Raw genomic sequence first — 144179 nt, 5'->3', positions numbered from 1 at the left:
CTTTATTTCACAAATGACATTTTTTTCCCGGCTGTACTCTGTGTCAATAGAGTAACATTGTCTTGCTCTGGTTTTTGTTGTTGTTGTTGTTGTTTGTTTGTTTTAGATTTAGAAACTAATGTTGTGAGCATAGGGAAGAATTAAGCTTTCATTTATTTAGTAGATTTTTTGAGTGCTTGCTCTGTTCAAATGCAGAGAGGGCAACAGTGAAAATTAGAGCCAAAGTGCCTATCCCATGTAGTGTACATTCTTTTTTTTTTTTAATCCTTTTTTTTAAAAAGATTGATTTATTTATTTATACAAGCACTGGGTACAGTCAGAAACATGGGAAGGCGAGAGAATTCATCAGAGCCAGAGTGGGGAACAGAGCAGGCAGACGGACGAAGTACACTGCTGAGGGGAGCAGCGGGCGCGACAGGAGAGGTCTGCGCATCATTTGGGACCCTCGCAGGAGGCCGGAGATTGAACCGCGCTGCAGAGGCTGCGGGCAGCTTCACAGCCCAGCGCTCAACCGCTGAGCCACCAGGGGAGGCCCTGTAGTGTACATTTTGGTGAAAAGGCAGACAAGTAAAGCGCATCATGCCAGGTTGTCCTAATACTCTGAAGTAAACTGAAATGCACTAAGGAGATGGAAACTTGACACAAAGGTCATTTTTTATATTTATTTATTTATTTATTTGCTTGTTTGTTTGTTTATTTATACAAGCACTGGGTACAGTCAGAAGCGCAGGAGGGTGAGAGAATTCACCAGAGCCAGAGCGGGGAGCAGAACAGGCAGAAGGACCGAGGTACACTGCTGAGGGGAGCAGCGGGCGGCAGGAGAGGTCTGCGCACCATGTGGGACCCTCCTCTGGTGGCCGGGGAGCAGCCGGGAATCGAACCAGCGCGGCAAAGGCCGCAGGCAGCTTCCCAACCCAGCGCTCAACCGCTGCGCCTCCGGGGAGGCCCACAAAGGTCATTTTTATGTGATATGTTGAGACACAGTCAGAGTAGCTGTTACTCTTCCAGAGCAAATTGCTTCCTCAAAGCACATTATGATGAATGGGCCACTGTTTAAGACATCAGTCCACAAGGAAGATCCCCAGGAATACCAAGTTTTCATTTTGTGGCTTCCTCCATTAGGTGAAAGGATTTCACCCATTTTACCCTGAAAGCACATGACTTCCAGTAATGTCGGTGCATGTTTCTACTCTATAGTTCTGTATACTCAAAATTGTAGAAAATGTTGTAAGTTATCAGAAAAGACCGATACTTTGATCTCTGCAGGGAAATGAAAATTAAGTGGATCCTCAGCTAGAGTGATTTTTTTTGAGGTAATAGATTAGTTTTAAATTAAAATTAAGAAACCTCAAGAGTCCTCTTTTCCAGACTGATGATTAATTTTACTCCAAACAGGTGGTTCTCCCAATGTGTTCTCCAGGAAACAGGGCAGGAACTTGTGAGTGGACTGAGAGCTTGCTTGCAAGGTCAGTACCCTGGGGAGACTGGAGAACCTGACCCTCTATACCAGTAGTTCTCCAAGAGTGGAGATGTTGATCCCCAGGGGACCCTTGGCAATGACTGAAGACACTTCTGTTTGTGGGTGGGGACCAGGGATGCTGCTAAACATCCTGTGCTTACCCTGCACAGGACAGCAACCTCCTCCTCATCACCACAAAATACTCTCTGGCTCAATATTTCAATAGTGTTGAAAATTCTTGGACTCGGCTGAAGACTGAAGCAATAAAACTCTTGAATGCTAAGGTGTTGAAAAATGAACCTAGATTTCATTGAAAATGGCATTGGTCTGTTCATCCCAAATTACCTCTTATTTTAATGTTTCCTTTCAGCTGCCTTGAGACTCTGGTATAAACATAATGCATCTCTGCCACATGGTGTTATTGTGTATCGGGATGGAGTGGGAGATGGTCAGCTTCAAGCATTGATGGACCATGAAATACCACAGTTTGAGTCTGCCTTAGAGGAGATTTTCAAGTCACTACCGTAGGTATATAAAATGTAAAGTGTAAATTGTGTAAGCTCTACATTTCAGTCTCTGAGAAATATCCGCATCAATTTTGACATGGGAATGATAAGAGCCAGATCTTGGTACAGAGGGCCTCTGTGTGTGGGTGGGGGAGAAAATAAGCACTTCCCCCTGGGACTCTGTGCTCCACCTTCCATGTCAGAGAAAAAGGCAGAACTGGAACATGCAGTGGCAGTTTGCTTATCCCCACAGAACCCTTTTGAATCCTTTTTTTCTAATATCCCTTCAAGACGTGATATTGGAGGGCCTGCTCATCTCAGAAATGCATTAAATCCTATAAGCTATGAATGGTTTGCACTTATTCAACATTTTTATCCTGGAGTATTGTAGGTACCCGGACTGGGAAGCCCTCAGGCGTCATCTGTTTGTAGAGAAGCCTAGTGTCCAGCATAGAGAGAAGAGCCCCTGACCTTGTGAGGAAGAGAGGCTTCCCCTAGTACACAGGCAGATGAGTAGAAACCTCCTCCTTGAGCCAGGCACATGATGCTAAAACAGTAAAATTGGGATGTGCAGAGAGCTGCCACCTGCAGCCTTTTTAGTGTATCCCCCATAGGTGATGTTTCAGCTGAATGCTGCTGAGAAGAACTGAGTAGAAACATAGTGACACTGATCATAATTTTTTTAAGTTTCGCACTAACTTTTATTGTGGTGAAGAAACGAATAAATACCAGATTTTTTATTGAGACTCGAGGAAGATTTGGAAATCCACCTCCAGGAACAGTGATTGATGTAGAGTTGACACATAGGGAATGGTAAGCCATCTTTCTGTTTAAAAATTTCCTTTCTTTAAACAGTAACAGGAATTTTTCAGATTTGCATGAGTTGAAGAGCTGATCTAAAGGTTAATAATTATGTGACTGATAAGTTGGGTTATAGATTTTTCTGTTTTCAATCACTTTCTCATAAAATTAGAAAAAATATATCAGTCTAAGATTCTTCAGCTGTTAGGAAGTATGGCTGAACTTCTGGCACACTTTAGACTTGTCAATTATGAAAACTTTGCAAACTACAATTGGATACAAAAGACATTTATATCAGCAGATAGGGAGAAATGAAGTCAAATTACAGGGAGGCAGAGAAAGATTAATGAAAACAAATGACAGGCATGACAAACATCAAGAACATTAAGATACACATAAAAATGAATCCAGTATTTATAATAAGTTATAAACCCTGGATAATTATAATAAGTTATAATAAGTTCTACCAGGTAGGAAGCTTGACTGTATTCTGGTGATTCTTAGGGAGAGGCAGGAATTGTCCACCCCTGGATCTCTGAATCCAGTTACTTATGAACAGATCAGATGTGCCCATTTTATGTTTCTTCCTCTAGGCATTAGTACATAAGGTTTTTTATTATTATTATATTTTACATTTTTATTTTATATATTTTTACATCATTTTTTCACAATGTATGCATTTTCATCTTGGTTATATTCCCCATACAATCTCACCCCCCTTGTTTTGACCCTAATCCCTCCTCTACTCTGGCCCCCATAGTGTGTCTCTGGTTTATAGTTGCTTGTTGATTTTGATTAGTACATGTGCTTTTAAGTCTCCATCCTAGGAGTGTTTACCTGGGTCAATGATTTCACTGTCCTTTGTAGAATTGCTTTATGAAACGACTGCTTAATAGCCAGCCTTCTTAAGTATGAAGAAAATTTTCTAGGAGATGGGTTTCTATAATGTCACTTCAGATACTAGGCTTTGCTGTGTTCTTTTTCTTCTTAAATAAGTGATACTCTCCTATTCTGTAATTCCAGGTATGACTTTTTTATCATAAGTCAGCATGTGAAAGATGGTACTGTCACCCCCACTCATTACAATATCATCTACGACACATTTGAGTTCAGCCCAGATAAAATACAGTGTCTAACTTACAAACTATGCCACATGTATTATAATATGTCAGTAAGTATCTTTTGATACTGGGTTTTTTTCAGATGTATAAAATTGTTCAAGATTGAATCTATACTTTTTGAATCTTTGAATTACTATCTGCGAATTTAAATTTATGGAAAATGGATACAAACTTAAATTTGTGTGTGTGGTGGTGGGGGTGTTTCTTATTTCTCCTGAAGGGTATCATCAGAGTTCCTGCTCCTTGCCACTATGCCCACAAACTGGCTTACCTTGTGGGTCAGAGCATTCACCAAGAGCCACATCTTTCCCTGACAGACCGTCTATTTTACCTTTGACCGACAGAAAAAAAGCCTGATGGGATGTTGAAAACCACAATTTGTAAATTTTTTATTCCTTTTGAAGCTGTACATCTAATTTTCCTAGATGCATAATTTTAAACACTAATTATTCTTGATTGGACTTGGAGAAGATTTACAGTGACAATTGCTATTTTCCATAGTCCCACTAATGGGAGACTTCTGTTCTCCAGACTGGAGAACTGAGTGTGGGGCTTTTGTTTTGCAGTTGACCTTTCAAATGTATTATGACCATTTTATCACTAAAAATGCCTTAACACTTTACACTCAAAGCCATACTACTGTATTTTTTGGGGGGCAAATGTTGAACATTAGTCAGATGAAGAGAGACTACATCTGTGAACAAGTAAATTCCTTGGAAAATTATATTTATTTTTGAAACATTTATTTTGTTTTCAGGGATAGCAAATATTAAAAATAGCAATTTTTATTTTGAATGAAAAAAAACTATGTGTGAAATATGCTTGTTCTCTGCTAAGGTAGGAATTTGAGTGTATTTTTGGTGGAACTGTAATGAGAGTTATGTGATTAAAAAGTTGGTGGCTTAGGAACATTAAAATGTTTTGTCACTCTTTCCACAAAGAAGGGAAATTAAGAACTCTATTAACATTTCTGTTTAATTCATTCTCTTGACAAATCCAAGAGTGTCATAATCAGAAGTGTCTTGAGTAAGGTGTTAAAGACAGCTATTATGTTTTTCCTGAAAATGAGACATATTTTTCTCCTCTCCACTTAAAGCTTTCTTTCAATGTACTTAAGAAATAATATGTAAAGCCTTTCCATCCTCTTATACTCAATAGAATGGTATGGGAGTGGGGAGAATAAGATTAACCTTAAACATACCCTTTCTTATTTTTTAAGACAATATAATTATCTTGATTATAAGTTAATCAATTTACATTTGTAATTTGAACTGTCTTAGAAGATGCAAAAAAGTCATCAAAATAATGATACATAACCAATAATGATAAATGTAGAAGATGGTTCTATAATTAACAACAAGTTAAGGCAGCGTGTTCTTTTGTGGAGCTAGAATTTGATTTATGATAATACATTTGTAAGAGATATATAAAAACTTGGAAGGAACAAATTCAAAGTGGTTATCAAAGACTTTCCTGGATGTGTCCTATAAATACAAACATCATTTATTCATAACACTTCTAGCTCCGTAGATTTAAAATGTGATTCAATAAAGGCATTCATGTTAAACTCATTGAATTGTTTCATTTAAAAATCTATGTTGGCCTTAGTCTTCTTACTCCACTGATTAGGGAAAAAATGTTCTTTTTCCTAAGATAAATGACCATATGTTATGACTAGGGGACTAGGGCACTTGATTTTTCTTAGACTGCTAGGTGACAAACCAACTGCTGATATCATACTAGTGAAAAACTGAAGGCTTTTCCTCTAAGATCAGGTAACAAGAAAAGGATGCCCATTAGTTTTTTGTTTTTGGTTTTTTTTTGACACTTGGAAAGTATTGTGTTTCAGGTATTAGATGAGATCAAGTTTATTGATTGGTAAAAACCAAGATGGTTGAGTAAAAAGCAAACATTATAAAACAATGTTTACAGGATGCTCTTTAATTGTTAAAAATATAATATCACATCTCTGATACTTAAAGACCCCACAAAGGGACTTACTCCCTCATTTGCCACGTACCTGGCTCCTACCACCTGTCAGCCACGTTCAACTCCATTAGAAACAAATAGCAGTTATCACACTTCCTAAGACATACCACCTTGGGAACCAATTAACTAAAACAGGGTTGTTGTTTTTTTAAAAGCTTTGTCCTTTTAAGATTTATTTATCTATTTATACAAGCACTGGGCACAGCCAGAAGCATGGGAGGGTGAGGGAATTCACCAGAGCCAGAGTGGAGAACAGAACATTATCATCACTGTTGTTCAGCATAGTATTGGAAGTCCTACCTAGAGCAGTGAGACAAGAGAAAGATATAAAAGGAATCCAAATTAGAAAAGTAAAAATACCACTACTTACAGATCACATAATAAACATAGGTAATCGTAAAGACTCCACTAAACTCTTTAAACAATAAATCAGTAAAGTCACAAACTACAAAATCAATATATAAAAGTCTCTGCATCCCTCTATGCAAACAAACTAAGAAATAAAACAATCCCATTTATAACCAAAAGAATTAAGTTCCTAAGAATTAACAAAGGTAATTATGCTCTTGGAGTAATAAAATCAACATTGTTAGGAATATAGGGGAACCAAATAAGACATCAGTGTAAAAAAACAGTAACAGTACAAACCACAACAAAGCAAAAACAGACAATTATAAACCAGAAACATCCTGCAGGGAAGGAGGAGGGAAAGAGGTGAGAGGGAGGGAGTGAGGAGCACAGGGGACTGTGGTGATGGTGCATGGGTGCCTTGGGGAAGGAAATTCTAGGGGGACTCAATCTGAGGGGGTGGAGGGAAGCAAATATTGTCTAAAAAAATGTAAAAAAATGATAAATGTTAAAAAAAGAATTAACATTGTTAAAATGACCATGTTACCCAAAGTGATATATAGATTCAATGCAATCCCTAACAAAATTACAATAGTTTTCTTCAAGGAAATAGATCAAACATTACTGGAATTTGTATGGAATCATAAAAAGATATAGAATAGCCTAGGCAATTCTGACCAAAAAAAAAAAAAGAAAGAAAGAAAGAAGGAGGTATGAATCACCCAGACTTCAAACAATATTGCAAAGCAATAGTAATCAAAACAGTATGGTATTGGACTAAAAATAGATACACTGACGAGAACCCAGAAACAAACCCACATATGAACAGTTAATCTACAACAAAGAAGCTAAAAAGATACAATGAAAAAAGGAAAGTCTCTTCAATAAACTGTTGGGGAAACATTGAACAGTATTTGAGTACAAAGGCAAGGGAAACAAAGACAAAAATAACCAAATGAGACTACATCAAATTAAAAATTCAAGAGAAACACCGAACACAAAAATTAATTCAAAATGTCTCAAGTACTTGGATGTAAGACCTGAAACTATAAAATGCATAGAAGAAAACAGAGGCAAAATACTCTACATTGCTTCAGGAATGTCTTTGGGGACTTGAGTACAAAGGCAAGAGAAACAAAAGTAAAAACTAAATGTGACTACATCACATTAAAAAGCACTCGTGGTGAAAGGCACAGATTAAAACACAGACATTCTATGGCCTCCCTGGGGGTGCAAGGGGTTAAGCACAGCACTATGAAGCTATCCTCAGCCTCTTCAACATGAGTTCGATTCCCAGCTGGCCAGGGAGCAACCCACATGGTGCAGCAGACCTCTCCTGTCTTTTTTGCTGCTCCCCTCAGCAGTGTATTTCAGTCAGTCTGCCTGTTCTGCTCCCCACTCTGTCTCTGGTGAATCCACTCACTGCTCCCCCCACACACCTCTGGCCTGTACCCCAGTTCTTATATGCATGAATAAATAAATCTTTTTTTTTAAAAAAAAAAGATTCTACTGAATGGAAGAAAGTATTTGCACATCATACATCCAACAAGGGGCCAATATCCTAGATCTACAATGGAGTTATACAACTCAACAAGAAAACAACAAAAAATAAAAAAAATAGGCAAAAGAGCTAAACAGACCAAAGGAAAGAAAAACAGAAGAGCTAATTGAAAATTAAACTCAGTGATCTAATGATAGGTTATGGGTTTACAGGATTATAGTGTTCTGGTGGTGGGTGCAATGGGGGTACATACATGTGAAAGGTGTGAGCCCATTCTTTTTTTGGGGGAGTGGTCCTGACCACTGGCTTTGATGCCAGTTTACACAGGCAGGAGAGGCCATGCACACTGTTCTAGACCCAGGAATGTCTGGTGCATCTGTGGTCTTCTGGTTTCCAGGCACCGGCTGGAACAGAGCTATTTTTCCTAATGAATCTGCTTGGCATGAATTGCTCAGGGGGCTTGAATTCTTTGATGCCACCTTCCATTTTCTGTTTAAGAGCACTGCGGCACATGATTGAAAGGCAGCTTCTATCTACCCTCCCTTCTCTTGGTCTTTCATTTTATAGCAAAATGAACCGGTATAGCATTAAATAACAGATGAAGCCGCAGTGCCAACGGGAATATACCTAATATCTGGAGCAGTGAGTGTGGGGTCCAAATAATAGGCTTTTAGCTCAATGTTCCAATACATTTACTATCAATATTGGCATTACAACCTTATCACCAATGCTAGTGTTAGACCACATTGCAAAATGGCAAATGTAACCTGAAAATTAAAGTCAAAGGCATATTACTAAAGTTCTGTTTAGTCCTTAGTCTTAGTCCTTCTGTTCAGTCCTTAGTCTACTCCATCATCATCTTGTATGACCAGAATGCCTGCCAGAGAGAGACCTCTAAGTCTTGCAGGTTTCCATTTAATATTTCCAAAAGTAAGAGTAATCGCAGTTACATATGGCTTCACCTTTTTAGTATCTGGCATAATTGAGCAAAGAGCTTTTGGGAAGAATATTGGATCCCCCTAATTGCACAACCCATGCATTCATGCCTTTATCCTCAGGTATTATCTTGCCTTTCCATTTATACAGAAATAATGGACTCTACCAATCATTAGGTGATAGAGGGTACATTCATCATTAACCCCACTTTCACTGGGTGTAATGAAAGCACAGTCCACTCAATCAGGCCCTTAGGAAGTCTGCTTTCCTAATGCCAGCTCTTGTCTCTTGCATTTTATTTGCAAGTGACAGTTAAAGGACCTGAGTTTGGTATCAACTTCACACAAAGTCTGAGTAAACAAACCTTTACCTTAATCCCATCCACTCTTGCACTTCTATGTCTTAGTGATGTAATTGTAGGTTCCATTAGTGTCTCACCTAAAGATTGTGGGTACTACACAGTTCCTGGGTTTCCCTTGTCAAGGTATATAACAAACTTCTCTCTTCTGCTCCCCAACTATTCCACCCACTGCTGGATACAAGGTTTTGAGTCTCCAGTGGGGCGATGAGCCAAGATGCACTGGCCCTCCCAACAATCTTTATCTTGATAAATTTGCTTGACTGTTCCAGGTGATTCCTGGTTGGGTTTCTCATTGTAATCTTTCACTTCTACTTTTTAAAACATCCTCAAAACTGGGTCAAATAAAATAGACAGACTTTTGGAGGGAACTTAACATTGGGCAGCCCCCAGGAAGTCCCATGAGTGCACTTGTCCCTTGATAGTGCTTCATTAAAACTTGGATTTCAACCACAAAATGTCTACTTAATTCATTTCATCCCTTAAGAAAGAGGTGGACATTTCATTCTCCTGGGATGAGCCCCTTTATTTTCCCTTCTGCCTTTACCCATTTTTTTGTTAGTTATTCTACATTGTTAGCATGTATAAAACTCAAGAGGAAAGAGACAGAAAAATCCACTAAATCGTTTGGGGCAATTGCTCAATTTTGCATGGATAAGGTTCCACAGTGTGATACCTGTCTCCCAGGCAAAAGGGGATCTTGAATCGTAGCACTTACCCTACCCTGGATGGACTAACATTTCAATGATCATATAGCCAGTCCAGCATGAATTGCATAAAAAGCATATCAGCTACTTTGTCTGAGATGTATTTGGCAATTATAGGGGGAGTCAGACAGCCCTCTGCCTCAGGGTAAGCAAACTTTATAGTGGCTTTTATCCAATTCTTCAGGCTAACTTTTCTCTCAGGGAGAGCTGGTATGGCTGGGCTTGCCAGATCATCTTTGACCGTTCCATAGTTAGCTGTGGGTCTTGTGAGTGACTCAAACATGCTCTTAATCTCAGATGCAATAAAATCTAAAGACACAGTCATCAAATTACTTTGATATTCCACTGTAGCAAAGGCTCTTCAGGAAGCTGATGGTAGGGGGACACAAAATGTGACAACTCCTCACACTCTACTCCCCTGGTCTCAATGCTTTCTTGATTTTGTCCTCCCCTACTCTAGAATAGCTTCTATGTGACAAGAGATCTCAGAGGTACTCTTGGTTGCCCAAGTATAATTAACCCTTTGGGGGCAGCTTTGAGGCTAGGAGACATAACTCAGAGCCACTGAAATCGGACCACGGTCATCATCCAGGTCTGACCCAGCATTCTCTTTTAAATTCATTTTAGCAATTACAGAAAATAAGCAAGAAATTGCATAGTTCACCTTTTTTATTATTTTACACTTCCTTATGCATCCAGTGAGCCAACTCCCTAGAATTGGACCCATCCCCTCTAAATTCTATTGTTCACTTTTGAGTGAATGATTAAGGCACAGCTACCATTCTATGCCATGGGTGATATTTTGCCACCCAAAAATCAAAGGATCCTCATCCTCCACACTTTCATCCTTTCTCTTCCTAAACCCCAAGGCTCAGTGAGTCAGAATTCCTTTAGTGAATCTCACATTTCTGACAGAAAGTATTTTTCCCCAACTGGATGCCCTGCAGCACGACTCTGACACTGACCTCCCAGAGTTAGCCTCAGGTCCCAGAAGTAAAGAACAAGTCCAGCACAAGGCTGCCCTCATATCAGACTCCAGATCCAATTCAGGAGTACCCAGGCCACCTGCACTCTGACACACTGCTTATATATTCAAGCATACCCACAATTCCTCAGGTTCAATAATTCTCTGGGAATGATTCATAGAACTAAGGAAAACACTTACAGCTACAGCTTTATTATCCAGGATAGACATAGGTGAGGGTTGAGAGGCTTGCAGACATGGAACACCTATGCTTCTCCCCCAGGGGTCCTAGCACATCAACTGCCCATCATGTCAATGTGTTCACAAGAAGTTCCACTGAGCGCCAGTGTCCAGAGATTTTATTGGGCTTCATTATACAAGTCAATTTAATCACTGACCCTCTGAGTGAGGTCACCCTCCAGCCCTCTCCTGACCCTGGAGGTCAGCTTGGCTGAGTTACAACCTTAAGTCATAGGGTTGGTCTTTCACTGCCATACTAAATCTGTCTAGGACCTGACAGTAAGCTACGTCATTGGCAAAACAAGGGCAACCTTGACACTCAGAGAGTTCTGAGGATCTTTGAAGCTCTATACAAGGAATCAGGGACAAGGGCCATATATAAAGAAATGCAAACCTTACATATGTGCAGTACAGTATAGGCTAAGTGCAACTCAGTAAGCCGGGGGCAAGTACGGGTGGTGGTGAGGAGATTCTGTCCCTGCACAGGGACAAACTCACAGAGCTCCAAATGAACAAAAACATGCTTCCCAATCCCTCATATTGGGTTAATGACCAACTTTGAATAGGTCTTCATGTCCCCATCATGGCATTTGCATTGGCCATAAACAAGAAAGATTCAACAAGTGTATGTGATTTATGAAAAAAGGGAGCCTTGAGAATGTGGTTGAATTATGCAGAGCTGTGCACACAGAGAACGTGGGCCCAGGCCCTGAAGATCAACTGTTTGACCCTAAACCCCAAGCACATTATTCATATCTCTGCTACTTAGGGGAGATTCTAAACTTCTGCTGTGTTTTGGCATCAATTATGATATTGATCCTGCTCCTCCTCGCGTGGTTGCTTGCCAAGCCTGAGACTGCCACCATCCCAGTGCTTGATCCCTCAGACACTTTAGCATTAAATGGATATTTCCCCCAGTGCTGCTTCGCTCCTGCCTTTTCCTCAATCCCAAGGCCTTTGACAAAAGGGGTCTCAGAATTAATCCTCCCCATCTTAGCTGGAGTGCTGGATGAGGTTCTTCCTTATACAGGAAGCCAGCTGGTATAGCCACTGCCAACAGCCAATTCTGGAGAAATCAGAAAGGAGGAACTTTCAGATCGAGCTGGGGCAATTTCATCCCAACATCTATCAAATAAGTTCTAATATCTTGCTTCAGATAATGTTTCCAGAGTAGGAAATGTCATTCTCATGTAGAAAGCCAGTCAATCATTACTTATGCCAGTCACGATTTCTGAGTTCTAGGTGAGAATATTATGTAAGTGAGAAGAGAAATAAGAAATTTCCTGCAGGACTGAGTGTCAGGGTGGGCCCATGGCTACCTCTCTAGGAACAGGAGGGTCTAGAAGTTGGAGGATCAACCTGCAAGTTTATTGTCTTGTTGAAAATCTCTGACTCCACATCTCAGAGAAGATCGAACAGTCCAGAACAAACAGCAGGTATGGCTGTGTGCGCCATATGTCCTTAACCGCTGAAGCAGGGGAGGCATGGGTGGGTCCCTCTCTTGAATAATTCACTTGTGTTCATTTAAAGGTTGGATTCCACTGATCCTGGACGGCCTGGAGAGTGACAATGAAGAGACTCCAGAAAAGAACTTCAGGTCCAAGGGGAGAGGAGTGCTAGTTTACACCTGTTGCTTGGGAGACTGAGGGTAGAAGGTAGGATGACTTCAGAGACAAAGGAAAGGCCTGTGGAGATTGTTTTATTTCTCTTATATTTTAGTGACATAATAGAGAGAACAACTGAGCCTCTGGGCTTTGAGTATGCTAAGTTTGCAATCATGTTCTCTTGCTTTGCTAATTAAAGATGATCTTTGCCAGAAGACCAGTTCTTACTACCTTTGCTATAGCTGATCATCAAAGCCTTGGGAACGGAGCAGAGTTTCGCTGTGAGGTTTTTGTGTTGACCTGTGATGGGGGCCATCTAGTGGGCACAGCTTTCTCACACGCACTTGAGCCCCTAGAGCTCTAGATGTGCTATGTGCTGAGGAGAAGCAGACCCGATCCCTGTTCCCTCAGCACCCTCCTGACTGGTCATGTGCTCATGTTTACTCCTGGCTAAGGATGTCCCGGGAGCGTTTCCTCTCAGTGTTTCCACATGTCCCTGGGTCCTTCTGGAGAGTTGAGTTGGAAAACACATCCCGTAGCCTTCTCCATGAGTGTTTTCCTGCTCTCGACGGGACTTGATTATTGGTTTCTGTCTTAAGTCATCAAGATTACACAGTTCAGGAAAGAAAAAAAGATTTTTTCATCTGGAATCTGATTTCAAAAATCCTATATTCATGAGAAGGAATCATGGCCCCTCACTGTTACCATGGTGATGTGACATGGCTACCTGCCTTCCCTTTCAGTCGCTAGTTAGCTGAGCTTCAAATCTGCTAAGATTTGAAGATGAGAGCTCAGAAGATGGCTCCCTGGGAAGAAAACAGCCAGTGAAAAGAACAAGGTCAAAATGCAAGTTAATTCTGTGGGTGATCCTGATGACGGCATCAGCCATCTGAAAGAGCTTCCAAGGATTGTAAATTGCTTTCCTCTAATGATCAGAACAGCAAGCTGTGAACTGTAAAGATTCTTTTAGCTAAGATACAGTCCTATATTGTGAAAGATGGAAAGAACTTGAAAAAAATCTCTATGAACTGCTTACAGGAAAAATTTTTTAAATGAAAACCAAGGTTAATGGACCACAAAGGAGCAATCAGAAAAAAAAAAAAAAAGAAATAAGATCACAGAGCATTGAACAGTGCAATGGAAACAAGAATGCAATCTTGGATTTGTCTTGAAACAAGAAAACATGCTGAGATAGTACCTGAAGAATTAGGAAACAGTTAAAAAATAAAGAACAGCAACAGGAAAGAAACTGAAGTGAAGCAACTGGACCTTACTCTTCAAACACCAGTAATGCATGGAATTGAGGACTGTAAGGAGAAAAAGCATCAGGCTGTGAGAGAGTAAGTTTCTCTCTGTGTTTCTTTCCCCTGCTTTGACCCCACCTTGCCCTCCCCTCTGACTCTTGGGACCAGCTCTCAAATATCTTACTGTTAAAATCTGGAGGAACTAGCAGGAGGGACTAGCTGGTTCCAGCACCCAGTTGAACATCAAACTCTGCAAATCTGGTGTTGTTTAGACCATGACAGGAAACACTAAGAGAAAGGCAGCAACAGTAGCCGGGAAGCCAGGGTAACTGATCAAGCCCCTCCTCTTCCCCCTTGCCTACTCAGCTTTTGCATTTTCTCCCACCCCCACCCCCCAACCCATCCCCTCTCCTCTCTCACCCTTACGCCCCATAATCACCTCCTTGAACCTGAAAAAGCAAGATAGTTGTTTGGGACATTTTAAGTGCATCATCTTAGGTCTCTGGCACCTGTTTAAAAATTGCTTTCCTTATGTCAACCCAATCTTGGCTCCTATGTTTTGGCTTTCATGAGAGGAGTGGCTGGACCTTTAGTTTCCAGCATCAGTTGTAGAAAGAACGAATATTCAGAGGCAACTTTCTCAAAAACAGAATGCCAGAGCATAACAAGATAGAGTTCTGACCAGGTTACCTTTGCAAATGAAAGGAGATAGAAATGGCTCAGAGGATAAGAAAGTCTGCAGTTGCAGAGAGTCATGAAAGGGAAAAAGACTTGTTGCATAAAAAGCACTGCTTGCAGGGGAAATTGTCATGCAAAAACTGGAAATAGATACAAAATCAGAACTAGGAAAAGGAAAAAAATATTTTGAGTCCACTGAAATTATAAACAGAAAGACTGATGATCTTCAAAAAGCAATAAAACAGAATAAGGAAACATTAAAACAATATCCCAATATAAAGAATAGTTTAATGTTCTGACAGCTGAGGAGGCAAATCTCGACTTCCAATTAGGAGGAAAAACATGTGTTGAGTGCTGGCCCCTGTGGGGAATTGGTGGCAGGGATAAGGGAATCTCGGCTCCTGTGCCACCCTTCGGAAGCTGACCTGGAGCCAACTCAGGCTCAATCACAGAGAGTTGGACAGTGGGTGCAGCAGTTGGAAGAGAAATCTCCCCAACCCCTGCAAAAAGGGAAAAAGGGAGTGTTCCTCAGTGCCTGGCAGCCCTGGCCCTAACCCGCGGGTGGAGGCCATGGTCAAGAGATACAGCTTGCACCTAGTGTTAGGGGGAAAGGATGTCCTAAAGCTAATCCCTTATAGGCTTTGTGAACTCCACCCCCACCCCAGGCCAAAGCCATCAGGACATTGGGAAAGACAAATCCCATCACCACCAAAGGGAAGGTTGCTGGAACCTGAGAGTGAAGTTAAGAAGCCATGTTTGGTATAAAACCAGACACGTGGGCTTTGGGAGGTTCCCTCTTTGGCTCTCCGCCAGCTCGCAGCGCTCGGCCAGCTCTGAGAGTGCCTTTGGGTTTCCAGGTCGGTGGATCGGGTAGGACGCATTAAAGACTTTATTTCCCTGTTTTCTTCCTGAGTTGTACATTTCCTCATTTCCCTTTCCCTTGTAATAAACCTTTTATTAAACTTTTGTGTGTGCCTGTAGTGGAGTATTAATAAGTCCCTTTTAAGCGCACGGGTGAGGACCCACAGCCAGGCAACCCGTTTTATATCGGGGCTGCTCCATAACATTAGCACCATCTGCCAGGCAGTGCAGAGGAGCCTGCGTATGGTGGCCTGTGCTCAAATTGCCAGGTGACTCAAGTTGGGTGGAACACACTCCATGCCGTAGAGGGGAACAGCAAGGAGACAGGGCATCATTTCTTAGGCCAAATTCATCTCTTCCATTCAAAAGGAATTGCTGAAGGAGAATGGCAGATCCCACTCCCAAAGATAGGGAAGAAGACATTGACAGTGGGGTGGGGGTTGTAAGGGTGCATTTCTATTGCATATTCTTTCTCCACCCATCCAAGACCCCTCACCCCTCTCTTGTGTTTTTCAGGTTCCAGGGGACTCAGAAACTGAGGACTGCTTCTCACATCTTAATGATAAATGCCTCATTGGAGGAATTAGCAGGAGGGACTAGCTGGTCTGGCACTCATAAGCACACCAAAGTCTCTAAAAACCTGGTGTTATCTAAAGCTCTTGACAAGGCACACTCTGAGAGAAAAGTAGCCACAGATACCAGCGAGACAACCTACGTGAACCCCACCTCCCCATATAATCACCTCGCTGAGACTGAGAAGGCAAGATGGTTTTTTGGAACATTTAAGTCCACCATCTTTTCAGGCAGCCGGCCCCTGGTCAAAGCTGCTTTTCCTCATGCCAAACTTCGGCCCTGTACTGACTCTCTGGAAGCAAGCAGTCAGACACCCACCTCCAGCAACAACAGGAGATAACAGATCCTCGCCAGGAGGTATAAAGCATTGTATTCATGTAAAGGCTGGAAGTAACCTTTTATACTCTCCCCTTCCCTGAAACCACCCAAGTTTCCTCCCTGGAGGGAGTATCTCTACATTTCTTGCTTATGCTCCCAGATATTTAATATAGGAAAATTTATGTAGCACTTAGGAAGTCCACTTTTTCCCTCCAGAATTATCTGTAAGTTCCTAGAATAGAGAATTGAAGACAGATGGGTAAGTAACTTTTCCAAATTCCTGACTTCTAGTGTGATTTGATACAGGTCATTAGACACCAGGCCCCATTCTCTCAGTCACTGGGCTGGGCAGAGTTTCTATATAGTCTCATCTGCGTCAAGTACATTCCCCCACTCAATCAACATGCTGGGTTCTTCCTCAGCCCAACTTTGGACCACTTGGCTCTCCTCAGCGGCTGCTGAGCAAGAAGAACAGAAGCACACCTGGGAATAAATGAACACTTTTCCATTGTCTTCTGCTAGCAACAGGTCAGCAGTTCTATTTAAATGTATTTTCCAGGATCATGACTCATTACAAAAAGATATGTTCTTAAGGGGTTCAAACACAGTCTTTACAATGAAGGTATCTGCTGTTCCAAAAAAACCTACTGACAATTCAGCAGCAGCAAATGGGGCATCTGAGCCACAAATTATCATCCCCCCCTACCCAACCACTCCACTGAAGCAAGGTACTGTGGAAAGAACATCAATTAGGAGAGTCAAGAGTAATGCTGAGTCAAGAGCACAGCAGAGACTGGATTTTGCTGAGGAAGGGCTTGAGCAGTACATATTTTGAACCACTGTCTGTGCTCAGTCTCAGCCCTGATGCTCAGACTATCAGTCAGAGCTTTAGTCAGTGAGACAGTGGGGGCCAGTGGGATTGATTCATTAAGTCATCCAAGCTCCAGTCCAGCAGACTGTTATGCCAGTTAGTTTTACCCTTAACTGCTCATCAAGAGTTTGCCAGTTAAGGTGAAGCTAATTCTGTGTGGATCTGTTATACGGATGGTTGGTCTGGAATGTTCTGGGTTCTAAGGCAGTTAGGGAGTTAGGCAGACTACTGGTCATTCAGGTGCTCACCTGACCACTAGGAAGTCACACTGCGAAGCAGCTGATAGAATCAAGGAGGGCTAGTGAGGGGAGATGGACACGTTTGAATCCCCATCTTCAATCGGGGGTGTCTTCATTTGGAGTAAAGGCATTGTATTTTGGGCCAGGGATTAAGGAGTTGGGTCTAGTCTTGAGTCATTCTCTTGGGTCAGGCAGGTCCTCAATGGCCTCAAATGTCTCCATGTAGAAACCTTGGGGCAGGAGGATGTGGGCAAGGCAGTGAGAAAAGGCCTTTGTCTGGGTGTCTAGGGCTTAATCTCATGTTCAGATGTCAGGGACCGCTGTCCTCAGGAACCAGGAACTCCACTCCTCCCTCGGATCATCACTCCTTGGTATCATGACTCTGGGAACATCTCTTCATTCCTATATTTCAGTGCCCTGCGGCATGAAATATGGTCACAGCCCCTGCTCTGCTCAAAACACAATGCTGATATAAGCATCACAAGAAAGAACACATTTTTTTCCCCATGAGCTCTGAGACATCTTAGGCCAATATGGACAAGTTCCCTCCTTCAATCATGTCACTTCCCAGATGTCTTCTCTGGAGCAACTGGTGTGATCTTCCTGCTCATTCATCCTTACATGTAATAAGCAAACATTGAGGTAGTGTTGAAGTAGAGATCATGGTTGCTCTGGCTTCACTATATTATTTTTAGCCTCATTAAAGTATTCAGCAGGTCCTATTAGTATTTCCACAGTGAACTAAGGAACAGGGCACTAAGCGACCGTCGTTAGACGGGGATTTCAACTGGGATATGATTCCCAGTCATCAGGCACCAGTACCCATACGCTTCACCACTGCTTAATTCCAGTACACTATCATCATCCTGAAAAGAAACCCAGACACATTATCACTCAACCCCATTCTCCCTCTACCCCCAGTACTGGCAATCCCTAACCAAAACTGTCTGTATCAACACATTTTCGTGTTCTGGATATTTTATAGAAATAGAATTAAAAAAAATTTGTCCTTTGCACCTGACTTTCAATAAGCAAAATATTTTCAAGTCTTCTCCATGTTGAGAATATATCAGTACTTTAAGGTTTTCATGGTTGATTAGCATCTATTCTATGGCTATAACACATTTTGTCTTTCCATTCATCAGTTAATGGACAGTTGGGTTGTTTCCACTTTTTGGAATGATGAATAGTGTTGCTATGAACATTCAAATACAAGTTATTGTGTGAAAAAAAATGTACTAAAAATTTTTATCCTGGTATATACCTAGGAGTAGAATTCCTGGACTACATGATAAGTCTGTGTAAATTTTCTAGGCATTTCCAAAATCTTTTCTTCTTTATATTTGCAGGAATATATGATGTTCCAGTTTTTCCCCATCACTGTCAACACCTGTTAGGTTTTTCTTTTTCAGTAAAGCTGTCCTGTGAGTATGAAGTGGTATCCATAGCATTTTTGAATTGTATTTCCCTAAAGACTAGATTTTGAAAGTGTCTTTATTTTGAAAGTGTGCTTATTGGCAATTAGTGTGTCTTTTTTTGAGCAATGTCTGTAGAAAACATTTTTTTACTTTATAAATTTGGTGATTTTACAATTCAGTGTTGAGTCACCAGTATTCTTTGCATTTTCAAAATAACAGACTAGCAAATACATGATTTGCAAATATTTCCCTCCATTTGGTGAAGCACAAAAGTTTTTCATTCCAATGGAATTTTGCCTGTTTTCCTTTCTGCTTCTTACACTTCTGGTGTTACATCTGACAGTTCATTGCCAAATCCACTGTCATTAATGGTTTACCCCTTTTTTATGCTAAGATTTTGATGCTTTAGCACTTATATTTAATTAAATCTCTAAGCTGTTTTGAATTAACCTTTGTGCATAGTGGCAGGTAGAGGTTCATTTTCATTTTTGTATGTGCAAGTTCACTTGTCCCAGCACCAGGGGCCTCCCTTGGCCCTGTCTCCTCATCTCTGCCAGAGCCTCAGGTAGTAGGTTCTGGGCATGGATAATGTGGGTCATTGCAGTGTATGGAAAATGGTGGGTCATGGGGAGTGGCATCCCACCTCCCAGCTTGCCATTGAGGACCCCATTTCTTGGCTCAAGGGAGGATGCAAAGCTGGTTAGGTGAGTTGTCCCAGTTCCTGCCCTCTTCACCCTTTTCTCAGGAGGCCTGAAGAGGAAGAGGTTGTCATTACACACTGACTCCCACACCCAGTGATAGGGAAGTTAGCACTAGATCTCATTCAAGAGCACTTCTCGTTGATATTAAGGATATTGGAGAGAGAACTTCAGGTCTGAAGGTCAACATGTTCTACTAATCCAGGGGACTCTTCATAGAGAAAACAACATGAACTCTATCCCCTGAAGTCACACAGATGGTGACCTCAGAACATATATCCCTCTTCTCCAAATTAAGGAGCCATTGGAGGGCTTGATAAAGCAACTTAGGAGTTTTTATGGACTAGAGCTCTCCATTTTCAGGGTAGGTGTTCTTGGGGTATCCTGCACTTGCCTGCACTGCTTTTAACCATCCTCTTGTCTCCACTCACATGATCTCATGCAGCCATGACCTTGGTTTTTGTTGCTCCATTTTGTTGCTTTTTACTGAAGTGCCAAAAGAATTACAGAGAATATTGGGGGTTTTGTAAGCTTTTTTGCTTGCCTCTTTCTTCTTGTGTGTTTTACATACTTATATCGTCTTATTCTTTCTCTTTGCTAACTTCCTTAACTTCTCTTGAAACCAAGACAATTTCTGAGCCAGACTCCTGCTGGGGCAGTCTAGAGAGTTGAGGGGAAGGGGAATGAGCAAGTGTGCATGTGCCGAGCTACATGGTTTTGGATCAGAACCAGACTTCGTTGGGCCCTCCAGCATGGTGGATCCAGCACTTCTGACTTCCAGCTGAGCTCTCTGCCTGGGCCATTCAGGGTTGCTCAGCATAAGTCCTTGTTGCTGTAAAAATAAAAGAAGGCCAACCTGGTGATGATAATTGAAGGTGATTGAGAATTTGCTGGAGTATGGGAGTCACCACCATTAACATATGACTAGAGACTTAAAGGGAGGCAGAGGAGTGGGGAAACCTTGTAGGGGTAAAAGCAAAGACTTTAGTCAGGCATCCTTTGATTGGAGGTTGATGCCAAAAGGAAGCTATAGGCAGGTTTTCAGAAGGAGGAGTATCCCGATTTGATTGAGGGGTGCATATTTGCTTTTTGCTTGTCCTATGTTATATGCAAGACAAATATTAAGGACACTTTCAATTTTCATTCAAGCCCTAGTCATTTTGGGGTGATTATTGCAAAAGATATAGCTTAGCTTCTTGGGGTGGTTGTTCAAGATTTTGGATTGACTTGCTATATATCTCACTTAGAGCTATAGACTAGAATCTGCAGATAATGGTTTGGCTTCCACGGCTGCTTGCTGCAGAGTGAGCATCAGAGTCCCATTTACAAATGTGGTCTGGCCAATGTCCATCTGTATCTTCCATTCTCAGTCCCCCATTATTGTCATTATCTCACTTGTGAAAATTTGACAAATGCAAAAATAAACCAAAAAAAAAAAACCCACAACAAAACCCTGAAGATCTCAGTCAAAGTCCACTGCTGGACTTTGTCCTATCATCTTCACAGTCAACTGCATTGAAAGATCATCTTGACATTTTTGTTGCTGTCATGGCAGTCAGCTGATAAGAGAGGCTGCATAAGTCAGCATTTAAGAATGGCATAAGGGGTTTAGTGTCAGCACTATGAAGCTATCTGCAGCTATTGCAGCATGAGTTCCATGCCCGGCCAGGGAGCTGACCCTCATGGTGCAGCAGACCTCACCTGTCTTGCCTGCTGCTCCCCTTAGAAGTATTTCAGTACACCTGCCTGTTCTGTTCCCCAGTCCATCTCTGATGAATCCTCTCACCCCTCACACCTGAACCCCAGTTCTTGTATGCATAAATAAATCTTTAAAAAAAAAAGAATGCACAGAATAAAATAGACCAGTATTGTGTCCAAAATTAAAAACAAAGAGCAATTAGTAGTCCATGTACAGTGGCTCAAAACCAGGAAGCACAATTGTCCAACCAGGGACAATACAACAAATGCAATAAGCCCTGAAAGTCAGCATTGGGAGAGTCAGATATCTTTTTACTTAAGCAAGTTACAGTCTGTCTCATCTACCCTGCTCTGTTGGTCCAAGGACAATAGTTATTAGCAATGGCACATCTGCCATACTGACTAGCCAACAACAAAAATCATACAACCAAGTGATTGCCTAGCAATACTCATGCCAATGAGCTGAGCCAAATCTGTTTTCCATGTAGGACAGATAGTATATGACAGCAACTTTTGCCAGAATTAACAATATGTTTGATAGCCCTTTTGTTATTTTTACCAAAAGGAATACTGGTTTAATTGTCTGTATTAACAATGAATCTGTGTGCCTGAATAATCAAAAATAGCTTCATTTTAGGCATCATGCATAAATTGAGGGGAAAAGTCTTGTCAATAAAAGTCTTAAAATAATATTCATAAGTGCATGAATGTTATTCTGAACAAACATGAAGTAGCATCCTGGCCACTAAGGAAGTAGTATCCAGCAAGAAAACATGGGGGAAAAGAGTTGTTCATAAAACAAGTCAAGACATTTGCAGGGCCTCCCCTGGTGGTGCAGGCAGTTGAGCGCAGCACTGTGAAGCTGTCCACAGCCTCTGCAATGCCAGTTCGATCCCCACAGGCCGGCGAGGGTCCCACATGGTGCAGCAGACCTCTCCTGTCGCACCTGCTGCTCCCCTCAGCAGTGTATTTCGTCAATCTGCCTGTTCTGTTCCCCACTCTGTCTCTGGTGAATCCTCTCACCCTCCCGCGCATCTGGCCTGTACCCCAGTTCTTGTATAAATAAATAAATAAATCTTAATAAAAAAGACATTTGCAGCAACATGGGTGGAGCTAGAAGGAATTATGCTCAGTGAAATAAGTCAGAAGGAAAAAGAAAAAATATCGGATGTTTTCACTTATAGGAGGAATATAGGGGAACCAAATAAGACATCAGTGTAAAAAAATAATAATACAAAACACAACAAATCAAAACCAGGCAATTATAAATCAGAGACATCCTGCAGGGAAGGAGGAGGGAGAGGGATCAGAGGGAGGGAGGGAAGGAGGGAGGGAGGGAGTACATTGGTGAAGGAAATTCTATAGGAACAACCCGAACTACACCTGGGGGAAAGCAAATATCGTTTAAAAATGAACAATGATGTAAAAAATAAATAACAGAAATAAAACTAGGCAAGAACCAAGGAATTTCACTAACTATAAATATTCAGATCTGTTACTCCTAAGTGACACACATTTGATCCATTTTCTTAAAAATATTATTAATTAAAATTTGTCATTATCTAGAAACTTATTAAAAGAATGCAGTGTGTATGTGTGTGTTTTTCTGGGTGAGAGAGTAGAAATGTCACAGATTGGCTACGGGTACTGAAATGGTGGCATGGTAACATTCATCTGGTGAAGTATGAACCCCTTCCCTTAAATAAATAAAATGTTGCAAAACAATGTTTTGTCAAGTAAAACCACAGAATGATGTGCTTAGAGTTAATTGATCATGGAGGTAGAAGTAATAATGCAGTTAGCTGTGATTGCCTACGGTCTCAATGATAAAACCAGAATTTCTCATTGTTTTTTTTTTTTAAGATTTTTGCATAGAAGAACTGGGATATAGGCCAGAGGTGCAAAGGTGAGAAATTCACCAGAGACAGAGTGGGGAGCAGAACAGGTGTATCTACTGAAATATACTGCTAAGGGCAGCAGCAGGCTAGACAGGAGAGGTCTGCTGCTCCATCCATATGTGCATTAGCTCCATGGCTGGGTTGGACTCAGGCCCCAGTAGTGATTGTGCTGAGACTAACGCCTCTGCCACCAGGGGGCCCACAATTTCTCATTCTTTTATAAAGAGTCTGGTAATGGGTGGCATACCAAGCAGTCAGTAAGACTGAGAGCAGTGACAGCTGCTTGATGATGTTCTCCCCTAATGATAAATATGAAGGTAGAATGAAGTTACTTGGTTCTGATTGGTGGGTGGTAACAAGGAGTCAATAGAAAATGAGAATTATTCTACATAGGAAAAAAAAGCAAAGAAACTGTAGGGCTTTTCTGTATCAGGCTTTTCTGCCCTCCCGCCATTAGGATAGATGAGGGAGCCCTGTGGTCCTGAATGCATGCCTGATGGCAGGCACCTGGAGTGCGTACACCTGGGCTGAGAGACTGAGTTTATAAGGGTGGCGTCACGGGGGCGCCAGCAGAAGCCAAGAACGAACAGATGCAGGAGAGCAGAGAAGCAGAGAGAACACGAGAGAAGGCCTGAGAGCCCAGATAGAGTGAAGACTTGCTGGGGGCTGGGAGGCCTACCAGCCTCCAGGCCCCCCAGCACCCCTGCCTGCCATATGCCTGGTAGATCAAAATAAAAGACCTGCAAAAGCCACTGAGGACTCTGATTCCTCCTTTACCCGGTCTGCTGGATCAGAAAACCTGCTCTATGCCCTGTTCCTGTCCCTACAGAAACCAAATGAAGTTCTTCGTCCAATATGTTGGCTGGTGTTGTCTCATATCCATCATCATTAGCTTGTTCCAAAGGATCACGTACATGTGCTCCCCAAATAACCTCTTCTTTCTTTTTAATGGTTTCCCATCTCTGTTGATTCAATATACTAAACAGCTTGTCTATTACATAATGGGGAGTTTCATGGAACTAAGCTAATATTTACTTGAAATCATCTGGTGCTGCCACGTTACTGTTGTGAGAGAGGCACAGAGTATCCTAGTGATGGTTACAATCAGATTTTTCCTTTTTAAAATCCAGGGTAAATGCTGATATTTTTATATGACCTCTTTGACTCCTTTCAGAGATTTGTCCTTGAAGGGTTTAACTAGGAGAATTAACTGCGTTAAAGTGACCTGTTTGGCAGCAGGACCTCCTAGGGCACTTCTCCAGCTTTCATGTTATATCTTTTTGCCTGGGCTTCTACTGTCATTATTGCCATCACTCTAGAGAGTAGAAATGGTTCTAAGAGTTGCCTAAGTGGCTTTGAGTTACAGGTGCACATGTCCTGTGCTCTTGCTTCTCAGCTTTTTTGCAATAATGCAGTTTCACATGTGGGTAATGAAGCCTGGAAAGAAAACAAAGCTGCAGGTGGCAGCCACAGAAGCTGGCAGCAGGAGGTGAAAAGAGCCTGAATTACCCTGTGTTCCTTACACTGCACCTCTCAGGGCTTTTTTTTTTTGACAATACAATATACTCTTCATTCTTCCGCAAGTTTCCCTTGGCAAGGAGTATGGAACACTGTACCCATAACATGCAAAAGTAAACAGAATGCAACTAGGAGGCAGGTTATTCTTCCTATAAAAGCTAAGGTGGTCTGCCAGCCAGACGTAGGAGGAGACCCCACCATTCTTGATTGATTACCACTACTCTCATGGGTATGAGGCCAGTACACTAAGGTGTTAGCGCATACTGACCTAAGGGCAAAAAGACAAGTTATTGGCACCAGCAATGGGAGCTCTCTCCCATCTGGAGAGATCTATACAGCCAATTTTATATACAGCCAATTTTTTGTCATAAGACAACACCATAGCCAGCAACAGTGGCATCCCAGGTGGTGAGTGCACACACACTTTGCCAGCAAAGAGGCATCAAATGGTTCTACAAGAGAGGCAAGTTCATAATGAAACCAGTGGACAGGGTGATAGGCTGGATGGTAGGATAGATGCTGGAAAGGTCAGAATGCCCATCCACCCCGGCCCTAGACAAGAGAGCAGCCAAAAAGCCCCAAAAGGCCAAAAGGCCGAAAACCAAACCAAGGGCTATAGCAATAGAACACCCATACAATAGAGGCCTATGGGCTATAGCCAAATCAAAGGGCAGTGCCCAATAAAGAACAGATCACTGTTGATGGGTTTTTACCCCCAGGCACAATTGCAAGAGATCACAGACTCAGGGGTTTATTTTACAAACAGGGGAAACAAAAAGCTTACTGGCTATCTCACCCAGATAGTGTTTGCCAGAAGTACAAGCAGAGCACTGGACACTAGTCAACAGAGCTGGACCACACTAGCCAGTAATGATGGTTACTGCTGGTCACCAGGAGTTCTGGACAGCAATGGCCAGACGGTCTCTACTGGTCCCTCAGATGATGTCAGAGACACCAAGTGTTAACAGCTCTTTGTGAGTTGCTGAGTTATACCAACAACAAACAGATCTTTGAGGCACCAGGCCCAGGGCCTTTGATGCTCCTTTCAGAAGATGTCAGAGACAGGACCAGAGGCCCAGCCTCTGACAGAGGTCTTCGGCTTCTCTTCCCTCCTCAGAGGTCAGTTACTGGATGCTGCTTCTTTCTTCTTTCAGCTTCTGGTCCTTCTTCTTTCTTCTTCCTTCAGAGGCCAGGAACAGAGTCATCTTCTTTTTTCTTTCTTCGGAGGCTGGAACACTGTTCTTCAGCTCCCTTCAACCCTGGCTTACAGCCTCTACAAGCCTGATTGGACTGTTTTTCAATCCTGTAACTGACTGGATGATTTAGCGCCAATCATCTCATAGTTTGCACCTGATTGGTCCACTTCATGATTCAAAAAGTACACGTAAAAGGGCAGTTGCTAGCCTCTGAGGCGCCACAGCCAGAACTGGCTTGTGGTGGAGCAACAGGGTGAGAGAACACCACTGGGAGCTGCCAACAGCTGCCATTGAGGCGATTCAGTTCCAGTATCAATAATAGGCCACAGAGTTAACACAAATTATCCCTTTAAGATTGCCCTTGAGGGAAATGCAAATCAAAACTACAATGAGATACCATCTTACACCAGTGAGAATGGCACATATTAAAAACTAGCAACTGGGCCTCCCCCATGGCTCAGCGGTTGAGCGCTGGGTTGCAAAGCTGCCCGCAGCCTCTGCAGTGCCAGTTCGATTCCTGGCTGCTCCCCGGCCACCAGAGGAGGGTCCCACATGGCGCACAGACCTCTCCTGCTGCCCGCTGCTCCCCTCAGCAGTGTACTTTGGTCCTTCTGCCTGCTCTGTTCCCTGATCTGACTCTGGTGAATTCTCTTACCCTCCCACGCTTCTGACTGTACCCAGTGCTTATATAAATAAATCAAAATAAATAAAAAAAATTTCCTTTAAAAAAAAAAAAAAAAAAACTAGCAACAACAATGTTGGCAAGGATGTAGAGAAAAAGGAATTCTTCTGCACTGCTGGTGGGAGTGTAAACTGGTCCAATTGTTACAGGGCAGGGAGAGGGGCAGCCCAAACCCCGCAAACCTGCCTATTCTAAATGGGTTCTGCCATCCGCCGCATCAACACAAAACATATGAGACTTTAATGGGAAGGAACTTTAATAAAACTAGGAAACAATACAGGAAAGGCAAAGAGTCTAGTTTCTAAATGAAGCACCCAAAGTTACCCATCCCCTCGTGGGTAAAAGTCCATCCATATGGGAATGGCCCAGAGCAAGGCCCCAAAGCCTGCCACAAGTCTAAAGCATCTTCCATTGGGGACCCACAGAAAAGGGTCAGAAACAACCAGACAAGTCCGGAAGGAAAAGAGCAAAATCAACATCAAGATAAAAGCTGCCATTGTCATCTCCCCATGGGTCTCACCCACATCTGTGTCACCCCGTCCACGACCAAAAGACAAGCGCAGTTTCTTCACATGTCTCTAGGCTCCATGCGCCTCCTCCAGGTCTCCTGGTTCCATCCTGCTTCCTTCCTCAGTCTCTTCTGCTGCTTCTCCTCTTCCTGCTCAGCTCCACCCTTCCTTGGGTGGGGCAGGGAACCTCCCCCTTTCCTGGGGACCACCCTGTTACACAATCACTATGGAAAGCTGTGTGGAGATTCCATATGATCCAGCAACTCCATTCCTAGGTATTTACCCAAAGGACACAGAAACATTAATTCCAAAGAGCACCTGCACCCCTATGCTTATAGCAGCACTATTTACAATAGCTAAGCTTTGGAAACAACCCAAATGCCCAAAAATAGATGACTGGATCAAGAAGATGTGGTACATATATACCATGGAATATTACTCAGCATTCAAAAAGATAAACACATGCAATTTGCAGCAACATGGATGGAGCTGGAAGGGATCATGCTCAGCGAAATAAGCCAGAAAGAAAAAGAAAAATATCGGATGGTCTCACTCATAGCAGGAATTTAGAAAACCTAAATAAGGGACCAGGAAAAAGACTAATAGCAATAAAGTAAAAATCAAAATCAACAAGCAACTATAGACCAGAGACACACTATAGTGGGGGACGGTGTGGGGGGGAGAAGAGGGATTGGGGTCAGAAGAAGGGGGTGGGAATTACATGGGGAATATAACCAAAATGAAAATGCATACATTATGCAAAAATGAAAAATGATGTAAGAATTACATAAAATAAAATAATTTATTAAAAAAAAAAAGATTGCCCTTGAGGGGAAGAGCACAAGAGTCTATAGTAATGGTTCATGGGTGCCTTGGTAGTGGCAACTTTAGGGGGACAACACCTGAGAGGAGATATCAAACAATGGGGGCCTCCCTGCTAGTGCAAGGGGTTAAGCACCACACTATGAAGCAATCCGCAGCCTCTGCCACACAAGTTCAATCCCCAGATGGCCAGGGAGCAGCCCACATGGCACAGCAAACCTCTCCTATCTCACCCACTGCTCCCCTCAGCAGTGTATTTCAGTCAGTCTGCCTGTTCTGCTCCCCATACTATCTCTGGTGAACCCTTTCACCCTACCACATCTCTGGTCTGCACCCCAGCTCTTGTATGCATAAATAAATAAATCTTTTAAAAAAAGAAAAGAAATCAAACATTGTATAAAAACAATGATGTAAAAATATGTAAATAGGGCCTCCCCGGTGGCGCAGCGGTTGAGCGCTGGGTTGCGAAGCTGCCCGCGGCCTCTGCGGCACCGGTTCGATCTCAATCCCCAGCTGCTCCCCGGCCACAGGAGGAGGGTCCCACATGGCGCGCAGCCCTCTCCTGCTGCCCACTGCTCCCCTCAGCAGTGTACTTCGTTACTCTGCCTGCTCTGCTCCCCTCTCTGGCTCTGGTGAATTCTCTCACCCTCCCGTGCTTCTGACTGTACCCAGTGCTTGTATAAACAAACAAACAAATAAATAAATAAATAAAACATGCCTCTATTAAAAAAAATAATAAAAATAAAAATATATAAATAAAAATGAAAAAAAATATTGCTCTCTGATCTGCCATCCCAGGGTGGATAACATGTACACACTTGGGTAGCCATCACCCAGCTACCCAAGGTGTTATTTGTAGGCCACCAGGCCGCATCCCCAAGGGGTGAGCAGGGCCACCCAAAACAGGTGGGAAGTCTTTACTGTCAGTTCATAGTGTGTCCTTGATCCAACCTGGTCGGGGCTGACAATAAAATGTTGCCCTACTGCCCAATCCCAGACTTAAACAAAATGACTGACGTCTGTATCTGCAGCTGCATGGGAACAGCGGTGCAATGCAGCAGCACCTCCACAGGAGCCAGGCCCCCTGTCCTGCTCCTCTTGTTTAGTGTCCACAGCACATCCCACAGACGTTGGCTCAACCCAGCCAGCATCACAGTTGAGGACTTAGCTCTCAGTCCTTGCTTCTGCAGGTCTGTGTAGGGCCCTTTGATCCCTGCAGACTTGGGATTGTAGGGTGCGTGGAATTTCCATTCAACACACCTGTGCTTGGCCCACTGTAAAATGGGTTCCACCATCAGAGGACATCCGTATGCAGGCGTGCCAGTGCTGCCCAAACTGCCTTTTGGTCTGCATGTGGAGCAGGATAAGCTGCTAATAAACCAGCAGCAGAATCCACAGAGGTGACCGCATACTGCTGTCCACCAGAGCCAGGTAGCAGTCCAGTAATGTCAATCTGCCAGCATGTCAGGGCACCTGCTCCCGTAACACCTGGCCTGTACTAGCCAAAGTTTGCCATGGGTGAATCCTAGAACAGACCACACATTGTTCAGAGTCAGTCTGAACCTAAAAGTAAGTCTGAACCTCTAAAGTCATCGGTAGGCCCAGGCACACACAGTTGCCCCACTGTCTTTTGCCCTGCATGGAGCGTCCGCACAGCCACTGTGCAGCATCCTGGCCCGGAGCTGCTTCAAGGCATTGCACTCGGGTGAGGGTGTCTGCTCCATTGCTGCCTGCTGAGGCCAACAGGGCATGCCCTATGACATGGTAAACAGTCACCTGCTTCTCATGTCCCAGTTTCCAGAGATCTTTCCATAGGGCCTGGCCCCACAGTGACTGATACATAGCTCTCCAGTCATTTAAGCTCCACAGGGAGACTCACAGTGTTGGGCCCCTGCACAATGCCCAACTACCGGTACAGACCGCCAGAGAGGAAGGCTCAGGGGCTACCACCATCCATACCACTCATAGTTCACCCGTTGGCTGCTCTGTCCTGTCCCTGTTTCAAGCCAAATGGTGTCTGTTTCCAGGTGTAGAGCCACAGCTGTCCATGATGCTGGCTGCCCATGTACCAGGCCTCTGCTGGGATCCCTTCTTGTTGGGACTGGCCTCAGTCTCAGCTTCCACTCAGGCATATGAAGTGGGTTCCATGTTACTGAAACAAGGACCTCTTGCAACTCCATCTGTGAGGGGATAGTTGACAGAGTCCTGTACTGTTCCACCCATTTCACCAAAGTGGGTGTCTGAGCAGTACCGCTGTGGGGCTTTGATGCCCAATCCCATACCCATCTGGCTATCGGGTAGGTGGTCCACACTGGGACAGGAGCTGTGGCGGTTATGTTTTCAGTTAGCTAGTAAAGCAGCATACACTGCAGCTAGCTGCTTTTCAACTAAGGAAGACCTAGGGCCTCCCCGGTGGCGCAGCAGTTGAGCACTGGGTTGCAAAGCTGCCGGCGGCCTCTGCGGCACCGGTTCGATCCCCGGCTGCTCCCCTGCCACAGGAGGAGGGTCCCAATTGGCGCACAGACCTCTCCTGCTGCCCGCTGCTCCCCTCAGCAGTGTCCTTCGGTCCTTCTGCCTGCTCTGCTCCCCGCTCTGGCTCTGGTGAATTCTCTCACCCTCCCATGCTTCTGACTGTACCCAGTGCTTGTATAAACAAAAACAAACAAACAAATAAATAAATAAAAACATGCCTCTATAAAAAAAAAAAAAAAACTATTAGAAAAAACAAAAAACAAAATCAACTAAGGACGACCTAAATTCTACCCCTTTCCAGACTTGGGACCAGAACCCAATGGGCTATTGCAGCCACTCTGGCTGCCAGATTGCCCAGCCAAACCCTTCCTAAGTGACATGCTCATCTACCTCACAGGAATGGGTGGGATCAAAACCCTGCAAGGCCTGAGCGGCCTTTATTATTACTGAGGCCAAAAATGGCTGTTTACCTCACCCAAAGCAGTGTCCACACTTAAAGTTCTAAACACAAACGATCCCAAGATATTGTCTTCCCACCACTGTGGCCCTGGAGCTCATGGCAGCCAGACTATAGGCCAGGATCCAACTCATGGAGGCAGCAGGAGATGAGTCCCAGGGCAAGTTAGGGTTAATTAGGCAGCTTCAGGCACAGTGCAGGCAGGGACCTTGGGAGAGTTAAAAGAAGTTTCTGAGATAAGGGCAGAGAAATTCAGGATGGCTAATGTGGGCAATAAATTTTAAGGCTAACTGGGACAGTAAATTTTAAGGACCTTAGCCTGGGGAAGTAAAAAGAGAAACTCTAAGATAAGAGCTGGGAAAATGGGCACATCTGTCCGGAGGAATATAGCCACTAGGAGAAAGAGCAGTCACAAAGTAGGATGATGAGATTTTAGAATAGAGAAAAAATGGCCCATAACTGTGATTTTTGCCCCTCCTCGGGATCGCTGCCTTGGAGTCTTTGTTCTTGTTCTTTTTCCTCTCAATAAACTTTTTCTGACATTCTTGAATAGTTTGCTTCTGCTTACTTATCTAAAAAGTCTGCAAATCCCTTTATTCGACTTGGTGGGACAAGAATCTGTGGTGGTTCAAGGGCTAAATTAACTGCGCACACGGGCTTCAGCAACAGAACAGGAGATGCTCACTCTAGCTGCCGAGATGCCCCAGCACAGCACCAGACAAACAACACTTGAAAACAGCCGCTACAGTGGCCAACATTCACGCACATTAGGGATTGGCCTGGCTCCAGGTCTTCACCTTCCCTTCCAGGCTGCAACAGCAGCAAAGCTGGGAACAGTTTCAGGCTCAGCTATCTGCAAAACCTCTGAACATTTCTTCTCTGAGGTTGGCTGCTGGAAGCCTCCCCACATCCTTCAGAGGCCTGCAACAGCTTTCTGGAAGATCGGCATGGTGGAGGCAGAAATGGCTGACCCCAGAATAGATGAAGATCCTAAAACGCTGAAATCCCCTCTGCTGAATCCTGGCGGCTGCTTCTGCAGTCTCTTATATTTCTTATCAAGTTGCCACACCCACTGATACTTTGTTTCTATTTCATTTGGGGCTATCAGTCCTCACCAGCACCCCTTTCCAGGGGATGCCACTTATAATAGTCTTGGGCTTCAGCCCCCTGTTACATTTGGTTATTTATAAGAAGATCTCCTGGGGACTGCATCTACCAAATTATAGTGCTAATGAGGTGATTTGGGATTAAGATTTTAGATAACATCAGGATGGGGGAGGTCACCAGAAAGACCTAACACCCCATTCAAGGTCTGAAATTTCACCCCTACCCACATGCCCTCTGTGATGGGAGAGGGTTGAGTATTAGGTTATAAAGACAGCTTATAACCTAATAAATTCCAGTTTGGACGAATAATTATATTTTATATTTTATTTCTACTATTCTTCTCTACCAAAAATTTTAAGAAACAGATTATTGTCCAGCTTCAGTTTGCCCTAGGACACTTTCCATTTGTTTAACCTTTTTTTTAAATACATCTTTGCAATCATGGTGGGAAAAATTTTGGGAGAAGTGATTTGTATCCACAGGGTGAGATTTTGAAAAACACATCTCCACTCATTTTTTGATCTAAATTTGAGACACACTCCACCTAGTGGGGCACCAGAGAGATGGCCTGGAGCACTTTTATTATTACATCACTCACCAAACTCTCCATATGTCTGCAACAGTCATTCAAAAACTGACTCCCCAGTGGCGCAGCAGGTTGAGCACAGCACTGTGAAGCTGTCAGCAGCCTCTGCAGTGTGGGTTCAATTCCTGGCCAGTCAGGGAGATACCCACATGGCATGGCAGACCTCGCCTGTCACACCGGCTGCTCCCCTCAGCAGTGTATTTCAGTCAGTCTGCCTGTTCTGTTCCTAGCTCTGTCTCTGGTGAATCCTCTCACCCCGCTCCCTCCCCCCCCAGCCCTGCACCTCTGGCCTATACCCCAGCTCTTGTATAAAAATAAATACATCTTTAAAAAAATTTTTTTTAATTAACAAAAACTAAAATCCTAAAACTGGGATTTTTTTTTTATTTGAAGAATAAAGGCTAAGTTAACTAGGACACAACAACAGAAACCCCTCAAATTTCTTTGAGTGTTCAGTGAGAAGTTTAAGAATATAATTTCTACATATTTTAACTGTCATTAGGACCTTCCCCTATTTTGAATCTGCAAAAATTTCTTAACTAAACCTCATGATTTTCATACACCTTTATTTTTATATCTCACTATGCATTCAAAGTAATGACTGCAAGATATTTTTATGCATTGAGTGGCAGTGAAAATCTATCTCATAATGTGATTTAAGCAAGGTCACATTCCATCACCCCTCACCTCACACCACATGATGCCTAGCAAATAGATGTGTGTCCATCTGCCTGGACCCACATATCCTGAAGAGTTGAGCCAAAATGAGCGATAACTTAAATCAGGTATTAGTTAACTGTAAAAACTAATTAAACAGAGGTGTGGGGTCTTAAGAAAGTAGTACAGTCAAATTAAAATGAGAGTTTGACCTAACATTGTATAGTTCACAGATTACGTATGGGTTTTTTTCCCCCCACATATATAAAGTAATATTAAAGAGAGTCCAATCTAATGTAATTTAGTCTTAAGATTTCTACTAAAGGCAACTATGAGAGAGCAAAATCTGGGGAATGGAATATTAACACAGCAAGCATTGTCAAGGCTAATTCAATTGCAAGCACAGTGGCCTTCACAGGTGTCAAAGCTGAATCTACAACATAAACACAGGTGCTGAAATCCCTGGGGAGACACAGAGTGTGAGGGTTCCCTGTGGTGGGTGTGCAGAACCCAAAAGTCTCCTTGGACCCTAGAAGGTTACTGTGAGCCACCATGCCCCAGGGTCAGATGCACAGGGCAGTGCAACCTGATTGTTGTTTTGAGGGTATTCTCTGTTACATGAGAGTGTCTAGAAATGTCCTCTACAGTGATTTCACCTGGGTGTTTGGCCGGGCAGCTTTCAAATGAATGGTCTCCTGGACAGTGAAGTTGGTGCAGAGGAAGGAGACCAAGTCCCTCCTACCTGAGCGGGTGAGGAGCAGGAGATCTGATGACACATAGTGGGGGTGGTGACCCTCCACTCAGTCTGACCCATCATGGCAGGACCTGTCATGTCCATTAAGAAATGATAGTTCATCATGTGGGTTATCTCCCCCAGGGGCTCCATCTACACAACCCCCCAGGGTCTGAAGAATCAAGTCCCCGATTCAGATTGCAGCTTGAGTGAGGCATCCGCCTCTTCCTCTGGTGGGAAGAGAAAACACCTTGTGAGAGCTAGAGGAGTTAGCCCATGAAGTCCTAACATCATCCCCTCATCCTGGACAACATGGAAGTTTCCAGAACTGTCAAGAAAGGAGATGAGAGGGGCTGGGCCAACCACCTACTGGATTTTGTCCTCTTCAGGGAACTTCCCCTCGGACGTTTGCTGGGAAGTGGGTTCCCATCACCAGAATTATAAGACCCTGAAGCAGCTTCATGTGACCATCCTCAGAATGGACAGGACAATTTGTTTGGAAGAGGAAGCACAAAACCCAGCAACCAGCCTGGGGAATCTGGAACAATGTCCTATTCCTTAGAAAGTTCTGGAATCAGGGAGTCTGAGTTGGCCATATCACAAACCTGCCCTCTAAGAGGTTCCTGAACTTCTTTACCCAACGGCCTGTCTCCCAGTTGTTCCTGGTGATCTGAGCAGCCTTGTCTGCTGCAGTCCAGAAATGCAGATCCTCATTCAGCAAAAGCACAAAGCTTGCTGGCTGACCGTGCGTCTGGGGTGTGCAGCAAGGAAGGGGGGTAAAACTGGGGAGGGAAGAGCACATCCATACGTTTCATGGATGATATGGTGGGAGAACTATGGGGATTACACCTGAAGAGAGAAACCAGTTGTTTTCAAAAACGAGTCACTGTTACGGAAACCCAGCTGCTTCAGCTGTGGGAGCCTGCGGGAGCAGTGGTGTTCTTTCAACCTGCCGCTCCACACAAGTCAATAGTGGTACCTGCCCCTCAGAGCCCAGTAACTGCCATTTTGTCAGTTGTGGGTAGTTGCCCCCCAGACCTTTTATGTAACAGTGTACTCCCTGGATCATGGCATAGACCTGTCAGGTGCAAACTATGAGCTGATTGGTGCTAAATGGTCCAAGCAGCCACAGGATTGAAAAACAGTCCAATCAGAATTTGTTATCAGGACTTAGCCGCCCCAGCAGTGGGAGCCCGCAGGAGCGACTGCTCCACCGCAAGTCTGTCGTGGCAGTTGCTCTTCAGAGTCCTTTTGTAACCGGTGACTGAAGCCATAGATTGTTACAGGTGGTGCCTCCTGGAAGGGGTTGTTGGTGAGGATAGATAGCCCCAGGGAAAATGGTAAAAAGTATCCCATTTTGGGGTGGGGCGAGTGATAAGAAATATAAGTGCATTTGGGGTTGTTTCCATAGCTTATGCCCCAAAATAGATGACTGGATCAAGATGCGGTATATGTACACAATGGAATATTACTCAGCAATCAAAAAAGATAAACACATGCCATTTGCAGCAACATGGATGGAGGTGGAAGGGATCATGCTCAGCAAAATAAGCCAGAATGAAAAAAGAAAAATACCAGATGCTGTCACTCGTAGCAGGAATTTAGAAAACCTAAATAAGGGACCAGGAAAAAGACTAATTATAACAAAGAAAAATTAAAATCAACAAGCAACTATGAACTGGAGACACACTACAGGGGGGATAGAAGGGAATAGGATCAAAACAAGGAGGGTGGGAATTGTATGGGGACTATAACCAAGAGGAAAATGCATACACTGTGCAAAAATGAAAAATGATGTAAAAAATATATAAAATTAAATTAAAAAAAGAAATATAAGTGACTGCAGAAGGGGACACAGATTCAGTCTTGAGGATTCCAAGTTTTTGGATCTTCAGCATTTGAGGTCAGCAGATTCCAGGCCCCATTGTACTGATCTTAAAGCAGGCTGTTGCAGGCCTCTGACGGTGGAGGCCTCCAGAAGCCAACCTCAGAAAGAAAAAGTTCTCCTTGCAAGTAGCCAAGCTACTGAAACTGTTCCCAGTTTTGGTAGTTACAGCCTGGCAGAAAGATGGAGGCCCAGGTGTCTCCTGAGCTGTGAGTGTGGCCATTGGTTGGGTCATTCAGCCACTGCAGCTGCTGTCTTGAGTGTTGCCGGTCTGCTGCTGACTGGGGTGTCCCAGCAGCTCTGTGAGTGTCTCCTGTTGCGTCTTCTGTTGTCTTTGTGAGTTGGAACCTGGCCTAGAGTCTGGCTGCTGCATGCTCCAGGTCAGCAGAGGCAGTAAGACACCATCATGGACACGTGGCCTATTGTTCGGGAGAGGAACTCTGCATCCTCAGTGGCGGTAAGACGCCATTTTAGCTGCTTTTGTTTAGGACTGGAAAACACCGAACACTGCTTTGGATGAGGTAAATGACTATTTGTGGTCTCAGAAACTCTTTGTTTTCCCTGGTATGTTAAATAAATCCCATCGTTGTTCCCTGAGCCTGAGTAGTCTTGCAATTTTGTGCACAGGTAAAGAACTCAGTGACTGGTAAACTATTTGGGCAGTGTCCTCAGGCAGTTTTAGTGCCCCTTGCTGCCCCTGTATGACTTTCATGTAACAGTGTATTTCTTGGATTGTGGAATGAACCATCAGGTGCTATAAGGTGATTGAAAAATGCTTCAATCAGACTTGTGAATAGGGCACCTTAAAGAGGATATAAGCCAGGGTCAGAGAGAGCAGAGGGAGACAACACCAGCCCATGAAGAAGATGGTTCCAGCCTCCAAAGGAAGAAGAAAGAAGGGGAAGACTCCATTCTTGACCTCTGAAGAAGAAAGAAGAAAAGAAGCATCCAGAAGTAGGGAAGAAAAGCCAAATACGTCTGTCAGAGACTGGGCCTCTGATCCTGTCTCTGACATTGCCTGAAAGGAGCACCAAAGGCCCTAGGCCTATTGTCTCAAAAAGCTGTTTGTTATTGGTATAACCCAACAACTCACAAAGAGCTGTTAGCACTAGGTGTCTCTGACACTGCCTCTGCTGGACCAGTAGTGACCATCACTACTGGCCAGTGCTGTCCAGCACTCCTGGTGACCAGTGGCGACCATCACTGATGCTATCTGGGTGAGATGGCCAACCACTTGGGGATATAGTAAGCTCTTTGTTTCCCCTGTTTGTAAAATAAACCCCATGGTTGTTGTTCCTAGAGCCTGAGGTCTCTCGCAATTGAGTGCTAAGGTGAGAACCCTCAGACAGTGACCTGTCCTCTCATTGGGCACTGTCCTTTGTTAGGCTAGAGTCCACAGGCCCCTATTGTGTGGGTGCTGTATTGCTTTAGCCCTTGGCTTTGGTTTTGGGCCCTTTGGCCTTTTGGGCCTTTTTTGATTGCTCTCTGGTCTCAGAGCCTGGGCAGGTGGGTAGCTGTTGAATCCCTTCATCTGGCCTCCTGCCTTGTTGCTCTGTTGCCTCTGTCTGCCCCTATTTCACAATAATGTAAGAAAATAAAATTGAAGTGGAGGGGTGTTAGTTCACTTGGAGCTCTTCCCTTTTCTCGTAATGTTCCTTTTATTTCTAAAACCCTATCATGGCCTCCCTGGTGGTGCAAGGGGTTAAGACACAACCTGTGAAGCTGTCTGCAGCCTCTGCAGCACAAGTTCGATCCCCAGCCGGTCGGGGAACAACCCATATGGCGCAGCAGAACTCTCCTGTCTCGCCCGCTGCTCCCCTCAGCAGTGTATTTCAGTCAGTCTGCCTGTTCTGCTTCCCACTCTGTCTCTGGTGAATCCTCTCACCCCCCACACCTCTGGCCTGTACCCAGCTCTTGTATACATAAATAAATAGATCTTTAAAAAAAATCCTATCGAACTTTGCCTATGCCTTTGAATGAAAAGAAAATCATTATGCTTGACTATTAAAATAAGACATTTTATGGCTTTAGTCTATTCCAGCAAGTAAAGGTCACAGAAGACAACATTTTAAAAAATTTAAGTTATATTTGTTTTATTAATAAAATTGAGATAGGAAAGAAATGTAAGTAACTTGCTACCATAATACTTTAACATACCCCAGGAGAGTATTGCTTTGAATTTTCTTCAAGATTTTGTGTTGTGTGTGATTTTTTGGTGTATGTGAAAAGTCTATAGAACCACAGCTTGAGAATGGGTGTGCTTGAGGTGACCCAGGACCCCCACATCTCATCGAAAGTGAAAAATAAGTGTTTATATCTGGTCCCCCCAACAATCAAAAATGAGGCACAATGCCTAGTGGGCCTCTTTGAACTGCAGAGACAACATAATTTTCATTTTGTGTACTACTGTAGTCCATTTATGGAGCCCATTAAAAAAAAATGAAGTAGGATTTTTTTTTTTTTTTTTTGTGGGACCCTCGCTGGTGGCCAGGGAATGAACACTCGGCTGCAGAGGCTGCGGGAAGCCTTTCAGCCCAGTGCTCAACTGCTGCGCCACCAGGGGAGGCCCAGTAGGATGTTTTAAAGTCATTGTGAAGAAATGTCAAACCAAATCCTTCATCTTACCTCATGTGAAAGGTCAACTGTGAGACATTCTAAACTTCAGGGAGGAGATGATATTTAGATTTCCAGTGATTCTCTGGGCACCCGTGACATTTTTTACATTGGGCTGCTGGATTGTAAAACGTCTACCCCTGACCAGTCCCCATTGCGGCTCCTCAGTGAGGAGCAGTTCCACTGGAGATTCCAATAACAGCTCCTCAACCACCTGCAGCCCCATATACATGGTTTACAGATAGTATTGCTGCCCAGGTCACCCAAGAGTGTAAGCCTGCCCTATTCTCACACCTAGAGGATTTGGACAGTGTTGGAGCTCCTGGTCCCCACGGAAGGCAGCATATTAGTACGTTCAGCATAGTCATACATCTGATGTCAGTGCTGGCAAAAGGAATGCCAACTACTTCATACGGTTTATCTTCACACCAAGAATGGCCTCAGCATCAGGAATCAGTACAGACAACGAATGTCAAGTCATGGAATCAGCTCAAGTCCCCTGAAACACATGAGTGGATAAAGAAATTGTGAAATATGTAATCTATGAAGTACAACACAGCTGCAGGAAAAAAGATGAAATAGTGGCACTTGGGACACAACAGATGGACCTTGAGGTGATCAAGTGAAATAAGTCAAAAAGTAAAAGACAGATCTCTGATCATTTCACTCATCTTGGGAATATAAATAACCGAAAAAAGTACACAGGCAAATTACAGTAGGAATAAATCTTGAACTCAGTGAAAAAATAGAATGGTTACAGAAGGGAGCCAAGGGGTGGGGAAGAAGTGAGTGAGGGAGACAAATGGAGTCTGGACAATGGTAGTTTGGTGGAGAGCGAGTGGCACATGTGCACATATGGAAACAAAAATAAATGTAAGAAAAAAATCAGGACAAAGCAGACACATTCATAGGAACAGGAGCCATCATTGCGGGGTAGCCAGTGCAGCATCAACTTCCAGCAGGGGCCTTCTATCAACATATCACTGTGACCTGACAAAACTTCTGATCACTCTTGTATTAAACAAGAAGATACTCATAAGGGAGGGAGCAAAAAACACCAAAAGCTTAATTTCTGCTTCTCCTGGACTAATAGTTCAGGAAATGTATTTAGATAAATGTAGAGAAAAACATATGCTAGAAACTGTCAACCATGATACTGAATTCTGTTGAGTTATAGCAATGGAGTTACTGTTCACACTTTATAGCTCCTGTAACAGAACAGTAGTGTAATAGCTCTTGACCTTTAGCAGTAGTGAAACCAAGCAAACTTTTGGTTGGTAGGTCCTCATCCAAATGCTTATGACTCCAGGACATGACTCAAAAACAGATACATGGAGAGAAGAAATAGCTGGGTTCATGAACAGGGAATAAGAAAAAAGAGAGCTAAAAGAGAGGTGAAAACCACAGATTGCACCTGTGGTTTAGAGTCAAGAGTCCAAACAGCAGCCAGTCATGTCAAGATGGCAGCTGGCCCACGAGAAGAGACTGAAAACAGACACATGTGGAGGAAGAACCCTATGGAATGTGAAGAGGTTTGCCTGATGAGACCTGAGGGCACATGACAGGAGCTGGCAAACCTCAGGAGGTTGGGTGGCTTCTGAAGTGGAAATCAGAGACCTGCAGGGTCTGGCATCAATCATCTACCACTACAGAGGAGAGAGAAGGAGAGAGAGAGAGCGCGAGCGTGAGCAGTGCTCCTTGGGGCTGTATCTAGACATCAGGCGACAGAATTCTTCCCCCTGTCCTGCTGTGTGAGGCACACAGCATTGCCTGGCTCCGTCTTGAGGACACAGGGTGGGGGGCAGCACAGGGCTCAGCTGCACCTGGCCATGCCTCTAAGCCAAGCCACTCCAGCAGTAGTGTTACAACTCTTGCTCACAGCTCTAGTATTACCACAGAAGTGTTACAGCAAACACTTATTGGGGCTTTAGTACTGTAGTCCTTGAAACACAAACTCAAGGAGCACTTGAACTGAATACCAAGGAGCACCACGGAAAGCCTGCTTATATAGACCAAAGAGGCGGGGCATGTTGGCTTTATGCAAACAAGGTTTTCAGTCAGTGTGATGCTGGTGGAAAGTTTGTCAACTGGGGATTGATGGAATTTCAAATCCTGGGCATGACTTACTGGTGTGGTTTCGTTTTCTACACATCCGTGCATGCCCCAACACGGCACATGCCTGGATGTGCCCAGGACCCAACCCTCCACTGCCCGATGGCTCCAGTTATTACTTGATGACTCCATGTTCAGTATCCTGACAGTGGTTTACAAGAAGGGGAAGGGGGAAAAGCACACACATTTTAGGTACAAGACATGTTTAGGTAGCACCATAAATACTCAGGGTTGGAAATGTCTGTATTACAATATACAGATGAGCTATCTTTAGATCAGTCCATCACTGATCAAAATAAAGATGTCACTTTTCTATGTTAACTTGAATTCCGGGCCTTGCTGGAGTCACCGAGAAAGGGACATTTCATGACCAGAGGGGATGCAGTGCCTTAGGTAATCATTTACACTGTGAGGCACTGAACTTTCACCTTCAGATGTTCTGAACAGATTGAGTATGGTAATAGCCCCTAAATTTTCTGAAGAACTTGAAGAGGAAAACAGAAAGTTTAAGTACACTTGGTGTGCCATGCATTTAAGTCTATTTAATCTGAAACAGAAAATAGAAAGCTGATTGCTAGACAATCGTGAAGTGATGTGGGCAAACTAAAACAAGTGGAGAATTAAGAGGAAGGGAATGCGTGGTGGTGCGATGTTGGCAAGGCAAGGGGACACGTGGGTGCATTAATTCATACATTCCCAGATATTTATTAGGTGCCTGCTATGTTCATCTACATGCAGAGGACTGGGGGAGAAGCAAAACACGCAAGGTCTTCTCTTTGGAGCTGAGGTGCTATTTGGAAGTCAGGTCATAAAGCAAACAAACAGGCAGAAAAGACTATTTGTAATGGTGCTAAATGCTAGAGAGAAAATAAGCAGGACAGCTTTGGGGGAGTGGTTAGGGAGACCATTGTAAGGGCAGTTCTGGATTAGGATTCATGACTCTGGTCTCTCATCCTACCCTCCTTGCATTAGATGACTCTGTGGAGATATGCTCAGGCCTAACCAATAACTAACTTTTCATTCACCGAATGTGAGTCACCATTTATAATGTGGTTATAGAAAATAATGCTGGAAAATGACCATTTTGTTCATTTTATTATCTATGCACTTTATTTTTTCTTAAAGATTTATTTACACAAGAACCTGGGTACAGGCCAGAGGTGAGGGTGAGAGGATTCACCAGAGACAGAGCTGGGAGCAGAATAAGTAGACTGATGAAATACAATGCTACGGGGAGCAGTGGGCAAGACAGGAGGAGTCTGCTCGCCATGTGGGTTGCTCCAAGGCCACTGGGATCCAGCCGGCACTGCAGAGGCTGCGGACAGCTTCACAGCGCTGTGCTCAACTGCCTGCTCCACTAGGGAGGCCCTATGAACTTTTCTAATGAGATGCAGAGTGAATAGGTTTTAAGAAGTGTAATATGCGTTATGGACTGCCTAATTCCTACTTTACACTAGTGCTCAGAAATATTTGCAGAAAGAAAGATTTCAAATTTATCATTGTCTTGATAATGTAAAAAAGAATTAAAATTGTAAAGAGAGATGTCTAAGTTAGGAATCTTTAACAAGAGTAAATCCTGCTCAGCTCCACCCTCCCTTGGGTGGGGCAGGGAACCTCCCCCTTTCCTGGGGACCACCCTGTTACACAACTACTACTTATATCCTTCACTGCAAGTGTCTAGATGTGTACCCACAGTCAGAGAAGCTGACTGTAGGGTAAATGGTTATCAGACTTTTCTGCCCTCCCACCATCAGGATTGCCCTGCCTGATGGGGCACCTGCAGTTGTTACATTGTTGTAAACTGTCTACTTTTGTGGGCCATGGGAGGAGTATTTGAGATAGTCACAGAGAGAAGCAGAAGCAGGAGAAAAGCAGGAGAGAAGAAGGAGAGAGAGAAGCCAGAGAAGCCCAGAGTGAAGACTTGCTGGGGGCCTGGAGGCCTACTGGCCTCCTGGTGCCCCAGAACCCCTGCCTGCCATGTACCTGGTTGCTACTCTATATGTAACAGCTCAATAAAATCCACTGAGAAACCCACTGAGGGTTCCAAGACTCTCCTTTACCCATCTGCTGGATCAGAAAACTTGCTCTGTGTCATTCCTGCCACGACAATTGGCGTAAGTCCACAGGATGTTCCGATGTAGACGGGTATGGAACCCTCCGAAGATGTCAGGAGGGACTGATTAGTAGACTGTGTTTGCCTGTGACAATGCTGGACGTGCCATGGCAGCACAGGTGGTGACCAGAGTCCAGGAGCCGTGGGAAGAGCTGGAGACACTGCAGAAGCACAGGAGGTGGACAAGGCCCGGGAGCTATGGGAGGAGACCTCGCCTGGAGGAGTGGTTGGCCTGAGAGAACCAGCCCAGGACCCCTGAGGCGGCAGAACCGTTGGGAAAGAAAGGACCATGATTCAGAGCTCACCAGTGCTGATGCAGGAAAAGACTGATGGACTGACAGTCCCACCAAAAGGTGGAGGAACTTTGGCAGGGTAATATTTTGTTTTGGGGACCCTGGGGGAGAATGGTATTGTTTGTACACCCCAGGAAATGGGAATCTGAGGGTGGCCAGTGGGCCTTGATGGCCAAAAGCAGCCTGTGTATTGCCTAGCAGCTAGGCAGAGAAAAAAAAGCCAATTTTGAGAAGGCAAAAGCTGGTGCTAAGTTGAGAAGCCCTGAGCGGCTGTTAAGCAGCCTTAGTATGCTGAAGACCAGTGAGTCTCTTAAAATCACCTGTGGGTAAAGCCCTGCTGATTCTTGAGTGAGGGTGAAGAACTGAAGAACCCGTCCTTGGGGGACAGGTGGGGAACGTGGCTTGGGGTGGAGCCCAAGCCAAGGAGGGGACCCAGGAGAGGCCACATGTAGAAGTTTGGATCCCTGACCCATGTGCTTGTGCAGTGGGTTGGCCTGAGTGCAGGGGTCTGCATGTCGCATTGGTGGCTGTGAAAGCCGAGTGTTGGAGTCACCGTAGACAGAAAACCCGGAGGGTTGGACGATTGATTACCCCCAAAGTATAGAATCGCCAATCCAAGAGTGAGTGCGTCGTGGGGGTGGATGCTGTGTGTGTCTTGTGGCCGAGACTACATCTGGATGGTTCCCCTCCCTTGTATGAGTAGTGCCTTCCGTGGCAGAAGTGGTGGATCATCTGCTGGTGCCAATAGTTGTCTTTTGCCACTAGGTTGGTGCCCTGCCTGGAATTATTTATGTTCTGTTGTATTGTTTCATTACTCAATTGTATTTTCTTTTGGTGGGCCATGGCTGCAGTATTTATGTTTGTTAAGGGAAAATTGTATATGCGTGTATATAGATTATATAGCAGAAAACCCTGAGGGGATGGATTGTAGGGTAAATGGTTTTTCAGGCTTTTCTTCCCTCCCATCATTAGGATTGCCCTGCCTGATGCAGTACCCACAGTTGTTATATTGTTGCAAACTGTCTTGTTTACTTCTGTAAACAAGGAGGAGTGTTGATAGAGTCAGGGAGAGAAGCAGAGGCACCGGAGAAAGCCAGAGAAGCCCAGACTGAAGACTTACCTGGGGCCTGGAGGCCTGCCTTGTGTGTGGTGGTGTACCGGGTTGCTGCAATGCACATAAAGAGCAATAAAAGCCTGAGAAACCCACCGAGGGCTCCAGGACTCTCCTTTACCGCTCCGCCAGATCATAGAGAACCTGTTCAGTGCCCGTCCTGCCACTACACTGACCCATCAGCGCTCAGGACCTGAGTCAGTTGTGGAACTCCTGTCCCCTAGTGAAGAAATGTATCAATATTTTGGGGGCTACAGAACTCACAGAGGCAGAGAACAGGAAGGACTCCTGCCTGTTACATGGAATGCATCTTGCACCATTTTTCTCACCCCCACTTACATGCAGCCACCTTGGGTTACAAGTCCCAGTGTGCCAGGAGAGAGAGAAGCCAGAGAAGACTTCCACGTGGGGAAGCTACTGGGAGCTAAGGGCAGAGCTGAGCTGCCAGGTGAATCTATAAAACACAGAAAGCAGGTGGGCTCTGGGTGCTTCTCTGGCTTTGACTTGCACCCAGGGACTTTAGGGGACTTGGACAAAGATTTGGGGAACAGAGACATGTGAGTGAGAGACACATGGAGAGACTGTCCTTGGCAGAGATAACGGCACCCATTCTTTTGATCTGAAGTTTTGCATCTCTCCTTTTGTCCCATATTTGCCTGGTCCCTTTTGTCCCATTCCTGTGATTTTTCCCCATCCCTACAATTCCCTGCCAGAGGGTGCCTTGGATTTGGGGTAAGCTTTCAGGCCTCAGTGTCCCTGCTTCCAGGTACTCTGTTCAGCTGAGCATTTGCCCACAAAAGGATGTGGGCAAATTTAGGGAGTTTTATTAGGACTATTATTAGGAATATCCTTTCTTCTTTTTATGTGCCCACTAATTCTATTAACGATCTATCACACTGAGAGTATGCTTCCTTCATCTTTGTACAGCAGATGGCAGAATTGCTTTAGCGTATGCATCCCTTAAAAGCTTGGTGTCCCTAGGTGCCCCTTGGTGCTGTCTCTCACACTTTGTATATGTCCAGATCATTCAAACAGACAGCACCTCTATGCCTTTGGATCCAACAAAACAGAATCTGTTATCACATCCATTTTACAGAAAAGACACCTGAGGCCCTCTAGAGCTTAAGTAACATAGCTAAAAAGAAGCAAAATGAGTACCTGAACCAAAGTCCTTGACTCTAGTTTCCATGCTTGTGAAGTAACTCATGCTACTTTTACATGGAGCAGCTCTGAGAAGAGAGGAAAATAAACAGACTTTCCAAAAGGAAAGTTAGAAACATGTGGTAAGGAAAATTATAGGGTTGTGGCAACCTTCCAGACCTTAGAATGTTCTAAGAAAAACTGTGGATTTGAGTCACATAATTCTAGGGTGATGCAATTGCTGTCAATTCTCTTGCAGTGCAAATGTGTCATTTAACTCCTTCAAATCTAAAATTTGGTGTGTCCTTCGCTCACCAATCAGTGAATGAGTTGATATGTCATGATCTTAAGGAAAAGACAAGACCTTCCAAGGGACCCTCACTTTCATGGGATACCTACAATAATCAAGTTTATAGAAACAACATAGAATACAGGCCTCCTGTGACTAAGGGAGGTAGGAAGGGGATGTTATTATTTAATAGGTAGAGTTTTATTAGGGATGGTGAAAATGTTTTGAATATAGTTAATGGTAATGGTCACATGACATTATGAATACATTTAATGGCACTGGATTTGTGAATATTAGAAATGATACCTGTTATACATATTTTGTACAATATTGATGAATTAGCTAATCGATTAATTGGCATCTCCCAAATTTTGCCATTTTTATGTTTTTGTAGAAAATTATAAATGTAAATTATAATCTGAAATATAGGGACGTGACGTGGATATGCACAGATAAATACTACAGTCTATAATCATGCAAGTATTCACTATATAGTGATCATCTACTGTGTGCAAAGCATACATTATGCTATAACCTGGGGCGTGAAACATTAAAAAAGGGATGATTGTTAGATTGTATTCTGAAGATAGAGATGGCAGATTTAGCAAATAAAAATACAGGATGTCCAGTTACATTTGAATTTCAGATAAATAACAAATAAAATATCCCATGCAATATTTGGGATGTACTTTTACTAATTTTTTTTTTTTTTAAATAGAGGCATGTTTTATTTATTTATTTGTTTGTTTGTTTGCTTGTTTTCTTTATACATGCACTGGGTACAGTCAGAAGCACGGGAGGGCGAGAGAATTCACCAGAGCCAGAGCGGGGAGCAGAGCAGGCAGAATGACGAAGTACACTGCTGAGGGGAGCAGCGGGCGGCAGGAGAGGTCTGCGCGCCATGTGGGACCCTCCTCCGGTGGCCGGGGAGCAGCCGGGGATCGAACCGGTGCCGCAGAGGCCGCGGGCAGCCTCGCAACCCAGCGCTCAACCAGCTGCGCCACCGGGGAGGCCCTACTAATTTTTTTTTAAAGATTTATTTATACAAGCACTGGGTACAGGCCAGAGGCGCGGTGGGGGTGGGGTGAGAGAATTCACCAGAGACAGAGCAAGGAGCAGAACAAACAGGCAGAAGGACAAAAGTACACTGCTGAGGGGAGCAGCAGGCGAGGCAGGAGAGGTCTGCCTCACCATGTGGGAATCTCCCTGGCCACTCGGGAATCGAACCAGCGCTGCAGAGGCTGTGGACAACTTCACAGTACAGAAGGAGGTAAGAGATATTCAGCAGCCACATAATGCAAAGAACAATGAATCATGCATCAGAAGGGCTGTGAGAATTTGGTAGAAATATATATGAAGTTATTAAGCAGAGAAAACGGGATATTTTTCTTATTTTATTGTTTTTCTTCCTCTCTCACCCATTTTTTGACAAACACGTTTCTCTGTTGCTTACTCAGTATATTATTGTTCCATACATAGCTGATAAACAGTTTTGTTTCAGGGTCAGAGTAATGAATCAGACCCTGTTTTGCTTTCATGGGGTTCACAGTTTAGACAGCAGAAAACAGTGGAAAAAATAGAACAAAAGAACTTAGGACAGTGATAATGATGCAGAAGGGAAACCAAGGGCTGTGAAGATGAGTGATTGTGGAGGCTGCATTAGGGTATCAAGAAAGGACATTGAGAAACAGACATTCAGCTAAAAGCTTCAGTTAATGTCAGGGAATAGCAGGCAAAGGGGACAGTAAAGATCTTGAGGCAGGAACAGAAAGTAGGTAAAAGAGCATGAAGTATAATTACACACAGTGCATTGTCTTTAGACAGTTGTTTATTCTCCTTTTGCTTCTTTTTCTCACTCTTATTTATTTATTCATTTATGTTTGTTTATACAAGAACCGGGGTACAGGCCAGACGCATGGGAGGGTGAGAGGATTCACCAGAGACAGAGCGGGGAACAGAACAGGCAGACTGACGAAATTACACTGCTGAGGGTGTTAGGGAGAAATGATGTCCTGAGTTAATCCCATACAGGCTTTGTGGACCCCACCCCAACTCCAGACTAAAGCCATCAAGACATTGGGAAAGACAAATCCCATCACCATCAAGGGAGGGTGGCTGGGACCTGAGGGTGGAGTTGGGCAGCCAGGTTGGATATAAAAACCAAACACGTGGGCCTTGGGGTCTCTCTGGCTCTCGATCGCTCGCCTCCTGGCTTCACCGCTCCTGGCTGGTGGCCAACTCTGAGAGCGCCATTTTGGGATTCCTAATCGGCGGATTGGGTAGGACTCATTTAAAACTTTGTCTCCTACTTTTCTCCCAGAGCTGTACATTTCCTCATTTCCCCTTCCCTTGTAAATAAACCTTTTATTAACCTTTCACGTGTGCCTGCAGTAGAGCATTGATAAGTCCTTTTAAGCGCGCGGGTGAGGACCCACAGTCAGGCACCCCGTTTTGTATCGGGGTTGCTCTACAACAAGGGCAGTGGGAGAGACAGGAGAAGTCTGCCCCGCCATGTGCGACCCTCGCCAGCCAGGATCGAACCCGCGCTGCAGAGGCTGCGGACAGCTTCACAGCGCAGTGCTCAACCACCTGCGCCACCAGGGGAGGTCCTCTCACTCTTTAATTGAAGGGAGTTTCAATGGAAAATGGGTACATGATGGGTAACAGAAAAAAAGGTGACAAAACTGGACATTTCAATAGTCCACAAACAATTAGACTACATGATTTCTAGGAACCATTTCAAACCCAAGTTTCTAAGACTTTATTTTCCAAGAAAAATAATAGTTAAAATCTCAATCACAATATATGATGTCATTTACATCTGTTATCTCCTTCAATCCTTTACTAAATCAGAATTCTCTTATTACCATCTCCATTTTATGGATTCAGACACTGAGATTCAGAGAGTTGACCCAACCAAGACTGAGACTGGAAGCTTTGTCACTTTGCTTTACTAGCTGTATTTTAAAAGACATCAGGAAGCATGAATATCAGGGTGGCCTGACTCACCATGAGAAAAATCTCTAAGAAAAAGAATTACGCCTAATTCCTGAGGGATGACGGTCAAAATAAGGGGGGGGTGGGGTGGGAATTGTATGGGGACTATAACCAAAATGAAAATGCATACATTGTGCAAAAATGAAAAATGATGTCAAAAATATATAAAATAAAAATTAAAAAATGTACAAGGTAAACAGTGATGAGTTAGTTAGGTGGGGGGGGGGGGGTAGAAGGCCGGAACAAAGGCAGTCACTGTTTATGTTGAGGGGGGAGCGGGTTGCAATTTTTGAAAAATATTTCCAGCTAAGTGCTTCTTGGAAGTATGGGATTTGTAAAATGGGAATTACAGCGTTTATGTCTCAGGCCTGTGATTAAAAAGTTAAGATGTCCACAGCCACTGCAGCACGAGTTCCATCCCCAGCCAGGGAGCTACCCCCATGGCGCAGCAGACCTCTCCTGCCTCATCCGCTGGGCGCCAAACTGTTGTAGAGCAGCCCCAATACAAAACGGGGTGCCTGACTGTGGGTCCTCACTTGTGTGCTTAAAAGGACTTATCAATGTTTTCCTGTAGGCACACGTGAAAGGTTCATAAAAGGTTTATTTATAAGGGAAGGGGAAATGAGGAAATGTACAGCTTAGGGAGAAAAGTGGGAGACAAAGTTTTAAATGAGTTTTACCCGATCCGCCAATTAGGAATCCCAAAATGGCACTCTGAGAGCTGGCCGCAAGCCAGGAGCCCTAAAGCCAGGAGGCAAGCCAGCCCAAGGCCCACGTGTTTGGTTTTTATACCTAACCTGACTGCTTAACTCCACCCTCAGGTCCCAGCCACCCTCCCTTTGGTGGTGACGGGATTTGTCTTTTTTAATGTCTTGATGGCTTTAGTCTGGAGATTAGCTCAGGACATCCTCTCCCCCTAACACCCTCAGCAGTGTGTTTCAGTCACTCTGCCTGTTCTGTTCCCCACTCTGTCTCTGGTGAATCCTCTCACACACACCCCCCAATCTCTGGCCTGTACCCCAGTTCTTGTATATATAAATAAATAAATCTTTTTTAAAAAAAAGAAAAAGAAAAGTTAAAAAGAAAAATCACTGTTTTGTTTAAAAAAAAAAAAAAAAAAGGCCCTACGAAACCGCTAGAGGAAGAGGGGGAAACGCCGCTCACGGGGGGACGGTGACCCCGGGGGACACTGCTCCGGGCGGAAGGAAGAGTCTGCTGAAAACTGCCCGGGCGGAAACGGTGGTCGCGGAGGACCTTGGGTCCTACAGGAACCCCGACGGGGGAGGGAGGGGTACCGTTACCCTGGCAACCGCGCGCGCCCGGGGGCGGAGGCAGTGGCGGAAGGCGGGGCGCCGGCGGGCACGGGCGGGGCGTCGGGCGGAAGTGGGCCTCGGCCGCTGCGGGCCCGGGAAGATGCGCCCTCTCGTGAGGCTGTGGCTGCGCCTCGGCCTGTGCGGCCTCCTGCTGGGGCAGGCGCAGGCCCCGAGCCCCGGGGGCCGCCGGAGCGGAGTCGGCCGTACGCGGTGCTGCGTGGGCAGAACCTGGGTGAGCGGCTGCGGGCTGGCCGGCGGCGGGGTCGGGCCTGGGCTGCCTCCGCGCCGTGCACCTGGCGGGAGAAGCGTCGGCGCGGGGATTGCAGGGGTGACCCTCTCTGCGAAGGTTTGGGCAGAAGACCTGGGCTTTGCCGTTCAGCACCAGGCCTAGCACACAGCAGGCGCTCGATATGTGCTGGCTGCGTGAAGGACCTGTTAGCCGGGAGACCTGGGTGTTAGTCTGGGGCCTCCTCCCCGCGGCCCTGGATGCGCAGCAAGGCGCGTCCTATATACACTCCCCCCCCCTTTCCTTATGGGATCAGCAGTCGTAAGGGCGATTGACGTTTGGTGGGCATTTTTCTGTACACCTTGTTTTCTTTGAGCTTCACAGTAACTTGGCGAGAAAGATGATTTTCCCATTTATTTTACAGGTAAGGAAAATGAAATTCAGGCAGTTGTTTGTCCAGGGTTACACAGCTAGGAAGTGGTGGAAGTCAGCACTAGGACCTAAGTGTTGTGGAGCTTGAGGGAATCCTTTCAACACACATACAGATACACAGGACTACATATATACAATTGGGAGTGCGTGGCTTTGAAAGGTGCAGGAAGCTTAAAACTTGGCAAACTTTTGCAATAACTGCCTCTTGTTTCTCTAAAGTGTACCACTGTGACTCATCAGTACTTCTGTCTCCAACGTTGCCATGTAATATCATTTCTGCATAATTTTAAGACTGTATATGAGCTAGTCATAATATGTCCCTAGCACTCTGCTAAGTGGTTTACAGACAGTTTCCTGCTTAGTCCTTTTGAACGGGGTTCCTCAACCCTGAGAATTACATACATGTTGGGCTAGGTAATTCTGTGTTGAGATAGGGGAGGGGAGACACACTAACCTGAGCGCTGAGATGTTCAGAAGCATGCCCAGCCTTTACCAGCCAGGTGCCAGTACCACACCCCACTCCCAGTTCAGAGTTTCAGAATATCTCCAGACATTGCCAAGTGTCCACTGGGGGCAAAATCCCCCTGGTTAAGAACTCCGCAAAGAGTGGTCTACAGATCAGTGTGGTCCTGCAAACTGTGTTATCTGCAAAGATGCCACTACAAAAATTGAGAGTTTCTGATATTGTTGCAGCATCCAAGCAACTAGAGACCAACTCATTCTAGGCAACCCTGAACTGGAATGCTTGCAGGTGCAGGGTGCTGCTTATTACCGTGCCTGGTAGGATTATACAGTGGCCGGGGCAGTCTAAAAATTACCAAAACTAGCCCTTTACCTCAGATAATTTGAGAAACACTGCCCTAGACAATCCTGTGCAGTGGGTGTTTGTTTATTTCCATTTTTCCAGAAGAGGAAACAGATGCAGGACACTTAGGCAACTTACCTAAGGTCACATAAGCCCTGTAGATGGGAACCCAGGTACTCTGACCCCAAATGCTGAATTCTTGACCACTATGGTGTGCTGCCCATCATCTCATAAAAATGACTTTCACCTGTCCTGTGCTTATATACCCAGTGTTGAGCCCTTTTCATATGGTAATATTTCAGCCTCAAGAAACCCTTGTGAAGTGGATTTTGTTGACCCCCATTTTATAGATACAGTGATCATCAGGAACGACCTACATAGTCTTAAGATTTTGCCTGGGCCTGCCACTCAGGCTGCTAACACCACATGCAAAGTGTGACTAACACACTTGCAAAATGTGGGAGAGAAAAAAGGAGGAAGCCCAGGCCTCACTGGTTTCACAGGGGGTTAAGTCTAGCACTTTGAAGCTATCAGCAGCCACTGCAGCATGAGTTTGAATCAATCCCTGACCAGGAAGCAACCCACATGGTGCAGCAGACCTCTCCTGTCTTGCTCACTGCTCCCCTCAGCAGTGTGTTTCAGTCAGTCTGCCTGTTCAGCTCCCCACTCTGTCTCTGGTAAATCCTCTCACCACCACCCCCTCATCTCTGGCCTAAACCCCAGTTCTATATGCATAAATAAATAAAATCTTTTTAAAAAAGAGGAAGCCTGTAAGAATTTCTCCAACCCCAATTGCGCAGCTATCCAAGTGGATATTGTGTATCTAACAGCTTTTTAAAATTTGCTTTATTTATTTTAAAGACTTCCATTCCCAGTTCTAGTCCCCAATATTCCTGCTTTGGGAGTTTTCTTTTTTTTTTTCAGAGCCCTTACAAAATACAAAATGCAAGAAAATGGTTTAAATGGACTAAGGCAACTGGTTCCAACTGCAGTCAGATCCCTGGAAACTTGCAGAATTCAGGAGTTTGAAAATTAAAGCAGGTGTTTCACTGACGGGTTATTTTGAGATAATGACATTTAGGTTGTGTTAGTTGATTTTGGAAAACAGGAACCTTTAAATTTACTTCCAACCCTTTGGAGTAAGGACACATTGTCTTAGTTATCTTCTTCATCCTTCCTCTCTGTCACCAAAAGAAGATATTTTTATGTGCTCAGTTTTAAAAAACTGGGTTAAATGGCAAGGATTGGGTGGAGGTGTTGGGTAGGGAGTCCCAGGTAGCCCCAAATCACTGACTTAAATAAAACTGGTCAGATCCTGGTTTTTCGAGGGAACAGTAACCAGACTGGAGAATAACCATGGTTAGGCCCCAGCTGGAGCCTGAGAGAGGCCCACATACTTACACATAAACTTACATTTGCTTGTTAAAGTAACATCTTTTTAAACCTCTCCCAAAATCTCTGAGAAAATGAAACAGAATTGCACATCATTTCCACTCTGATGCTAATTATGATAGTTTAATGCCCAGGTCATTATAGGTAATCCTGTGCCAGGACTCATCTTGTGTCATCAGTAGTAGGCCCCATATCTCACTTGAGCACCTTGGAAATTTTAGATGAGACGTCTGCTCTCAACAACTTTTTAAGTTTGTGAGGTTAGTTAATTGCTTCTTTCAGCTAGCGGTCCATGCCAGGACTCCTGAGGAGACCGCAATACTCTGTTGACTGTCCAGTTTTTATGAATAGTTCTAAAGATGTAGTTGGGCTCCCTGCTGCCGTTTTGTCTTGTAATCAGATGGCTCGCCACACAGCAGCCAAGGGATCTCTTCCCCCAGCTAAATCAGATCAGTCACTCTTTGCCTATAACCCTCTCTTTAAACACAAAATCTGTTTCCTTCATTGTCCTCAAGGCTCTGTATGAAGTGACTCCAGCCTTCCTCTGTCTTCATTTCCTATGTTTCCTTCACTCTCCACTGCTACACTCGCATCCACCCTGTTCATTGGCTTCTGGATTTTTGGTGCCAGGCCATTGTTGGGCCAGCAGTGCCTTCCCTCCAGACCTTTCCTGAAGGTCTTAGCTTGTGTGTCACCTCCTCAAGTGCTTCCTTTGCACCCTACTTACTGTTGCCTCACTCCTCCATCACCGCACTTAAAGCCTTGTGAAATACTCCTGTTTGTTTACCCCACACCTGGCAGTGGTGTGGTTCCTGGGACTGGGTGGCATTTGGCAATCACTGTCAGTGAATGGATGACTTCAAGACCCCGCGGCTGCCATGAGGAAGTAACCTGTTTTCATTTTGCAGTGTTGCTGGGCACCATCTTCAGCATCCTCTTGGTGACTGTGATCCTGATGGCATTTTGCGTCTACAAGCCCATTCGGCGTCGGTGACAGCTGAGCAAGCAAGTTCTTCCACAAGTATTTGGGAACAGATTAAGTTGTGTTATATACAGGTTGGTGGAGAAGTTGGAATCAGGACTTTCTTCTTGGAAACGACCTATGATCTGGACAGTTGGTAAATACAAAATGGTTTAGATAAGACATCTAGCAATTACTTTTTCCTAACACTGTAATGCAAGTAATCAGCCCCTGAGTCTGCTTCTCAATGTTTTTTTTAATCTGGCTATACTTGTCAACAGTAAGATCTGAAGCTCCAAGTTTCAGTGTAAAGATGGAGTATGTTCATGAGAAAGCAAACACAATAGCTCTGTGTGTGATGTAACAAGCCATGCTGGAAAGACCTAATCATCAATGTTTGATAATATTAACAAGAGTAAGGCTTAATATATAGACATTTCCCACTTAAGAACTGTTTGGTCACAGTGGGTTAAGACTCAGTGTTTTTAACTAGAGTTGATCTAGAACACACTGGTTGCAAAGCAGTGTCAGCTATGGGACCCTCAGGCCATCATTGTTTGTGCTGCATGGAGCTCTGCCCACAGGTGCCCTCATTGACGTAGGCTTGCATCAGATAGGCCGGTTACCATGTGCACCCCTGGGCTGGAAGGCTCTGGGGTCAGACCAGAAATGTGTACCTGTTGGCCCATAGGAGAAAGAACTCCAGACACATTGATCTCACTTGTGTTGTACTCAAGTCTTTCGAACCCATGACCTAAAACTTGTGGCAGCTTTTCAGATTTGGAGTCTAAAAGAGACTCCAAAGGAGCTTCAACTGTGGGTGGGGTGGGAGGGGAGGTGCAGGGACCCCCAAGTGCATGCTCACTGTGCCCAGCCAGGCAGGTGTGTGTTTACATACATTCAATTACATTTAATTTCAACTTTGAAAATGCTGCTGTTAGCTTGCACTGTTGTTGAACTGGATTTCCCCCCTGAAGTGATACTTTCATACTAACAAAGTTGTTATCAGTATTTATTTTATTTTAATGGTGCTAGGTTTAATTTTCTGTTATTAAATTGAAAGTCTTGGGCTTCATTCAAGCACAACACTGGTTTCTTTTTCTTTAAACAACCCGCACTTAATGTGAAGTAATTAACATGGGATACTGTAATTGCTTGACTTCAGAATTTTGTTGAAACCCTACCATTGAGCCATTAAAATGTTCATTGCTCTGTGCTGTTAAGCAGATTTTCAATTAAAATCCTGCATGCTATTGTACTCCTAGTCGTTGTTTTCCAAGGGTTTACAATACAGGTGTGTGTTTGAATCCAATTTAACCTCTCAAGGAAGCACTGTGAAGTGGAATTTTAAATTTTATATGTGAAATTGATAGGGGGAAAGGATGTCCTGAGCAGACTCCACGCAGGCTTTGTGGACTCTACCCCCACCACACTGGGAACTACAAATCCCATGATCACCAATGGGAAGGTTGCGAGGACCTGAGGGCAGAGTTAAACAGCTAGGCTCTCTGGGCGTTTGGCCAGGAGGTCGCTGGCTTGGCCATGAGGCGTGCTAGGTTTTTGCCAGCTCAGCGGGTCATTGGGATTCCAGGTCAGCGGAATGGGTAGGACGCATTTACGAACTTATCTCCCTCTTTTTCTCCCTGAGTTATTCATTTCCCATTTCCCCTTCCCTTGTAAATAAACCTTTTATCAACCTTTTGTGTGTGTCTGCAGTTTAGCATTAATAAGTCCCCTTTAAGCACGGGGGTCAGGACCCACAGTCAGGCAACCCCAGTTTATATCGATGTTTGCCCTGTAACAAAAACAACTCTTCGCCTCAAGGCAGAGTTCAGGAAACTGGGCCATAGTAAGCCTCTCAGGCAGGACCAGGTGTCAGGAAACATGGATTCTTGACCCAGTTCCAGTTCACAACAGGTTAACTTTTTCCGAGCATTTTGCTCATTTATAAATGGTGATATACACACTCTTTAACTTTGTTAGATACAGTGAAGATCAAATGACACGAAAAGGAATACAAAGGAAGGTGGGGCCACCATGGCAGACGTGCCCCATGGCAGCTTGTAGTGTTCGACTGGAGGGAGGAGGAACAGGGTGGAGTCTGAGACTGACATTGACAGAGTTAAGTCCCTGGAGTGCACATCCTTACCTTATCTGGTATTTCACATTTTGATAATTATGCCTAAAAATGTATCGCCATTTTGGGATTTTGAAAGAAAACAATAGAAATCTGCCAGGCCCTTGTAACCTGCCGCTGCTGCTCAGTAAACACCGCTGTAGGGAAAATGAGTGAAAAATCAGGCTTTCTAGGCCCTCCCCTCATTAGCATCTATGACCAGGACCTGTGGTCTTGCACATACACCTGTAATTATGGACACCTGGGCCCAGAGAGCACGGGGCTTGCATATATGTAAGTGGGGACACCTGTTTCAAGGGGTGAGGGGATATAAAGGTGGTGTCACTTTGAGGCGGGACTACAAAGGGAGAAGACAGCCAGAGAAATAGAGAAAGCCGGTCTCCTGGTTCAGCATGTGTTTATGTAAAGGGGTCACCTATGCCAAGGGGCGAGGTCACAAGGGCAGCATCTCTCTGAGGCAGAATGACAGAGGGAGAGTCAGAGAAATAGAGAAAGCAGGTCTGCCCTGATTCAGCATTAAAGGCCTATAAAAATCTACCAAAGGCTCCAAATATCTTTTTGTCTGTGAGAACTGACAATGAACCTACTTGGCCTGGGATGGTTGCAAAACCAGCCGGACAGGAGGAGCATGTTCCAGATTCCTGAAACAACCTTGCAGTAGTTACTCCACACACAAATCCAGAACCCAGCCAACTTCTTCATTCCAACATTGCCATCTGTTCCTATGAGATTTCAAGCTAAAGTAGGACAAAGAATCATCTTGATAGACAGATTATAACCAAGATATGAGTAAAGAAGGATGAAAACATAACTCTGGGGTGGGAGAGAATTACACGAAAACTTCTATGTGCCAGAGACTGGCCAACCAATACTTTCAAGAAGAATTATTTTCCTGACCATCCTTCGGAGTGTGGGGGAACGCAGAAGCCAAACCCAAGACCTTATAAACAGAACCCTTATTCGGCATACCTGTCATGTACTGCAGTGAACACATTCAATTAATTTATACCAAACACAAGTTATTTTAGCAAACACTAATCTTAACTTTCATTTAAGTTGAGATTAAGAAGCCTACCGGTGCTGCTTGAGATGTAGGAATTCAGAACTCATGACACTTTTTCTTAGCTGAACCCAGTTGGAAATCCATATATATATACTAGACATGTGTCTAGCTTAGGCTTTGACTACCATCGCTTGCTGCATTGCAGTCCTTTGAAGTTGCCGTAGTCCAACTTATCACCTTGTCATCTGCATTCAGCAGGAAATGACCCAATTGATGGTTATGGTCTTTGCCTTTCTGGTCATTATTTAGAGCAGACTCGCCTTCCATACTGTACATTATGTATGGCATAACAGGCTTGTTTATGGAGGAGTGTTGCAGGAACCTTGTTATAATTAGTTCCTAGCAGTGTCTTACATGCAGAAATTGCTCAACTAAAGTTTGCTGCTTATATTGGGTCACCCAGCCTTAAAACTAAAAAAGAAATGATTATTTTTTTAATAAATATTGCATCTCTTGGAATCAAGACTTTCAATAAATACTGACTTTTAATAAATATTGCATCAGGACTTTTAATAAATATTGCATCTCTTGGAATCAGGACTTTTTTTTAAGGAGAGTAATTGTTCTTCCCAGGGTTGCATGAGCTCTGAGTATCACTATTGCCCAAAGCAGAGCATCTCCTTCACACATTCTCAGAAATATCAAAGCCCAAGTTCTAGATCCCATTTTTACTGGTCACCGCCTTTCTTGATTTACTACCAACAGATTAAGATGTAGGATAAATCTGAAAGCTCTAATGATCACCTTCTATGACCTCAGAACAGCCTCACCAAGTATTTGGCTTCAAAGAAGAGTACATTTCACTCAGATTTGTTGTTTGCTTGGCCACCCACCTCAAGGAGCAGCACCACAGAGACATTTCAGCGAGTCAGGCACTGGCTTGCTTAAGTTTCCACTTGAAACAGTGAGTGGGGTGCTGGCCTGTACGACTAGGGCAGGAAGGCTGAGAGAAGCGTGTCACCTATGTAACCCACAGCTGACCGGGAGCCGTCTGGGGTCCCAGTATGTACACACCAGGACATGTGGCACATTTATTAGTGACAAGGAAAACAATGTGGAAAGAAAAAAGGACTCAAAAGCTGTCTGGAATATTACAGGAGCACCCTCTAAGGAAGCAGTCTTTATTTGCATTTTAAGAGAGTGAACACAAATATGAGAACTCCTGCTGCCACAGATTGACACAACACTCAGTCCCTCTCTTAACTGACTCCCCAGGGAGAAAGTCCAAGACACCAGGAGCAGAGCAATGGAATGCAAACAGAGAAATTACTTATGATTCACCTTCGTGAGTAAACGATGATATGGCCTGACTGCAGCAGCTCCCAAGAAGCGCCTTCCCTCCAGGCCAACGCTAAGTCAACAAAGGGCCAAGCTGCGTATTTGAAACAAATGTGATGCTGCATATACTGGCCTTGTGTGGAGAAGGAATTTTGGTCAGACCATGGCAAACAAGGCAGATGGTTACATGGAATCAAAAGCACAATTCTTAGTGACTAGGAACATTTTACTGGCAACACTAACTGTATGATATAGACATTAACTTGAATGGTTTCTCTTCCCATCCCCAAAGGCCGCCAACAGATAGGAAACAGACGCAGAACAGAGGAGGATACTGTTTACCAAGTTATTTCAGTGCAGCCTGTGGGAATGAATACACGGGCTGGAGTGAGGGTGCCCTCAGCTGTATTCCCCAGGCTCTGTACGTTGTGCCATGGTTATTTACAGAAGGGTTAGACAAAATAGTTAACTACTAAAGGTATTCAAAAAAGGCCTGAGAAAATCTGGTTAAAATGTATAACCTTGTATTGCTACTGATGGGAGTAGTCGTTTTTACATCTTTTAAAAATAATAAAAAGATTCTGTTAAAAAATATATTTATCCAGAAAGATGTCGATTTGAACTCTAAAAAGCAATGTGAAATCATCATTTTCCCTTTTGAAGATAGCCATCAGTTCCCCTTGTTGCTCCCTTCCTAATTTCATGTCTTTCCCTTCCTGGCACGTGAGCTTAGGGCACAGGGTAGGCACTTCCAAGGCCTCTGCATGGAAACCCTTCGCTAGAGAAGACGTGGAACACACACTTAGTTTGTTTCTATGCTGTTCCCATGTTTTGGCCAGCCTGCCTACTTTAAGAACCGCCTTGGTTTCTCCTAGGCGCCTTCAGGGCCAGAATTAGCTGCCTTGGATTTAGCCTGGAGGGTCCTATTCTCAGAGGAACTGCCTTTACAAATTCAAATCAGATCCCTCAATAAGTGGAGTGAGGTGGTTTGAAACTATTAGTAATTTTTAAGGCTAAGGCAACAACCGTGGTCATCTGTATATCTTAATTTGATGTAAATAGTTAACCCTAATCTAAAATAGATCCTGTATATATATCTCCTCTTTAACTTTAGTTGGGGGTGGGGGTGGGGGTGGGGAGGTGGAAGGAATGGCATAAGGTGGAGAAGGATGAGGAATAGTGACAGTGTTCTAGAAACGCTGTATAAAGGTAAAAATAAAAGAGATCGGCACAGATTATCCATTTCTTTGGTGAACTGTAAAGAAGTGTCTCATAAATTCTCATAAATCACACTCTATAAAGGCTGCTGCTCTCATGTATAAAAGCACCCTGACTCTGCAATAACTTGTTTCGTTATCACTCCTTGATAAAAATTAATCTACAAACCTGCGGGGATTGGGTTTTTGTTTTGTTTTGTTTTTGTCTAAAGCTGGTAGTAAAAATGTGACCTGCAAGCCAATACAGCTAATGGAAAGTGACAATGCTCTCCTCCCCTTAGCCTGGAGATGGGACCTGCCAGTCCCCAACCCCTTCACCAGGGAGCATCATGGATGGGCCTGGGAGCCCCTGGTCCTGCACCTCTGAAGGTGCAGCTGCATCTGCTGCAGACATGCGAGGTGGTCCTTCTGTGTCGTGGCCTTGCGTGCAGCCCAGAGCCTCTGCTTGTGCTGCCCGTGGACACAAAGGTTTATTTCTCAGTGAGCGAGAGCTGTAAGACTTGCTGGAGCTCTGCCTCCTCCTCCCGAAGCCTGAGCTCCTGTTCCTCTAGCTCTTTGGCAGAGAGCTCCATAGCCAGCTGCAAGTCGCTGTCAAAACGGCTTGTCTCACTTGAGACCTCAGAGCACAGACTTTCCGGGCTGCAGAGGAGGCTCTCCTGGATGGCCCTGGATAGAAAAAAAGAGGGGAAAATGAAACCGTGCCTACTATCTTCAGTGTGGCAGCAGCAGCAACTACATTCCTTGACCGCTTTCCCAGTGCATGCTGTGCCAGGCACTTTCTATGCACTGTATGTGCACGAGGTCAAGCAATCCCACATCACTCTGGGGACATGGGCTGGAGATAGGGGAGAAACCTGAGACTCAGAGACATTAAGAAAACTACCCAAGATCACTCAGCTACTAAGTGCTGGGGCTGGGAACTGAACTTAAACCTATTTAATGATGCCTATGTATAGGCAAATGCTTTATAAAATCAATCTTTCTAGTTTGCCCCCTTTAAAAAAAATGGAATCATTTCTGTACCTCTTGCCCAAAGTGTCATTATCCTTAAGACTATATAAACATCCTGCTGAAGACATCTACATTCCCCAGAGAAGACCAGACCAATCAGAAAAACATTTACTCCGAAAAACATTACAGTTCTCCGGTGCCAATGGAAGTAGCTTAGGAACTAATCATTGACTCTCTTGTTCCTGGAAACTCAGCTTCCAAGAGTTGAGGGCTGTCTTAACGATAACTGCCACAAGAGGAGCAGGAGAGCTCAACACTTCCTCATGCCTTGCCTGCCAGGCAGATGCCTGTGTAAAGCTCAGTTTAATCAATTAGAGTCACGTGATTCACCTCTCATATTGGTCGTCATAGACTTGTGTCTGGCTGATCCCTCCATTTGATGCTGGTCCTGAAAGTTCCTAGGAGAAACAAACATGGTAGACATGAATCTCTCTTAGCTAAGACACGGGCATCATACTGACAAGGAAATAAAAGCAGCCGGGACAAAATTTAAGATATTGGCATGCCCATTATTAACAGTGACATGTGAACAACTAATAGGGACTTGGGTTACCTCAAAAACCACACCTAAGTGTCAGGTAGTGTACAGTACATGACTGATTAATAGCCACAGCCTTCTCATACTTGATGCAAAATTAATCTATTAAAAAGAGCTACGTTGGATAATGTTCACGTGAACAAAGCAGGTCATTCTTTCAGAGCAAATTACCTGCTCTGAAAAGAGTACATAATTCCTTATTTGTCATCTTGGACTCTGGCAGTTCCCCTTTGCAAAATTTATGGTCCAACAAAGTTTATGAAGACATTGGGGCAAAAAATAAGCTCACTTACGTAGGGTAAGGACACAAACTGGACTGAGTGATGTTCAGGGGCTAGCAGTCTCCCGGGAGGTCTCCCAAAGAGAATATATGTTATATATATGTTCTGAGGTCTAGCCCTTAGCTTAGCACCTCAAAAAACTGAATAGTTCTCTAAATGGGTTCATGGAGTGTGGGAGAGTGTTCACATTTATTCAAGATGAAGACTTAGAATAAAACCAAAAATGCCAAAAACCTAAACCTAGGGAGGGTGGAGTGTGGGTGCTATTCTCAAGCTTAACAGCCCCATGAGGGTTGAGCCTGGAGCTGCTTCACCAAGGGCAGTCGAGTGAGAAGCAGACCCCACCATAATACAGCCGGGAATCACAGGTGTTGATGGTGGAGGAGCAGGCCCTCAGCCCTGGACTGTCCCAGGCAGGTGGGGCCTAGAGAGAAAACCACATAATACAAAAGACAGCTCTTCTTACACTTGTCTTGTCCTATCCTTAGCTCTGCTTTTAGGGAGACTTCAACATTTGAGAAATACCCCTTCCAACAGAATAAAACATTTGAGTAAACAAATAAACAAACAAACCAAAAAGTCAACTACCGTTTCATCACACACTTACTGGTCTTTCTTAGAGAGGAAGTTAGGACTAAAATCCACATACCTTACACAAATAACAGTCCAGGAAATACACAATGGTGTAAACTAGCATGATTCACAGTTTAATATTAAAAAATTTATATAGCACACTCCAAAAGATACATGATTATTAGCTACACAGGTGAACCTGAGGAAAGGAAAGACTGTCAGCAGTGATCCTGTGAAGGATGCCGACGGGGCTCCTGCAGATGCACTCACACAACAGCTTTCAGGAAAGCCTCAGGGCAAGAAGAAATTTCTCAATACTGCAAATATGCTGAACTTGTTATTTAGAGTGAATTTTTTCAGGTTAGCTATAAACCTCCCAGGCCCTTCCATTTATTCTGATAAATGCACCTGGCTCCTGCTGGACTCCAGTAAACTCTGCTGGATGGCAAACTGCATGATCTCATAATCTTCATCTTGCAGGTGCATGTTCCGGCCATTGTCTTGAACATGGTAAGATTCCGGAATTTCAAACACAGATTGATTGACCTCAAAGTTTGTGACCTGGGTAGCTGAAAGGCAACACAACAGGGGATGCCCAAGTTAGTAAAGAAATTTCAACTTTTTATAATTTTAATTAAAAGAATTGATGAAAATGATTAAAATAATGGCTTGTTACTATGCAAGAGATTTTGAGGATTAATCTTGATAGAAAAAGCATTGGGATGCTACTTTTTGCTTAATTTTTTTTAGTAGTCAAATCAATGAACAAAAACAATACAGAAGACTGTAAAATCAGAAGTGAAGCTCTCTATTCCTACACCCTTTTCTCTCACTTCCAAATTCCACAGGTAACTAATGTGTACTTATGTGTCCTTTGAGGAATGTGATGTGAACACGTGAGTGGGTGTTTGTATACACAATGACATGAATGTGCCTTTTTATTTTGAAGTATAGTACACATAAAGAGTAATAAGAAATCTGTAAACTTTAAAGTGTTAATAATAAAACAAATGCCATATATCCTTCAACTAGCGTAAGACACAAAACACTATTTTACCACAATAAATGAAAATTTTGATAAATTCAGTTATGTTTCTAGACACAACAAGTAACTGGAAACCAGAATTAAGAAAATAAATCCACTTACAATCAGATTGGGATGCATTTACAGTTGCATCCAAAATATGAATTGGATTGAAGGCAAAGGAGCCTGAGAAAATCTGGGGTGGTGGTGATGGAAATACTCCATACCTAATTGTGGTGGTGGTTACATGTGTATATACATTTGTCACTGAACACACTAAAAATGGGAACATTTTATTGTAACATACATTGCACTTCAATAAAGTTGTTTTTTAAAAGTTACGCTACCTTTTAATACAAGTGAGGTCACACATATTCTATAAGGTCTTTCTTTATTAACTGAAACTAAATCTAACATTTTCTTTCAACACAGCTCTACTTCCAGTGATATCCCAAAGGTAAATGAAATAATTAATAAAATGACTGAATGTAATAAAGTTTTTAAGAATCACAAAACCCAAACTTTTCTTTTACCTGAATCAGTCTGGGTCCCTTCCACATTTTGAGATACAGTTTCTTCAGCAGTGCTACAGCCATTAACATTTCCAAACGTAATCCGTGCATTTAAGACATGAAACAAGGGAATTTCTAACAAAATAAAAGCTTTGTAAGTAAATTTTCCTGAGGATAATAGTAATAATGATAGGCATCATGTACTAAATGCTTACTATGCTGATGTTGTACCAAATACCTTTTATCAGCATGATTTCATTTAATTCTCAACATCCCTCCCCAATATACAGATGGCCAACTGAGATTTAGAGAGGTTAGCAACCGTCCCCAGATCACAGTAAGTGATCGAGCTAGATTCTAATGTCATGAGTACACAACAATCGAACTTCTCACATTGTATGTATTGTATATGTTACTATGCATACTAGCGCAGACCTTAAAACATACTAATGTATGAAAGGGCTTGGTGTCAAAAGATTTTTGTCTTTCCTGAAAAACTATCTACTTAAGTAACATTTGACATTAAAACAATGAATGTGTCACATTTTTATTTCTTTTCACATCTGGCAGCACCATCTGTAGTAAATAGAACTGCTGGAGGGGGAATCTTCTAATTTTGATATGTAAATGAGCTAAAATCATGACACTTCTTTAAACCAAACTAACTAAAGGATAATTCTGACTTCTTCTGGTTATATCTACTATGTGCTAATTTGCCAAAAGTGCTCCAATTCTCTGAAGCACAAACACCAAAAACAAACACAAAACAAAACCTAGGCAGAACCGACAAGTGTTCCTGTGATTTCAGGGTACCTATTTTGACAGGAAATCCAGGTGGGAATTCCAGTTTGATGAAATCTCTCAGTCTTGCAAAATGAGCACTAGTTCGGGCCATTAAGTCAATGATGGGGATGACCTGCTCCACGAGTGAGAGGGGAAACTCTTCGCACATCCACAGTGTTGCTTTAAACCTGTAGGAGTCAACCGAGAAAAGACTGAGGGAGTCTCCACCAGACAGGGAGAGCAGAATTAAGTCTGTATAGTAAGCGAGCAGCACCAGCTTCTTCACTCTGCACTCCCCCCACACTGCTGACATCTCTTCATTCAAAGCATGGGGAAGACGAGAACCACAAGGAATTCAGAGGACTCTGAAATGCGGCCATCAAGGGAAGTGACCCGTACTACCACCTCCCACAGCTTGAATTGTTAGCAAGCCTGAAGAAGCTGATAATCATGGAGACCATCTCATTTGCTGGAATGAAGCTTGCTAACAGGAAAAAAAAAAAAAAGACATTCTTTCATCCAATCTATAGTCTGTTTGAGAAAGGGCTAATAATAAGATGGACAATCTACTATTAGCTTTCATTAGATAATGGAATTTTAAAATTATTTCTAAAAGAGACAAAAGAGTATGACTGACATGACAACATAAAACAGCACACCTTATGAAACAAATAAGGCTTTGTAAGTTAAAAAGGGCCACCTGAATCTCTTACTTTTGTGTTCTAATCGTCAGCTCCTTTGGCCTTCCGATGTCCCTGTCTTTCAGATCAAACTCTTCATTAAAGTACTCGTCAGGCGTGATGGCCGTGGGGTTGTTTGCAGTGGCACATTCTGTGGTGAGGTCCTGCTGAGCCAGAACTCAGGGGAATCAGAAATGCCAAACGCTGCTCACAAGTGGATGCCTATAGCCCTCAGCCTCTGAGGTGCACATGTTAACCAGCTATAGAGCAGGAAGTACTAGTCACTCACTTTTTTTTTTTAAAAGATTTATTTATCTATCTATCTATCTATCTATCTATCTATCTATCTATCTATTTATTTATTTATTTATTTATTTATACAAGCACTGGGTACAGTCAGAAGCGCGGGAGGGTGAGAGAATTCACCAAAGCCAGAGCAAGGAGCACAGCAGGCAGAAGGACCGAAGTACACTGCTGAGGGGAGCAGTGGGCGGCAGGAGAGGTCTGCGCGCCATGTGGGACCCTCCTCCGGTGGCTGGGGAGCAGCCGGGGATCGAACCAGCGCTGCAGAGGCTGTGGGCAGCTTCGCAACCCAGCGCTCAACCGCTGCGCCACCAGGGAAGCCCAATCACTCACTTTTTTTTTAATTAAGTTTCTACACAGAACAAGAAAATCTAAAAAAGTGTTAGCCTAATGATGTTGCAAGTCTTAGGGGACTTCTCTACTTCAACACATTTCTCCCCTCTTTGCATTTTTACCTCCTGATTATAAAAGAGGGAAAAGACGGAGAAAAAATTTCTGAAAGTACTTGAGATCTGGAAGACGTAGAGTTTAAAATCCAGCTCTGTCATTCTAAAGCTTGCAGCGCTGGAAAGGTCATTTCATTGTTCTGACTCACAGTGACATGCATGGTACCACCTTCATTAGTTCAATGAGGATCAGGTAAGAAAATGTTGAAGGTGCTCCGTAAAATACAGTCCTGGATCCTTTTCGGGTTTCATCTTTAAGAAGAGGTCCTAGTTTATAATGGATCAAAAGCACCAGCTTCTATAATCACTGTCACTTCTCTGAAATCTTTACTTTCTTAAAGAGTCACCCATCTAATTCTCTTTCAAAAGAATATCTCCAATTCCACCTTGAGAATACTCGAGTGTTTTCAAATGCAGTGGCCTGCTCAAGACACCTGGCACAGAAAAGTCATCTGCTTTCTTTAAACTGAAAGAGCATTGCTTCAACTTACCCCTTGAGCACCAAACTGGTGTTCCACAGTTCCCAGCAAAGATTCCAGTGGGTTCCTGTCCGCTACAGAGGAGAAGAAAAGTTTAAGGTCGAATATTATCCCTTACTTGTTAACTGCACAAAATGATTCTTATATTTTATAGTCTCTGATGCAAGCTACCTGCATTAAAGGAAATCCTCTGAAGGACAGGCTAATAAAAGCATCTTCAATGACCATAAACTACTTTATCCTGTACAGGGCAGTTTTTATTAGAATCTCTACACTAGACTAAACAACGGTTATAAGAACTAAAGCAGAAAAGTAAAAAGATTTTGGATTTTGGAGTTAGCCAGATAGGGATTTTCATCTCACCCTGGCATCTCATTATCCATGGTCTTGTGCCTCAGTTTCCTCATCTCTCAAACTAGAGTAAGAGCAACAGTAGAAGTGGTGCTGGAAGTTAGGAATTACTGTGTGCTCGCCACATGCCACAGGCAGCAGCCTGAAGGATACCATGCAGTAACTCATCTAATCCTTCCAACAACTCCAAAGAAGGTCTGGTAGCACCTGCATTTTCACTGCTGGGGAAACTGAGGCTTATGGGTTAGGTAACTTCACAAGACCACAGACACTGCCACTGGTGGAACTGGGATATGACGATCAGAACCCAAGTTCAGTCCAAATCTTTCATTATGGTAGTTTGGGCTACATCACTTATTCCAGTGATCATCTCCAATCTCCTTATCTACTTTTTCAACCCAATCCAACCATTGTTTTTTTTGTAACATGTAAACATGTTACACGAATGGCTCTAATTATGAATGGCTCATGAATGGCTTTAATTATGACTGAAGCCAACTATGGGGAAATGCCTCCAAGAATGAGTCAGACAAAGGAAATTTGTATAAAAAGGAAGTTGGAGTTAGGACAAGCATGACCAGTCCCATTAACCCCCCAAACTTAACACAGCTGACAAGGGCTCTCTAGGCTAAAAAAGGTGGAAGGTTACCTTTATATCTCTTTTTTTCTTCCTCAGTCAGATGTTCTGTCCGTATTTTGGTTATCACACTTACATTATTTACTGTGTAAACCTTGAGAGATGTGTGCAAAAGAAAACAGTGACATAGGGAATCAAAACTTGAGAAATAAGCATAGCAAGAGCAAGAATGCTGAAGCCAAAAAAAAAAAAATTACAGCAAAATAAAAATGAGAAATGGTTAACAATCATTAGGATCCTTCAGAGAAAAAAATATAAGCTATCACTGAGATATGCATCAGCAGTTACTCTGCATCTCTGACAGTTTAAATACCGAGGAGTTAATGCAACAGGCTGTATCTTCCTACTCGCCCTTGTTGCCAAACAATCTCAAAGGAATGTCCTGCAGTTTAGGCTTCCCAGCTGGACCTCTAGTGTACTGAAGTACCCAAACCTGCATCCTGTCCTTCTACTGATCTGTGTGGATCTTATAATGGGGTAGACTTAGATAGCCATCTGTTTGCTGGGCAGAAGGGAAAGGAATGAACGCAAGGTTCTCTTCATAATATGATGGGCAATCCAGCAAGTTACTATTTAAGAAGGACTCTGCATAAAGACAAAAAAAAATATTTTCACAGCAGTAACAGTGTTCTGTTATTAAGTCTGCCTGAAGAATATAGGGGGTCTGGAAAATCCAATCACAGTGAATAGAGAATTAACTGCGTATGCCATACGTGGATTCCCAACGTTCAAAGTCTCAGGAAAAACACGCAGCCCTGGAATGACTGTTTCTAGATGTGTCTTGCTGAGCATGATGTAAGCTTTCTTTGCTCACTCAGAGGTCACCAGAGGATCCCGCAGCGCCTGGCTCCTTCACCATGAGCCATCAATTCCTGCTATACTGCAGAGCTAAGGAAAGGCCAGGAAACAGCTTTCCAGCTGACAAAATGCCAGATGACTCCATCAACTGTTACGACTATTTTCTAAACTCATTCATGTCACGTAAATGGGCTTATAAGCCTACTGGTTACAATGGGGCTGATTTTGAAAATGGAGACCCATCAAAGTGACTTTATATGCTTTTAAAAAAGACCCATCGGGCTATTAAAAAAACACTGAACTAACAAGTTAAGTCCAATATTTTTTCTTTTTTTTGTTTAAGGTATTAAAGGAACTGTCACTCTCCCCAGGGCCTTGAGTACTCATACTCCTTTCTCCATAGCTCTCTTTCTCTTTGGCATAACTAGAGACCTCCTCAGGACATGCTCTCCCATTTTCTGAAAGTCAAATAAGACAAAAATCCAAGGGAGAGACATGAAACAGTTCTTATTCCCCAGAGCATCTCCAAGGCACAGATGCATACAAAAATCTGAACAGACTCCTCATTTGCAGAGAAGCTAAATAGCTATATTAAATCTTATTTTAAGAGTTTCCTTTTACCTTTGCTTCGTAACCATTAACAACTTCTGCTTTATCTGTCCTCCAGCCCCAGAATCCGGATTTAGTTCTGATAAAAAGTGAACACCACAAATTTCTACATGTACAATATGCCATTCAGATTTATCCCTGCAGCCTTTATAGCTTTTCCCCAGCTTAAGTTAGTGAAGGACACCAGGAAGTTATAGTCGTTATTGTCTACCAGGATGCTGTCCATGACAGATGGTATAAGCATTCTCCTCCCTCCTCCCCCAGTTATTAATCAGTTTGCCTCACCCCTGGCATAGAAAGTCCCTGTTCTTGGCTTCTTTACAAAAACTGCCAGCATAGGTGGCAAAGATGGTGACATTTATTGGACAGCTGTCCCAAAGGAGTAAGTGAAGATAACCAGCATCTAGGGCCCCATCACAAGCTGGTATCTGGGTTGGATTTACTTGGGTCATCTTAACTGTGGGCACGGATGTCAGCGGCTCCTTCCCCTAAGTAGCCACACTTCAATCGAGGAATTAAACAGTAAGATGCAGGCCATCCTGCACGATGGGAACTCGTCACTGAGTTACTTAGAGAAGCCACGAATGCCTGCAAAATGGCTTGGGAGTCAAGCAGTTGTTCAGGGGGTAGGGATGGTAAAAGCAGTTTTTCAGCCCAGCCACTGCTCCAGCTCTGGGGAACTGCTTTTAAAGTAGCTCAGCATACCAGCGGCAGCTGCAGCTTTGGTCAAGTGCCCAACAACCCAGTGATTCAATTCAACATACTCCTGGAAAAAGTGCATTTAGCAACCAAGAGCAGCCAAGAGGCTCTGCTTCTTTTCCAAAGCAGTTCACCCTGGGAAATGCTACCACTCACAGGGGAGCCCTGACCAGCCTGCCCTTTTGTCTAGGACATCACATCCTAGCTCCACTGTGACTGCTGCACCTGGCCCTGCCTAGGGCAACAGGCCGTCTCCTGCTCTGACCTGGAGTGAGGCAGGGTGGGCTCTGACTCATTGCTAAACAGTCCCCGTAAAGTCAGCAATAATTGAAAATCAAGATACTCCTTTTAGTAAACCAATACAACCCTCAGAGTTCTTGACTTTCACTAAGTCACTTGATAATTGGCCCGGGAAAGAATGGCTTTCTGCACATGGTCTACAGAGGCACCAAAGGATGACGGGGTCCACTCCACCACATCCTTTGTGAGTGCTGAGAAAACAAGGCTGCACTTTTGCTCAGTCCTCTACACCTCCATCAGCAGCCACTTCCTTCTCCATTCCCACTTTCTAATAGCAGTTTACTTCCTAAACTTAATGTCTACACCCTATTTTAAAATCAAGATTCTAGAACTTCTTGGGCCCCGATTAACTTTACATCCAGAGGCACTGAAGGCGACAAAACAAGCTTCCCTCTCTTGCCACTTTCATCTCTGTCTGTCCCCACTGAGCCTACCACACCGCAGCAATTACTGAGCCTTCTGGAGGCTTTGATGGATCTGAGGGTGCAGGAAAGGTTTGTTTAAGGTGGGCAAAGCATAAGCTTTCAGAGGAGAGAAAAATCCAAACTACAATCAGAGAGCAAATACTAGCAGGCCAAAACTTCATGTGGGAAGGATATTAATTTGCAAGCACCAAGCTGCCAGGAAGAAGTCAGAAGAAAGAAATGGAACAAAATGACTGTTGTGATGTAAAAGCCACATCTTCCACATTCAATCAAATGAACACTCACACCTCCAGTAAGAAAGACGTGGGCACACTTGTTCTACCAGCAAACCTCACATTCAAGAGCGGCTCAAATCCTCACCTGATGTACAAGCTCACTGATCACTTCTTTAATTCTAAGTACCACCAGAAAAGCAGCTGTCTTCTAGAAATTCTGTCTCAGCAACCGCCAGTCAGTTACAAAAGAAGGATTAGCTTGAACTGTTTGAAAGCCTAGTGACCATACAAATACAAAATGTGCCTTAGTCCCTGGTACAAATGGTACATGCTATTATTTCTCATCTACTCTCAGTGGGGTATAGACAGTCACCATCACAGTCTCTTTATAAATAACACTTGACAATGACTCGAGCAACTTGGCCAGACCAGAGGGAACAGTGGCTCTTCCCATAACATCTGAGAGGCGTGGACTTCAGAGAGCCATCTCTAGATTGATTCTTTCCTCTTTCAGCTAAGGAAACAGAAACATGAGAGATTGAAACCGTGACCCAAAGCCACAGTTATTAAGTAGTCCTCAAGTGACACCCAGATCTTCCAAATCTCAGCTCTGCTGCTGGTTTTGGCAGTGAGGGCAGCCCTATCTTGCAGCTTCCCCATCTGTAGAAGTATATGCCAAAGCCTGGAAATGTCCTTCCAAAACCTTTCCAGGGGTGCCACAGTCAGTCCTTAAACCCTGCTGTCCCTGAAGACAACAGCCATCACCTGGCAAGACCGATGTGAGGAGGCTGGTGACGGGGGTGGGGGGGGGGTGGGAGTGGGGGGTGAGGGTGTGTGTGGGGGGTGTGGACCCTGCTTTCAGGAGTGTCACTACCAAATCATCAGCAGTACCTGGACCCCACCAGGATGGCATTTGGGTTTTTCTCTTCTACCATAGCAGATACTCTAATTTCAAGCTTGGAAATTAGAAAAGGGTGCGAATATGTTTCATGTTTGATTAACAAAAAACTCTTTGTTTTACTAACAAATTTTATATTAGAAACAAAGAAGGAAAAGAGGCCAGTTAATATATCCTTCAGGAGAAAACAAAGTCTACACCCAGGATAATGATGTCCATGTTAGCTTGGGTTATGCTATGCTGCTTTGGCTTACAGAGAGCTGGATGTGACATCCTAGGCAAACACTCGGCTCTTATGGACTCCCTTGGGTCATGGCATTCTAGACTAGAAACACTTCAGCTACAGCTGTGCCAGCCTTTGCTTCCCTTACAAAGGCCCTTGCCCCTCTGGGTGGGCCAGAGGCAGGTGACCAGAGAGGGTGTTCTCATCCAGGTTAGCCAAGGCACAGACCTCTCCGAGGTTTCTTCTGGTAGAGTCTGGAATAGAACTGAACCCTTTCCAGACTCTTGCTCTAGACAATTAGGCCTCACAGGGGCGAAGAGAACCGCATCTAACCACATAAGTGTGAATTTGACTGGCCAGTATCAGTATAACTACATTTAATACTGGATCAGTTCTAGCTTTTGGACCTTCTGAGAGCCACAGTTTGGAACTAGGGAGTCTTGTGGCTCCCCAAACACCAAAACAAAAATAAAATTTAAGTAAACACCATTAGAAAGGGCCCATAAAAGAATATGAAGACAATTTTCCAAGACTGAATCAATGTGCTATAAAAATGATATGAGTGAGGATGTCAGCTATGGTTTCTATTTGACTGCAGCTGAGATCAACTTTAAAACCCACTAGTATTTCTTATGCCATATTAGAATAATCCCAGTCCATCTATAATTTCCAATTCATATATATGAGCCACTATTATACTGGCAAAAGGATTAGACATTAAAATACAGAATCTAAATTCATACCTTTCAAAAGCAATATTTTTAGTATCAAGGCTGGTGTTAATGACTGGGCTTGTGAGCCGCCTCTCAACCTCCCTGCTTTTTGGCTTCATCAAGTCCAGACTGAGGCGCTCCATTTCCTGGGAAAGGTCAAAGTGTTCGGTGGTGACCACTTTGTCATCATGGTTGACTTCCATCAACTCTGCCCAATTGTCTGTTAGTGAAAACAAGGGTGTAACTGAGCACAATGCAAAAATGCAAAACAAGAAAGTCTTAGTTAAAAGGCATCATCTTTCAAGTCCATCCCCCAACCCCCTCAGGGGGCAATGTGATAAACCCTAAAGACTACTGAGTATCAATGACCTACCTGCACAAGGATTACCTAGCCAGTTTTCCGCAACATCTAGGAGGCTATGGACCATCTTTCCCAAAGATACAGATGTTTAAAGTAATTTCTTTATTAACAACAAAACTCCATGTGCTTTTTTAGATATATGATTATATAATTAATATAAATGACAGAGTTAGTAATGCCATTTCTCACCCTCCATTAGGAGGGTCATGCCTGATTATGGAGAGAATGTAAAGAAATATAAGACAGAGTCTTGTACTCAAAAGGAATCTAAGACAGATACATGTCAAAGGGTAACTGTGCTGGGTGGCAAGTCACACAATCAAGACCACTCTGGAGACAAGAAATATGATATAGAGATTGAGCGCTGAATAGTTAATAAGAATAACCAAAAAAACCCAAAAACATGTTCTGGGCAGGGTAAGAAAAGGCACATAAATAAGAATGCATTCTGAAGGTTAGAAATCCCACCATCACTTAGCATCAGCAGTGATTACTACAATGGACTCACTCACCTTCTCCCTTAAATATAAAACTACGCCTCCCTCTTATCCAGCTCATGTTCTCAAATCCCAGCAATGTGATATCGACACGCAGCTTGGCACCACTTTTCCAAATGCGACAGACATCATTCGGACATATTCTGGAAACTAAGGGCACTGCAGAAGAGAAACACACAACTGAGAAAAACCTGAGGGCCAAGCAGAAATTGGGATTCACATTTTCATGAATGGGAGTTGCAAGATGGTGACCATCATATAGAACTGGACTAGGCTCCCGTACATTTTTACATAGGAAGTTACTCTTAAAAAAATACATAAATTAAAATGGACCTTCTGTTGTATAGCTCTTAATAAAAGTACAGATGTAAGTCATGTGCAGAGAAAAACCTCTAAATGAATCTCCCAAGAGTATTCTCCATCCCCAAATGGACCCCTCGTATTGACTGCCATCAGCGCTTGAGTGTGTCCATCTGGCCTTTCTCACTCACTCGTGCTACTCCTGCCATATGGCTGTGGCCCATCATATTGTCATATTCACCATTCAAAATATCAAATGTCTAAAATATGCCACTCTTTAATAAAACCTAAAATCAGAGCAATGATTTACATTAGAAAAGAACTTATTAGTTTCCCAGAAGAATCTGAACTTCTCTTCTTTATATACTTTTTACATCATTTATGTGTTTAATTACAAATATGATTTCTTGCCTGAAAGGGAAGAAACTAGTCTGGAAAAGAAAATGACTAAAAATCTGGGAGTCAGGAGCTGCTATTAACTGATGTGCAAGAAATAAAAATACAACATCTATGAAAATGTGACTGTCAATTTGCCCTATGTAAGATTCACTTTGTTAAAAAAATAAGCTATTCCAATATTCATCTCCTCTTCTTCCTTGGAGAATTTAATTTAAAAGAATTAAGCTGAAATACAGAAGGAAACAAGTAACTAGATTTTGGTAAATCTACTTACTAAAATAGTAGCCATTTAAACAGATATTAAAAAATTAATAATATAGATACAAGTCAGTCACTTATGAATATAAGTGGCAAAAGAAAGAGAAAATTATCTATATATTCTATTTGTGGGTGCTTGGGAGAAAAAGTCCTATGCATGGAGGAAAAGACTGGAAGGGAATTATCAAAGCACTAATAGTAGCTGTACTTAAATGCAGCTCAGATGAATTTCTTTTCTTATTCTCATCTACGCATTTCCTAGATTAAAAAAAATTACATGTAACTTTTATTAAGGAAAAATAAACACACACACACACACACATATATTCAGGCTAAATAAACTTGGAAATAAAAATGAATTATTAGTCCACAGTCACTCACCCCAGCTGGTGAATTCCCATTTCATCTGCACATAGAAATCTGGAGCCTGAAGGACAAAGTTTGAAATAAATTACCCTGAGCACTATTAACTAAATATGCATATAGCAGGGGTGAATAGGGTTTTGTTTTGTTTTTTTTCAAAGAGGGGAGGGTTGGGGAGAACAGAGAAAATAAGAAATATAAAATGTAAACCCATTCAGTTGTTATTATTATATTTTTCTATTCAGGTTGTTATTTTATCTTGATATAAAAATACATAGAGGGCCTTTCCGGTGGCGCAGCGGTTGAGCGCTGGGTTGTGAAGCTGCCCGCAGCCTCTGCAGCGCTGGTTCAATCCCCTGCTGCCGGCGAGGGTCCCACATGGCATGCAGACCTCTCCTGCCGCCCACTGCTCCCCTCAGCAGTGTACCTCGTCAGTCTGCCTGCCCTGCTCCCCGCTCTGGCTCTGATGAATTCTCTCACCCTCCCGCGCTTCTGACTGTACCCAGTGTTTGTATAAATAAATAAATAAATCTTTAAAAAAATAAAAAATAAAAATACATAGAGACAGTTAATAAAGTTAACTAAAAACAAGGTTGGGGGGGGGCCTCCTTGGTGGCCCAGGTCTAAGTCTCAGCACTACTACCCTGACACCCTGGGTTTGATCCCTGGCCAGGGAGCTAACTCACATGGTGTAGCAGACCTCTCCTGTCTTACCTGCTGCTCCCCTCAGCAGTGTATTTCAGTGGATCTGTCTGTTTTGCTCCCTATTCTGTCTCTCGTGAATCCTCTTACCCCTGCACCTCAGGCCTCTACCCTAGCTCTTCTATGTAAAAATAAATTTAAAAATCTTTAAAAAAACCCCAACAAAACAAGTTGGAGAGGACAAGAGTTAGATCTGATTGAAGAGTTTAACCAGGTGCCTAACAGAACAGAAGGACACCCCTGGGAGGATGAGTCAAGAACAAGTCACTCAGCAGGGGTAACTGGCTAGTCTAGGCAGTGGGATTCCACATATTCTGTGGGAACTTGACTGTAAAAGATTTGTGTGTTGGGAAGTGCTTCACACTTATCAGGCCACTCTGTGGAACTAAAAGAGGCTGCTAATCATCACTTCTTCAGGAAGGTGATTCTGCCCTCCAGTGTGCACAAGATCCATGCTCCCACTTCGCTCTTAAAGCTTTGAGAATTTGACTTTGGAAGTTTACCACCAGGGCATCCCTGTTTAGGATGATTTTCTCACCTACTATGAATTTGTCTAGAAGTTTCTTGGAGGACTGCTTACACAATCCAATAGTTACCATCCAAGAAAAAGAAAAAGAAATGTTAGAAATTCCAGATATTTTTCTGTTCCCTCCCACCCCCAAGGTTTTGCCATGGTTTTTAAAGGAGCACAGGGCAGAAAAAGCAAAAATACACCATAGAGTAAAACCAGTCAGACTTCTGGTTATTAGCAAAGACACTCTTCAAGGGGCATTGGGTAAGAAAGGTGGGATATAAGGAGAAACTGTTGAAACACCAATACTCCAAAACAGCCCCCGCTGCCACCAAGCCCTCGTGGTCCTTTTGTGGGCTGTGTGGAACTTCAAGCAGAGAATACTATTCAATGCCTTTCATAACTGTGGATCAATGTAGGTGAAAAGAGAAAACACTTTACGCTGAATATTTTAAAAGAGAGGTGACTCCTGGTTAAATGATCAGGCAAATGATGTTTTTGGTTCCCATTACAGTGAGTTGGAGAACAATAAATTTAACATTCAAACACACATTTGTTTTTAAAACAATGCTCACAACCATTTCAAATATTTCATATTTCCATAACCATTTCATATCTTTGGCAGTGTCTCACTTAAGAGTCATAGAGAATGATTTTTTTTTTAAAGGAGCATTCAGATCACAAGCAGTGGCAGTCTGACATAGCAAAGAGCTATTAATTTTTCTTAAGAAATGTGTTAGATGAAAGTAGCACAGCTGATTTTATTTAGCAAATATTTTTGAAGCTATTTTCAGAAGCTCACAGTCTATGCATAAACTGAAAATAAACAACATGAAAATTGAACCATTGGTACTTTGTCATCACCCTGGAAATGTTGCTTTCCAATATGGTTAAAAGATAAGATGGCTCTTGCAGGTAACAAGGATTATCCGAAGAACGGCAACCATCATCCAAACAATGCGCGAGCCTGAGTCAATTTTAAGAAAGTTTTTCAAGTGTCACAGAACCCCTACGCTAAAATTCACAAGACAGATAAATGCCCTGAAAGCTAGTAATTAAATAATCTAAGACATTGATTAGAAGTTGCAAAGTGCTAATGGCTGGATGTGACAGAGAGAAGTAGCACACAAATCTTAGTCCTATCAGAGCCTGAAAATCCTCGTATAGTAACTGATGCTCATCATTGTTTCCCCAAGATGACCTATGTTCAGGATGCTACTTTTAAGAAAACAGGTGTCTAGTCAAAGTAATTGCTAGATGCCCACTTGTCCTAAGTTAAAATTTTTAAATGACACTTACAAGGTAAGCCTGCTGACCTATAAACATAACCTGTGAAAGATCTCCTACATTTAACAAGTTGGAAAGGCAAGGAATAATGTTATTTGGTACTCATATCATATTCACGATTCCTAAAGTTCTCTGGAAGGCACGCAAGGATGTCAGGCTGTGTCTTCAGCTATCACATTAGCATTTAACTCAAAATGTGGCATCGCCCCATTTTCACAGATACCTCAAGAATTTTTTGGAGCAGTTCAGGGACTCCCCCAAGGGCCATCGATGTGTTGTGGTAGTCTCGATGTTGAAGAACTGTGTATACCATCTCAGGATCACCGGTGCTGACAGCCTCATGTAAAACTGGAAAATAAAAAGATAAAGTTTAATTACCTGGTATTCTCATACCCGCAGACAAATTCCAAAGCCAGTTTGAAAATATCTCTACACATCAAAGACCCACATTTTCTACAAAAGCAAGAGTCTGTACGCCCACGTCTTCATTTATGACCATGACTTCTAATTGCTAGCTCTTAATTGATGAAAAGAGAACACTCCCATCCGCCCCTGTCCTGCTCTCTCCCCTCCCCCCAATTTTATCACTGGTTTATAAATCAGACAGTATCTTCAGAGAGCTGGCTTAAGCATGTGATCAGCCAGCTGTGGTGACACACAGAGCGGACAGGCAAACTTGTGCTTGTGTGTACCCTTGTTCAGTCAATGCAACATTACTGGATCAGTAATCTAGCTTGCAGAACAGTACCAAGATTTCACTGGAAAAGGCCATTTCAAGTCACACTTTCTTTTTAATTTTGCCTGTTCTGATGGGTTCACTGGAGTTACCATCACATTCCTCTGAGGAAGTCTGGCCTCCATGCTCACATATAGGAGAAAGGGTTTGAGCAGAGAGCTGCTTTCTGGATAGGGAGCCACCCTCTGGGAGGCTTTTGGTGCAAGAAAACAATTTGGGCCACTGTGCTGCAGATCAGTCAGCAGCATCCCAGCTCCCATTTCCTGAGCCCTGTGTACCCCATGGGGCAAGCTCCCCACATGCCCCATTCCCAAGAGAGAAAGAGTGCTAAAATAAAGATTACTCCAAGGATGATTATTACTGGGACTGGCCTTTATTCAAAAAGATAAACTGAAGGGAAAAGCTTTATTATAAAAGTATACTTGCCTGTCCATCCCTCATGATTTTCTTTTGTAACATCTGCTTTATGCCGGAGCAAGACTCTAGCAGATTCCAAATGTCCCAAAGAAACAGCAAGATGCAGTAAGGTTCGACCTCGTGGATCCAGAGCCTCCACATTCTGTGAAGCAAACACTACCACTTATAATTGGATAGAGTACATAAAACTTGGAAATGTGCTTATGAGATAATATTATATATAAAAGGAAATAGTATTTACACATTAATTACAGCACTATGTCCAATCACAAGTGCTGAAATTGAGAGAGTGAAGAAAAGTCTCTCCAAGAATAAAAGCCCAGAACAGTTTGAGCCATGTCTTGAAAAGTGGATGGGATTTGAAAGACAAGGCTTACAATGATCTGCATCAGTGCTCAGCTCTTACTCAGGGAAATCTTTGCATCTGGTTCTAGCCACTGAGGGGGAGTCAAAAACATTGGAAGCCATAGTCTTCTCCTTGAGAGCCTGAGTTGGGCTTGGTGTTTGAGTGGTAAAACCATAAAACACTGTGCAGGGCAGAAAACAGCAAAGGTGAGTCCAGCATTCACGTGAATGGGAAATCTTTGTGGGACAGAGCAGGAAAGATTTAAACCCAATCTTAATTAATAAATGGAATTTACTTAGCTGGAAAAAAATACTTAAAGCAATATATGGAAAAATGAATGCTTGCACATGGCATGGTGGAAATACAAATTTGGGGAGTGAAGAAGTTATAATTAACTGAGTTTCTTTTTTTCTAAAGTTAAGTGTTTAAAAAGGAAACACTGGCTATAGACCTTATATCTTCAAGCACAAACTTTTAACAGCATTCAAATTAAGTCTAAATAAGGCTAAGCAGGGGCCTTCAAGAGAGGTAAGCACCTCATGACATGGAACATGGGGGATTTCTCAAGCACATATCAGCATTCAAGTCTAGAACAGGAAGTACAGGATTTTAATCAAAACTGAAAGTACAGAAGATAACTTAGGTCAGGATAAAATTACATTCTTTAGCTGGATAACCACCAAATCACCACTTTCAATATAGTGTATTCAGTCCCAAGTGCCCCGAAGAGGCAGCATCTGTGGGTCCTCCAGACAATGGGCAGGTGCCATGAAGCATGTATGTGGATATATTTTTAGATAAATGTGAAAACACACACATGCCTTTTTGGTCCACTTCCCCTCGAGGGCTTTCTTCTTCATGCCAGATATGCAGACTTGGCTTTTACTCTTCCTTCCTATTCTGACTCCTTCTGGGACCTGCAGTGGATCTCCAGAGGTGAGCAGCAGATTATCTGGCGTGAACTCAGTCTGAATAGCTGGGCACTGCCTTCTAAAGACAGCTCTGAACAGTCTTCCAAGGATAACAGCAAACTGCCATGGGAATTTTGGAATGCAAAAGCATTTTAAATGCCATAATACTTCTTAGGAAATGTGCTTTATCTTGATTTGAAAAGCTAATTGTTGTCCAGTCATCAATTGCATCCTCCATGTTCTATCCAGAACGTGCCACTTATTGGCCACAGGGAAAAAAGGTAAACAGGACTGTGGATTCATAACTACAATCCAACAGCTATTGAATACCCTGAAGTCAATTTGTTAAAATTGTGCTGGGAAGACAGAACAGTTGCTGAAGAACAACACAATGGTTGAAGGATTCTGCTAAGTGAACACACATCCTCCTGGACCAATCCCAAGCCTCAGTGTCCTCTAAGGTGCTGAAGTTACCAACATGTCTCCTAGAAAGGGGCCCACATCACCTCTCAGGAATCCCTGACTTTTCCCAAGGGTATAGCTTGTGTATTTCACCAAAGAAATCCAGGTCTTATATTTCCTAGCATCTGCCAACCTGATTTTTAAAAAATATATAGTAAGGCTAAAAATTATGAACTTGAAATAATTTAGCAGGAAATAAATATTTAGCAAATTAATGGCACTCTTATACATCTATTATACAAGCCTAGTGAGATCAACTTATATGAAAGGTGCTAGGCTCAGTGCAGTGCCTAACATATAGGAGGTGCTTAGTGATATTTATCACACAAAAGGGGAAACCGCCTTTCACTCGGCAGAATGAAACTAACATCTCAGACTAAGGATGAATATTCTAGCTCTTGGGCAGTGCTGAGATATGATGTGTACAATCAAAGTCAGATATATTAGGTTGTTGACTTTTTTCAACAAAGTCAGATATATTAGGTTGTTGACTTATTTTGGACTACAGGGAAAACAGAACGTATGAGCCACACGGCAGCATGCTAGTATAGCTAATTATCTCTTCAGAGGCTCTTGTGCCTTTCTCATTTAAAAAAGATAAGGAAGAATACCTGCTATGAATCAAGAAGGACACCCTCCACGTCAAATCTATAGGTTCTTACATCCCTAGACACCAGAACTGTGAGAGAGGTGGAAGCCTACCTGGCTGGCTCTGCAGCCCACATGGGCATAGGACAGACATATATATTAATGGAATTCAAAAGGAAACTAGAAAGAGCCATGTGGTAAGAGAAGGCATTCGGAGGGGAAAAAAAAATTAATGGAACACAATTTAAAGTCCAAAAACAAATTTTTACATTTATGGTCAACTGATTTTCAATAGCGTGCCAAAATAATTCAATGGGGGAAGAACAATCTTTTCAACAAATGGTGCTTGAACAACTGGTAAGTTTTTATACACAACACATGAAATTATTGTAGCAATATATGAAAATTAGCTCCAAATTTATCATAAGCCCAAATGTAAGAGCCAAAACAAAACTCTTAGAAGCAACAAGAAGAAATAAATAAACTGTACTTTATCAGCATTTATCAGAATTGATAATTTTTATACTTCAAATGCTGTTATAAAGAAGACACAGTGGAAGAAAATATTTCCAAGTTACACATCTGATAAGGAACCAATATTCAGAATAAAAGAAGCACTCTAACTATTCAAGAATAAAAAGACAACCCAATTTTTAGAAAGACAAAGGATTTGAACAGATATTTCTCCAAAGAAGATATACAAAAAGTCAGCATGTACATGAAGAAATGCTGAACATCACTCATTAGGTAACTGCAAATCAAAACCACAATGAGATACCACTTCATAGCCACTAGAGTGGCTACAGCCGGAAAGACAGACAATAACAAGGTGTTAAAGAGAATGGAGAAACTAGAAGCCTCATACGCTTTTGGTGGTAATACAAAATAGTGTGGTCACTTTGAGAAATAGTTGGAAGTTCCTCAAAAAGTTGAACATACATCCATATGATCCAGCAATTCCTCTCCTAGATGTTTATCCAAGAGAAATAAAAACATAAAATCATATGAAAACCTGGACAAAAATGTGTATAGCAACATTATTCATAATGTTACAGGACAGGGAGGGGGCACATCATTACCCCAAATATGCCTCCTCCAAATAGGGTCTGCCATCTGCCGCATCAAGACAAAACTTATATGACCTTTAATGGAGAGGAACTTTAATATAATTAGGGTGCAACAAAGAAAAGGGGAAGAATATAGTTTCCAAATCAAGCACCCGAAACTACCCATCCCCTCGCGGGCAAACATCCAATCAAACAGGGTTAGCCCAAAACAGGGCCACTGAGGCCCAAAAACCTGACATAAGTGTAAAGCATCTTTGGTGGGGACCCACGGGAAAGAAGCAGAAGGGGCCCAGCACATCTGGGACAAAAGGAACAAAATCAAGATAAACACTGCCATCGTCAACCTCCCCACGGGTCTCTCACCCACATCTGTTTAAACCAGTCCAGAACCAAGAAGCAAGCGCAGTTTCTTCACATGTATCTCTGCTCCATGTGTCTCCTTCAGGTCTCCTCTGGCTCTCCATCCTGCTTCCTTCCTTCTCCAGCCTCGTCTCCGGCTTCCTCTCCCTATTCATCTCTACCCTCCTTTGGGTGGGGCAAGGAACTGGAATCTCCCCATTCCCTGGAGACCACCCGTTACAATAATAGCCAAAAAGTGGGGAAAAAAACAAATGTCCATCTACTGATAAATGTATAAATAAAACGTGTAGAATGGATAAGCCATGGAATATTATTCACCCATAACAAAGGAATAAACTACTGATACCTGCCACAATGTGGATGAACCTCAAAACATCATATTGACTAAAGCACACACACATATTACACATTATATGATTCCATTTATATAAAATGTCCAGCACAGGCCAATTTCTAAAGGCAGAAAGTAGATCAATGGCTGCCTGGGGCTGAAGGGATTGGGAGTGGGGAGTGACTATATCTTTTAGGGGTGATAAAAATGTGCTGGAATTTGATCATTCCAACTCAGTGAATATACTCAAAGCACAGAAAAGCATCATATAATTTACATCATATAATTTACTCTAAAGTGTGAATTCTATGATAAATGAATTATATTTCACTAGAGACTTTTTTGAAAAAACAATCACTGTATCTATGGTCTTTTTGTTTAATTTCTCTCCAGCTTTAGTTTGCTCCCTTATAAATTATAAAAGCACCTGCCTTGCAGAGCTCTTAGAGGGTGAAGGCTCAACACCCAAGTCCACAGTAAACACTAAGCATTAGTTCTTACCATCAGACACTCACACAGCATGGTTTCATATGAGGTGAAATTCTTCCTAAAACGGATTCTTCCTAAATTTCATTTAGTGGGGCTTAGGTCTTCAACTAATAATGTTAGCTCAAGAGCAAGAGCTTTCAGAATATAACTGAAATGGCTTTGAAATCTGATTTTAAGTTTTTCCTTTAACTTTCTTCAGATGTGAGTTGTACCAAATTATAAATATCCGTGCCTATTAATTACCATAGTGTCCCAAAGAAGAATGTAACGAGATTTCTCTTCTTATTTGCTCATTTCAGTCTACCAATTTTTCTCCATGAAAGCCTTCTTTACCAACCTGCTCTCCTCCAGAGGCCCCAAAAGCCAACCTTTGAGTAAAGGCTGCAGAGCCAGTCAGGTAGGCTTCCAGCTCTCTTCGGTGAATTATTCAATCCCTCTGGGTCTCAGAACCTGGCACTTAGTAAGTACTTCATAAACTATCACTGGTATCTCTTGGGGGGTCTCTACCAAGAGGCTGCTAAGTCTCCATTCTTGACAAAGTCAATCACTCTCACTCCCGTGTATTCTTAGTCCACTGTGGTCATCTATGGCTATGGCTCAAGCTGATTCTCCCACCCCAAGCAAGAGGGGTTTGGGGAGAAGGTATCCATAGACTAGGTTCCCTAAGCTCCCAAGGGCTAAGCCAGAACCCCTGAGGGCCGTAGGGAAGCACTCTGACCATAGGCTCTAGGTTTTTCAACCTCAATGCCAGGCCATGGCTTGTGGCAGGCCTCCAGCCAACAGACTTGAGTGTGTGCCCAGTGAATTCCCCCTGCCTGCCACAGACTGGGGTGAGAATCCAAGGGTGGCTCCCTGTCAGGCTCTGAGTGCTGCTGCTATCTGGATCATCCCCTTGCCTGGATTTTGGACTTTCACCTGCTGGCTTCTAACCTGGGGCTGACACAAGAGTCAGGCCACACCTGCCATCCTCCACCCTTCTGGGCCCAGGGTTTTTGTACCCTGTAAGGTGCACTGGTCTTTACATTTGTCTCCTAGGTTTTCATTCATTCTCCCAGCTTTAGGAGGAGGGTCCTAAGAAGGTGAAAGATGTTAACAGGCCTCTCCAAATGACATTATCTATAATACAAATCATTCCAACTTTACCAATCAACTTCAAAGCCCCACTGACTATTAATGATAGTAAAGGTGATGACTATTTACGATAGTAAAGAGGCACTTTATTAAGTGCCTCTGCTGAGCAAATATTGAAATCTTAAAACAATCTCACAGTTGGCAAAGTTAGCAAGAAGGTGGGGTTGGGGCTGACTCACACACACTCAAACATGTACTTAGCCTCTTCATCTGGATAAACTTGATTCTTTCTGTGCTGCTGTTCCTAGAATGAAATAAAATTCTTACAGCTACCAGTGTGCCTCCTCCAAGCCTCACTCATGTGACAGAAGGAAGGAGAGAATGGACAGCAGACATAGTCCCAAACAAAACATTAAGTGAAACAGTTTCATTGCTGGGTGACAATTTTTTTTTTTTCATTTTAATTAGGCAGTCAATACATATGCCTTACAGGAAAACCGAACACACATAAAAGCAGAGAAAATTCCAGGATGACTATGATAACAGCAATAACAATGGTAAATAACATGCACGTTTACCATGTGTCTGAACTTTCAGATCTGTTCTCTGCCTTATTCTCACAAACCTGAAATGGAGGCGCAGTCCTGGAAGTCTCAACTTCCAGGTCTCCCTCAAATTAAGACAAGATTAAGTCCTGATAAGTTCATCATGAGTTGAAAATATCATTAAGTCAAAAATACATTTAGTACACCTAACCTACCAAACATCACAGCTTTGCGCAACCTACCTTAAATGTGCTCCAAACTTACATTAATCTAAGGTTGGGCAAAATCATCTAACACAAAGCCTACTTTATACTAAAGTTCTGAATATCTCAGAAGCAGGAGACACAGATAAGCATTTAGTAGACATAATGGGATGACTAACTCAGAACTTAATATCCAAGAAATGCTGTACTCCAGCATATGGGTTGTTTACTCTCATATCTGGGTGGGTGGCTAGAAACTGTGGCTCACGCCCAGCAACTGGAGAGTATTGTACCAAATACTGCCAATCCGGGAAAAGATAAAGATCCAAAGTATGGTTTTCACTGAATTCGTATTGCTTTTCTATAACTCAAACTACTACAAGTCAGAGACTATCTGTATGGAGTAAAGGTTAAGGAGACAGGATTAGGACTGAGCCTGACTTTCTGGGTTGACAACCTGGTTTGGCCATTGGCTGAGTGACTGAGCCTCTTCATCTTGGCTTTCTTATAGTAAAATGGGAATTGTAACAGCACTCACCCTGAGGATTGGTATGAGAATTAAACCTAAAATTGCACATACAACATTTCAGCACAGTGCCAACAAAATAAGCTTTCATGTTAGTCTCCCCATTTTTATAGGCAATGACACAACTCAAAAAGAGTAAATTATACACCCAAACTCACAATTTAATCAGTATTCATACTGGTAATTAAAACAACTACCTCCAAGTCATAAGAAGTAGCTGGGTCATAATGAGAGGATCTCAAAAAAATACGAGAACAAAATAATTCCTACCACCTAATTTTAATGATATCAATTAATCAATTTCTTGACCCTGAACGAAATTACATAATTTGAAGACCCAGTGAAACATGAAAACCTGATGCCCCTTACTCAAAAAAAAAAAAAAAAAAAAAAAATTCATGAATTCCAAGACAGTAATAGCAGAGCTTCAAGTCAAACAAAAACCCCTTTAGAGTATGCCCTTTTAAGGGCTGACCCCTTCAGTGGCTAATTTTCTGGACTGAAATTGGATTACCCTGTGTTGACAGTCACACTTCCATGGTTAAGATATTCTTTATGGATATACTTCAACTATCTGCTCCTCAGAGGGAACTGGTATACTATGAAATGATTTGCAGTGATAACAAATAATAAAGTCAAAACCAAATAATTAGCAAGTATGAATCTTCTTCTTTACCTCATTGACAGTCAAAAGCAGTAAGGACCAATTTATTCCAGGAAAATCTGTTGCAAAATTAAAATTCCCTAATCATAAATGTCATAGCATTCTTCAAGGTAAGAAGCACAGAGAACTTTCAGTGGACACTTTTATCACAGCTTGCAGGAAACAAAAATCATTAAACTATGTCACATTTAAGATTATAAACCAAGATTTTGTTCTTACCCAAGAAGTTTTTCTGTAAAGAAAAACTGCACTTCATTTAAACTCTTTTCTTCACCCTCCAATGAATAGAAAAACTGCTGTTTCCAGAAATGGGTACTGAAAGTGTATAGTTCAATGATGATGAACCTCTCTAGCAAGAGTTATGTTCTGTGACTTAGCTTTTACTTTATCTCAACATTTTGCAAGAAGCTGAATACACCCAACACTGAGGAAGTACAGATGCAAAACGCAGTAGACCAAAAAAAGAGGACTCTCTGGCCATTTTTAAAGTGTCCAAGGTTAGATTTAGACAAAGATCTAAAAGCAAAATGATGGAAGACCCCTCTGAGTCAGGTCTGGTAACAAAAAGCGAATTAAATCAGCAGGTATACTGGAATGTCCAGTTGTGATTCGTTTACCCTGGAGGCATGATCTAATTAAGACCAATGACTCTTACAATAAAAGTTTATTCTGTCTGGATAGAGGATTTAAATGGGAAAAGAAAGGGACATTTGACTTCCAGTGGGTACTCAACAGACTTAAAAAGGAAATACAGTGGGGTGCCATGCTCAGCAGTGACCACCAAACAGGTTGATGCTGATCTTGCTCAATTTTTGCCAAATTGTCATTTTTTCCTCTAAAATTCCTTGACAATTATATTGTCAGTTTTGAGCCATTCAAAAACCAGAGCTTTAGTACATTGAATAAAGAGACATGAACAAAAACAATTGCTTCAAATAATTACAAATCCTTATGGTAGGTAACTGCTAAGTGTGTTAACTTGTAACTTGAGGACACCCATACCTTCCAGAGTTGGGATGGCTTCAAAGCAGGGTTTCTTCAGTAAAACACTACTGACATTTTGGGTCAGATAATTCTCAGTTGTGGGGGCTGTCTTGCACATTGTACATATTGAGCAGCATTCCTGGTTTCTACCTATAGATGCCAGTAGCACCCACTTTTCACTTGCAACAACCAAAAAATATCTCCCTGCACTACCAAATTGGAAGTGGGGGTGGGGGTAAAATCACCTCCGACTGAGAACCACTGCTTTAAAGAAATGGCAATAAATAAGAGACAAGGAATCAAAGCACTTTAGAACAGGAAGTGATTTTTAAGGATCCTGTGCACCAGTAAGCCTCAAAGGTTGCTCTATGTCAGTCTCCCTAAGGTACTTGTTAACTGCAAATTCCTGAGCCTTGCCCTAGACCTATCCATATAACCAAGTACCAGGTTTGCCCGCATTGGTATGACACTCTTTCTACAAAATAGTTAAAATGGGCCAAAGACGAAAAATTCCTTGACCAAGGTCACAGGATGAGTTAGAACCTAAACCTACAAAGCCAACCAAGTCCTTCCTTACAAAAAGGTCGAGTGGGGCGAGGGGCCTGTGCTGTTTTTACATCTTTGGGAGAGGCAGTAAAATCTAATAGGTTAAGCCTGATTAGGATGCACCCTGGATGGAGCAGCCGGTTAGCGAAAAATCCTGACTTGGTATTTATGAGGTGGGCGACCTTGCGCAAGGAACATAATAACCTCTGAAAGCCTCACTTTCCTGCTGTCAAATGTCCCTACTCCCTAGGGGTGCTGGAAAGGCTAAAAGATAGAATGTATATAAGTGTCCTGGCACACAGGGTCTGGCACACAGTGTGTGCATTAGCATCATCATCATCATCATCATCCAGTCCACGACTGCAGAATGGAAGGGGTCTCCCTTGCTGAGGCCAGACAGCTGGAGACAGATTAAATGAAACGAAACGACCCCCATTTCTGTCTCCCCCACTGCCGGGGGCGAACCCCGCCCCGCCCCTCACCTGGCCCCGCAGCTCCTTCTCCAGCTGCCGGTAGTCGTTGTTCCAGACCAGGAGGTGCAAGGGGAAGTGACTGCTGGCGTCGCTGGCCGAGGACATGGCGCGGAGGCCGCGGCCGGGCCCGCACTGTCCGCCTGCCAAGCCTCAGCGCCGGCGGGGTCTCGGCCGCCCGCCCTCCTGCCTGGCGCCCAGAGGAAACTAGGCGAGTGAACCAGGGGCGCAGAATGCGGCTGGGCGGCCTAGCGGGCCCGCTGGGGGTGGGGGGGGGTCGGGGGAGGTCGCAGATCGTGGGCCCCGTCGGGGACAGGGGTCGGCCGCGCCCACCCCACGCCCCGCCGCGCTCCCGCCCAAGCTGACAGCTCCTGAACCGACTTCTGGGGGCCGAACTGCCCCAAACAGGGAAGTACGAGGCGCGAGCCACCGTACCCCGCAGCTGGGGGGAGAGGCAGCCAGGTACCCGGCCCCGGGTCCGCCCGATCCCACCCACCTTCAACTCCGCAACGAAAGCACAAAGTAACCCTCCAAACGGAGCTGAAAATTCTCTCTCTTAGCCCAGGATCTTGGCCTGGATAGCTGGGTCTCTCCTTAGTTGGGAGCTTTCCTCCGCCTCCAGCAATCTCATATGGTTGGGTCCACAACTGGGCCTCTTCCATCCGCTCTGTTGTCAGGGGTGACTACAGGGGACTGGACCAAACCATTCCCGCCTCTGACTCCTTTGCAGCCTTTTTGGACCTGGGCAAGTGCTAGCGCCATTGGTTGAGAGTCATTTTGGAAGTGGGCAGCACCATGCAATTTTAAAGGGGGGAATCTATGGACCATGGAGAAGCGGCTTTTAAGTTTTTGCACAATAAAGGAATTGTTGTATTTCAGGGTTTCTCAACTTGGGTACATTTTGAACCATATGATTCTTTGCATGGGGTTTGTTCTTTGTAGGATATTCCTGGCCTGTCGACCCACTGGATGTAGTAGCACTCCCTTCCCTACCCCCCTCCCCTGCGAATGTCTCTAGACATTGCCAGATGTTCCCTGGGGGAGAAACGACTCTTGAGAACCACTTTTCTATCTGAATTCCAAATCTGATTATAAGTCAAAGCTACCAAAGGTGATAATTTATTCCACATATCTGTGTCATTTATTTGTGAAGCTAGCCATTTAAAGTTTGTGTCACAGCTGCAAGGACTACTAGATGATACCCAAACTAGATGATACACAAATATCAAGTTCATTGTTTGGGCTCCAACCTAAGACTCTATATGTCACCATTCAAGGACGAGCCAGTCAAATTATAGCTACTCACAAGTCTGAGCTTTTCGCACAGCTGTCTACAACTACAGCACATAGCTGGGCGAAGTTATTTAATGCATCCTGAATACATACCTTCTGCCTTCCCTGTCTGCACACATCCAGTTTCTCAGATGCCTGCAACAACAGCTGTTCAAGAATCCTGGCCTAATCCATTCTCCACACATGTTGAGTCCAGAAGATTTGTGTGAGTCTGAAAATGAAAACAAGATACAGGAGCATTAGGATGGCACCCAGAGGCTCTGACTGTGGAATGTGTGGGAATTATGTGGTTATTCCCACACCACACTTGTTAAAATGGAGAGATGAACCAAAGACCAGTGCTTCTGAGACCTCTTCCAGGACTTCTCATTTTTCCAGAAGTCTCCTGCAATTTCATCATCCTGTGGTAATTGATCATCTCTTCAATCTCTTTAGTAGGAAAACTCCACAATATTATGTCTGTTTCGTTTACTGGAGTATCTAAAGCCAAGACAGTACCTGAGAGAATTGAGATCATAGTTATGTTTACAAATAACAAGTAGATTATTAGGATATTCATTAGGATTAGGATCACATCTCTCCACACTGCTTAACCTCATCTAGTGTTCATTTCACATCATCCTATAAATTATCTATTTTTATTTGCCAAAAAAGTTGTGATTAGAACTTTAATATTAATACCCATAATAATAGGGGCTACTATTATTGAAGGCTTACTGTGGGGCAGTGACACTGTTACCTAACAACACCACTTTTCTGTAAATTGTCAGATGAGTTTCCTGAAATCTTCTTCCTCTTCCTCTTCTTTACAATCTTCTAACACTGAAAAATTATCTTTAGGTAGCAGACCATGGACACGCGATTTGTGGGCTAGATATTATCTTCTATGTGCAAATGAGACGTATAACCTAAAGAAACATCTAACCTACTCTTATTTGACTTATTTTATTGTAGCTCTACTGCAGTAGAATGTAAGCTCCACACAGACAGAAAATTTTGTCCTCTTTGCTCTCCACTGTTTTCCCCAGTCTCTGGAACATGTGTGAAATGTAGTAGGTGCTTAATAAAGACTTGTTGCGAAAAACAATGAATAAATGATGACTTTAGTCAGTTATTCTATTGGCTACTGATGACTAGATTTTCTAGCATGTTGAGACGAAGCGAATCGAGACAGACAGAGAGACACACAGAGAGACTGAGACCCTAATTCAGTATTTAGAAGCAGGACAGGGGACGCTAGGGCACAAATCTGCCCTCACTTAAGATGGCGATAAGGCAGAGTGCCCTTTCCGGTCACATGACCAGTCAGTCACTGAAGGATGCCTCCTCGCGCATGCGTGCTACGAAGCGGTGCGGAAAGCGCTGCGCCGCCAGCGCCAGCGCCACAGCGGGGACCCGTTAGAGCGGAAGCGCCGTACCCGCGGCCGTCTTCCCGTTCTCGGGGGGGTCCCTGGTTCTCGGCAGGTGGGAGGCGGGAGCCATGTCGAAGCGGCTCCGGAGCAGCGAAGTGTGCGCTGACTGCAGCGGGCCAGGTGAGTGGTACCGGCTGGGCCCGCTTCCCTCGGCTCTTCTGTCCGCACTCTTGCCCCGGGCCGCTCCCTCGGGTCGGGCGGGTCCCGGCGGTCGAACCCGGTACCCCCTGCCCAGGGTCCCAGCGAGGGGATGCCTGGGCGGCCTTGGGGCGGAACTCGTCCTGGGCCTGTCAGAGCCAGGCGGGCAGGGGGCCGCCGCCCTCCCCTCGGTCCAGTCCCTCCCTTCCCTCTCGTCCCCTGTGCCAGGGGCCGGGCTGGGAGGCTGTGGGCTCGGTAGCCGTCCCCCCAAGAGGGAGAATTTGGGGCAGTGCACTGGAAGGCCAATGACTGAAGGAAAACGGCAGCGTCCTCTTGGCTGCAGCCCGCCGAAGCTGCAGGTGTCATCAGCCCCTCCTTTACATTCACCTCAGACTCTTGCCCCGTAAGCGGGCCTCTCCGGGGTGAGCGACTCTTGCCTCTTCCCTCAACTGAGACTCGGTCGAGAACCCCAGTAAGATAATTTCCTGGCTCCTGAAATCTCGGCTCTCAAGCCACCGGGAAGACTCTCCAGACGTTTTCAAGACGGGCTCTTGCAGACACAACCAGCACTGAAGAGGCAATGCATGTCTCAAGTTTTGGGATCAAAACGGCCTGGATTCAAACTAGATTTTGCCTTTGAGTGACCTTGGATTAGTGACTTCACTTGGTTTGGCCTCAATTTCCTCATTTTTTTTTCCAGTGGGGCTAATGGGGGAATATCACACTCAAGGTTTAGGAAGATTCAGTTTTAGAATCGTTGAATCGAAGTTTTTCTTAGTTGAGCAGTCGCTGAAAGCTAGAGTTGAATTTCTAAATCATGCGGTAATTACAGTTTACAAAACACGCTAACAAAAATCACTGGCAGATAAACACATTTGGGCATCCAGGCAGTATAGGCACATGGGGTCACTGAAAGGCCAAACCATTTCTATTTAGGCAAAATCTGAATGATTTTCAGATTTAGCATTAGGATCTGCCCTAGCAGTTGGAACTGAATTGACAGGTCTCTATGCTGTTTCCAGGGCTTGGATTTATGTGCTTTGAATTTGAAGTAATTCAAAGTAATTAAAATTCAAAGATAAGATGGCTTCCTTGGCACCATAGCATCCAATAAACATTCTTAATGAAATCATTGAACACCATTGTTTTTGCAATTGTTCTGAACTTCATCTTGTCATTTGGAAGTGGAGGCTGATTTTAAGTAGTGCTGTGATAAATCAAACCTTATGTGGTTATTTCATGGCCTGTATAATGCAAGAGGGGTTACCAGTTTCTTTTGAAGATAGAAAGAGGGGTGGAGGAGTATTTTGAGAGATATTTTTTATAAACCAGGATAAATGATGTCTTATACAGACTAACATACATATTCTCTAAAAATGTTACTTGTTCCACTTCCTTATTTTTGTGCCTGTTTTCAGTTGAACTTTCCTGTGATGTTTTTGATTCATATGAGTTTAGATTCAAACGTCCTCTTGGAATCTTGGAATGCATATTCTTTACTCCTTAATGGGTGATGTGGGGCAAAGGAAAACTGCAGTATTTGGGTGTGTTTTAGAATATATTTTGCCGCAGTGTATCATTTTAGTTATTGTCTTGAAAGCCTAATCTGTAGATTGAGTCATTTCCTTCCTGTTTTGAATATAATTAGGCCACCTTGAAATGTTCTTTGAACTTAAGCAGCTAGGAATTTGTATTGCCTTTTCTGCAAAGCCCTAGTGAAGGAGTTACCTTTAGGGTTAAGGATCCCTTTGAGATTTTGATGAATGGTCAGGCTTTTCCCCCAGCAAAAGTACATATATTCATTCACGCAGAATTTATGTTAAGACTTGGAGTCACAGACATTTCTGAAAACAATTTATGGTGTTCCTAGAACTCAGATTAAGAAGCTCTGGTGTAAACCATTTAGATAAACTGCAAGAGTTTCATCCAGCTTCATTCAGATGAACTTGATTTTCATTTTATTATGTTACCTTCTGATATGCTCCACAGGATTCTTATCCGTGATGTTAAAGTCATTAATAGAGAACCTTGCTTCATGTGTTAGATCTTTGCTGTCTTGTTCCTGTTTAATTTCCTCCAGGAACACCTCTCACGCTGTGCTTCAAAACAGTCTTTTTTGTTGTTGTTACTAATAGTGGTTCAATACTGCAAAAACAAAAAATGTTTAGGTTATCTGTAGGGATCCTCATCTTGATGTTTCCAGTTTTTGCTTTTTATTTTTATTTATTTATTTTTTAAAGATTTATTTATGCATTCAAGAACTGGGGTGCCGGCCAAAGATGCCTGGGGTGAGAGGATTCACCAGAGACAGAAAGGAGAATAGAACAGGCAGACTTACTGAAGGAGCAGTGGGCAAGACAGGAAAGGTCTGCTGCACCACATGGGTCAGCTCCCTGGCTGGGGATCGAACTCATGCTGCAGTGACCTTGGTAGCTTCATAGTGCTGTGTCGTAACCCCTTTCAACACCAGGGAGGCCCCAGTCTTTGCTTTTTAGAATGCTATAGTAGTACTTCATTGAATGATTTTGTTTCTGTTTTATTTCCTGGCAGACATGTAGCCATGATCACATCAGTAAATACTTAATAAAAGAATCTTACTTAGTATAAATTTGTCCTACTCTTAGTTCAACTACCCAAAGACTCTGCAGAGATTTTTTACTATTCAGTATTTTTAGTATTAACAATGAAAACCTTTTCCAGTGGTCATGAATTTCAGTGGACTCTTGAAAATAACTGAATGGTACTTAGAAAATAATTTAGAGAAGTTATAACAGCCCACATTATATGGAGGAACCGTACTCTTTGTCCTCACTACCCTGGGATGTGTTTTCGTTCCCATGTGAGCTATGGTGAGGCAGCTCAAATATATAACTTGTCTAAGATCGAGTGCAAGAAGTGGCAGAGCTGGGGTGCAAGCCCTGGACTGCTTGTCTCCAGAGCCAACCCTCTTAACCACCGCACTCTCTCTGATTCCCGGGATTTGTCTTTGATTGAAATTCCATAACTTTTCATTATATGGTTGGAAAGGATTTGAATAAACTGTTAAAAATGGTAAAGATGGTGTGCATGCATTTTGGAGATTTTTGTGGACATTGAAGAATTTTGAAATATAACCTCTATCCAAGCAACTTGAGTGGCACCTATTGTCTCCTCATAGTGAGTCTAAAGAAATATGGAAAGTCTTTACTTAGGTCTTCTCAGTGTTCAGCTTGCTTACCCAGTGTGAATTACTCTTACTGCTGACCACGAATGAATTACTGCTTGTTTTAAAGAATGTCTGGTGAAACTCTGTAGGACAGAGTCACAGAAAAAAAAATACTGTACACACACCAAAAACATCACTTGTTTTTATATCTTTGCCTCTGTGAAGCCACGGTTATTATAGCTTCTGTTCTTTCAGATCAGTTGCAAGGTTGGACTCATTGGTTTGTTTTAGACAACTAACTAATGGATATCATAGGACATTTGCAGACCAGCTTTCCCAGTCTGTCCTCATAACTATAGAGTCTGAGCATTTTTGTAGTTGTGCCACTTGCAGCTTTTTGCTAAGCATCCAGGCATGTAGATTTGCAGCAGTTTTTCACCATTTATTCCAGATGATGCTGTGTGGATTATTTGCCGTCACAATTAAATATTACCTTGGCATTTATGAAGATGGATTTGAAATATTTCACTTGTGCCCTCTCAGTTTGCTTCTTTAATGTTGAATGAAAGGCATGAATCTATGATGGTAGAACCCCAGTAGGCCTATAGTCTGTGGCTCTGAACCAGTAAGGAGAGAATTGCTTATTTATGGTTTCATTTCATGGGTGTTTTAGTCTCAACATTACACCCAGTCAGCCAAGATAGGTGATATCATCAGACATGCTCATCAGTTTGATATGTTGGCTAGCGTATAAAAAGCAACAAAAATGTCTTGTTATCCTAAAAAACCATATCTCAGTCATATTTTGCCATCTAGCAGTAAAACCAACCAACTGACATTTCATTCTTTCTAGATCCTTCCTGGGCATCAGTAAATAGGGGAACTTTTATATGTGATGAGTGCTGCAGTGTCCATCGGAGTCTAGGACGCCATATCTCTCAAGTAAGGCATCTCAAACACACACCATGGCCTCCAACATTGCTTCAGGTAAAGGAAAAGAATTCTCACAATTGTCTTAGCAATTAAAATTTGTCCTACTACTTCTGTTTGACAAAAATGTTTTAATCATAGCTGAGAAGAGATGCCATAACTATCAGTGTTGTAAACAAATGTTGAATTCATCATCTGAGATTTTTTTCTCTTCTAACATAAATATTTTCCTAAAACCTGAGTATTGGTACTGTTTCCCTGTTGACTTTTTAGTATCATCAACATTTTTTCTGCTTTGATAGAAGCATGGCCTGGCATTCCTCAGAAATTTCAGAAACATCTGATTTATGTTTTCTTAAAGTTCTTGTTACTAGTTAAGAGACCAAATTAAGTTAATATAGCTTGATTAAATGCCTAGCATTTAATTTTGTGGTCCAGTGTCATGTCACCTGTATTTCTATTTTGGAGTCTGCATTCTTCACGTTCTGTTGGAACTCAGAATTGAGCATGTGTTTTGCCTTCATTTGTCTTGAGTACATATTTTACTAAACCTGTGGCAGCTGCACAAAGACGTCCCTTAAACTTGCCTGTACAAACCAAGGGACTGGATCAAATGGGCTTGGATTTCTCATGTGAAAATATCTCCACTAATAGCAATAGCAGATGGGACTGTGTCCAGAGTCATGCTTTAAAATGAAATTGGAAGATAAGGTTTCTTAATAACTTTTGTTTGGAAGTTTCTAACAGCTTGTTCTCATGTGAAGGTGGGTGTTTACTACTCTCAGAGTATAATGATTATAGATTATATTATAGGATTTGAATAAAATCCAAAGGTGAGTAGTTTAAAATATGAGGGATGACCCCAAAATAACAATTCCCTAAGTATGGCACCTGAACCACTCGAGGTGCTCAAGGCCAGATGTAGGTAATACTCAAGTATTTATTTTAATGGTTGCATAAAACTATACCTAGCATATCAGACCATAGTTGCTAATTAACGTTTTTTAAATGAGTGAATACAAAAACAAGTGGATAATCTAGATGGTACATGGGTTGTTAAGAATCTTGAAACAGTATTTGAAGGATCAGACTTTGGAAACTCTGCCTTCATGATCTGTAAGAAAAATATAATCAAATCATGTAGGTATTTAGCTAGCCTACTGGTTAATCCTGATTCCCACATATAGGTTGATCTTTCTCATTCTAAAATCAGGAAACAGTGATGTGCTTGATATCCCAATAATGCTGTTTGTAAGGGGGCTTTGTTTTCCCATTTTAGTCACCAGTTCCTACAAAGTATTTGTGGAAAGAAATTAAAATATGATCTTACTCTGCTTGATTGTAGATGGTTGAAACCTTGTATAATAATGGTGCTAATTCTATATGGGAGCATTCTTTGCTGGACCCTGCCTCTATTATGAGTGGAAGACGTAAAGCCAACCCACAGGATAAAGTACAGTGAGTGGATGTTTTTAAGATACTTATTTATTCTTAACACATGGGGCCCACTGCAAGGAGTGCAGCTATTTTTGAGCAGCCTCCACAAGGGAAGCACAGGAGGGAGCCACCCTAATTGTGCATGAAGCTCTTTGTTCTTAGAAATGCAGAACAAGGCCAGGCACAGGACCATCTTTTGTATGGTTACCAAGCACTCAAGTTAGTGGTTTCTCCAGTTTGAGACTTAAGGGCTGGAGGCTGTTGAGGTAACCAGTTTTGAGTTTATGCACTCCAACCAGAGGCAGTCAGACCTGAAATCTAGGTTCTGGGCTCCAGTCTGCTTGATGCCTCACATGTAAGATGGGATGCGGTGCTACTTCCTCACAAGTTTGCCAGGTCAATTAAGAAAATTACAAGGAGAAGAAAGATGCTATAAAAAGCATTTGCAGTCCTGGCCATTATAATGACTAATATATGTTTTTAAACTTTAGGTCTTAAACATTTCTGAAACTTATTTCCGTATTCGTTTTATTCTTGAATAGGGGATATGGGTCACTTCCTCTTATTTTTACAGTCTAAAGAATGGGGAATGTTGTATCTGAACTGTAAGTGAACTGCCTTCTTTTTTGTTTTCAAACCAGTCCTAATAAAGCAGAATTCATCAGAGCCAAGTATCAGATGTTAGCATTTGTCCATCGCTTGCCCTGCCGGGATGATGATAGTGTAACTGCCAAAGATCTCAGTAAGGTGGGTCATACCTTTCAAAATCCCTAAAATTGCTGGGTGAGACATTGTTATTATTGTGTTTGAAAAAAAAAAAAGCAAAAGCTTCTATATTAATAGCACACTATATTAATAGCAGCATTTTGTACAGTTGGTTTGATCTTTAATCTTAATACAAATCACAGTCATTCTTGTGAATGGAGATACAAAGGCAAAGAGCAAAAATTAGTATCTAGAAAACTGTTGTCAGGTGTGATTTTAAATTATTATTTCTATAGGCATTATGTTTGTTAAACTTTGAAATAGGAGCCATCTCAGTTTGTTTCTAGAAGGGAGTGAAAATTTGAGGGAGTTCTTCAGGTTTCTATATTATATGCTGAGTGGCATCTTCAGGGAGCAGAGTGTGACTCAAAGCTGTAGTACCCAGATAGTTTATTATACTTATGAAATGAGTAGATGGCTTTCTTTATAAGGGCCTTTGCATGTTTTTGAGAGATGCTATGATAAATCCATATCTTTATTTTCAAAGCACTGCTTTTGAGAACAAATGCTCATCCAACATGGGCACTCACAATTCAGAATTTTATTTTATTTTTTAATTTAAAAAAAATTTTTTTTTTAAAAGAGTGATTGATTTTTTTTTTTTTTAAGATTTATTTATTTATTATTTATACATACAAGCACTGGGTACAGTCAGAAGTGCGGGAGGGTGAGAGAATTCACCAGAGCCAGAGCGGGGAGCAGAGCAGCCAGAAGGACTGAAGTACACTGCTGAGGGGAGCAGCGGGCGGCAGGAGAGGTCTGCGTGCCATGTGGGACCCTCCTCCGGTGGCCGGGGAGCAGCCGGGGATTGAACCGGTGCTGCAGAGGCTGCGGGCAGCTTCGCAACCCAGCGCTCAACCGCTGCGCCACCGGGGAGGCCCATACAATTCAGAATTTTAAACTTTGCAATAGAAATGTAAACAACAATTATATAATTTTGTTAATTAAGACTTGGTATGCATTTTTACCACAATTAAAAAATAAAATTAGTTAATTTTTAAAAAAATATTTGACTGCTGATGTTTGAGTAGATTTTTCTAGTTCTGTGATAAGGGTTATTGCATTTTGGACAGTTCTGTGTTAGACTTGAAGTAAGGGAGCTCATCTTCTGAGTGCACAAGAACTTTTCTACAATGGTAAAAAGAATGGTATGTACCACATGCTTATTTCCCACCCTGAAACACTTCCATGAAAGCATTGTGTACAGGCTAAGAATATTTTCGTGGAGAGGATCTGGTATAAGGCAGAATCCTATTGTTTACATGGTGTAGAATATGAAACCCTAAAACCTTAGGTTCAGTAACAACTAATAATAGTAGTTGCAATACTAATTAATAGTAGCTATATTATTTGAGTATTTTCTGTGTATCAGGCTCAGTGCTAAGTACTAAGTACTGATATGCATGATATCCCAGCAGATGGTTTCCTTTAAGTGAACCTTGTAGTAACCCTGTGAATCAGTGGTATTTTATCACCAGTTTAGAGATGAGGAAACTGAAGTTTGGATTCCTTAAAGAACTTCCTCAAAAAAAAGAACTTCCTCAAGATCACACAGTTTGAAGAGTATACTTTGAAATTGTGACCTATCAGCATAACCACAGGACTCTTCACTCAAGTTCTCATTGTGCCAGTTAAGAAAAGTTATGCATTTGGGCAAGTCAGCCTTCCCAACCCTGGTTTCCTTATCAGTGAGATGGGCCTTGACCGTACCTTAGAGTCCAGGTGTGTTTGTGATCATCCAAGGAGAGACTGCTCTATGTTCCTCACAACCAAATCAAGATTAAATACTAGTATAGCATTTATTAAAATAGTCTGCCAGCTGCCCTAGTATATCATTCTTTACTCTTTTAACAAATACTCTTTTTGGTTTATGTGTTTTCAGCAACTCCATTCAAGCGTGAGAACAGGGAATCTTGAAACCTGTTTGAGGCTGTTATCTTTAGGAGCACAAGCCAACTTCTTTCACCCTGTAAGGAAGTGTGAATTGATTCAGATATTAAATTGAAACTAAGTGGGTGGTGTTTATATGGCCTTTGGTTTATGTAATTTGCTTTCTTGCCTGTGTTTTATAAATGATTCTCAGGAAAAGGGGAACACCCCACTCCATGTTGCCGCCAAAGCAGGGCAGATTTTACAAGCAGAATTATTGGCAGTATATGGAGCAGACCCAGGTACACAAGATTCTAGTGGGAAGACTCCTGTTGATTATGCAAGGTAAGAGACCTAGATTCTTGTCACTTCTCTTGGAGATTATTTATGTTGTGTATGATTCATGGTTAAGTGGCTAAATTGTGTGAGATTAACATTTAACCCCTTTAAAGATTTATATTCTATTATTTTTCAGATGAGGACATAAAAACACCTATGAACTCACAATCTGGTAAAGCCAGAGAAGGTAGAATCATAAACAATTGTGCTTAGGTTCCAGTCCTTCATGTGCTCTTTTATAGCATAGTGGTATTTCAGCAATAGTCAGTCTGAATCAAGTCAAGAATTGCAGAACTCTCTTCTCAAGTTTTAATACTTTTAGTCATTGATTGAACTTAAAAACAAATCTGTATGGATAGATTTGTGATTAAGTATGGTAAAATGTTAATTATAGGGTCTAGAGAGTGGATAATCTGGGTGCTCACTATAAAATCCTTTTTAACAATTTTAATTATGAAATACTGGGGAAGGGAACCCCATAGGTTAGTCTTGAATATCACATAAATGATAGAAGGTAGGTCATCTTTCTTTCCTTCTTTTTTCCAAATTAACTATTTTTTTTTAAGATTTATTTTTTATTTATACAGTAGCTGGGGTACAGGCTAGAGGTGCGGGAGGGTGAGAGGATTCACTAGAGACAGAGTGGGGAGCAGAACAGGCAGATGGACTGAAAGCACTACTGAGGGGAGCAGCGGGCGCAACAGGAGAGGTCTGCCGCGCCTTGTGGATATGTCCCTGGCCGGCCAGGAATTGAACCTGCTCTGCAGAGGCTGCAGACAACTTCACAGCGCTGCACTCAACCCGCTGCGCCACCGGGGAGGTCCTCCAAATTAACTATTAAACTGCAAAGCTGTATTCTGTATTCTGCAGAGAATAAAATGAGAGAGATAGAAAACTGCTGTCTCAGAATTTACTATCTCATGCAGGAGATCATTCATATATATATAGAAGAGTTAAATGAGGCATGATAAAATGTAATTTATTGACAAATGGGTAACTGGTCTCAAAAAACATGCATATAGGGTTTCTTCATTGTAGCCCAAGTTTTGTTTTTTTTTTTTAATATTTATTTATTTATACAAGCACTGGGGTACAGGCCAGAGGCACGGGAGGGTGAGAGAATTCACCAGAGATGGAGCAGGGAGCAGAATAGGCAGAAGGTCTGAAAACACTGCTGAGGGGAGCAGTGGACGAGACAGGAGCGATCTGCCGTGCCATGTGGGTATCGCCCTGGCTGGCCGGGAATCAAACCCGCGCTGCAGAAGCTGTAGACAGCTTCACAGTGCTGTGCTCAACCCACTGCGCCACCGGGGAGGCCCCTGTAGCCCAAAACTTTAAGAAATGTCTTTGAGGGGCCTCCCTGGTGGCACAAGGGGTTAAGATGCAACCTATGAAGCTAACCGCAACCACTGCAGCATGAGTTCAATGCCCAGCCAGGGAGCTACCTGTTCTGTTTCAGTCAATCTGCCTGTTCTGTTCTCTATTCTTTCTGTAGTGAATCCTCTCACCGCCCGCACCTCTGGCCTGTACCTCCGTTCTCGTATGCTTAAATAAATAAATCTTTAAAAAATAAAGAAGTATTTTTGATTGGTCTTTTCGAGGGGGCTGGATTTGTGTGTTTGAAGGAAGTGCTGATGTATTCTGGGTGAGAAGGAAGGTCTGAGTCATGTTCAGGAGGTAGTTCTGGTGGCATATGTTCATATCAGGGACCTGAATGGACTGAATAGAGTGTGTCTGGGAATAATCAGATGTAAGTATTGAAGAAATAAGGCTCCACTGATTATGTGGGTCACCATCATTTCATACGACATTTAAAAAAAAAAAACACTTCAGCCAATTAAATGATAGTTTACCACCAGTTATCGGATACTTCCTGATTTCAATATTAACAAATGAGGGGAAATATATGTATCACAAAAGTCAAAGATGTGTGGTAGATTAGAGAAAAATTTGTAGTGCCTGAAACTAAACTTTATCTTCTAAGAGTAAGAGAGTCCTTAGTAAATGATAGGTAATTTTAGTTACTTTGATACTTCCTCATGTGTTCTTTGCATTAAACAGTCTCTCAATGTAATAATTTATTTATGTGCCTTGTTACTAAAAGGATTTCAAGCAGCTGTTAAATATATCATGAATGAAGAATGGCAAACTTAATGTTTAATCGGTTATAGAAATTAGAGAGAAAGAGGTGAAGAAAGCTACAGGTGTGATCTGTGGATAAGATTGGTCAGTCTCCCCTAAATCATTGACCTTGAGGTGGCTACTGAATTCTCATCCAGAATCAGACTTTGCTATATTGAAACATCCAAAGGAAGGACCTTCTTTAAAATATTGATGTCCATGCTCATCACAACCTTAATGAATGCGGATTTCCCAGCATGGAGTCTGGATGTCTGTTTATTTTTTTTTAAAAAGATTTATATATGCACACAAGAACTGGGGTACAGGCCAGAGGTGCAGGAGGATGAGAGAATTTACTAGAGACAGAGTGGGCAACAGAACAGGCAGATTGACTGAAATATACTGCTGAGAGGAGCAGCGGGTGAGGCAGGAGAGGTCTGCTGTACCATGTGGGTAGCCCCTGGCCGGGGATCAAACTCGTGCTGCAGTGGCTGCAGACAGCTTCGTAGGTTGTGTCTTAATCCCTTGTGCCACCAGGGAGGCCATAGATGTCTATTTATTTTTCATAGCTTTCTAGTTAATTTTTGAGAAACTCTACCCTAGACCATTTATTTATTTTCTATTCTTTTTGAGGAAGTTATTCTTTATCCCTCTCATGTCCTTAAGTTTCATATTAAGCATTCTGTTTTGTAAATTAATAAAGAAAAGGGGGGCCTCCCTGGTGGCGCAAGGGGTTAAGCACCGCACTATGAAGCAGTCTGCAGCCTCTGTAGCACGAATTCGATCCCCAGCCTGCCAGGGAGCAACCCACATGGCACAGCAGACCTCTCCTGTCTTGCCCACTGCTCCTCTCAGCAGTGTATTTCTGTCAGTCTGCCTGTTCTGTTCCCCACTCTGTCTCTGATGAATCCTCTCACCCTCCACATCTCTGGCCTGTACCCAGCTCTTGTATGCATAAATAAATAAATCTTTAAAAAAAAGAAGAAAGAAAAGGGGGTAAGTTCAGATTATAAAGGTGGGAATCAAAGTAGACCTTAACAGGTCACACAAAAAGGTTGATTATTCTGAAAAGTCATGTTTGATAAACTGCTCATATGTCTCAGGACACTTCTCTGTACTTTTCTATTCTAGAGCCAGTGGCTGGTAAGCAATATCAATGGTACTTTGTTTTCTCTTGGTAGGCAAGGAGGGCACCATGAGTTGGCAGATCGCCTTGTAGAAATACAGTATGAGCTGACTGACAGACTAGCCTTCTATCTCTGTGGCAGGAAACCAGGTAAGTGAAAGGATAGCAGCCTCTCCACACCTCCAGTCAGCCAGACTCTGGAAAAACAAGTTGGTACACTATTATTTATGATCTCCTCTACTTTAACACATCCTTGAGAGATTTTGAATAAAAACAAAATGAAAGTAAAAACAATTGCAGAAATTAACAGTTGTAGAGAAAGGCTATATATGTAGGGATTTATGTCATCACTTATTACAGAATAAAATGATAAAATCAAATAAAAAGAAAGAAAATTGTGAATAAAGACTTCTATTTGAAATAACAACATCATTTTCAGTCATGTGTATAATATATAAGCCCTTGAATCTCCTTGAATTTTTGGTCTTTAAAACTTTATTTAAGGTCTAGATTATTTCAAGAATCAGAACATAATTGAACCAAAATTGAATGTGTACAACTGTTCTTGTACATGAAGGACCAGAAATGGAGGAGCAAAACAATCGTTTTTATAGCCATTTAAGAAGATGGCTAAAGACTAGGAAAAGTCCAAAAGTGAGTTGCTGTTGGTAATGCAGCACCAGAGTTGGCAAATCATGATGTTGGGCCACATCCAGCCTATCATCTATTCTTTTTTTTTAACTGATGTTTTATTGCAAGGAAACCATCACCATCCGTGCACATATTGTCTGACTGCTTTTCCACTGCAGTGGCAGATTGATTGTTGTAGCAGAGACCAGATGGCCTCAAAGCTATAATAGTCACATGCTGGCCCTTTAATGAAAGTTTGCCAAACCCCGATGTAGAACATCCACATACATACTTACAGTGATTTTCTACTCTGGTTGTACAATAGAGTTAAGAAATTGGTGATGTTTCAGCTCGAGATGAGATGGAGTAAGCATACCCCACTTGTCCCTGCTTCTGAATATAATTTAAAACCCGGGACCAAATGCATGGAGTAGTTATGTAAGGATTCTGGAAAGTAAATGCTAGCTGGGAGATTAGGGATCTTGAAGTACCATCAAGCTGGTGGTGAGTGACCTGTTTATTTTATTTCTGAAATAGCCTGTATGACAGCCTGAGAACAGAAACAGCACAACTGGTGCAAAGATGCTTTCTTTTTCTGGTTGAGGGGCAGGAAATAGGATAGGGCTCCTAAAGGACAGAACAGGAAGATTCCCTAGGATTTTTCCTAATTCTTCCTTTTTCTCCCACCCTGTCCCCTTGACAATCCCATGACTATAGAAGTAGCAAAAAGAGTGGCAGCAGAGGTGCCTAAATCTCTGACCAAGAGCGTGAGGGGAATCCTGATTACTTTTAATTTTCTTTGTTCTCTCACAACTTGAACCAGGGGGCAGAGCCTATCCTGGTCAGTTGCCTCATAAAACAGAAAAATTAACATTCTGCATCAATTGTAAGGAAGTCTCAGAGTCTCACAGCATATAGTATTCAAAATGTCCAAGATACAGTGTATAATTAGTTGACATATGAAGAACCAGGAACATCTGAAAGACTTCCGAGGGAAAAGGCAGTCAACAGACACCAATCCTAATGTCACAGATGTTAGAATTATCAGATTTTAAAGCAATTCGTAAGACCCATATATGTGAACATTTGTGAAACAAATAGAGATGTGGAAAGTCTCAGCAGAGAAACACAAGATGTAGAAAAGAACCAAATAAAATGTTAGAAATGAAAATATAATAACGATGGGCTTAATAGCAGAATGGAATTGACAGAGTCAGTGAATTCATAATAGGTCACTAGAGGGCCTCCCTGGTGGCACAAGGGGTTAAATCTCAGCACTATCGGGCCTCCCCGGTGGCTCAGCGGTTGAGCGCTGGGTTGCGAAGCTGCGCGCGACCTCTGCGGCGCCGGTTCGATCCCCGGCTGCTCCCCGGCCACCGGAGGAGGGTCCCACATGGCGTGCAGACCTCTCCTGCCGCCCGCTGCTCCCCTCAGCAGTGTACTTCGGTCCTTCTGCCTGCTCTGCTCTCCGCTCTGGCTCTGGTGAGTTCTCTCACCCTCCCGTGCTTCTGACTGTGCCTAGTGCATGTATAAACAAAAACAAACAAACAAACCAGCAAACAAATAAATAAAAGCATGCCTCTATAAAAAAATAAAAAAAAAAAAAAAAAAAATCTCAGCACTATCAAGCTATCATCAGCCACGCCAATATGCGTTTGATCCACGGCCAGGGAGCTAACCTACATGGCAAAGCAGACCTCTCCTGTCTCCCACACTACTCCCCTCAGCAGTGTATTTCAGTTGATTTGCTTGTCCTGCTCCCTACTCTGTCTCTGATGAATCCTCTCCTCCCTACTCCCCCCCCCACACCTTTGGCCTACACCCCAGTTCTTGTATGCATAAATAAGTGAAAAGAACTAAAAAGAAAACAATAGCAAAATAGGTCACTAGAAATTATCCACTTTGAACAACAGGGAGTATAAAACCAGAGTGAAAAGACAAAAAACTGAATAGAGCCTTACGGGCCTGTGGGGCAAGATCAAAAGGTCTGACTTTTATGAGAAAGAGTGTGGTGCAGAGAAATATTGGTCAAAAACGACATTTGGCTGTTAAAATAAACTTACAGATATGAAAAGATAAACATTATATACTCAGGAAATCCTCATTGAGACTTACCAAAATCAAATTTCTGTAAGCTAAAGACAGTGAAAGCATCTTGAAAGCAGCCAGGGGGAAAAATATTTAGAAGATACACATAAAATATAGAAGAACATTTATTTGAATGATTGTAAATTTCTAATCAGAAGCCATGGGGATGAAGAAGTAGCATACTTTTAATGTGCTGAAAGAAGAGAAATACCAGTGCAGAACTCCAAATACAATGAAAATAACCTTCAGGTATGAAGACAAAATAAAAACATTTTAAGGTGAAGGAACAGAGAATTAAAAGCAAATGCTAAAGAAAGTTCTGGGAGATATAGGGAATCTTGAAACTTCAGGAGTGATAGAGGATCAGCAAAAATAATAATATCTCATTAAATAAAATAAACTATATTTTCCTTTCATATATTTCAGGTATATATGACAGTTGAAAGTAAAAGGTTTAACATTGTTTGATGGGGTTTTCGGTATATGTCAATGTAATATATTTGACAGCTTATAGATAAAAGGGGAGAGTGTAAAAAAAGATGAAGTTTTCTGCATTCTTCTTCAAGTGGTAGATCATAAAAAGTTAAGTATGTGTATTGTAATCCCTAGCATAACATTAAAAATATATAAAGATAAATATTCACATTCTCTAGAGACAGATTAAAATGGGGTGTAAAATTTCTCAAATGATCAAGATTTTTTTTTTTTAATTTTTTATTTTTTTAAAAGATTTATTTATTTATACAAGCACTGGGTACAGTCAGAAGCGCGGGAGGGTGAGAGAATTCAACAGAGCCAGAGCTGGGAACAGAACAGGCACTGACAAAATACACTGCTGAGGGGAGCAGCGGGCGAGGCAGGAGAGGTCTGCCACACCATGTGGGACCCTTGCAGGCAGCCGAGGATCAAACCGGTGCTGTAGAGGCTGCGGGCTGCTGCAGCCCGGCGTTCAACTGCCGCGCCACCAGGGGAGGCCCGATCAAGATATTTTTATTCAGAATACTCAAAAGAATAGAGGAAGAGAATAGAGAAAAACAACTAAGGCCAAAATGGAAAATAAATGTTAAAATCATAAAGTGAAATGTAGTATCAAGCCACATGAATAATTACAGTAAACGTAAGTGATTCACACACACCAATTAAAAGTAGAAGTTGTCACAATGAACTTAAAGCAACAAACAACCCTTAACTGTATGCTGCCTATAATAAACCCACTTTAAATATGATGATAATTAAGTTTAAAGCAAAAACGAATGAAAAGACATACTGTGCAAACTCTCAAGGAAAGAAGAAAGTGAGAGTGGCTATTTAAACATGACTTCAAAGTACCAATATTAGCAGGGACAGAACATGAGATAAAGGGTCTGTTCTCCGGAAGAGAGAATAGTTTTAAATGAGGATATGTGCAATAGCAGAACTTCAAAAAACATGAAACTTTGATAGAACTGAAAGGAAGAAAGGCCACAAACACAATTATTGTTGCGTATTTAACAGTCCTCTTTAAAAACAGAACTAGTGGATAGAAAAATCAGCAAGGATACTGAACTGAAACAAGTTATCAACAGGTTCTTGGCATAGGAAAATCTACCCAGCAACATCAGAGTACACATTCCTTTCCAGCACACAGCAAACATTCACCACAATAGATCATATCCTGGGTCATAAAACAGACATTACCAAATCTAAAAGAATTAAAATCCAACATGTATATTCTTTGACCATAATGGAATTAAGCTGGAATTAGGTAGAAATAACTAACAAAAATGTAACACTAAAAAGTATCTAGATGCCTGGAAATTAAACTGTACTTATGAGTCATTCATGAATTTAAGAAGTCTCAAAGGAAATTAGAAAATATTTTCCACTGAATAGAAATGAAAATACAATGTATTTATTTAGATTTGCAGCTAAGTAATGCTTAGAGGAAATTTTATAGCATTCAATTCTTATATTGGGAAAGTAGGAACGTATCAAATCATTAGACTAAGCTTCTGCTTTAGAAACTAGGAAAGGATGACCAAAGTAAAGCCAAAGCAAGCAGAATGCAGGAAAGATAAGAACAATAGAAAAATCATTTAAGCTAATTCTTCAGAAAGATCAATAAGACTGATAAATACCTAACCATACAAAAAAGGGAAAGAATGTACAAAGGTTTGTCACTACAAGCTTTATAAACATTAAAGGATAATTTAAAAAAATATTATAAATAATTGTGCACATAAATTGGACAAGTTAGATAAAATGAACCAATTCCTTGAAAACCACAAACTACCAATATCTACACAAACAGAAAGAAATAATGTAAATATATAATCATACATTTTGAAGAATTTTATTTGTATTTAAAAACATTCCTTTGAAGAAAACCCTGGCCCATATGATTTCACTAGTGAATGTTATGAACCAGCTGAAGTATTGTGACCATGTAGCAATGTAATAAACATGGCTTATGCCTCACATGGTTTGCTAGCTTTGTAGTTGTGATTCTTAACACGTATTTTTAAGTGTTTCCAATCACATTTCAAGTTTTGCATGTAAGACTAGTTTGCCGATCATTTGAAGAAGAATAATGCCAATTCTACATACTTTTTAGAAATTAGAAGGGGAGGGAATATTTTCAAGTCATTATATGAGGCCAGTATTACTGTGACACCAAACCCAGCAAAGACAGCACAAAAAATAGCCCTCATGAACATTGACACCAAAATCTTCAATAGAATGTTAACAGATTGATTCCAACAATAAATAAAAAGAAAATACAACACAATCAAGTGGGGTTTCTAGATATGCAAACCTGATTAAATATTTGAAAATCAGTCCACGTAGGGCCTCCCTGGTGGCACAAGGGGTTAAGACGCGACCTATGAAGCTCGCCACAGCTGCTTCAGCATGAGTTCGATCCCCAGCCAGGGAGCTACACATGGCGCAGCAGGCCTCTCCTGACTCACCTGCTGCTCCCCTCAGCAGTGTATTTCAGTTGATCTACCTGGTCTGTTCCCTACTTTGTCTCTGGTGAATCCTCTCATCCCCCAGCATCTCTGGCCTGTACCCTGATTCTTGTATGTATAAATAAGTAAATCTTTAAAAAAAAAAAAAAAAAGAAAATCAGTCCATGTAATCCATCATATTAACAGACTAGAAAAAGAAAAACAACGTAATCTTATCAGTTGATGTTGAAAAATCACCTAACAAAATATAATATCTCTTCAGTATAAAAGAAAAAAAAAGTGTAGCAATCCAGGAGTTCCTTAACCTGAAAAAGAGTAGATATATAAAGCCCACAGCTGATGTCATCCTTCATGTATGAAAGACTGAATGCTTTTGCCCAAAGATCAGAGTCAAGTCTAGGATGTCCACTCTTAGTCACTCACATTAAACATTACACTGGAAATTTGAATCAGTGCCATCACATAGGAAAAATAAATAAGTAGAATACCAATTGAAAAGGAAGAAATGCAACTCTCCCTTTTCTTAAATGGGATGATTTCTGTGTAGACAATCCCAAGGAAGCTACAATAAAGTTTCTAGAAGTAAGAAGTGAATCTGACAAGGCTGCAGAGTACAAGGAGATCAACCAAAAGTCTGTCATTTTTATAGACTAGCAATGGACAATTGGAAGCCAAAACTAGGAAAAAGCCATTTTTCACTGGCTCTCACTTAAATACTTCAGTATAAACCTAACAAAATGTATGTGTGTTTTGTATGCTGTAAACAACATTCTGATAAAAGAAATCAAGGAGACCTGAATAAGTGGAGAGATACTCTTTGTGGCTTGGAAGACTTGATATAGTTAATATGTCAGTTCTCCATAAATTAATTTGTAAAGTTAATACATTTCAAGGATGTTTTTGGTAGACATGGACTTGCTAACTCTGAAACTGGAAAGACAGAGGAACTAGTGTATATAACTAGTATATTAAAACAGTTTTGCAGAGAAGGATAATAATGTGGGAGGAATCACCACCAAATTGTAGAACTTGCAGTAGTAAGAATTTTGAAGCTCATTGTGCTCAAGACTGTGATTACAGTCACACAGACTGTAGTCACAAGACAGACACACAGAGCAATGAAACAGTATAGGAAATCCAGTAATAGACGCACACAAATGTGTTCAATTGGCTTTTCACAAAGTTGCAAAGGCCATTCAATAGAGGAAGGACTGTCTTTCCAATATATAGTGTTGAACAACTGGATATTCAGTCATGTACACAAAAGGAATTCTAAGCCTCATACCTTCCACAAAAATAGATTTTAGTCTAAAATGTAAAACAAAACTTGTAGAAGCAAACTGCAGAAAATCTTTGTCATCTGGGATTACGTAAAGTACATGTAACACCGAAAGCATATTTCATAAAAGAAAATATTGATAAATTGGACTTCGTCAAAATTTAAAACTTACTATGTGAAAACTGTAGTTAAAAGAATGAAAGGGCGAGTCTTTTTGCCTCACCTACTGTGAGAATGAAGACCATTCTCAGCATTTATACTGTCGACATTCCAGAAAAACGTCAACATCTCCCTGAAGGGTTGCACTGTTATTGTGAAGGGCCCCAGACACACCCTGCAGAGGGACTTCAGTCACATCAGTGTCAGTCTCCTTGGAAAGAAAGAAGAGGCCCTGGGTTGACAAATGGTGGGAAAATAGAAAGGAATTGGCTACTGTTTGCACTGTGTATAGTCACGTGTAGAACATGATCAAGAGTGTTCCACTGGGCTTCCCCTGCAAGATGAGGTCTGTGTGTGTTCACTTCCTCATCACCATTGTTATTCAGGAGAATGGGTGTCGTTGAAATTTCAAGTTTCTTGGGTGAAAAATTCAACCTCAGAGTGCACATGAGAGTAAATGTTCCTTGTTCATTATCTCAAGCCCAGATAGATGAGTTAATTCTTAAAAGAAACGACATTGAACTTGTATCAAATTCAGCTGTTTAGATTCAGCAAACCACAATAGTTAAAAGCAAAGAGAGCAGGAAATTTAGAGTAGTATATCTATGTTATCTGTAAAGAACAGTTCCACAGGCTGATGAATAAGATCTGAGTTGTCCAGGTAAGACGCTGGGTGATTCCTCAGACTTAGTTGTGAGGTCTTTAAGATGCAATAAAAACTGTTACTGATTTGGGGTTAAAAAAAAGGAGGCAATGAAAAGACAAGCTACAGATTAAGAGAAAATATTTGAAAATCACATATCCATCATGAAGAGAGGTCAGGATCATTAACTATTTTTTTAAAGAAGATTTATTTATGCATACAAGAGCTGGGGTGTAGGCCAGAGTTGCGGTGGGGTAGGGGATTCACCAGAGACAAAGTGGAGAGCAGAACAGGCAGATCTACTGAAATACACTGTTGAGGGGAGCAGTGGGAGAGCACAGGCGAGGTCTGTTGCTCCATGTGGGTCAGCTCCCTGGCCAATAGCTTCATAGTGCTGAGACAACCCCTTGCGCCACCAGGGAAGCCCAGGACCATTAACTATTAAGGAAATGCAAATTAAAGCCACAATGAGATATCACTGTATACCTATTAAAATGACTGAATTTTTTTTTATAAAAGAGAAAAGCTGGCAGTACAAGTTCTGGGGAAGATACAGAACATCTATAACTCATACATTGGTGGTTAGAATATAGAATGAGGGCCTCCCCGGTGGCACCGCAGGTTGAGTACCGCACAGTGAAACTGTCCCCAGCCTCTGCAGTGCAGGTTCTATTCCCAGCTGGCCAGGGAGAAACCCACATGGTGCAGCAGACCTCTCCTGTCTCACTCGCTGCTCCCCTCAGCATTGTCTTTGGTCTATCTGCCTGTTCTGCTTCCCGCTCTGTCTCTGGTGAATTCTCTCACCCTCCTGCACCTCTGACCTGTACCCCAGTTCTTGTATAAATAAAATCTTTAAAAATAAATAAATAAAAGTCATTATTTAAAATAAAAAGAATATAGAATGATAAAACTAGTCTGAGAAAAAAAAATCTAGCAATTTCTTACCAACTTACACTTCTACCATATAAACCAATAGTCTCACTCCTCGGCATTTACTCAAGAGAAATAGAGATATATGTTCACACAAAAACCTGTGTGTGAATGCTTACAGTGGCATGCTTCATTGGCATGTGATCAATATCCTCCAAAAGCTAGATGAGCCTTGTCAGTAAGCATTGTAAGAAATGGAACCTGTCTATTTCCAAAACCACTTACCCCAGCCCTGACTGTTGATTAATTTGAAAGTGAGCCATGAAATAAAACTCGAAGAAGCGTCACCATCCCACATGGAGAGCTAAAGGAATCTTGCTCTGAGCAAATTCAGTTCCCTAAATGTTATTCCTATGGGTGAAGATCACCAGTTATACTGGGGATGAATGAAGTACAAGGAATGTGACTTTATTTGCTTAGTGATGTCTGAACCTTTGTACCAGAAATAAGGATATCCTTCCTACTGACCAGTTCTTCAGGAATTTGTTGTCAATCTGGTAACTTCCATCCCCACCTTGTAATTCAGTTATAGGAAAATACTATTTGCAAAACATAAATTGATGTTGTTCCTTTACAGATCTTATCAATATTTATATGAACAAAACTTTGGCATGGTTTCTGTTTCAGATCACAAAAATGGACAGCACTTTATAATACCTCAAATGGCAGACAGGTAAGTCCATTTAAATACCTATCAACTTTGTCACTGATATTTCCTTGGTTGTATAGTGTTTAAGTGTATTGTATCTTGTGTTTAACAAAGCCCATACATTTTTCTCTTTTATGGCTATACAATTTGGAAATAAGACGGCTGTAAGTAAACTATCATATAAAACTTAAGTTTGAAGAGCACAAGTACCAGATTTACTAATAAGAAAATTGGAGTCAGTGATAATGTCACAGTTTCAGCCAGTTGTGATAGTATATTATGACTTTAGATGCTGTTCACAATATTTCTGTATTAAGTATATTCTTTGTCTATAAGTATATTCTTTCTCTATTAGCAAATTTTTTGCCACTAAGGGAGGGTTAGATTGTAAATATTTTAGGCTTTGTGGGCCATTCAGTCTCTGTTACAACTACACAGCTCTGCCATTTGTAGAGGAAAGCATATACGGACACTGTGTAAAGGGAGTTTGTGTCTGTTCTAATGAAATTTTATTTCTGGACACTGAATTTGAATTTCATGTAATTTTCACTTTATGAAATATTCTGCCTTTGTTCCTCCTCCCTCTTCTCCCCAACCATTTTAAGTTATGAAAGCCATTCTTAACTCAGGGGGCTGCTGACTCCTTGTGTGAGGTCAGATGGATTCTTGGCTAAGGAATATATTTAAGCCTCTACTTAGCCAGTGACCTTTGTACAACCATTGTCAAGAGTTTATAAAATAATTAAATGCTGTTTCAGCTGTTATCTTGCCATTCTGATTTTCAGCCTTCCCTGTTTGCATTTTCTTCTATCATTCTTTAAATAATACTTCAAAAATAGTGACTTCTCACATAAGGGCCTGAGGACTGATCTGGCAATGGTTTTTGTCTTTCAGTTGGCAGATGATTATTTTTTCCTGTTATGATCTTAGAAGATTATGATATTTCTAGAAGGAGTTACTTTTATCAATCAGGCTGTTTTAATCTAGTGGTTCACTGACTGTTGTGCTATAGCATTTTAATCTTGGCCATGTCCATGGAAGACTAATTAATATCTTGATCCCTTGCCTATATTAATCTCACAAAAATGGTTTCATTTGCTTATTAGTTTTGTACATTTTCTTAGCAGCCTGGATTTGTCTGAATTGGCAAAAGCTGCTAAGAAGAAACTTCAATCTGTGAGTATCTCTGTATCCTAGTGCACGCCCATATAGGAATCCATGTAACCCGCTAATACCTTTTCTCTGCAGGTTACCTGTTGTATCAAATGACTTTATTTCATGCTCTTTGATGTTGTTAAATTAGACGACCATTGTGTATATAGCAATGAAGACTGAAATTACTATTAAGTTTAGTATGACCAATTTATTATCTGTGTTTCAAATAATGCCATTTTCCTCTGTCATTTTAAAAGTGAAAACTGTTCCTTTGATATTAGGACTTTGTTTCTTCTTGTGAGCATTCCCTAGTATCTCTCAATGTTAATGAGTAAGACACTGTTCTTACAGGCTACTCTGTAGCCTCTAGGATGCTAGAGAATGATCAAAGCTAATGCTGGATTGGTAAGTACTGCAGATTTGCTAACTACCACTGGGGTCCAGCTACTGTTGGAGCTCTCCTGCCAGTCCTGTGCTATTCATTAGACTGTGTAAGTGTATGCTTCTAAGAGCTGGTGGTTTTGCCCTCTGTGCATTTCCTTTAACCTATGCATTTCTTTCCATCCTTCCCACCTCAGTGTTAGCCAGGGCCCCAAGAAATATTTTTCTCTGGGAATGATTTCTCTTTGTTTAGTCCCCTCAAATGAAACTTCACCAGGGTTCTTCCCCAGCTATTTTAACTATTTATGCTCCTCAGCTGTCCCCATTACTCTCTGAATCAGAACGAAGATTCTTCCTTTTGTAACCTTTAAGGGCATCATCCAACTCTCACCGTTTAGTTCTTGCCCTGTTTCTCATCCTGTGTGTGTTTTGAATGTTTTTTCATGAGTTGACACACTGAGACTATGAGCTGCCACTCCCCGTCCTCTTTCAGGAAGCCTCTTCTGCCTGCAGTGCTCCTCTTTCCCAGTTTCCACCCCTGTAATCATGCAAGGAGCTAAAAATTTTTAGCTGAAAATCTAACCACCTTCACATTAGGTAGTTTTCCCAAGGCCTAACTGAAATTGCAACTCCTTAATTTATGACTTTTCTCTTAATTCATTCCCCTTTTCATGAAAGACCTTTTACTAGAACTTCATACAAATACTAAATATTACATAAAAATAAATTTATCTTTACTAGCATTTAACTGTAATATGAAATAAATTATTTTATACAATATACTCGGTGTCTCTGTGTTGTCTATCTATGGTTTTGTGTGTCTGTGTTTTATTGCCTTTTTAAATCAAGGAGGTCAAGTAGTATTGAAGTCAGCACTAAATATTGTATGATTTCCTTTTAATTACGTACAGTGTATAGCAAATTTTTATTTTAAATTCAAACATCACCCATGAAATCCAAGTTCCCTTTGACTTTCCTACACTTGCTATGCTGCAGCTCCAGGAAAGCGTGGTTAGGGCTGTAATAACTCTAGCAGTGGCAAGCACTAGTTAATTACCTGTGATAAAGTTGAGGTATAGTCCCAAGAACTTGGACTTTGGGTCAACTGGTCATATACTGATCTCAGCGCTGACATCCTCCTTAGCCTCTCTGTACCTTGGTTTCCTTTCCTAGAAAAAGGGGAATAATTATCCAGCAGGGGTTGCAAATCAGAACTACTCAGTAAAAATGAGCTGCCTTGCTGCTTGTTAACTCCAACCTATCATTTACTCACAGGTGACAACTCTTCTTAGTGCCAGTGCTAGTGTATCTCATTCAGTATCTTCCATCTCCTCCCCCTTCCTAATGAAAAGCTGGGAAAATGTAACAAAAACTATAATATAGTCTTTGAGTTAGTAAATGTTAACATTTGGGAAGACTTAACCTTGAATCGAAGGTCCATCACTACCCACTTTGTGACTTCAGGCAACATACTGACTGTGTCTCAATTTCCTTATTTGTAAATTAGGATAATAGTAGTTTGCATCTTCGTAGAGGCATGAGTACTTATAGGAGAAATATAAGTCCCTATTCAGTGTTGCTGTTGTAGTTGTTAGTAATAATACCGTTAGCTTGGAGCCTTTTGGAGGAAAGAGACTGGATATTTATGATGCAAGTTCAAGTTCTCAGTCCTTCATCATCTTATCCACCAAAAGGCCCTCAGAGTTTTTTATTTTGTTTTTGTTTTTAATTATAAATGTAATGTAGCCACACTAGAGAAACTTTGGAAAATAGAAAAGGGACATTATCTACAATCATGATAACTATCCCTGATGGATTTAAGTTCACTGTTTTGGTATATTCTTTTTCAATTATTGTTTCATATGTATATCTTTTTCAGTTGAGGCTGAATCATAATGATAGAATTTTATATTCTCCTTTTTTCCACCTGACAGTCTGTTGTACCCATTTTCACAAGTTGCCTTGAGGTTTGTATAGCCAGCATTTTAAACTGCTGCATAATATATCTTCTGGTCATTGTGTGAGTGGATATTTACAGCTGTATGTATGTGCCAGATACTTTGTGTGGATGTAAGGAACACAGTAGAGGACAGAACAAATTCCCTGCCCTCACAGAGGAGGGAAGCAGTCAGTTAAAAAGCAGCCACCAAGCTTTTAGGGGTTATTGTGTGAGGAAAAAAAGTATGGAGAGAGCTAGATCCTGACTCAGGAAGTCAGGAAGGCCCTGATTGTCCTACCCACCTTGATTGTTGCCAGGCGTACCCCCATCTGTGTCAGGCTGGTTTTATTGGTTGCCACTGTACAGCATACTGCTTGGACAGGCCGTCCTCTGTTGGGGGTGCTCGGTTGTTTTAAGGATTGGAAGACTGCTGCTGTGAAAGATAACAAAGAGACTTAACCCGATCTAGGTGGCATGTTTTAGTTTCTTTTTCCTACCTCTGGCTTAGGCTGCCATGTATTTGGGGGTACTGGCAAATACTCTCACGAGGTGATTTCAAAAAAAGTAGAGAACTTGACCCCGCTTCTGCAATCACGCTCCTTAGGTCCCTGTTACCACCTTTAGAGTGAAATCTAATCTGAATATCAGAAAATAGGCTGCTTTTGGGGGACAAATGTTTCCAGAGGAATCTGTACTGTTAGAAATGTTACTGTCTAAAGGTGGGGATTTACTAAGCTCTGACTTCGGCTAAAACCGGAGATAAAAGAGGATAAGTCACAGTCTTTGCGCATTCTCCCAGTGTTAATTCTTGTCCCTTGTGTTCCTGATATTTTTTTACTTTCAGCTAAGTAATCACTTGTTTGAAGAACTTGCCATGGATGTGTACGATGAAGTTGACAGGCGAGAAACTGATGCAGGTGACTTAACATGTGGTCATTATCTAATAAGCTGTTATCAGTGGGCAGTGTCTAGCTGCCACCCTCAATGTTTTGCCCAATTCCTGCTGCCCCAAAAGCGTGTGTGTGTGTGTGTGTGTCCACATTTACCTATGTGTATGTTGCTTGGAAATGTGCTCCCCTCCCCCCCCCAAGTCTCCCTAGTAACGTGGGCAGTGACACACCCGTGATGATGAGATTTCTATCTCTGGCTCTTTCCTCGGCTAGTCTGGCTTGCCACGCAAAACCACAGCACCCTGGTAACGGAGACAACTGTCGTCCCCTTCCTTCCGGTTAATCCTGAATACTCATCCACACGGAACCAGGCAAGTAACTGAGTCAAAAAAGTGATAGTATTTTGGGAATGGTTGATGTTATATCTTATTTTCTCAGGACAGGCGTTTAAAATGTTTAGATTGATGAAAATGTTAATATCCTTTACACACACACACACACACACACAAATACCCTCACAAATTGATAACAAAAGTGATCTATGTAAATAAATGACTGCAGACAAATGTAAAACAATTCATAGAATTAATATAAATGGGTTAAATATGTGAAATGTTTAACCCCATTAGTAATCCTAACCACCACCCTAAAGTCTTTAGTGAAAGTTTCATTAGTCAAATTAATAAAGTTTATAATGAAGGTTACTCCAACCTGCTAAGGATGTTGTAAGATGGGCTTTCTCATGCTACAAATAAAGAGTTTAAAATTGGTGCAGGCTTCAGTAAAGCAATTTGTTACCAGTTTCAGAAGTTTCAAAATTTAGTGCATCCTTTCACATGGGAATTCCTTATTTGAGAACATGTTCTGAAAAATAAAAATATAAAGATTTATGCATAGTGATTTCACCACAACTCTGTATAGTAACAGAGCATTTAAACAGCCTAAGCATCCATCAAGAGAACCTTAGGAAGGTCTTCTAATTTTTATTGAGTAATGGCTATGTACAAGGATGGAGTCCCAATGTTTGGACTTTACATTGAAATCTAAAAATTTTCTTTCAAATTAAGTTTTCACTATGAGGTCTACTTCAGGACTGAATTGATAGTAGAAGAAAAGCATTAAGTAGAACATTTGTTTTTATTCACAAAAATAAATACGCAATGTGAGAACTCTTATGTAAATGTTTTAAAACTGCAAGGATAGTGTTAATAATTGACTTGATTATGATTATAATGCTTTGATGCTTTGATCATGCTAAACCGCCTTTGCCAAAATCTAGCAATAGTCTGACTAATTTTATGTGGATATTATTGTATTTTTATATTTGGGAATATTTCTAATTTTCTCTGACCTTTAGGGCAGACAGAAATTAGCTCGATTTAATGCCCATGAATTTGCCACCCTGGTTATTGATATTCTCAGTGATGCCAAGAGGAGACAACAAGGCAGTCCTCTCTCTAGTTCAAAAGGTAACTGTTTCAAAGCTCTAAATATTTGCTTCCTTGGCCTTCTAAACTTGATACAAGTGTTAAAGTTATAAATTAATTTAAATAATTATCATTGTGACAGCATAAGTTTTATTGGTAATATGTTTTGATGAAAAACTTACCCCTTTAAGCCTGGTGAATTATAAGGATTTCAGCATTACTAACTGCTAGTCAGATCTGTCTTACAAACAGTTCTTTTCCCTATGAAATTGTATCCTGAAATTAACTCCTGCAAAGACTGAATTAGATCTTACCTGCTCTTTCCCTACAAAATGGAGTGCTAAATAATTGAAATTTGTTACTGTAAACTTAAAATATCTACAGTGGGAATTGCTGTTATTTAAAATTACAAAGAGAGCATGATCGCCTATTCCTGAGGCTCCCTGTGAGTCTTTAGTTCAGTAACTGAGGGTCCTGTCTCTGTATTTAGGAACCCTCTTCCTCTCCATCCCAGGTATTATAACTGCAATTTTTCCTAATTAAAGAAGTAATGTATTTTTATTGTAAGACCTTTGAACAGAAGAAATATGTACCCTAAAAATGTCAGTTAGTATCGAATCCCCCAAAGACAATAATCGTTCATGGCAGCAATTTGTTCTTGATTTTATTGGTTCAACCAGGAATAAACATGTTCTAAGAAAGTTTATTAGTTTTAAGTGAAGGTACTGTTATAGCAGTCCTTTCTTGAATTTGAAGTCTCAAAATATACATGCTTTGATTTGGTGGTTCCATTTTTAAGTGTTAATTGAAGGAAAATAACCATAGATTTATATGTAATATATAACACTAAAAAAATTCGAAACAAAATAATAGTCACATATTTGAAAAGTATAGACTTTTTTTCCTTAAAATTTATGAATTGACATAGAGTAATTAAGCTGTAGTATGGCCCAATTTGATAAAGAAAACATTTATATACATACAGATAAGTGAACATATCACCTATAAATATAAATATTATATTTATATTTGCAAATTTGCCTATTAGCTAAAGTTTATTTGCAACCCCAAATCAGTACTCATGGTGCTTTCATGGTAATTTGTGGACATGTACAGAGCTGCAAAAAATTTGAGTCACCCAACACAGGTTCCCTGCTGACATTGAGCAAGGCCACCCTCTGCTTTTTGTTAGAGCTCTCATACAGTAGTAAGCAGGTGTCCTTTTCGAGGCCTATTTAGTGCCACGTTTTCCACATATTTTTGTGCTTTTTGTGGTGATCTTGCTATTTAAAATTATCCTAAGCATAGTGCTGAAGTGCTGTCTAGATGTCCTGAGCACAGTACATTGAGGTACCTGACATACTGAGGTGTGCTAGATAAAATGCAGTCAGTCATGAGTTACAGTGCTCAACAGTGCTTGTGAGCTGCAGAGTCAACAATATGTAGTAAAGAAGGTATCTTTGAACAAACACATAAAACAAGTTTATGTACTGATCAGTTGATGAAAATGTCATCAGTCTCACAAAAACCTAACCCCATATTTCCACTTAGAACATTAACCTTATAGAACTTCCTATAGCAAAAAATGAGAATTGACTTTATGTTTTATGTTTAGGGGGAAAAAGACTAGAAGTAAGTAGACTGAAATATGTCAGTGGGTATGAATGATAATTCTTTTTTCCTCATTTATAGTTTCAGATTTTCTGTATTGAGTCTTTATACTGTAATCAGATGACATATATTTGAAATATCAATTTCAAAAAAATTAAAATTCCTTGTAAGTAAACATAACTTATTACCTTAATATGACATCAAAATACACAGAAACAGTATTGAAAATTGGGTTAGCTTGAGTTGCTTGAAAGAAATTAGAATTACTTAGATAATTTTTGAAATCTTTTATTTGGAACATATTAGAATTATAAACATCCTTGCTCCCCATAAACCATATCTTCTGGATGTGTGTCCACTGGATCATTCTCCTCTTTCTGTCACTGACATTTAGCTGACTCAATGCCAATGTACCTGCTCTTTGAGCATCTAATTTCTAGGCTCCTCTTTAACACTAGTGTAACTTGTTAACACAATAATGTCAAATCATTATTACCTTGTAAACAGATTACAATTACAGTTGAATCACATTTAGTGATAACTTTATTTTCCTGATTTGAAGCCACACTCTATCTCATTGAATCACTAGAAACTTGAAACCTGTCTCTTTAGTATGAACAGTCTCTTTCTGAAACCAGCTTCTTAATTTGCCCACATTTGGTAAGTGTCTAGAAGGGTGCTTGTATCTGTGCTGCTACAGTAGGCCACCTGGATAGTTGATCAGTTACTGTTATCCCTCCATTGGTTATTTCTGTCCTTTCAGTCTTTCAAATGGCCAGACCCCAAAACCCTCCTAATATTTTTATGGGAAAAAAATTGTATTAGCCTAAAGTAATGTGTTTGCTTTTGTTGATAGACAACGTGGAGCTCATACTGAAAGCAATCAATAACCAGCACAGTGTTGAGTGCCAAGACAATGACCAGCCTGACTATGACAGTGTGGCCTCAGATGAGGACACAGATTTGGAAGCCATTGCCCCCAAGGCAAACAGGCAGAAGGTAAGGTGACACATTGTACACAAAGGGCGAATGTTTCTAAAATTTTTCCTCCCAAAAAATCGCCTGATTTGTAAATTATTTAAGGGTTGTTCTGGGCAAGTGCTGGGAGGTAAAGTTGACTTCACTACTAGCTTGGCCAAGCAAAAGTGAAACAAGGTAAATAATTCTTAAATAGAGGGTTCCTTTGAGTCTCTGAGTCAATTGCTAAATCACAACCATACTATAGTGGTGACTTTATAAAACTTGTGAGGAGGAACTGGTGTTTTCTATTCACTCAATAAATGTTTACTGAGTGCTATATTCTGGATAATACTCTGCTGAATGAGGCTAGCCCCTTTCCCGTGAGACTGTTCCTGCCAACCAGGAGACATAAATGCAGTAGGAGGTACAAAGTGATAGTGTTATAAGAAGCACAGACAGAGACAGGGTATAAGGGGTGAGAAAAAATAAAACTTAATGCTGAGGAAGCATATCTGGGGAGGCTTTATGAGTGGGATTGTTTTTCAGGTGTGTCATAAACAGTACATGTGCAGATGCAGGGAAGGATGGTCTGGGTAGCTGGTGAAACAGGCATCTACGGTAGAAAAAGAAACAGACATCTAGGGAAACCTGGTCATGTGAGGGCCAACCTAAAAAGATTGGTACTCAAAGCTGCAACAGAAGGTTGGGGTCACACCACAGAGGACCTTGCTGCCAGACTGAGGAACCTAGAATTTGGTGAGCAGTCCAGAGCCAGGAAGCTTTTAGCAGGACAGGAAGGTGATGCTCAGAGCCATGTTGGGTCCTCCTTTTTTGGGGGGGAAGGACTGTTCTGCTAGAGGAAGGAAACCCTGTTAGGAAACTCCTAAAGAAGTTCAAACAGGCACTGATGTAGGCTGCCTCAGGACCTGAACTAGGAGGGTGCAGAGAGAGAGAAGTTGCTGTAGCAAAATATTAGCCTGAGGACATGGCAGCAGGGATCTGGTTGGTCTACGCATTGCTGAATCCCCAGGACCTTCCCTGGGACCTGGCCCACAATGAGGACCCGCAAACATTGGAGAGTGGATAAACAGGAAGAAAGAGTGGATAGGCCTTGGCAATGAGCCAGATGTTTAAAGTGGGGAGCTAGACTTATAGATGGTGTGCCTGGAGTTTTCCAGCTCATACAATGTAACATGGTGGTGCATTACATGATGGAGGGAACATGGAGGGAATGGCAAGAATGTCATACATCCTGTCTGAAATGCTCCTGCCCAAACTCCCCAGAATCACTGGGTTCACTCAGAGTAAGTCATGACCAGACCCTACATGACAGGGTCCTTAGTGGACTGATGACCCCAGACCCCCTGCCCTGAATACCTGCTCCCTCTAGCTGAGCTCTGTTGCTGGCTGGAATGTTCTCTCTCCAGATAGCCATTCAACTAATATCTTCACCTCTTTTGGACTATTGCTCAAGTCCACCTACCAAAGGCTTACCCCACTTGCCTAATTAAAATGTACCCCCCTTCACACCTACTTCAGCTTCCAGGTCCTTACCCTGCTTCATTTTACCCATTTTACACGGCACGTACCACTTTGTTATACTCTTGTGTTATACTTATTTTTGTTTCCTCTCTCTCTGCTGGGATGTCAACACCATGGAAGCAGGAATCTTTGTTATCTTTTCTGATCTATACCAGGCCCTTAGATTACTAGCATATAAAAATCTGTTGGAATGAATGCATTCATGAAAGAATAAATTAAAAAAAAAATGATCAAGAGAAAGCTAGATAAGACAAATGCATTTAGTCAATTTCAAAGTAGATTTTCAGCCCCACTGTCTAATCTCTTAGAAAATAGTGCCTTTAAAAATTTTCAAATATATTGTAGTAATCCTACCTTTATGTTTTAGTTTTGTTTTACTCTCAGAAGCCTTTATTTGGTTTGATTAACTTTGCAATCCAGCTGGCATGATCAGAATTTGAAATTCTTTAGCTGTCAGTCTTGAATGTTATCATCTCAGATTGTGAACATTTTCCCCAATTTATTTTTAGAGCCTAGATTCAGATTTATCAGATGGACCAGTCACTGTACAGGAATTTATGGAGGTCAAAAACGCTCTAGTGGCTTCTGAGGCCAAGATACAACAGCTAATGAAGGTGAATAACAACTTGAGTGACGAGCTGAGAATTATGCAGAAAAAGGTAACATGTTAATAAATGCCAGGATAATTGACTCTTTAACCCCATAGTATAAGGAAGAATCCCAGGCGCAATGCTTGTGATCAGAATGAAAAAAACAAAAAACAACAAAAAAACAAAAAACAGTTGTACTTTTGATAGACCTCTAAAAGTCTTTGGGCCAAGCTGTCTTTTTGGAAGCAGTATGTATTTGGATATTTCAAATGAAATAGCTTTGATTAGAATTAAATCCGGAGGAAGTTTCCCAAGTAGGAGAAATATAACAACCTATTGTTTGTGTCAGTTGTAGTAATACTTGAATTATTCTGTGCTTCCTGGGAACCTGGATACCTCTCCATGGGTGAGACTCTTCTACTGCTGGTTCTAAAGCGTAATCTCACCATGAAGACAGACAAAAACCCTGGACAGGTGGATGTGTTTGGCAGCATTCCAGCTCCCCTATACACCCTTCCCTAACCCCGATGCCATGCAAGGGGTGTTCTCCCTCTTCACATTTATTCTAAATTGTTACCCATCACTACCACTACCTTGGCTACCCTGTCCATATCCCTGCTTTCTTTTTCGCCAGTACTTACCACTAATTTGTGATATCCTCAGAGCCCAGAGCAGGGTCTGCCACAGAGTAGGTTCTCAATAAATATAAAAAAGCATTTCATGTGCAGTGGCAAGAACTAGTAAGAAACTATCCTTTTTGCTAGCATTTTGTCATTCACTGATTTATGAGTCAGAAATACATGAATACATTAATTCCTAAAAAGAGCATGGCAATAGTAATAGCAAAGAATATGCTTACTATTATTAGTAATAGCAAAAAATATGCTTAATAGGATGTTCTGTAACATTCTATCCTATCCCTATATGTGTATAATTCGTTACGGGAATGCTAAGAAAAAGAAGTTGAAAAATTCTCAATTCTGCCCAAGAATTTACAAACATGAGATTTTGTATATTTCCCTTAAACAGAAACAAAACAGTATAATGTCTATGTCTTCATACTCGGTAACATTTCAGAGTTATTACCAAGAACAGGACATCATTCATTTTATTGGTGTGTGGGCCCTTCTCAATGATACTTCCTGGAAGAAGGCAGGAGAACTAAAAAGAAGCTGTCAGGGAAGTAATTACAGCAGTGCACCTCGCCTGTGGTTTGGCCTAGGATTCTTTTGGTGTTGAGTTCTCCATCATTTTTGAGAGCTGAGATAAATGACTATAATATGTATAACTGAGGTGAACAAGAATGCCTGAAGATAAATCAGATTTTGATCAAATACTTGTTCTGTAGCATTTTATCCCTATCTGGGACCAGTGTACAGCCATGAGCAAGACAAAGACCCCTTTTGCTGTACCATACAGGGTTTGCACTTCCTCTGTCGTTTATAAAACGTCTTTTATTTAATGGATTATAGTTTGTCCCCTTAATTGAACTAATATATTAGTTGAGGTGACTTTTTCTGACATATGCTGACTGTGCCATTGTAATTAATCTGCTAAGCATCACCTTTTTGATTCTGTAATGCTCCTTTTAGTATTTCTAGAAGTTGCCAGAGATAACCGTGTATCTCTGAAAACAAATGTCTCAAGCTTTTTTAAGAAATGCAGAGTGAAATTATTTGCCATTGTTTGTGGATTATCTCCTCAATTCTTAGAAATGCTTTTGATTATTTATTAACTGCTGTTAAACTATGACTTCTCATTCCCTGTTGTACTCTTTCTGGACAAAAAAGTTTGTATTAGAAGCATCATTCAAATTTATCTGAGAATATCTCTAATTACAGCATACCAGAATTTTTAAAAATTGAGACCAGGAAATTGTGCTCATCAAAACACATTCAAACAAAATCCAGGCTGATGTTTTAGAGGCATAAAAAGATTTTTACATAGCCAGACAAATGTATGGCTAGGTTTGCCAGCCCTTCCTTGAGAGGTCTGTGTCGGTTAGCTCCCTGCCCTTTGGACCGTGACCTTTTCACTTCGAGACAAGGGTTTCCTTAATAAATAGTTTTGGCAGTCACCTCATGCCTGTGTGTATCCTGGAATGTAGGACTTTTCAGTGACTGCTTGTCACTGGACAGCTGTTCTTTTTGATAAGAGCATTGTACATAAAAGAAAGCCCGTCTTTTATTCCTTAATGGATCACTCTTGGAGAAAACTGCGAAAGAGGGTATTTCTTGGAAGAGGCAGTAAGCACAGTGTCACAAAACTTTGGCACTTTTAATGTAAAGTGTGTAGAACTTGTTTATTTTAGCAAAGATGCATTGATTTTATTTCAAAATCAGGTTGTTTATAGATACCTATGTAGTTGACAAAGTAGCATGATTTATATCTGATCTTTCACATTTAACAGTTGCTTGGAAAGGATGCTAATTAATGAAGAGGAGCAGCTACTATTGGTGTATTTTTCACACATCGGTGCTTTCTGAATAGAAATTGAAAGTAACTCCTAACATTGAATGTGTTTGCTATTGAAAGAGTAATGGTCTTCTGGTTGCTTGTGGACTAAAAGCTTGGCCATGGTGGGGAATTTGGTCAGATTTTGCAATCTCTGTCAGAGAGTAGAGAGCTGAACTCATACACACCCAGCTTATAAAATATCATGGAAGATGAAGCAGCACCAGAGGGGAAAGACACTGCAAACTGGACTCAGTTAAATTGTGTTTAAAATGCCAGCCACTAAAGAGTAACCCGATTCCTTGCTGATCCCTTAACTAATTCATCCAACACCATGAAGCAGCCTGCATGTGAGGAGTGGAAAGAGCATTCAGGGTCTCCGGGTGACAGCCTCTAATTATAATGGGGTGGTGCCAGACGTATTAGCGTGGTTAAAGCTGACACCTCCGTGGTCACATTTTGGGTGACAAAGTCAAAGGAGAGAAAGGCCAGATATTCCAGTCCTGGCTGAAAGTTGACTGATCGCCAGAGGGACGCAAGTGTGCTACGTTGAGCGTTCAGCTGAAGATGTTAACATAGTTCATAGGTCTCCAGTTGTCTTCATGTTATATTAATATAGCATACTTACATTGTTCAGTTCCCTCTATTTTTTTAAAGTGCTAAATTGTTTGATGTCAAGAGTATTATATAATAAAAACATGTTGATAATAATTTTTCTTGTTGGCTTTTTGGGGAGCAGTAGCTGATCTGATTTTTCATAAGCTGAATTTCACTCTTTTTCTTGCTTTGCAAAGCAACTCTAGTTATCTTTGTGCTGCTTCCATGGTGTCTGCTGGCATTTTTGGCATTTGCAAATAAATTGCTTAGTGTTCGTTTGAAAAGCAAGTTACCTAAGTATTTTTTAATGATCTCAAGCTCTTGCTTGAAGCAACCTTAAAATAATTCTTAAGAGGACAGCTTGCCTGTTGACATTTCCCATGACCAATTCTTAAGTAATTGTACATTTTGTTTTTAAAAAGCCCAAACTGCAGTTTTTCCAGAAATTAAACTATTCAGTTTGCTTAAGTGATGAAGTAAGTTGATTGTGTTTCGCTCACTCCAGAAGAGAGTTTGTGTTTGTAGTTGCCTTTTACTTACAACCCAGCTAGCTGTTGTTCTTATTGTTTAAAGCTGGTAATTGTATGTGTTTACTTTCTCTGCTTGCTGTGGAAAAACACAGTCCCACTGCCAAACATTTCTTTCAGCTTCAAACACTCCAGAGTGAAAATTCGAACCTCAGGAAACAGTCCACAACCAATTTATATCAGGTGCAAACTGGTTCTGAGTACACAGATACTTCCAACCACTCTTCCTTAAAGCGACGTCCATCTGCCCGGGGCAGTAGGCCCATGTCCATGTACGAGACGGGATCAGGTCAGAAACCATATCTCCCACTGGGAGAAGTGGACCACCCTGAAGAGAGCAGGACAAGACTCCAGCCTTTCCCTGCACACGTAAGTAACACCACTGGCACTTCCACTGTTCACTTTCTGTCCAGCCTGACTGTTGCAACTCTTCTGAACCTGCCAGTCCCTCACCCCTACTTCTCTGACTTAACCAAATCTGGCTGTGAGACTTGTCCTTGTATTTGTTGTATTAACGTGTTGACAGAGGCTTGCAGTATTTCAGACACAGGGCCATTTCCAAAGTGTTCCAACAAAGTTCGGGGTTCTTTTTCTTCACTGTATCTGCAATATCTTTCCCAGTCAGCCAGTATTGGAACTTTTTCTGGTAACAAACGTCTTTGAGAAAAAAAAATAAATAAAAAACAGATAGTTAAGGTCACCACCTTGTGTTGTCCTCTTTAAGGGAGAGGTATAGTTGCCCCTTAAGGACTGGAACCCTTAGAATTCTAGATAACCTTTTCTGCTCCTTACAATTGAGCAGGTGTCTCTGTGGCCTGGGCTTGCAGGTTTAGTCTAGAAGCCTCTAGGCTTCCACAGCCTTTCCATGTGGTCAGCATGTCTGCTTAGCTTCTGCATCCCCCTCCTCCTCTCCAGGGAAAGTGTTACTTTATTATTTCATAAGAATAAGAGGGATGTAAAACTCTACATTGGCTTTAAAAGTGTTGTATTCTAAAAATTGTATTCTGTACTGGGATGCTAACAGTCTTAATTTACAGGAAGATACGTATTATATTGGAAAGTTTTCAAATATATTTCTTTTGAATTAATGTTTAACACCTATGTTTTGAAAGAATGTTACAGACATTTTGAACTTACATGATGTTTTTTCAGAGTAATATTTCTTTGAATGTCAATGTCATTGTTTCTTCAGTCAAGTTTTATAGGCATTTCCAAAAAAATCTGAGTAAATGCAAAGTAAAGGCTATGATCTGGTAAATTAAACCCTATTTTAATTTTGTCAAACTTTTGTACGGTAAAATTACAATGTTATTACTTTTTAAGCTGTTTTTACTAAACATTCTAAGGCAATTTATTTGATATATTTTTGTAATGGTGATACCATTGGATTGTCTTACTTTTGTATAACAACAAAATTTAACAAAAGCAAACTTTGTTAGTTTTCATAGTGTACCTTTTTATTTTAGAAACATTTAGAATGTACAGATGTCAATAAGTATGTCAAGTTATTACAGGTCTGTATCATCTGTATTAAAGAATAGATTGTTAACATATAACAAATATCAACTTTTAGTCATAACGTTCCTCATTTCATATTACCAGTCCTGCTCGCAAAAAAAGTATTAATTTTAGGCTATCTATTAAAAAAGCTTTTGATGAATTTGGTAAGTTATGCTAGGTATTATCTTTTCCCTTATAGAAAAGTAGCCTATAAATTCCAGGTAATTGACGGGAGGCATTTCACTAAGAGATTAAATATCTCTGGGAATCTACTCAGCTAGCATGACAGCTCACCTGGCTGTCACAGAAATCTCAGCAATGATCTCATGTAGTGAGTTGCTTTTTAGAATTCTTTTACTGGGAAACCTGGGTGAAGCCAGGATAGGTGTTGGTGGGGTTTTTGTTTGTTTTGTATTTTCCCGAGTGTGTTTCTTTTTCCCCTTCTAGATCGGGAGGAGTGCGCTTGTGACCTCCTCTTCATCTCTGCCTTCCTTCCCCTCCACACTCTCCTGGTCCAGGGACGAAAGCGCCAGAAGGGTTAAGTACATTCTGACCGGTCTGCTCTCTGGAAGATGGGCAGTGCTCCTGGCGCTTTGTGCTTCTCCTGGCCTCCTGTCCCTCCCTAACTGCCCTCTGTCCTGCATGAGGCAGCGCTTCCCTTCTGGTGTCTCACACACATGCACACATGCATGTCTGTAGGAGGTGGCCTCTTTTGTGTCTAACTCCACCTTGCTCAGTTTCACATAATATTTAACAAAGTTCACAATTCACGCTGTAGCATTAATTATGAATATACTGTCTTTAAATAATCAGAAAATTAGCTGGCTGCTGGTTAAATATTGTAATAGGTCAAATCTGTCAAATTTCTACAGAGCCACAGTTACCAGGTTAAAACTAGTGTATTTGGATTAACAGAAGTACTAAGAGATCATGCTTTTTAGTTTTTTTTTTTTTAACCTCCCGACACAGTAAATATCAGCACCAGACTTGACAGAACAAGGTTTTGCAGTCCCTGTCTCCACTTCTGGATTGTAACAGGGCAGCATTTGAGGCATAGACTGTTCTACTATGAAGAACAGTCATGATAGTTCACTTTAGTAGTTGGTCACCTTTGTTAAAATATGACGTATATTCCCTGTACAGTCAGGTAAGGACCTGACCAGGCAGCAAATATTTATGAAGCTCCTACTCCATACCCAACCTTTTGGTAAGTTAAAGGGTCATAGGGACTTAGATGACATCTGTTCCCAGAGTCACAGTCTATTTAAGAAGTACTTCCATGATGGCAGACTGGGTAGGTTGTGAAAAGAGCACAGGCTCTGAAGACCTGTGTTCAGGTCCGGGCTCTTTTTTTTTTTTTAACCAAAGGGTGTTGTAACTGAGGTGAGAGGAGGGAAGTTGGGCTGTGATTGAGGGGCCACGTTTACAGACAAGGCAGAATTTGTACTGGACCTTGTCCATTCCCTCTTCATTAGCAGGAAGGGTAGAGAATCGTCCCTTCCCACTGCCAGTGCTATATGGCTCATAAAGGCATTTGGGGGTTCTTTTCTGTGCTTTTGAAGTGGCAATTCAAAGGAATTCTTGGTTTATGATAAAGTCTTCTGCGCAGTTCTGATACTGACCTGCAGTATGTGCATAATAATATTAAATTATTAATAATAATTAAATTAAGGGGCAATTCAAAAATATCTCACTTGCAATTTTGTTAATAAGAGTCAAGCCTCTTTTTGTCCATTGTGAAATCATTGTAAAACTTTTTTGTCGGGGGTAGTTTTGAATATCATTGCAAGAACTGCTTGCTCAAGGTTTTATACATGATTAACAGTCAAGACATTTAAACTGATAATCCTGATTGTTCCTGATAAGTTTATCAGGAGTTTAGTTTTTCATGGTGTGTTTGTATTCAGAGAATACTGCAATTCTATTAAATAAACTGAACCAGCACCAGCTATAAGGTAACTTTTCTATTAACAGTTTTGAGAAAATAGCATTTTTAACTAATAGATCTTAACTCTGCATGATTACAGTAATTTTCATTAAATACTAGCTAATTTGAAATCCTGTACTAAGCTTTTGTTGACAACAATGAAGGATTCAATACATAAGTAACTGATTTCCCTGGTGGTTATTGCTATCCGCTGTTTTCTGTACCTGAGAAACATTTCCTGAGTACTTTTATTAGATATATGAGTTGTTAATGCTTCTGAAATGTTTAAATGAAACTTGGTACTTTTCATCATTGTGACATAATGCATTTGATTTGTAATTATCAAGCTTACATCAAAGAAACTAAAGAGATCCATTATAAAAATGTGGAATTTTCTGGATTTAATTCTGTTTTCTAGATTTTTCCACTGGAACAGCTCTGGACGGATTTTCTAGAATAATTGTTTAAATGCAAGTTTTTTTTTTACATTCCATTTGTGTATGTGTGTGTGTAGACACATGCAAACACATTTGTCCATATGTGTGTGAATGTATGTATATAGAGGAAAAGGAATTTAAAGTTTAGTCAAACATTTCCTGTGAAAGGTAAGATGGGGTGGATTTTTTTGTTTTTTGGCTGGGCTGAATGGGTGTTGAGATCAACTCTGGAAGAGCCTGCTTTCTTTGTTCCCTGCACTGTCTTTGGTCTTCCATCTAGACTTCCAATAGCAGTGACTCCCTGATCCATTCATAAAGTCAGATCAGAATAAGGCAGCAAGTGAAACAGAACTGCATGTTGGTGGGAGGTGTAATCAAGACTTATAGAACTTAGACTTATAGAACTTAGACTATATGACTCCAAAGCCAAAATTTTAAATTATTTGCCTGATAAATTTGAGAGGGCAAATGATGAGAACAGAGTTTTGGAGGAAATGTGAAAGTGCTCAGGAGAGAAAGAGATTTCTTTGCCCTGCAAGAGGAAAAAGAGAAGCCACAAGGATATAAATAGGAGTGTTTTCCTACCTGAAGGCTGGCTGCCTTCCTTATTTCCACAGGGCCTTCAGAGGGTGAGTGTCATTATAAGTCAGAGGCATGATTAGACTTTATGTAGACTTCCTTAAACTGACTTACTCCAAAGTTGCCATTCTTTTGGTGGGATTACAGAGTCTCTGAATGCTAAAACAAGGTTCTTAATTTACAACTATAACTTGAGCCACATTTTAATGCAGCATCAGTAAAATTTCCTTAGTCAGATATTTTGGTTAATTTGGATTAAATTCAAGGAATAGAGCCAGAAATTGCTCATATTTGTAATCTGCAAGGTAATCAGTTTAGGTTTTGAATCAGCTTCTGATTTTTGTTCTTAACAAAGAAATTGTCAAACATTATGGATAAAATAAATACTGAGAGAAAATCATTTTTATTAAATATGACCACAGTCCTTGTCAAGTCCACATTCAAGGAATGTAGATCCCTTCAAATTCTGTCACCCTGGAAGCTCCTGTACTGAGTCCTGCCATATGCTGGAAACATTTTTAAGATTCCTCTTTTGAATCTCTGACCTATTTTTGAATCACCACAGTTGTACCAAATCTTTCTATTTTAAGAAAAAGATGTTTTGGATGACAAAAGTGGCTTGAAACCTAGTATCACACTGAGTTAATCTACTTTGGTTCACAGGCATGTGACAATAAATTAGTAAGACTAGTCTTCACTAGTGTGGCTTAGACAAGCCCTCTCCAGTTCTTGGAGAGCCTTACATGTTTTGAGTGGTGGCAGGTGATCCTCAGAGTACCAGGATTAGAGCATTGGAGATAGGGGATGGGACCTAAGTTCTTGGACCTGTGTTTTCCTGACTCACAGCCTGATTGTGTCACCTGCATTTTTGATCCTTTATCTCGTTAGACTAGACAGCCTTCGGGTAACCTTCACCGCTGACCATCTGTGGGTGTATATGTGCTGGCTCATTTGCTTTTTAAATGGGTCTCATTATAGTTAAACCCTATATTCCTTAGAGAACTAAGTGTGGGTGATTTGCCCTGTATGTCAGTGCTAGTTTGTGACTGTTCACAAGGATCTGTTTGTGACTGTTCATCTGAGCTAAGAAGAAAATGGTGCAAAGAAGGAAAGAAACCTCTGGATCCACTGTTCATCTTTTACTGAATTTTCAAAAAAGGGTTGTTTCTTGTTCCAAATGAGACCTGAGCGTGAAGGTAATGATTCCTGGGGAAGGCTCCCAAGAAGTAATTTGTGCTCTAAACTAATGGGGGTCACCTTTTATCCCTTGTAGGCATCCAGGCTGGAGAAGCAGAACAGCACACCTGAAAGTGACTATGACAACACTCCCAATGACATGGACCCAGATGATATGGGGTACATCTGCAGGAAAAATGTACCAGGGTTTGGGCTCTTAAATCCAAGACCTTGCATGCTGTGGTCAGGAAAAACAGTTTATAACCGATGCCCCTTTTCTCTTATTTTCAGACCCTTAGGGTCTTGAAGTTTTGAGGTATAGGTTCAGAGTTCACACCTCTTCTCAGCTCACACTATTGCCACAGGGGTGTTTTTTCCTCAAACTAGCATGCTGTACACATGTCAATGTATCACCCTCTCTGTTCACAACCCCTTTGTTCTGTTTTTCCTGCACTCCACTTTCCCCCACCTTTACTTTTCCTACGAGAGGCATGATTTCTAGCCCCGTGGCAGAATGAAACGGCCTCCATGTGAGCTGTGGCTGCTTATTGCTGAAACAGCCTTACTTGAGTCTCCTGCCAGACAGGATGAAGGAAACCACAAAAGCAGCCTGCTTATGAATTTAGCAAACACATATGAAGCATCTCCTTGAAGTAGAGACTCAGCTAAGAAGCAACCATGCATCCAGCCAATTCTTGATGTTCACAGGTCAAGCAGGAAGGGGAGGCAGAGGAGCATGGTGTGGCAAGGTGATGGCTCAGTGCCAGAGACAGCAGAACCCCACACAGCCCCCAGCTCCACCCTCCCCAGCACTGAGGATGTCATCCGGAAAACTGAACAGATCACCAAAAACATACAGGAGCTCCTAAGAGCAGCCCAAGAAAATAAACATGACAGGTAAGGGGGGCTGGAAACCCTAGATGTCCTTGCTCTGGCAGAGATGCTGCTCCGGTTATGAGCAGGGGTCTTTCAATGTGCTGATTTTATTTATTTATTTTTTAAGATTTATTTATTTATGCATACAAGAGCTGGGGCATAGGCCAGAGGTTTGAGGGGTTGAGGGGTGAGAGGATTCACCAGAGACAGAGTGGGAAACAGAACAGGCAGACCGAAATACACTGCTGAGGGGAACAGCTAGCAATACAGGAGAGGTCTGCTGCACCATGTGGGTTGCTCCCTGGCTGGACGGGGATCGAACTCATGCTGCAGAGGCTGTGGATTTCTTCATAGTGCAGTGCTTAACCCCTTGTGCCACCAGGGAGGCCCCCAATGTGCTGATTTTAAAGGCTTGAAATTTCAGGCTTAGGAACAAATTTATAAATTTGGATTTTTTTTTATTAACATGGTATTTTCAATTTGTCATTTTAAGCACTCTTAAAATAATTATCTGTAGAAATATAACTGCAGCATAGCTGGGATGGTGATATTCCTAGTTCAAGGTAGAAAGGGAAAGAAGTTACCTCCAAACTTACAGTTGGGCCTCCCAGCCATTGTGCTCACTGGGGTCTCCTTAGCTAAGGAGAGTTTTGTCCATATATAATGCCTGAAATGACCCTGACTGTCTCCCTCTTATGTGTTGCTGTGTGTGCATGTGTCTATGTCTAAGAAACAAGTGATTTACAAATAGAAGTTGATCTAATTATCACCCAGCTTATTCTCTACTCATAAAAAGAAGAGTCTGGAGGAACTTGCTTTTGTCCTGTTCTGTCCTTTTGTTCTCTAAGAACTTCTAGTACATTGTTAATTAATCTGGGTGCCATCTTAGTTTCACCTGGGTGGCCTGACCTAGCCACACACATGAAACATTGCTTAACATCACCCCACTGAGTTTGAAAGAGCTATAGAGTTGGTCAAAATACAAAAGCAAGCCCATTTTTTTCATGAGGTCAGCCACGTGCAAGGCCTCAGTGAAGAACTTCTCTTCATGCCCAGCCCTTTCTCCTCTTCATTCTCTTTCACATGAAGATGCGTCAGTGTCTCATTTTCTGCTGTGCTAATCTCTTTTCTAACCTTTACCCATGTTTATATGACTTAGACTTTTCCCAGCACTATTATTTCCCACTTGGTAGAACAGCCTTTGTGGAACGATGAGTTAGTCTTCACAGCTGGACTCAGAAAGAGGAACCTACATAATTTTTCAGCCTCCTTCCAGGAAGATTATGTAACTGTCGACTTCCTCCTTCCCCAGGCATCCTCTTTCTTATAGGCCTCTGACGACTCATGTGCTGTGCATGTTTAGTTTCTTTGCTCATACGACAGCCTTGGCCACAAGCCACTTCATTATCTTGTTACATAAAGCAGAATATTTCACAGCTTCCAAAGTACAATCTTTGCAGTAATCTTAATACCAAGATAAGCTCCTTTCCTCAGGCTTTCCCATCATTTAACAATGTGCTTCCTTTCTCATTTCCCCTGGTTCAGAAGTGTCATCCTCATGTTTCAAACTAAAAAAAAAAAAAAAAAAGTGTTGCCTTGCATTTCTTTTTTATAGTTGTCAAAAATATAAATACCTGCCTGGAAGACATCTCTGGCTTTGAAGATCCCAATATGTTTGTTACAATTGGGGAATTTTAAGATGTACAAATCCATTCAATATTTGAATGGATTTCTTTTTAAAAATTTCTTTTTAAAAATTATTTAATTTTTAAATTTTTTTTATTTCTTTTTAAAAATTATTTAAATCATTGGCTCATTCTTTTGGTTTAAACCAGAATTGGCCTAAACAATTTATATTTTATAAACTGATATTCTATTAGCATACCTCAGGCATTTTGGTTTATAGCCTTGCATTTTTCTGGTTTTTCTTTTCTTCTATTTCCTCCTCATGTTGATCCATCACTTGAGCTATTGCTAAGAGGACTGAACCCAGGAGGGCATGTTTGGTCCTGGTTCCCAGGGCCAAGCAAGCCCCTTGTATCTCCCAACTTCCTATGGCTTGCTTCCACCTTCTGGGCCTCCAGCCTCACTCCCCACCTGTCTGTATCTGTCCATCTGTCTCTCTCCCACACTCACACATCCCCACACAAATGCACAATTTAGGAATTACTATATGCTATGCATGAAAGCCTTTTTGAAGAAAGACAAGAATTGGAAGTTGTGAGTGTGAAGTCTCTCTGTTAAAGGAGGAGGAGAACTTTCTCAATACTTTGTGGCTTATTGAGGACTTCCTAAAAATTTCATCAAGAGTGAATTTTTGAGTACTGTCCTTAGGAAAACTTAGGAAAAGGGTGAATCATATTTCCAGGTCAAAATGAAAACTATAAACAACAAAATATAAAGCCCTTAGGTATGTTTCTCAGTTAATGTACTGTCTCAATAGACATAGTGGTTCAAGAATATTCCTACACAATACAAATAATTATTGTGGGCATTGCCTTTTTTTCTGAGTGTCTGTAATCAGATAGGTTATAGCCCCCTTATATTTCCAAGTTAAATAATGCTCATTAGCATTTTTGGTATTACATGGTATATGGTATATGGATCTAAAGGATAATCCCACATGAAGATGTTTGGTGAGAATAAACCATTTTCTTGGTTTGAGTTCATGGTTAAATTAAAATGTAGTCTGTTAATTAAAATCATTTTGATAGTAGGTTTTTTACAAATATGAAGTACAAAGATTGCTTATGACAGACAGTCTTTAAGAGGGATTGAACTTCATGAGTTAAAAGATGGAGAAAGAATGTCACTGGAAGGCTTTCAGTGCTAAGATGTTACGTAGCTTAGAAGAGAAATTTTAAAACACAGCCACATGAGTGCTTGTGCAAAGCCAAACCTAAGTGTTCACATCAGTACTTCTTAACACACTAAAAGCAGTGCTCCTAAGTGTTCTTGCCATATCTCCCTCATGGGCCCTGGGTCAGTCCTAGGGCCTGGTGTCAATGTGGTGTCTAAGTACTATTACTTCATACCACTTTCAGTTTGTCTTTGTCTCTGAATCTTCTACACAGACAACTCTTGGAAGAAACCTAACATTTTTAAGGTATAAGAAGCTTGCCCCAGGGCCTCCCTGGTGGTGCAGTGGTTGAGCACAGCACTGTGAAGCTGTCTGCAGCCTCTGCAGCGTGGGTTTGATTCCCGGCTGGCCAGGGAGATTCCCACATGGTGTGGCAGACCTCTCCTGCTGTGCCCGCTGCTCTCCTCAGCAGTGCTTTCGGTCCGTCTGTCTGTTCTGCCTCCTGCTCTGTCTCTGGTGAGTCCTCTCACCCTCCCGCGCCTCTGGCCTGTACCCCAGCTAGTGTATAAATAAAAAATAAATCTTTAAAAAAAAAAAAGCTAGCCCCAGGGCCTCCCTGGTGGCCTAGGGGTTAAGTCTCAGCACTGTCACCACTATAGCCTGAGTTTGATCCCCGGCCAGGGAGTTTACCTACCCACATATGGTGCAGCAGGCCTCTCCTGTCTCACCCACTGCTCCCCTTAGCAGTGTATTTCAGTAAATCCGCCTGTTTTGCTCATCACTCTGTCTCTAGTGAATACTCATCCCCCGCACCTCTGGCCTACACCCCAGTTCTTCTATGCAAAAAATAAATAAATTTAATAAAGAAAGAAACTAGCCCCAGATGTGTTTGTCACAATACTGATACTAAGAAGTCTGGATAAATCTGAAGTCTCAATTCTTCCACTTATCATTTAAACAGTGAGACTGGTCATCAGTGAAAAAGGGCTTGCAATAAAGATGTGAATCTGTTGCCTCAGAGGTGAGGAGAGGTCTGTGTGAGGAGCAGTGAGGAGTTGGGTGCGGGTGCTGGATGGCCAGGGTTGAGCTCTAACTCTCTTACCAGCTTGGAGGGAGTGGAGGCAGTCTTTAAGCCTCTTCTGACCTCAGGTGCATCATTTGAAAAAGGGGTGCATTAATAGTACCAATCTCATGGGGCTGTTAGGGAGATGATGTGAATCTCTGCAAAGCACAGAGAATAGAGCCTGAGTGCTTGTTCTGTGTCCGTGGGGTCCTTAGAAGGCCAGGTGGCCTGGAGGAAAGATGAGGACAGCAGGTTTAATGTGCTGTCTTCTTAGAGCTTGTCAGTGAGCTGAGAAAGTACTGACTGTGCTCAGAGCGTTTTATTACAGATCACTTCATGAGAAAGTGGATAAGTGCCTGAACAACTTTATGAAGCAGATTTCTGTTTTCTCTCTATACAAGAAGTAAAACTTTGGATGCCCCAACAAGTCAGATATATTTGAATGGAAGGAATTGAGAAACATCCACTGGTTAAAGACCAGGTGCTTGTTGAGGTATAGACTCCAATGCTAATTATAAAGAAATATTTTTAAGTCCTTTATTTTATTTTTTTAAAGATTTATTTATTTATACAAGCACTGGGTACAGTCAGAAGCGCAGGAAGGTGAGAGAATTCACCAGAGCCAGAGCGGGGAGCAGAGCAGGCAGAAGGACCGAAGTATACTGCTGAGGGGAGCAGCGGGCAGCAGGAGAGGTCTGCGCGCCACGTGGGACCCTCCTCCGGTGGCTGGGGAGCAGCCGGGGATCGAACCTGCGCCGCAGAGGCCGCGGACAGCTTCGCAACCCAGCGCTCAACTGTTGTGCCACCGGGGAGGCCCAAGTCCTTTATTTTTTAACTTCTGTGGCCTTTTGCATGGAAATCCTCATTTCTTTTTCAAGTAATCAGGAAGATGAGACAGATGGAAATAAATTAATATCTTTATAGGCTGTTTTGTGGCTTCACCTGACTAGTTGTAGTGTATGTTGCCTATGTTCACACCTGGAAATTGCTTTTATCAGGTTGAGAGAACTTTCAAGAAAGAATGGAGACCCTGCCTTATAACTCAAGCTTTCTGTTGGTGTGGCACTCACAGCAGACTGGCCATAGCTTCAGTCCCTTCAGGAAACATAAACAGATCCTATTCTAACCTCTAAGTATTCTTTGCTTTGAATTATTTTTACTGTCTTTGAATAACCTCTTCAATATTTTGCAGTTATATTCCCTGCTCAGAGAGGATACATGTAGCTGTTACAGAAATGGCAGTATTATTCCCCAAAGTAAGTCACTTCCTGCTTACTTGGTTCAGATACTATTAAACAAAATGCAAGAACTTTCTTTATGACTTTTTTACTAGATTAACCTTTTTGTAACAGAGAATTTTAAATTTCTAAACAGTTATGCGGCTTTGAATTACTTTTGTTCTACATGAATATTGGTTTTAATAAGACAGGACTGTACAGACTAAGTGCTTGGCATTAATAGAATGAAATTTTATTTGGAATATTTCACCCAAGTAGAGCAATATTTTTAAAATCTGCATAGACTAGCACCTACTACTGAAATGATGCTGCATGCACTTTGACCCATGAGCTAGAGCACTTGAGCATCTCTCGCATTCTGGGTTGAAAAAGTACACAACAGAAGTGCCATTCATGGTGGAACAGCTTGGTTTCCAGAACAATACTTGCCCCTGCCCTTGGGTGTCCATCTTGGAGTTCACAGCGAATGACTATGTTTTTCTGTTTAGAAACCCAAGTCTGACATGGTAAGGACATCCCTTCGCTTACTGACATCCAGTGCCTACCGACTCCAGTCAGAGTGCAAGAAGACCTTCCCCGGGGACTCGGGCCTGCCCACAGACATCCAGCTGGTCACACAGCAGGTCATCCAGTGTGCGTATGACATCGCCAAGGCCGCTAAACAGCTGGTCACCATCACCACCAAAGAGAACAACAACTGATGGCACGGTGCTGGCCCTTCTGTTTTCTAGGCTTTTTAAAGTCCAGTTTGAAATTTAGACATGAAACTCTTCCAGTTTTTACAGAAACAAACATTTAATGGAAGTTTAAAACTTTTTAAAAGAAAATTCAGTATTATTTTTGCATGTTTTCTAACAACTTTTCAACTATTAATTTAACCCACTTGCCTTATTTTGTGCCTATTTGCCAGTTTACTTTCTGACGTCTTGTTGTACTGTCAGTGACTGTTTAGTTCATGATCATAGACATCCAAAAGCATAGCCTCATTGTTTTAAGTTTGTTAGAAAGTTTCCGTCCCTTAAAACTTCCTGCCTATGGTTAAAACTATAAATGAGATCTTCAGTAAAACAATTTATTGAAAGAGCTGGATTTTAAAAATCTGTTCCCTACCAAGCTTTGTGCAATAAGTGGCTATTCCAGCCTCCTGCCCAACCTCTTAAGTCTGGGATATCTCCAAGCATGTATGTAGAGAAAGGGCTTTGCCATTTTCTGAAAATAGTGTAGCAGTCTCTCCTGGAAGGAAACAATGAATCGTTCCATTTCTTTTAACTATTCTAGCATGTTCAGTGTTCTCTTGTTTAATTTTTCTCTCTTGCTCTTCTGTCTCTACTTGACTCCCATCTTGAGACTGCATGGCATCAGATAAGCACTCATCCTCCAGCTCATGTCTCATTTAGTCTTGTCCAGTTGGCTACACCATCCACATTACCATGTACAGTCCATTGCTCACCCAGGACACTGGACATTTCATTCCAAAAGAACAGCAGAGGAGCATTAGTCCAGAAACCATAACTAATTCGTACCACCCATTCAGATATCACTGCCATAAAATGAGAAGAGAGATGACCAACTCCCTGACAAGGCCTTGTACCTCTCTTCCAAAATCCAGTCATGCCTTTGACCACCTAAAGCTTTCTCACAAGCTGCTTCACATGTCTCATCACCTGTAAGGCCTTCTTGTAAGTTTTATGCCAATCATCCATGTTCATTTCCTTGCTGGTACTTAAAAATTAGACATCACCTTTCAAGAATCCCTTAGATAGATTCTCTCTCTTTCACTATCCCAAAGTTAAGAATGAGCACAGATTTAGTTCTGGAACAATTGAGATTGTTTTCTGTTTTTCTAAAATGATCTTTCTTGTCCTAAATGCTAATGCATATCCCTGTCCCTGCCATCACAACAGTTTTTTGTGGATGTGTCTCAGACCCTGACCTAGACCAGAGATGCCAGGCAGTAGTGACGTAGATGAGGTGAGCCAGGTGCAGACCTGGGGATGGAGTACAATGAAGGAGCCCAGGGCTCACCCAACACAGACAGTAGCTCCCCAGCTGTACTCAGGCTGCTCTGTGAGAAAGTAAGCTAGGGGTTGTCAGAGCTTTGATTATTTTTTCAAGAGACACCAGAAGTCTGGCTATTTTTTGTACCATTTCTCTGTAAATGTTGGCGGCTAATGTAAACATATTCAAAGCACATGTGTGGCTGAATTCTCTTCTCCAGACTGCTGGGTCACAGACTCCATTCCAGGGTCCCAAAACCTGTGCAGTGTGAAGGCCTGGTTTGCCTGCTCCCTGGTTCAGCCACTGAGCCTTACCTGTAATGTGGCTGCCCTACCCTATGTTAAAGTTGCTGTTAGTTCTCATTTTAGCCATCTATCCTGCCCCACAGTGCTAATGCACATGCCTGAAGAAGTCAGAGTAATCAAGTTGCCTAAATACATGCTGAATAAGCCTGTATATTCACAGAACTGTTTGGTTTACAAACACCTTTATAGCTAGACCGTATGCTGTCGTGAAAGGAGCACCACAGTGGTGTTTGGTTTACTAAGCTGAGGCGTGTGGAGGCTTTTGCCAGGTTTTGCTACACTGAGTAGTGTCAAAACTCATCCACTTGCTCGTCTGCACAACCCTAAGTGCCACGTTCCTGTTGGATGCTGAGAGGATGCCCTCTGAAAGGATGTCTTCTACCATAAGTTCAAGCCCTGGTTGATAACCTTGTCTGCATGCTGCATGTACTTAACTGACCCTCTTGGTTGCCAACACTGTCCTCGTCTTCAGCCTACTAGTGGCCCTCAGGAGAGACCCTGTGGCAGTCCCGAGTTGGTGCCCTTGACCTCGCTGGGAGCACAGACTTCTGAATAGTGAGTCATCTACCGTGTATTCGCTGAACTGCGATGGAGGATGTTATTTCTGTGCCCTAAAGAAAGCCAAGAAACATGGGAACCAACAAAGTATTTCTATTTGTAGAAGTACTGCGGAATCATGCCACTGCTCTGTTACCCTGCAGTGCCAAAACTGGAAATTAGTTCCAGGTGTAGTGGCACACAGTGACAGGAGGGCTCGAGCTGGCCTTCTCCTTAAGTGCCCCTGTATTTCCTCAGCATTGTCTGAGGCCTCGTGTCTGGAGGTTTGTTGGTCCTGTTGGCAAGTTGCACCTTGTTCTGCCCACCTTTTTGCACATGGGTTCCATAGCCTTGCACTAATGTCTGCATCTGTAATGTCATTTTTTACCCTTTATTCTCAGACCTCCATCCCCCAAAGCTGATAGGGTGGAGGTGCACTTTACATAACTGGCACTTGCTGAAGAGAAGGAAACAGCTCCATCCCTAAGCTCCTTTGACTGAAGTCATCTGTCTCAGAATGCAAATAGTTCTTATTTGCCAAAGAACAATGAGTTGGGCCCAAAGATCAAATGCAGAATTTCATAAAATTGGAACTGTAGGTGCCCAACTCAGGAGCTGTTAGACTATTCCTCAAGCAATTAAAGTTGCAAAACCAAGAGAGAAGCTAGCATGTGTTGGTGCTCAAACTGCAGCCATGAGCTTCCCGGTATTATTTTAATTTCTTTCCTTGTCCAAGTCAAAGATCCCCCTTATTTTTACAGAAGAAAATGCTGCATAGGAAAATGAAATGCCTTTTGTTCAAATATGTTTTATCCATGTCACCCCTATTCTGTACCTATTTTTCATTTTTATTGTACATTCTACTCCTGTAATTACTGTACAACCCTCTAAGTGTTGTAAAATTGTTTTGGAATATGTGCCTGCTAGTTATGCAATAAACAGGCTCTATAAGTGCCTTTGTGGTGATTCTGTGCTTCCCATCCATTAGCTGATTTTTCCAGATAATTAGAGATCCAAGAACTCACTTAACTCCATCTTGAACAAGAGATTGTAGTTGATAATACTTAACATTCTTGGGGCTCTTGACTCACATTGTGATGATCTTTTTCCTCCCCTGTCCTTAAGGCAGGTAGGTTTCTTGAAAGAAATCCTACAGCAAGACAGCAGTTCCATGCATCTTATGATATATTTACACACCTTAAGTTTAATTTTTTTCAATTCAGTGAAGGCCTGAGCACAAGTGCCCTTATCACTTTTTATCAGGTTATCTGATCTTGGAGTCAGTTCAGCTTCTCAGGCCACCTGTTTTTTTTTACTTTTATAGCAAAACCCACTGTGCAGATTCACATGAGGAACTGTAAAGATTTACACCTGGCTTCATCAGGGCCACTGCAGTCCCCAGCAGTTGTCATCAGGAGAGGTGACTTGGGGTGTTCTTCCCACACAGAAGGTGCAGGATTGGGTCTCCACAGGTGCCATGCCAAATGAGAAGTCTGGGGAAGATGGAGCACCCTCATGGGGTGATCCAGCTTGTCTCAAGACCCAGAGCAGTAGCTGAGAATCAGGGGCAGCTTTTAGGGTGGGTTCTCCCGCCTGCCAGCACCCCTGGAGCGCTTGCTGAATGAAACATGGCCTCAAGTGCATCCAGGATTCAGCAGGAATCTGTGAGTTTGCATTTCTGACAGCTTCTCAGGAGATGCCACTCTGAGAAGCTCTGCTATAGACCATTTTCAGAGCCCCCTCCCATAGAGTTCCTTGCCTGTGAACTTAAACATGATAGCTCATGTCTGTCAACTAAGTCTGTGGCAGGCACTGCTGGTTTTACATGTCTGCACTTATCCAACCCTCAGTGCAACCCTATGAAGCAGGCAATTGCTTCTTTTTCACAAGTGAGGAAGTTCGCACATGGAGGGAAGAGGGGGAATGTGTATTGTCAGTCCAGTCTGTATTTTGCATTTCTCCCAAATGCAGCTTCTCTCTCAGGACTGAGTCTCCTCCAAAATCCTCTTAGTCCTTGCGCCTGCCTACACCTTCCCTTCTTAGGACTCCTCGTTCCCTTTCTCTTCCCTCTCAGGCCTTTGTTAGCCCCCCACCCCTATTCTGTCCTTGGCCTGGCTCTATACCCCCTGTCTCTTTTGAACCCCTCATGTAGCCTTGGCCTCTTGTTTTGGTGTAAGCCCATGAGCCCCATCTCTCTCCCAGGTCTGGATTTCCTCATGAGCCCCAGAACACATTACACACAGAGAAATTTTGAAATCTAAGCTGGTCTTACAATGTACAATTCCCACCAATCCCCCTCCCCGGGATTGGCTTCTTATCCTTCTCTTGCACCAGAGTGTCTTTCCTCTTCCAGCCCTCCTCTCCCAGGACCGTACTGTTTAATACTCCCCACTCACCCCACTCTACACCATGCAGACCAGAGGGCCCAGTTAAGACCTGCACTGTGTATGCACCCACTGGGGCTAAGCACAATTTCCTAAAGTAGGAACTGAAATGATTACCATTTTGCAGATAAGGAAACTGAGGTCTGACCCTTAGAACCCAGTTTGTTGTGGTGGAGCAAGTCAGAGCACCAGGCCTGTGCCGTTAACCCTGGGGCTCTGCTGGCATAGTGAACTACCCAGGACGAGGAGCAGAATTTCTGGAAGTTGAAGAGGGTCTGAGAGGCCATGAACTCAGCAGAGATATAGTGGGAGGGAGATACTGAGTAGTTTCACCTAGGAGTGTCAGAGCAGGAAGGCTGGGATGCTGGTCTCTGTGTGGTCCTCTGTCTGGAGGGTGGGGGAGGATGGGGGAGCTGTGTGGGTAGGCTGAAAGGAATGGGACCTGGGTGGTCCAATTTGATTTTGTCTTTCAATTCCTTGGTTTTGCCACAAATATTTCTCATCTTTTCTGTCTGTCTCAAATTGAAACATTAGTTACCACTGCTCCAGTAAGATTCTGATCTATGAGTATGACTCAACTGTTTTGACAATACCAGGACCTCATGGATTCCACGTGGCATGCTGACTCCTCCTGGTTGGCCCTTCTGGAAGGAGCAGTGCCTGCCACTAGAAGTAAGAGAGCTCCCCTCAGGGCATGGCATAGGGACTACATGGCTATCCCCACAGTAGGGAGAGACCCCCCCAACCCCTGCCCTCCCACTGAAGGAGAATGGGAATGTAGTCTGAGTCTGCTTCCCTGTTAAAACGAGATGCCAATCTTGCCTAAGTCCAGCAGCAGAGACAGGAGAGTCTCCATCACAGGCAGGGTGTTTCCTGGTAGGCAGCGGTGGGGGTGGGACAGAACTTCTCTTAGCAGAGAACAAGGTCTTTTTGAGATTTGTGTACTTACCAGATGGCTTCATCAGTGTTCACATCTCACAGATGAGTAACTGGCCCAAAGAAGTGTCAACCAGCCTCTAAGCTGTGGGGTATCAGGACTAGAACCATGGCAACCTGGGCTACAGCCTCTGCTCTTCACCCCTACCTCACCCCCATCGTGAACTATAATTACAGAAACATGTCCAGTGCATCTATGTAGAAGTACATAGTCACCTGTTTCCCACTCCTCAGCTCAAGAAATAGAATGTTGTCTTTCTTTTCGACGGGCCCCCTTCCCTTGGACTTCTGTGCTAATTGTGTTCTTGTTTCTGTTCAACACCTGTGTGCACCTGATAGGACCTTAGTTTTTGCCTGTTTTCCTGCTCCTAACTGGGAGCCTCCTGCTGTCTTTTCTTTCCTTCACCATGTTAAATTCAACTAGATGAATGTGTGTGGCTTTGAGTTTACCAACATGGAACGAGGAGCAAAGAATAGGGATCCTAAGCTTCCCCCTTGGGCGACAGCAGAGCTTGTAACCTTGGTTGTAGCAACTCCAGCAGTAACAACAGAAACTGTAAGGGATGGTGGCCGCCGCAGCAGGACCTGCAACAACCCAGAGGTTTTTCTGGAGCTTCTCAGACGCTTTGATCGAAGAGGACCCACAGAAACAAGATGATGCACAATATTACTGGAAAAAGTACTAAATAAATTAATTTGCTATCGCTGTAAAAAAAAAATAATAGGGATCCCGTGACATAACTCATGAATTTTAACAATCATAGAAAATTTTTTTAAAGATTTATTTAATTATGCATACAAGAACTGGGGTATAGGCCAGAGGTGTTGGGGGGGGGGCGGTGAGAGGATTCACCAGAGAAAGTGGGGAACAGAACAGGCAGATTGACTGAAATACACTGCTGAGGGGAGCAGGGGACGTGTCAGGAGAGGTCTGCTGCACCATGTGGGTAGCTCCCCAGACCTGGATCCAACTCAAGCTGCAGTGGCTGCGGACAGCTTCATAGCTGGTGTCTTAACCCCTTGCGCCACCAGGGAGGCCCTGATCCCTTCTCTTTGAATTGATGAGCCACAGGACTTTGCCCAGGCTGCCGACGGGCATGCAAAGTTGTAGTGTGCACAGGAGAGAGTTCCCAGCACTGAGCCCCGAGCCCGGGAAACCTGCAAGGCATCATAGGGGCGGGTTTTCATTCTGGGTGCTCTGGGACTGCCCTTGTGCTCCCAGACCTCTGACAGCCAGGCCAGATGGGTTTGCCCTGGCAAATACAATAGTTTGTGCCAGCTGTTTTCCTGTGCCGCGTGCGCTGGCGGTGGCCTATAAGACCTCTTCCCACCCACCCCACCCCCCACCCCCGCCTCCCCCCCACCTTTTCGGGCGCTGGGCCCAGGGTTCTCCAGAGCTTCCCAAGCGCTT

General features: G+C 42.1%; 4 protein-coding genes and 1 long non-coding RNA gene across 12 annotated transcripts in view; 4 read left to right on the top strand and 1 right to left on the bottom strand.

The window, feature by feature from the left end:
* Positions 1–4321, top strand: part of PIWIL3 (piwi like RNA-mediated gene silencing 3) — a gene marked incomplete at its 5' end in the record, with an annotated part of 20783 nt that extends 16462 nt beyond the window's left edge. The window contains 5 exons of the mRNA XM_054695191.1: positions 1396–1466; positions 1830–1983; positions 2653–2778; positions 3790–3937; positions 4108–4321. Coding sequence (XP_054551166.1) covers positions 1396–1466; positions 1830–1983; positions 2653–2778; positions 3790–3937; positions 4108–4224 — 616 coding nt within the window. The remainder of the gene's footprint in view (positions 1–1395; positions 1467–1829; positions 1984–2652; positions 2779–3789; positions 3938–4107) is intronic.
* Positions 4322–49734: 45413 nt separating this feature from the next.
* On the top strand, positions 49735–56964 carry CUNH12orf76 (chromosome unknown C12orf76 homolog). The gene is given in 3 exon segments (XM_054695190.1): positions 49735–49811; positions 49814–49867; positions 53399–56964. Coding segments are annotated over 3 exon segments (216 nt in total). The 5' UTR covers position 49735; the 3' UTR covers positions 53485–56964.
* Positions 56965–57100: 136 nt separating this feature from the next.
* Positions 57101–87213, bottom strand: ANKRD13A (ankyrin repeat domain 13A). Of its 2 annotated transcripts, none has more exons than XM_054695189.1 (15): positions 87051–87213; positions 77485–77617; positions 76546–76670; positions 73841–73886; positions 72518–72661; positions 71675–71864; positions 68184–68250; positions 66777–66858; positions 65789–65850; positions 64582–64715; positions 63899–64056; positions 63107–63220; positions 61958–62118; positions 60488–60555; positions 57101–59812 (listed from the first exon to the last, which is right to left on the bottom strand). In XM_054695189.1, exons 1-15 carry the CDS (start codon positions 87144–87146, stop codon positions 59617–59619), a joined length of 1776 nt encoding a protein of 591 aa, XP_054551164.1. In that variant the 5' UTR covers positions 87147–87213; the 3' UTR covers positions 57101–59616. The 2 variants fall into 2 exon arrangements, with proteins under 2 accessions (XP_054551164.1, XP_037366670.1); XM_037510773.2 differs by having other exon boundaries at positions 57102–59812; positions 64582–64712; positions 87051–87212.
* LOC119244784 (uncharacterized) lies at positions 61346–63158 on the top strand. The gene is made up of 3 exons (XR_005125133.1): positions 61346–62148; positions 62300–62397; positions 63006–63158. It is a non-coding gene; the product is annotated as an uncharacterized LOC119244784 (long non-coding RNA).
* Positions 87214–89680: 2467 nt separating the features above from the next.
* GIT2 (GIT ArfGAP 2) lies at positions 89681–140434 on the top strand. 7 transcript variants are annotated; one of them, XM_037510767.2, is made up of 20 exons: positions 89681–89863; positions 93880–94013; positions 95302–95414; positions 96035–96140; positions 98041–98127; positions 98242–98372; positions 101669–101763; positions 110918–110963; positions 112067–112115; positions 115259–115331; positions 115578–115675; positions 116662–116773; positions 119199–119341; positions 121354–121503; positions 125133–125381; positions 126960–127049; positions 130729–130811; positions 131340–131528; positions 136563–136626; positions 137097–140434. In XM_037510767.2, the coding sequence occupies exons 1-20, from the start codon at positions 89812–89814 to the stop codon at positions 137307–137309; spliced, it is 2277 nt and encodes a 758-aa protein (XP_037366664.1). In that variant the 5' UTR covers positions 89681–89811; the 3' UTR covers positions 137310–140434. The 7 variants fall into 7 exon arrangements, with proteins under 7 accessions (XP_037366664.1, XP_037366663.1, XP_037366667.1 ...); XM_037510766.2 differs by having other exon boundaries at positions 112064–112115; XM_037510770.2 differs by lacking the exon at positions 121354–121503.
* The last annotated feature ends 3745 nt before the right edge of the window (positions 140435–144179 follow it).

The sequence above is a fragment of the Talpa occidentalis genome, unplaced genomic scaffold (assembly GCF_014898055.3).
Source record: "Talpa occidentalis isolate TD23 unplaced genomic scaffold, MPIMG_talOcc4v2.1 talOcc4.14, whole genome shotgun sequence".
NCBI lineage: Eukaryota > Metazoa > Chordata > Mammalia > Eulipotyphla > Talpidae > Talpa > Talpa occidentalis.
This window is presented reverse-complemented; position numbering and strand designations above follow the sequence as displayed.

What these genes read in the sequence shown, in the direction of transcription:
- GIT2 (XM_037510766.2), top strand. Translation starts at nt 89,812, where the DNA reads ATGTCGAAGCGGCTCCGGAGCAGCGAAGTGTGCGCTGACTGCAGCGGG. An exon ending in ATACCTCAAATGGCAGACAG is followed by an intron (nt 110,964 to 112,063) that starts GTAAGTCCATTT and finishes ACATTTTCTTAG; the next exon opens with CAGCCTGGATTTGTCTGAAT. An exon ending in TCCAGCCTTTCCCTGCACAC is followed by an intron (nt 125,382 to 126,959) that starts GTAAGTAACACC and finishes TTCCCCTTCTAG; the next exon opens with ATCGGGAGGAGTGCGCTTGT.
- ANKRD13A (XM_054695189.1), bottom strand. Translation starts at nt 87,146, where the DNA reads ATGTCCTCGGCCAGCGACGCCAGCAGTCACTTCCCCTTGCACCTCCTG. An exon ending in ACCAGTTTGGTGCTCAAGGG is followed by an intron (nt 64,716 to 65,788) that starts GTAAGTTGAAGC and finishes GTTCTGGCTCAG; the next exon opens with CAGGACCTCACCACAGAATG. An exon ending in TATGACGACCAATATGAGAG is followed by an intron (nt 59,813 to 60,487) that starts GTGAATCACGTG and finishes TTTTCTATCCAG; the next exon opens with GGCCATCCAGGAGAGCCTCC.